This window comes from Microtus pennsylvanicus, chromosome 1, assembly GCF_037038515.1.
Source record: "Microtus pennsylvanicus isolate mMicPen1 chromosome 1, mMicPen1.hap1, whole genome shotgun sequence".
NCBI classification, from domain to species: domain Eukaryota; kingdom Metazoa; phylum Chordata; class Mammalia; order Rodentia; family Cricetidae; genus Microtus; species Microtus pennsylvanicus.
In genome coordinates this window covers 150,236,622-150,380,004 of record NC_134579.1, presented here as the reverse complement: position 1 = coordinate 150,380,004, position 143,383 = coordinate 150,236,622, and the positions used below count along the sequence as shown (strand labels likewise).

The 143,383-nt window shown below is 46.6% G+C and overlaps 4 protein-coding genes across 4 annotated transcripts; 3 read left to right on the top strand and 1 right to left on the bottom strand.

The window, feature by feature from the left end:
• Positions 1 to 34,510: 34,510 nt before the first annotated feature.
• Positions 34,511 to 42,716, top strand: Nlrp4 (NLR family pyrin domain containing 4). The gene is made up of 4 exons (XM_075959068.1): positions 34,511 to 34,787; positions 36,855 to 38,427; positions 41,993 to 42,151; positions 42,545 to 42,716. Exons 1-4 carry the CDS (start codon positions 34,511 to 34,513, stop codon positions 42,714 to 42,716), a joined length of 2,181 nt encoding a protein of 726 aa, XP_075815183.1.
• A 21,759-nt stretch (positions 42,717 to 64,475) lies between these two features.
• On the top strand, positions 64,476 to 93,458 carry Nlrp8 (NLR family pyrin domain containing 8). Its single transcript, XM_075952655.1, has 11 exons — positions 64,476 to 64,492; positions 64,684 to 64,997; positions 67,774 to 67,848; positions 70,045 to 71,635; positions 78,285 to 78,461; positions 79,821 to 79,952; positions 80,982 to 81,134; positions 84,285 to 84,455; positions 87,129 to 87,299; positions 88,407 to 88,577; positions 93,341 to 93,458. Exons 1-11 carry the CDS (start codon positions 64,476 to 64,478, stop codon positions 93,456 to 93,458), a joined length of 3,090 nt encoding a protein of 1,029 aa, XP_075808770.1.
• Positions 93,459 to 110,377: 16,919 nt separating this feature from the next.
• Nlrp5 (NLR family pyrin domain containing 5) lies at positions 110,378 to 141,067 on the top strand. Its single transcript, XM_075952630.1, has 13 exons — positions 110,378 to 110,389; positions 110,565 to 110,934; positions 113,299 to 113,376; positions 115,795 to 115,845; positions 116,291 to 117,860; positions 119,873 to 120,043; positions 124,508 to 124,675; positions 125,949 to 126,119; positions 128,812 to 128,982; positions 132,079 to 132,249; positions 133,706 to 133,876; positions 136,290 to 136,460; positions 140,935 to 141,067. Exons 1-13 carry the CDS (start codon positions 110,378 to 110,380, stop codon positions 141,065 to 141,067), a joined length of 3,408 nt encoding a protein of 1,135 aa, XP_075808745.1.
• On the bottom strand, positions 120,414 to 123,639 carry LOC142837522 (transcription intermediary factor 1-beta-like). The gene is made up of 7 exons (XM_075952643.1): positions 123,615 to 123,639; positions 121,842 to 122,050; positions 121,432 to 121,751; positions 121,226 to 121,349; positions 121,055 to 121,141; positions 120,834 to 120,971; positions 120,414 to 120,746 (listed from the first exon to the last, which is right to left on the bottom strand). The coding sequence occupies exons 1-7, from the start codon at positions 123,637 to 123,639 to the stop codon at positions 120,570 to 120,572; spliced, it is 1,080 nt and encodes a 359-aa protein (XP_075808758.1). The 3' UTR covers positions 120,414 to 120,569.
• Positions 141,068 to 143,383: the final 2,316 nt, after the last annotated feature.

Sequence of the window (143,383 nt, the reverse complement as noted above, 5' to 3'; positions counted from 1 at the left end):
TGTATTCTTTTAATCACTGCTTGGCCCATTAGCTCTAGCCCTTACTTGCTAATTCTGATATCCCGATCAACCCATCTCTAATAAACTGTGTAGCTCCTGTCTTACCGGGAAAGATTCAGCATGTCTGACCTGGCAGCTTGCTTCATCGTGCGCGTCTTCCCGGGAGCGGGGAGCATGGCATCTCTCTGAGGCGTCTGCTCCCGAGAGGAGAGCTGTCGAGTCTGAGCTCACTTCCTCTTCCTCCTGGCATTCTGTTCTGTTTACTCCACCTACCTATGTCCTAACCAATAAAATGGGCCAAGGCAGTTCCTTTATTAGCCAATGACCTTCCTCCATCAGACTTCTCATCCACTATTTCCTTAACTCTAAGATAAAGGATGCTAAGTTGCTCTTCCATCTGGGGAATTCAATGAGCTGCCGCAGGCATGCATGGTTCACTACTGCAAGAAAAGTTGAGGGGCTGCAGGAATGTCTGTGGTTAAAGCAGTGGTTCTCAACCTGGGGTTGAGATGGCCCTAAGACCATCAGAGAACACACACAAACACATATACATATACATACATGTATATGTGTGTATCTGTGTATTATGATTCATAATAGGAGCAAAATTGCAGTTATGAAGCGTCAGTGAAAATATTCTCATGACTGGGATGACCACAACATGAGGAACTGAATTAAAGGATCCCAGCATTAGGAAGGTTGAGAACTACTGGCTTAAAATGTTTGCTGCACAAAAAAAAAATTGAAGATTGAAATTTGAATCCTCAGAAACCCACATGTTATGGCGATTCTTGCTTGTTAACTTGGCTATATCTGGAATGAGTTACAATCCATAAATGGAGGGCACATCTATGACCTGGACCTTGAGGCAAGAAGACACACACTGCCACCATGAGGGCCAATCTCCAGCAGTGCAGGACTCGAAGGGGAGCCATAGAGTCTTACTATGACCTTTTATCTGAGGGGAGAGGAGAAAAGACACACACGTACTCTTGATGGTCTCCTTCTGACTTTTTCTTTATTCTTCTGTATTCTTCCTCTACCCCTTTACTGGTGTTTTCTTCTTTAATTTTTGATGTTTCTCTTTTATGTCTCTGTAATGTTTTCCTTCTAACTCACTCATTCTTGATGCTTTTCGACTAACTTACTTTATTTTTTACCTTACACTTTATATACCCCAACCAAAATCATTCAAGCAATATAAAAATTAAAATGTGGTTACATTCCACTTTTCAAGAGAATGATTACAGTTAATACAGGTTAAAAACATGTTTTCCACATCCCTTCCATAATTAAACATTTTACATATTACAGGTGGGAAACAAGTTGTCCCAAGAAGCCACATGCATTCATATCCAAGCAACTTGTTAAAGATTAACTGAGTGTAAGCAAGGTATATTTTTCAGCCAGTTCTCCTACTGGCACGCTACATATTGTGGTTACAAAAAGGAACAAACATTTTATTGTTTCTCTGAAACAATAATCTGATAAGAAATCTTAGAAAAAAAATCACTAATCTAAACTTTTATATATGAAAAGTATCAGTCAGCTCTGTTTTAAAATCTCAGGGTGCATAGGCGTGCATCAACAGGACAGAAATAGGCACAAGGTGTTAATCATCATCTGTGGTCACCAACCACTCACCGTAAGGAAGGTACATCAGCTAATAGAATTGGGCTGCTTTGGTTCCCTGAGCTTAATGAGTTCCTCACTCACCTATGTCCCTTCTGAAAACATTAGATTATCTGCTTGGGTTTCTCACCTGAAAGCTCTTTAACAAAAACATCTTAGTCTAACTTAAAGCTATTTTCAAAGCTTTGTTTCAGCTACAGTGAACTCTGAACCCTTTCAACACTTCTCCCAACATTAAGATTAAAGGAACTTGGAAAGCCGGTGGTGGCGCACGCCTTTAATCCCTTCCCAGCACTCTGGAGGCAGAGGCAGGTGGATCTCTGTGAGTTCAAGGTCAGCCTAGTCTTCAAGAGCTAGTTTCAGGACAGACACCAAGGCTAAGGAATTTAAACTAGCTGGTCTACTGGGACTCAGTTATTTTTCTTCATCATTAACTTAAGCCACAGACTATAAGGCTCCTCAATAGAGACTCTAGCCATGTGACATGTGTTCTAGCCATGTGACACTTTCTTGCTTTATTATTTATCCTCTGCACCTTCGGCTTTATCACAGGCAGGGGCAACATGTTATCCTACCTTCACCTATGTTAGTTTTCTCACTAAAATAACCTCTATCATAATGCATAATGCTTTATTTATCAAAAATCTTCAGTCATCAAGATCCTATTTAAACTAACACTGTTATTGTATAAAATCATTGCTTCAGTTAAACAGTACAGATTAGGAGGAATCATATTCATAATAATCCCCTGGGAAAAAATGCCCAGCATAATGGGATATTTTCAAGAGGTGATCATAGTGCATTAAGGGCAGTGGGGTCTCCCCATGTCCATTCACATTGTGCCAGATACGAGAGAAAGATGGTGATATTCGAGATAATCATCAGTGTGATAGTGGGACAAGGCAGGTTCAGGCTCCCTCTCCTCTGCTGCCCAAGGACCTAGCTGGGGATATCCCCATGGACACCTGGGATTCCCTCTAGAGTCAAATCTCTTGCCAACCCTAAAATGGCTCCCTTAATGTAGATATCTTTTTCCCTGCTCCTAAATCCACCCTTCCTCCATCTCCACCCTCCCACTCCCCCAAGCTCTCTCCAGTCTTTCCTTTCTCCCTTCTCTCTTCTCCTCTCCCCTTCCCCTTCACCATCCCCACACCCACCCCTATCCCCACCCCCATGCCCCCAACTCTTGCCTGGCTATCTTGTTTGCTTCCAATTTCCAGGAGGTTCACCTTGTTATTTGGCTTGTCTAAGCTTGCAAACTATAGGCTTAATGTCCTTTATTTATGGCTAGATTCCACTAATGAGTGAGTATATAACATAGTCATCTTTTTGGGTCTGGGTTATCTCACTCAGGATAGTGTTTTCTATTTCCATCCATTTGCATGCTAAATTCAAGATGTCATTGTTTTTTACCACTGAGTAGAACTCTAATGTGTATATATTCCACACTTTCTTTATCCATTCTTCTATTAAGGGGCATCTAGGTTGTTTCCAGGTTCTGACTATTACAAATAATGCTGCTATAAACATAGATGAACAAGTGCTTTTGTAGTATGATTGGGCATCTCTTGGGTATATTCCCAAGAGTGGTATTGCTGGATCCTGAGGTAGATTGATTCCCAATTTCCTGAGAAACCGGCACATTGCTTTCCAAAGTTGTTTCACAAGTTTGCATTCCCACCAGCAATGGATGAGTGTTCCCATTACTCCACATCCTCTCCAGCATAGGCTATCATTGGTATTTTTGATCTTAGCCATTCTGACAGGTGTAAGATGGTACCTAAAAGTTGTTTTGATTTGCATTTCCCATTGTTTTCTTTTTTAACTGCTGAGTAGTACCTTAATGTGTAAATGTGCCACATTTTCTATATCCTTTCTTTGGGAGGCATCTAGGTTGTTTTCAGGTTCTGGCTATTACAAATAATGCTGCAATGAATATAGTTGAACAAATGCTTTTATAGTATGATTGAGCATCTTTGGGTTATATGCCCAAGAGTGGTATTCTTGGATTCTGAGGTAGGTTGATTCCCAATTTTCTAAGAAATCGCCATACTGATTTCCAAAGTGGTTGTACAAGTTTGCGTTCCCACCAGCAATGGATAAGTGTTTCCTTTACTCCACATCCTCTCCAGCATAAGCTATCATTGGTGTTTTTGATCTTAGCCATTCTGACTGGTGTAAGATGGTATCTCAGAGTTATTTTGACTTGCATTTCCCTGATGGCTAAGGATGTTGAACATTTCCTTAAGTATCTTTTGGCCATTGGAGATTCTTCTCTTTGGACATATATCTTGCTCAGCCTAGATATAGTAGGGGGGGCTTTGGATCTTCCACAAAGCAATGTGCCTTACCCTCTCTGAGGACTGGTTGGGAGGTGGGGTGGGAGGGAATGGGAGAAAGGGAGGGAGTAAGAACTTGGATTGGTATTTTTAAAAAATCTAATAAATATTAAAAAAGAAAAAATAGGAAAGTGAACCATGGAATCTGAACACACACACAGAAAGAGAGAGAGAGAGACAGAGAGAGAGAGAGAGACAGAGAGAGAGAGAGAGACAGAGAGAGAGACAGAGAGAGAGAGAGAGAGAGAACAAGGACTTTGAAAGAATAAGGTAGAAGAGTGATTGATAATGAATCCAGACATCAACCTTGGGCCTCCACATGCACCCATCCACAAGTCTGTATGCACCCCACACTCCTTTGCTCACACACATGCACACCACATATATACACATTCATACCACATATACACACATGCACACCACATATTCACACATGCACACCACATATACGCACATGGAAAAGGAAAAGAAAAAAGCAAAACTGAAAGCTGACTCCTGAGTTAACAAGCATTCGTCAACATTAATCATTCATTGCCCAGTTAATGAAGCACTGGGTTCAGCTATGTTTCCATACACATGAGTATTAGGAAGATGGGCACACAGGCCATGGATTTGGATATGCCCTTGAATGTGCCAGTTTATCAAATGAAAGAAGGCCCTCCTAAGATTTCATCACAGAGACCAGCATCCACTCACCTTAGCCTTGGATGTGAAGTAAGACTTGGGAAACAGTTGTATGGGCAGATGTGTAGACATGAGACGTGGTCCATCCTGGTCCAGCAATAGTTTCTGCCAATCTTTAGAATCGAGCCCTGGAAACCTGGCATAATTTTTGACAGTTTGGACCAAGTAGGGTCTCCTTTGGAGACTATCAGACTGACTATCTCATTCATCCAGTGTGTTCCTGGTTGTGGGACAATGGGAAACAATCAAATTTTGTGTTACATTAACATAGTAAAGGAAATTTTTCATATGTTGAATGATGAAGGTATTTTTATTTGGCTTTATTCTTAGGTTTCCCTTTCTCTGTTTTCAGCTGGGAGACAAGCCACATGGCTTCATTATACTTTTTAATTCTGGTAGACCCTTCCCCATTCCTCCATTCACATCTCCCCTCTTATTCCTAATCCTCACATCCACATCCCTGTCTACATCTTTTCACCCCCAGTTTTACCCCTCTCTAATTTCCTTTTGCCTTTGTTCTATTATGCCCTCCACTTTTAACCCCACCACCTCGGCTGGTTATTTATACATTTGTTTGCTTGCTTGCTTGTCTGCTTTTTTCGACTTGACATAAGCTAGTCACCTGGGAAAAGGAAACTGAAATTGAGAAAATGCCACCATCAAATTGGCCTATAGGGAAGCCTATGGATACAGTCTCGCTTAATGAGGTAGGAAGGACCAGCCCACTGTGGACAGTTCAACCCTGGGCAAGCAGTCGTAGAATGTATAAGAGAGAAAAGCAGACTGAGTAAGACAAGAAGAGAAAGTCAGTAGGCAGCATCTCTCAATGGCCTCTGCTTCAGTTCCTGCCTCCAGGTTCCTGCCCTGTTTGAGTTCCTGCCTTGACTCCCAAAGTCAAAAACTTACATCAGAATTACAGATGGTTGTGAGCTACCATATGTAGCCACTGAGCCCAGGTCTCTGCAAGAGCAGACACTCTTAATGGCACAGCCATCTCTCCAGCCCTGCCTCACCTTAGCTCTTATTTTCTCCACTGACATATTAAAGAATGTATAAATACTGTGGCAGAATGTAATGTAGACATTGCACAATTTGTATCATTTTAAACATATATGCCTTTTCTGATGTAGGAGCCCCCTTTGTATACTGTGAATTACCATTGGTTAATAAAGAAGCTACTTTGGGCCGGTGCCATGCAGAATATGGCAAGGTGGAATATCCAAACAGAGATGTAGAGAGAGAGAATAGATGGAGTCAAAGAGAAGCCATGTAGCCACTGTAGGAGACAGACGCTGGGCAGTACCTTACCAGTAGGTCACAACACGTGGTGATACACAGATTAAAAGAAATAGGTTAATTAAGATGTGAGAGCTAGCTAGGAATATACTAGAGTCATTGGCCAAGCAGTGTTGCAATTAATAGAGTTTTGGTGTGATTATTTGGGTCTGGGCAGCCAGGAACAAACAAGCAGCCTCTGACTACAATTTGGCGCACCAACGTGGGGTTGACTACATCCATGTAAAACTTGAGAAAGCTTTGAAAGGAATTCTGGACACAAAAGGACAGAGTTAAGCGCAGCTTCTTGGAAATCAGCTTTTTTTTTTTTTTTGGATGGGCTCTATTTGCAGGGTCATCAAAGCTCTTTTAGAAGAAGTCTTCCTGTTCTGCATTAGCAGCAAAAAAATGCACGGTTTCAAAATGGCAAATTCCTGGTTCATGCTAGGGGCAGGAACAGCTCTGGCTCTTTCAGAAGACTGAACACTTAAATGGGGTCTGTGAGCAGCATGCTATAAGTTGCTTAATGGTGACACAAACCAGCTGCAACCCTGGAGTGCATAGCTCTCTGAGGCAGTGAACCTGCCTCTACCATGTTGGACTGGGAGGATCACAGAGTTAGTCCTAGCCCTGCCAACTAAGCATTTTTTAAAAAAAAGCTCTCCTGGTCAGAAAATAACTACAGACACATAAATAAAAACTGATTCAGATGAAAAAGATCTCTAAATGGGTCACAATGTTGGATAAATGTATGTGGGCTTGGGAGAGAGAAGAAATAGTTATAAAATTAAGCAAATTTTTTTAAAAAAGTAAAGTCTTTAAAGAGACAGAATACAGACAGTCATAGATTAAGGGAGTAAAGACAGATTATACACAGAGAGTCTGAATTATGTACATTACTGTGTTTTCTTTGAATTTTTTGACTACAGAGAGATATTTGATTCTGGGGTCTGCTAAGATAAACCAACATTTATGTCTTAAAGATATCTTAACTTAAAATTCGGGTCTAAGGATATGTGTCTTTGGAAAATAGGTTCAGCTTTTGTTTCCACAAAGGATGAGAACCTATGGAATCCTTCCAGATTAATGTGGTTTGATGGTCCAAGATCCCCAAAAGGTCTCCTCAAAGCCTAAAATTACTTCACCCAACAAAAAGCAGGAAACAGTTTGGAGATAACTAAAACCAAATTACCAAATATTATTCATAAATGTTTGTTTACATTTTAAGGACAATATGCTATAGAGATGAATACATTGGTATGGATCTTGGTTTCTTGATACAAATTTAACGTCAATTTTCTTATATGTATATTTCTGCTCTTAAGGTATTGTGTTTGTGTGGCTCATTTAAAAGTGTAATATATAGTTAAGAAATGCAGGTTAATATATAATCATCTGTAACAGTCAAGCTTCTAGTCATATTAGTTAGGTTTTCTAGAAGTACAGAGATGTATTACAGTTAGATAGGTATACTTCAAACCTGTCAAAGACTTAAAAGCATATGAGATTTAAAATGCTTTAAGAACTTAGGACTTTTCATGACAATGAGACACATTTGCTCCTGGCAGCACCAATCTACTTCAAGAGGATGATGGCTATTGAAGAGGCTCCTTATGGAATTGGTTATTCATTTGGCAAGACATTGCTCTTGCCTGGACTGCTTGATGTTATGCTGTATGAACTGGACATGCAGGAGGACCCACAGAAAAATGATTGCTGAACTTGCCTAAAAAGGTGAGACGGTTCCTTCAGGTTTCCTGCTTCATGAAAGAGTCTACCAGACATTCTGCAGGACACAGAAGAAAGTGACTGACAAACTGACAATATTCGACCTGTCTTTGAAATTTGCAGCTTCATGGAAAAGTCTGCTGGATACTATGGGCCTGTAGGCTAAAGATTGAATGCCCCAATGTTACAGAAGAACTTTGGGTGACTGTCCAGGCAGTGGGATGTCTCTGTCGATTCTAGAATTTTGGAAGTTGCTTACAATGTACTTCTTGTTTACTTAGGCAATATTATATCTTTCAAGAATCTTTGATGGAGTTGAATAATAGATAATTATAATTATAGTTTTCCTTAGTTATGATAAAAGATAAAGTAGATATGTGAGTGTATTTTTGCTTGATACCTGTTTTGTTATATGTAATTTTACTATGTAAAAGTTAAAACCTTCTGCACTCACCACATTAACTCTGAGAAGGAGTGTGCAGCACATAAACCCTTTTTATCTGAATAATAGCTAAAAATGCCATGCAGCACACTGTGTGGCCTGGAAATATCTCTGTGTATGGAGATGGGAATCCACCATGCTCTCCTGCCCGGGCACTCCTAGCAGACCCAATCTGCTCCTGCCCTGGTGGGGGAGCACTGAGCTGCAGGCATGGTCTCAACTATTTTCCTTCCAACCCTGAGTGGGCAGATGAGCATCCGAACCCAAAGTGTATGGCGGGCCTCAGTCCCAAACGTTTCATACCACGTTGGTGGGCCATTCTGTAGGCAGAGACTGTTCATTCGTTTCCCTCAACCGTGGATGTAGTTTGGCTAAGCTTGCATGCTTTTCAGCCTTGACTTCCTCTCAATGATGGATTGAAGCCTGTGGCTTTAAATTTCAGTTAACTCTTTTTTCTTAAAGTTGTTTCTTATCACAGGAAAATCATTGAAACTGGGGAAGATATAACTCTTGAAGTATAAATAATTATTGTCTGAAAATAAGGTGACTTGGAGGAAGGAGTGTGTTCAACCTCACACACCTGGAAAGGGCAGAGTCAATTGGAAATCAGGCAGTACTCAGGGCTTGACCATCTCCGTGTCTGACAGCTAGAGCCCTGAGCCAAACTCGTCTCCTGCCCCTTCTCAACATTTCCCATCCCCAGGTCTTTGGAAAGGAGAAACTGTGTGTTTCTTGAGAGCAGCCCTAGTTTTGGAAACTGATGACAGCAAGTGCAAACCTACAAGCCAGGGGTGCGTTTCAGAGACACAGTCCTAAAACAGGATGGGCTGAAGGAATTAGCAACGACAGAATAGCGATGTGCAGATGTCTTCTCAGTTACACATTTGCTTGATGTAGGAATCTGTGCCTCAGGAGCAGTCTTAGACCATGATAGATAGTAATTTCTCCCTGAAATTTGTGATCAGATGTGAGCTCTCAGCTACTGCTACAGTGTCATGCCTGCTGGTCAGCCACAATGGCTTCTACCATGATGATTATGTGCTAACCCCCTGAAATTGTAAGTGAGTCCCCAAATAAATATCTTCCTTTATGGCCTTAGCCATGGTGTCTATTAACATCAAAAGAACAGTAACTAAGACACAGATTAACCCCCAAACCTCCCAAAGTTACACACACACACACACACACACACACTTTTCTTACCTGATCTAGGGTAGCTCACTATGATGACATCATCGTCTTTCACCAAAAAAATTCTGAGCAAAGAACAAAGATTCCTCAGTAATGCAATCAGCTTGCATTGGAATCCCCTTGAACAAGAAGGTACTGTGTCTTGACACAGCCGTGGGCTTCAGTGAGGCGCCCCATGTCACCGGGCTCACCCAAGTGTTGAGTGTAAGTGGCCCGTATGTGCTCCAGAGGAGGCTGCTAAGAGCCCACCTGGCAATGCAGAGCAAAGGGCAATGCACAGTCCTCTGGAGCTGCTGCAAGAACAGAACTTACACAGGTGTGGGAATTGAGACGGGTGGGATTTTGACAGAATTAAATGTGACAAAGCAGTGTTGGAGCACTCCACCAGCAAAGGGGGTGGAACAGAGGAGCGTCCCCGGTGGACCGAAGCCAGGATAAACCTTGAAAGGCTTTGGCCCCAAGTCCAATTGGCTTTCCCTTTTTATACTCTAGAACTACAAGCTGGAGCAGTCAAGCAAGCAAGATTTCACAAGAGCTGTGTGGTGGCCACAGGTCAGGGCAATGACCCATGTTTATTACAGCCACAATTCCAGGTCATTTTGTTCCACTTGAAATCATTTTGGAACATGAGCAATACAAGCAGATTTTTAAGTAATTAGAAAAATAATCCAATAGATCGACATCTAATAGTTTGGCTTTTCTACCTCATTCTGCTTCATTCCCACCTCTTTATCTTCATAACACCTTACAAATATTCCTCGAAGAAACAGTTGACACCCTGGTTCGTCATCTACAGCTTGCTGTTTTTATTCTAGTTCTGATGAACCTGGACAGGTGTTTAGGAGGCATGGTCCTAACACGAGTCCGAGTGTCATCTTAAGAGGCCACAGTAGCAGAGCCACCAGGGTCCCCATGATGTCCACACTGTACTTCATTGTCTCCCAACTGGACCTCAAGCCTTAATCTTTCCTATAACTTTTAGGCATTTTCTCATACTATTTCTGATTGGTCGGCTTAAAATGGCATTCTGCTTTTAAAACCATGGCTAAGCCTCCCTTTCAGCTGTTATCAAGTCCTCTCTGGCTTTGGAGGGACATTGCTGCCCATGAATTGACCTGATTCTACACGGTGACTATGCTTTCCTGAACAATAGGTTCCCCTGAAATTGATCTTTTGTCCCCTGGCCACCTGTCTATAAACCAGCTAGGGCCATCTCCAAAAGACACCACAGTCTGTTTGGGTGCACAGTATGATGCTGATGCGATCTGAGGATGGTAAGTGGCTGGCGTCTTCCCAAGTAGCACTTCCTGGAGGAGATAAGACAGAACCCCTCAAAGGGGCAGTAAGAGACACTGACGACTGTCCAGGAATTGGAGATGCCCTGGGACAAGGTTGTTCTCCATCCTCATTTATGTGGCAGGGTCAGAGAGACTGAGTGGGGACTGTATAGGTGCAGAATCAGGAGGCCACGAAGAGGCAGACTGGGACCTGAGCCATCGTCCTCATTGTGAGGCTGTTTGGAGATAGCCAGTTTCAGAGGCTGCTCTAAGCCAGCTCTTGCAGTCCTCTCCTGGATCCTGTCTACAGCAGCCTTGACATGGGTGTGGTGAATCCATGGCTTGACACCTGCAACTTTAAGAGCTAAGGGAGGGCTGAGGATTTGGCAATGTCAGCCAAGGTTTTTTAAGAACTGCTGAAGCCAGTGTATCCATACTCTCAGAGGTCCCCTGAGGTGTTTGGGAACATTGTACCCTAAACAGGAAAAGTGGAAGAATTTCTGCCCAAGGGAGGTCTGTTTAATCGGTGTCATTTCAAAGTTATACATTTCTCTCAACCCATCCTAATGGTGAGCGGAAGCATGACCACAAATCCAAATTAATCCTCTGTGTGGTAGGAAAGGCTCCTAATCCGCTGAGAAGCGCATGCCAAGCCAGCAAGTACCAGCCCCTGTTCTGGGCGGGATGTCAGTGAAACCACTGCTAGATGTCTCGATGGGTAGGAAGGACCCCCACTTTTGTATCAGCTTGTGGCCTTGGGTCCCTGCTTGGGATCATTCCAAGCACACTGCTGACAGGCTTTGCCAACTCATTTGGTCAGTATTGGCAACCACCAGGCCACCAAGTACATCAGCAATAATTCTTGTAGGGCAGTTTTTCCAGATAGGTTGGTCCAGGAGCTTGGCAGACAAGGCTGGGAGCAGTCATCTCAGGAATTACTGCTTCCTCTCGTGACAACGAGCCAGCCCTCCTGGTTTCCAGTAGCCCCTTCTTCCATTGTTTTTTTTTTTTCTTTCTTTCTTCTGGCTTCTATGAGGGGAGCTCCGGGCACAGCCAGAGTGTAAACATACCTTCTAGGGGTAACGGAGGGGACTGTGGTGCTGCTGTATCTTCACGGACTCCACCTTGGCTTTTTGTGTGACCTTCATGGGGCACCAGTGCCACAGCCCAGGGGCTGGGGGAGGCTGACATCATCTAGGAGTTGTAGGATTTTGTCTCTGTTGTAAATTTCTCTGTCCTCTGACGGAAGAAATCCCTTGTCTCAATATATCACAACTTTAATTCTTTTGATCTGAAGGGCTATCCCTCCCCTTGTGGGCCTCGGGTCCTGTTAGCAAAATATCTGAATTGGGAAGCAGTTTGTCCTTCATGTCCGACCATGAGGAGACATGACAGTGGCAACTGTAGCCAGTTGAGTTGGCAGCATTGTGAACAAAATCTCATCTTCTGGATGAGCTAACGGGAGTGCTTCCTTCAAATACGCTCTTTTTTGGAACCCAGTGGAGACCAAGGGTTGCAAAGAAGTTGTCTTGCCTAAAATCCCGAGGGCAGACCTTGTCTGCAGGGAATGAGGAGTGTGAATGGCCACGTGCTTGCTTTACACAATGGGACACCTGTGAAAGGGTTGGGTAGAGTAGATGACAAGCCAGGAAAGGTAGGAGAGCTAGGGTTGTTAGGACAGTGTGACAACTAGGGGCTGAAGAAATTAATAGTCTTTGCTGAGGGCTGTGGGACCATAAAGCAGCGACAACTAGTGTTTAACAAGGCGACGCACTAGACACTGTCGGAGAGTCCTACCTGGCGAAGCCGCCTCACCGGGCATCACCGGGGGGCCCTACTTAGCAAAGCTGTGGGCTTGTTGACTGAATGATGGGTACCACGGCTCTGCCTCCCTAATGAAACAGCTGTGGGGCTCTTTCCACAGCCCTTTGGTGGTGTTTTAGACTTGCTGGGCTGTGCGTGGCCAGAAGAGGATTCTCTGCTTACGCTGTGAAATATTGATGAAAAGAATGGTACTAGGATATCTTACATTGCTCAGACTGGCACAGTTCTCAGTCACAAAGAAAGCCTTTCACACAGACAAGCTAACTTCAGACTTCAGAGCGAATTCAGTTCTGGCTTTACCCTAGAGACAGACACACAAGGTCATTCTCCCAGGTGTTGTGCTGATTCAGGCTCAAGGTCCAGCTAACTAATTGTTATTGTTAAGTCTTGATTTCCACATATAACCAAATATATATCATATTTGTCTTTCTGTCTGAGTTGCCCAACTCAGGATGACCTTTTTTCTGGTTCCATTTCTTTACCTGTGAATCCCATGATGTCACTTTTTAAAATTTGCTATCATTTCCGCATCTGCTGCCAGAGGAAGCCTCTCTGACGAGGACTGGACAAAGCACTGATCTATGAGTATAGCAGAACATCATTAAGAATCACTGGCTTTAGGTTTTTGTCTGTCATATTTGCATCTACCCTAGGTATCTGGGCTATCCAGTCTCTGGTTTCTGGCCATCCAGGTAGTGTGGGCTCCCTCTTGTGGCATGGTCTCAAGTTAAACCAAACATCAGTCGGCCACTCTGAGTTCTGAGGCATGGTTGCCCCAGAATATCTTACAGAGTCACTTTTTCTTTTTTCTTTTTCTTCATTTGTTTGTTTGCTAGCTTGTTTTTGAAGACAGGGTTTCTCAGTGTAACAGCTCTGATGGGTTCTTTCTCTAATCTTAGTATATTTTATTTTGTATACCTTACTATTATTCTTTAAAACAGAGTGGATCCAGGTGGGAGGGGAGCTGGGAGAAGTAAAGGGAGAGAAACCATAATCAGGATATGTTATGTGAGATAAACAATCCTTTTCAATAAAAGGAAAAAAAGAAAGAAAAGGAGGGAGGGAAAGAGAGAGAGAGAGAGTGAGTAGAGGAGAGAAGAGAGAAGAGGAGAGAGGAAGGGAGGAAGAGAGGGAGGGGAGAGAGGGAGAGAGTAAGCAAGCAGGAGGTAGTCTTTAGACTAAATGAAGTAACCAGAAAGACACAGCATGTGGCAGGGAGGAGGGATTGGGGAGGAAGATGAACAAAACAAAGGATCATGACCCACGTGTATAAAATGCTGTAATGAACCCCAGTATTCGAATGTTAACTAAACCATTTACTTTAAAGGGCCAGGGAGAAGGCGCAAACGTTAGGAGAACTTTATGTTCTTGCAGAGTATCGGGTTTCAGCCCTCAAAATCCATCGCAGCCGCTCACACCTGTAAGAGCAGCTCCAGAGAATTCGATGCTGTCTTCTAGCCTTTGCAGGCACCCCCACACGGTTGTTCAAACGCACCTCTCACAAACATGCGTACATACACACATACACACAAATAATAAAATAAATCTTTTTTCAAAAATCCTGGGGCTGGAGAGATGGCTAAGAAGTTAAGAGCACTTGCTTCTTTCGCAGAGGATCAGGACTTGATTCCCAGCCCCCACACGGACAACCATATAGGAAGCGCGTGTCCCAGGGGCTCCAAATGCCCCCTTGTGGTCTCTACAGAAACTGCATGCAAGGGGTACAGAGACTCGCAAAAACACCCATGCACACAAAAATTTAAAAACTCAAAAAATATTTCAAAAACACTGAGAAACATTAGGGAGGAGCAACAATGGAGAGGGTAAGGCAGTATTGGAGAGAAAATGCTTAATGTGCTATGTGATTGCATGAAAACAAAATGCAAGAGAAGAAAAGAGAAGGGAGGGGAAACTGTGTCCCTTTGTAACACCACCAAGTACAATGGATATAACAATGAAAGTTATTTTAATAATCAAAGATTATAAACGAGTAAATAGAAATAAATAAAGATTAATAGCACAGAATTTTTTGGAGTGGCCAACCAATGACTGGCCCAAGTTGAGACCTCTGTCACAAGAGGGAGCCCACACCTACTGCAGCATGGACGGCCAGAACCAGGGGCTGGGTAGCCCAGAGACCTAGGCTGGAACCAAACATGAGTGGAGAAACAAAGGTCAACGAAATGATTCTTGATGATTTTCTGCTGTACTTGAAGACCAGAGCCTAGCATATTCTTCACCAGAGAGGCTCCATCCAGTCACGGGTGGGAGCAGATGCAGAGACCCACAGCGGAGTTCAGCAAATTTTGCAAAAGAAGGGGAGGAAGGAATGTATGGGCCAGAGGGGCCAAGGACTCCACAAGGAAATGGCTTACAGAACCAGCTGACCATGACTCATAGGGGCTCACAGGGACTGAATGAACAATCAGCAAGCCTGTATTGGTGGACCTAGGTCCTCTGCATGTTAATTATGATTGTATAGCTTGGTCTTCCTGTGGGACCCCTAACAGTGGGAGCGAGGACTATCTCTGACTCTTGTACCTTCTTCTGGGATCCTATTCCTCCTGCTGGGTTGCCTCATCCAGCCTTAATATGAGGGGTATATCTAGTCTTATTGTAACTTGTTATGCCATGTTTGGTTGATGTCCCTGGGAGGTCAGCTCTTTTATGAAGGGAAATGAAGGAGTGGATCTGGGGGAGAGGGGAAGAGGAAGACAGATGGAATAGGAGGAAAGAAGGAAGGGAAACTACAGTCAGGATGTGGTACATGAGAGAAGAATAAATAAAAAGAAAAAGTAGTGAATAAGTAGAATAAAACCCGAGGAGCTTGGTTGTAACTCAGCAGAGGGCTTGCCAGCATGCATGAGGTCCTGAGTTCAAAGCCCGAGTGTGGCCTAAACACTCGCTGTACTTCTACAATCCCAACACTTAATGAGAGGAAGGAGAATCCGTTCAAAGTCATCTTTAGCTGTGCAGAGAGCTCAAGGGCAGCCTGTGCCACGTGAGAGCCTATCCTGAAACAACTTTTAAGTGAATGAAAAAGGAAACAAACAAATAGGAACCCAAAATATTTTTAAAAGATTTATGTAATAAATATACCTAAATTGAAACGGGGGAAGAGGGTAAAAGTAAAAAAATGAAGGCAGCGATTACACTGGCTCTGGGGAATAAAGGAAGAAATGTGACTAGAAATTCTACACACATCAAGGAATGAGAAAGCAATAGAGGGGGCTAAATTTCTAATGAAGGCATATGATGATGGCCCTTCTATAGCCAGGGTCCCTTTCGCCCATGTCATCTGGGATTTCAGTTTTTTTGTGGAAAAGTTGTTTTACTAACTCATCATTAACCCATGCTCTGCCAGCTTTGTTTCTGCATGTCCAAACACCTTACATGAAATCTATGCATGGTGACTTATGGATAAGACCCGAGTGCAAAAGTATTTTAATAATGTGTATGTTTTACCTCAGCAGCACAGACATTAAGGGCAACATTGAATAAATGGGACCTCCTGAAACTGAGAAGCTTCTGTAAAGCAAAGGACACTGTCACTAAGACAAAAAGGCAACCCACTGACTGGGAGAAGATCTTCACCAACCCCACAACAGACAAAGGTCTGATCTCCAAAATATATAAAGAATTCAAGAGCCGGGCGGTGGTGGCGCACGCCTTTAATCCCAGCACTCGGGAGGCAGAGGCAGGCAGATCTCTGTGAGTTCGAGGCCAGCCTGGTCTACAAGAGCTAGTTCCGGGACAGGCACCAAAGCTACAGAGAAACCCTGTCTCAAAAAACCAAAAAAAAAAAAAAAAAATTCAAGAAACTAGACTTTAAAATGATAATTAACCCAATTAAAACATGGGGCACTGAACTGAACAGAGAATTCTCAACAGAAGTTCAAATGGCCAAAAGACACTTAAGGTCATGCTCAACCTCCTTAGCGATCAGGGAAATGCAAATCAAAACAACTTTGAGATACCATCTTATACCTGTCAGAATGGCTAAAGTCAAAAGCACCAATGATAGCCTTTGTTGGAGAGGTTGTGGAGGAAGGGGTACACTCATCCATTGCTGGTGGGAATGCAAAATTGTGCAACCACTTTGGAAAGCAGTGTGCCGGTTTCTCAGGAAATTCGGGATCAACCTACCCCAGGATCCAGCAATACCGCTCTTGGGAATATACCCAAAAGATGCCCTACCATACTACAAAAGCATTTGTTCAACTATGTTCATAGCAGTATTATTTGTAATAGCCAGAACCTGGAAACAAACTAGTGCCCTTCAATGGAAGAATGGATGAAGAAAGTGTGGAATATATACATATTAGAGTTCTACTCAGCGGTAAAAAACAATGACATCTTGAATTTTGCATGCAAATGGATGGAAATAGAAAACACTATCCTGAGTGAGGTAACCTAGATCCTCATGAACATGGGATGTACTCACTCATAATTGGTTTCTAGCCATATATAAAGGACATTGAGGCTATAATTCGTGATCCTAGAGAAGCTAAATAAGAAGGTAAACCCAAAGAAAAACATATAGTTATCCTCCTGGATATTGGAAGTAGACAAGATTGCTGGGCAAAAATTGGGAACTTGGGGGTGGGGGTAGGATAGGGGTAAGGGGAGATGGGGAGAGAAAAGTGCAAAGGGTAGGATGGGGAGAGCTTGGGGGAATGGGACGGTTGGGATGGAGGAAGGGTGGATATGGGAGCAGTGGAGTATATATCTTAATTAAGGGAGCCATTTTAGGGTTTGGCAAGAGACTTGACTCTAGAGGGGTTCCCAGGTGTCCATGGAGATGTCCCCAGCTAGTTCCTTGGGCAGCTGAGGAGAGGGAGCCTGAAATGGCCCCATCCTATAGCCATACTGATGAATATCTTGCATATCACCATAGAACCTTCATTCAGCGATGGATGGAAATAGAGACAGAGACCCACATTGGAGCACTGGACTGAGCTCCCAAGGTCCAAATGAGGAGCAGAAGGAGGGAGAACATGAGCAAGGAAGTCAGGACCGCAAGGGGTGCACCCACCCACTGAGACGGTGGTGCTGATCTAATGGGAGCTCACCAAACCAGCTGGACTAGGACTGAAAAACCATGGGATAAAACCAGACTCTCTGAACGTGGCAGTCAATGAGGGCTGATGAGAAGCCAAGGACAATGGCACTGGGTTTTGATCCTACTGCATGTACTGACTTTGTGGGAGCCTAGTCTGTTTGGATGCTCACCTTCCTAGACCTGGATGGAGTGGGGAGGACCTTGGACTTCCCACAGGGCAGGGAATCCTGACTGCTCTTTGGACTGGAGAGGGAGGGGGAGGGGAGTAGGGGGAAGGAGAGGAAAATGGGAGTCGGGGAGGAGGCAGAAATTTTTAATAAAAAAAATAATAAAATAAATAAATAATATGTATGTTTTTTAATTCTTGTCAATTTTGGTCTCATTTTTTTTTCTTTTTCTTTATTCTTCTCTCATACAATACCTCCCAGCTGCATCCTCCCTTCCCTCCCCTACCCCACCCCGATTTACTGCTACTCTGTTTTCTGCTCTTCAGAAAAGATCAGGCCTCCCAGGGATATCAACCAAACATGTCATAACAAGATGCAATGAGGCTAGACATAACCTGTCAGAATGGCTGTGACCAGTCACTAACACACGTGACAAGTGGCAAGGATGTGGAGCATGGGAAACATTCCTCCACTTACTCATAACAGCCAGAAACTGGAAACAACCTAGCTGTCCTTCAGCTGAGGAATAGATAGGGAAAATGTGGTACATTTACACAGTGAAGTGTTACTCAGTTGTTAAAAACACCAGTCTGGTCTACCGAGCTAGCTCCAGGACAGGCTCCAAAGCCACAGAGAAACCCTGTCTCGAAAAACCAAAATAAATAAATAAATAAATATAAAAACAATGACGTCAAGAAATTTGCATGCAAATGGATAGAAATAGAAAACACTTTACTGAGTGAGATAACCCAGACCCATAAAGATGAATATGGGATGTACTCACTCCTTAGTGGATTCTAGCCATAAACAAAGGACATTGAGACTATAGTTCGTGATCCTAGAGAAGCTAAATAAGAAGGTGAACCTAAAGAAAAGCATATATTTATCCTCCTGGATATTGGAAGTAGACAAGATCGCAGGGCAAAAGTTGGGAGCATGGGTTGGGGGTGGGATGGGGGAAGAGAAGAGAGAAGGGGAGGATTGGGGAGAGCTTGGGGGAATGGGATGGTTGTGATGGAGGTGAAGAAATTAATTTAGGGCCGGTGGGAACCAGGAACTTCTAACCGTCCCAAGAACAGGTAGGACTTTCAAATATGGTCAGAGGATATCCTGTGGCTTTTCCGAGAAAAGAAAATATCCCCACACACACACTTGGAAATGAGCTCATGGAAAGTCCCCAAACTCTGTCCCTTTGTGTTTTCGGCTAGACCAATCGCTGTTAGCCAAATATGCTTATGATAATTCTCTGGTTTTGCTCTATATAAACACAGAACACGTGGCTGATTTCAGCAGATTGCTGCAGGTGGGACGAGGGTGCCTCGCTACAGATACCCAGGTGATTCTAGCCTGCTGAATTTTAAGGATCTAGAGCACTGGTTCTCAACCTTCCAATTGCTGCAACCCTTTAATATAGTTCCTCATGTTGTGGTGATTACCCCCCTGAACATAGATTATTTTCACTACTACTTCATCATTGTAATATTTGTTCTGGGTACCACTGGGGACTGGGACTCTCCCACCATCCACAACAAAGGAGGAATGGTAGTCCTCTTGGTAGACATAGAAGGGGGAGAGAAAGAAGACCCAACATCTGTGCTTACTCCCGGGTCTTCATCGATTAGGAAATAACCCCAGAAAGTGGTTCAAAATAAAAACATCAAAAAACCTCATGGTGAAAGAAAAGATCATTTAAAATGATACCTTTTGTTTTTTTTAACATGTGGTGGGGTGTCCATCTGTCCATCTGTGGGGAGCAGAGTACAACACCAAAGGGTCAGTTCCCTCCTTTCACCAAGTGAGTGCCGGGGATCAAACTCAGGTCCTCGGCCTTGGCAGCCATGTGCCTTTACCTGCTGAGCCCTCGCCAGCCCAAGACGCCATTCTTAAAGAACAAAGACTAACTTCACGGACTGTCAGCATATTGCTAAATGTGCAGCCAGTTCTGTTGGGCCAAAGGAGACAGGATAGGAAGCAAGAGTGTTACTTGAGATAATTTGAAAGTCTATGTAAATCCTCTCAACCTATAGAAAAACTATGAATATTCAAAGCAGCTTTTCACGGGGAGGGAGTGCCACAGCACAACAATGACGTAGCTGCAAGTGATCGTACACACTTACAGTCCTAGCGCTCACTCAGGAGGCTGAGGCAGGAAGAACCCAAGTTCAAGGCCAGCCTAGTCTACGAAGTGTGTTGGGCGCATGGGGAGAGACTGCCTACCTTCATTGATACACATCTAAATGCTAGATAGTGATGACACACATATAAAATGCTAACAACACGCAAAGATGATGAAGGGATCTATCTCAGCTTCCCTTCGGGAGATGCCGAAGGGGTTCCGTAGAGGCAGAACCCCGGAGATCCCACATCCGGAGCTCATTCGGGATCCTATTCCCAGATTCACAGCAATATCAGCTGCCCTGTACAACACCAGGAACCAAGGGCTCAGAGCCACACCCAGCATCCAACATCAATCACATCCTTCTTCCTTTCGCCAAAAGCCCCCCTGGACCAATGAGAGGGAGTGACACATTGGCCAATCACATGGCACCATAGACTTTCTGCCCAGTTCCAGCTGCCTTATATTGAGGAGTAACCTGGACGCCCGGGGCGGTGAGTCAGCAGATCTCGTGGGGCCGCTTTTCTCTCGTAGGCTTATTTTCTTTAGTTATTTGTGAAGGGGGTATTGCAAGCTTTGCCTTTTTTCTCTCCTTTTTCCTCCCTCACGCCTGACCCACCAAAACCAGTTGGCGTCCGATGCCATAGCTATTTTGGACTTATTTAGCAGGGTAGCCAAGACACTTTGCAGTACTTACATTTAATTTTTTTCTTTTTGTTTTTAAGGAAAAACAAAACTCGCTACTAGACCGAACCCTCCAAAACGTGCTCCGGCTGGATCCACCGACTATCCCGCCGAAATTAATCCGGCTTCCCCCACCACACCCCCACCAACTTCGAAGTAAGTACAGGGGCCCCAAGAGATTGCTAGCCCAGCTAGGGACCAGAGGAGCGGGTGCACGTGAGGCCTCCGAGATACAAAGAGGAAATAATAACCTACGAAGGTAATCGTGAAGATTGGATACCTGAGAATTTAGAGGGTGGAGATCTGTTTATATTATTTTTTTCGTGGATGTGAGAACCCATAGAGAAGCAGGCGGGTATGGACAAACCCTGTCCGTGTATCTAAGCGGTTCTCATGAGTTCTCTCTGGTAGGGCAGAGAGATTTTCTGTGTTCCATTCGCAGTGGGGGGGGGGGGGGGACGTAATCGCCCTTAATCGTGTAATCCTTCAAAGGCCCGCCTTTTTTTCTTTCTTTTCTTTCTTTCTTTTTTTTTTTTTTTTTTTTGGCTACAGAGGTAAAAGCCTGGGCAAAGGCTGTTTTGCATATCAATAAAGCTGGTCTTTCCTGTGGGCTTTACAGTTGTAGCTTCTGGGCTAAACAAATACATCTGACCTCTGATACACCAAAGGTGGCAGAAAGCTTGTAGTGGGCTTAATTAATCACCCTAAGAGTAACCGTGTGGGGCGCCATTGCATTCTCTCCAGGCAGTGTGCTAATCAGAGCAGATACCAGAGTTAAGTAGCTGCAAAGAAAGACAAAGATTTTCAACAGGCAGGTCAGGATTTCTCAGAGGGAGGGAGGGTGATCCCGCTGACTTCTGACTTTGTAAAACTTTTTGTTTTGTTTTATTTTGTTTTGTTTTCCAAGACAGGGTTTCTCTGTCTAACAGCCCTGGCTGTCCCTGACTCACTTTGTAGACCAGGCTAGCCTTGAACTCACAGAGATCCACCTGCTTCTGCCTCCAGAGTGCTGGGGTTAAAGGCTGTGCCACCACCACCCAGCTGACCCCTGGCTTTGAAGCTGTAGCCTCACACACCATGAGGCAATACAACTCTTAATGTTTGTTGTTGTTGGAGTTGACTTTTTAGACAGGGGTTCTAGTACTGTGGGCTAGCCCCTAAATCGCAGCATAGCCACGGACAACCCGGAACCTCTAACCCCCTGCTTCTACCTCCCACGTTCTGGAATTACAGGTGCGCCCCACCACACCTGATTTTCTCTGTTGCTGGGGATTGAACCTAGGGCTCAGCAAGCATGCTGCCAATCAGCCCACATCCCTAACCGAATTTCTGTAGTTTTAATCCACTTAGTTTACATCATTTTGGTGCAGAGACCCATGCAAATTTACCTCTGATATTTACCACAGATACTTCAAGGCTTATGTTTTGAAAATAAAAAATGCTGTTTTTCAAAGCCACAGTCTATCAAAGACAGGAGAGTAACAGGCAGGGTACCATTGGCCAACATCAAAACCTTATTTTAGCCTGGCGTTGTGGCGCATGCCCTTGACCCAGCACCTGAAACCAGATAAAATAGTGAATGGGGGGGAAAAAAGTCACTGGGCTTTGGTGGCACAAGCCTGTAGTCCCAGCCCTCAGGAGGCAGAGGCAGGTAGATCTCTGTGAGTTCGAGGCCAGCCTGGTCTACAAAGCAAGTTCCAGGACAGCCAGGGCTGTTATATAGAGAAACCTTGTCTTGGAAACCGGAAAAAAAAATAAGTATAAGCACCTGGGAGCGGGCTTTGTGAGTTCCAGGCCCGCTGGGGCTATATAGTAAGATCCTGACTCAGAGAGAGAGAGAGAGAGAGAGAGAGAGAGAGAGAGAGAGAGAGAGAGAGAGAGAGAGAACGAAATACTTCTTAATGCTTATAGTTTATTGTTCTTAAATGGTCACGTGTGTTTTCATAAGTGTTTTTACATTAAAGACTAACACTTCCAGCACGCAGCCTGTGCCTCAAACGGTTGGTGTTCTGGTACTCAGTTGTGTGCTTGCTCACCACCCCCACCCCGTGTGTGTGTGTGTGTGTGTGTGTGTGTGTGTGTGTGTGTGTGTGTGTGTGTGTGTATGTATGTATGTATGTGTGTGTGTATGTTTGGGTTTGTGTACGTGGGTGTGGGTGTACACTAAGCTCTGCGTGGCATTAGGTGGATTTGTTTTGACCCGGCTTATTGAAGATGATGTTGAAATCTGAAGTCTTAGGGAGGAATTTGTTTCACCTGTTAAAGTTGGCTTTTCAACCTTTCCATCATCAGGGGTTTTGAAGGTTTAGCTTAGTGAAGAGCAGGCTTACCTCGCCTGCTCAAAGACCTGGGTTGGATCTCCAAAGCTGGAACCAAAAACCCTTTAAATAGAAAGAAATAAGGTGAGGGCAGTCATTTTCTAAGAACCCATATATTGGGACAAAATCATCCCGTTTGATCGAATTGAAAATTATGACGGCCCCTGCTTCTAATTCCTGCAGGGCAGGTGGTGAGGTTTCTGGAAGCTGGCTGTTGCCTGTTTGTTTTCTTTTCCTTTTTTGTCTTTCATTCCTGCCTCTTTATTATTTATTTGAAGGAGACAGGATTTCATGTTGCAACCCTGGCCTGCTTCAGACTCAGAGATCCTCCTGCCTCTGCCTGAACCTCCTGAGTAATGGGATTAAAAGTGTGTGATACCATGGTAACCTTATTTACTTATTTTGGTTTTTTGAGACAGGGCTTCTCTGGGTAGCATTGGCTGTCCTGGAACTCACTCTGTAGACAAGACTGGCTTCAAACTCACAGAAATCTACCTCTGCCTCCCAAGTGCTTGTATTTATTCTTTGTTGGATGGTTTGTTTCTTGAGATGGGGTTCTCTATGTAGCTTTGGAACCTGCTCAGGAACTTGCTCTGTAGACCAGACTGACCTCAAACTCAGAGATCCACCTGTCTCAGCCTCCCGAGTGTTGGGATTAAAGGCATGTACCAGCACCACCTGGCCTTATATTTATTCTTAATTAGACTATTTGGAATCTTTCAGTCTATTGCCTTTGCCTCTTCATTGGGTTTTTTTTTTTTTTGAGACAGGGTTTCTTATGTGTAGCCTTGGCAGTCCTGCAACTTGCTCCATAGACCAGGCTAGGCTCAAACTCAGAGATCTTCCTGCCTCTGTCTCCCAAATGCTGAGATTAAAGGTGTGCACCACCACTCCCTGATCTATTTTTTTTATTAGACCTGTTGGGTGTTTTCAAAGATCTACTGACTTGGAGTCAGTCTCTCTCCCTCCCTCTCCCCCTTTCTCTCTCTCTCGCTCTTCTCTCAACCTCATTTGTTATTTTCTTCTGACTTTGGTTTGCCTGTTGTTACTCTCTTAAAGTATGTAGTTTGCTCCTGAAATTTCAAGCTAAGTATAGAGCAGTGTTGCCCATATGTGCACAGCTGTGGGGCCACTCGCTTGAACATGGGCAGCCTACAAAGGCCACCCCACCCCAAGGACAAATGAGTCTCCTTCTCAGTAACTGTTAAGGGCTCTTCAGTCAGGGGTGGGGTGACATCACCCTCTCTCCCCTCCCTGCTAGAATGTCTGGCTTGAACTTGGTCTGGCAACCAGTACAGCTGCTGTGTGTTTGTGCAGGTAACAAGCGCACGTCCAGGAGACCGCATTGCATAGCTCTCCTGGCCTTTAAATTCTTTCCCAGATTCCCCAGCATCATGTTTCAGGGAGCATAGCCTCATCTAAGGGGTATTCATGGTTGAGACTGCCCCCTTTTCTAATTACAGGGAAGACTCCCAGCCACCAGGTAGAATGGGGAGCAGGGCCCCCTGGTTTCAATCTGTGGTTGGTTTTTGTTTTTTTCAGATAATCTCTCAGTTAGCAGCATACTGAAAATAGACCCTAGCGATTTCTCACAGTGTCCATGCAAGAAGAAGGACTGCTGCCCGTGTGGCCACCTGAGCAGGACTCTGGTCTGGATTCTAAGTTACCTCTCCTTACAGTGTCCAATCCCATCGGCTTGTCACTAACCATAGGAACATAGCTCCACACTGCAGCAGCAGCTGCCTGAGGAACTCTTCTCAGAGGTCCCCAACACCCAGGCAAGACCAAATGAGATAGAAAGTTAGGTTTGTTTAAACTAAAGAAGTGCTCAAGAGGAAGGTGGGACACACCAGACAGGACATGGGCTTCTCAAAGGAGACTCGGGTTTCTTTCAGTGAGTATTCATAGGCTCTTGGTGGCACTCAAGTTGCTAAAAAGTACCCCTTCTTTGTAACATCACCCAAAAAGTGTAATTTGTGGGCTGGAGAGATGGCTCAGTGATTAAGAATGCATGCTGCTCTTCCAGAGGATCAGAGTCTGGTTCCCACAAGCATGGCTCACAACCACCGGTAACTCCAGCTTCAGGGTATCTGATGCCCTCTTTTGGCCTCTGCAGACAATTGCATGATCGTGTGTGTGTGTGTGTGTGTTTGTGCACAGTCATGTCACACAGACACGCGTGTGCACACGCATGTCATGACACGGACACACAAGGGGATTTCAAATGCCTTTAAAAGAATGTTATTTGTAACAAGATTAAATGTTAAAGGCTTTTTCTCAGCACAGCTGGCATTTTGAGGGCCATCTTCTAGGACAGGTGTGAAGAGTGCTAGAAAATCAAGATTATTATTTTAGCCAGGAGAAAACACAGCCTAATTTAATTCAGCTAGGAGTAAACATAATCTGTTTTCCTTGGTGGAAATGTCTTCAGGAAATCATCCCCTGGCCCTAAATAATTGCAGTTCATTTCTCGTCTTAGATGAGATAGCCTTTGAGAACACATACAGTGTCGTCCGTGGGGTCTGACAAACAGCAGACTGGATGTCTGGAACAGAGTATCTATCCTCCACAAGCCCCTCTTCCCCCACATCACCCCAGTTCCATATCTTCCTGCCCTAGCTCAGGCTGACCATCTCATGTTACCTTTCAGAGAAATGTCTACCTTCCTCTTGGCCTACTTAGCACTCTGGAATCCTCTCCATTTTTTTCTGTGTGTGTTAGTTTCTCAGTTTCCCTGTTACAAGCCTAGATGTGGGTTCATTTCCCCCCTTGGGCTTCTCAATATAGTCAATTGATGATTTCATCACCACATAGTCATTTCAGAGGACCCAGTAGTGAGTGATCTTTTCAAATACGTAAATTTCTCAACTTACGCTGACGTCGTATCTTAGTAAACCCAATGGAGATGGAAAGTATTATAAATTGAAAATGCATGTGTAATTTTAATTTTATTACATTGGTTATGTGTAGATATACGTGTGGGAATGCACACATGCCGTGTAGTGTCTGTGGAGTCAGAGGCCTGCTTCTACAAGTTGGCTTTTCTCTTTCCACTGTGTACACACATCTGAACCCTGAGACGACCCCGGAATCGGTCATTCATTGATTGATTGTGGATGTGGTGTAGAGTGTAACCAAGTCCTCCACCACCTGAGCCATAGCCGCAGTCCCTCGGTCGTTTCCATAGGTATATGAGGCTAGCTTGTTGTTTTCATTTTATTAATGATGAAAATATTCATCTTTTTGTTACTGGGAGCGTGGATGAGTGTGTGTGTGTGTGCGCGCGCGCGCATATGTGTGTATATGAGGATGCAAATGTGTGTGTCCATGCGGGCCAGAAAGCAACCTCCAGAGTTTTGGGATTTTTGCTTTGATTTGGTTTGGTTATTTTTCTGCAGTACTAAAGATTGAACCTAGTACAATGCACACACCACACAAACTCTCTGCCACTGATCCATAACCTAGCCCACTTTGTTATTTTTATATACTTTAAAAATTCTGTATTATTTTGTGTGTGAGGTACTGGGTGCTTTAGAAATGGAGTTACAGGGTCAACGGCTACTCTTTGTTTTGGGGTTTTTTTTGGGGGGGTTAATTCTTTGGGTTTTTGAGACAGGGTTTCTCCATGTAGCTTTAAAGCCTGTCCTAGAACTCGCTCTGTAGACTAGGCTGGCCTTGAACTCAGATCTGCCTGTCTCTGCCTTCTGAGCTCTGGGATTAAAGATCTTTGCCACCACCACCACCTGGCACTTTTTTGGTTTGTTTTGGTTGGTTTGGTAAGCAAGTGCCTTTAACTCCTTAGCTGTGCCTTACCTCCTTTAACTCCAAGATCATACCCTTGTTGTGAGCCACCATGTGGTTGCTGGGAATTGAACCCAGGTCATCTGGAAGAGCAGTCACTCCTCCTAACCACTGATTCCTACTTTTTCTTTTGAGACAGGGTTTCATTAAGTTGCTTGCCTTGCCTTGACTACTGTGTTTTGTAGGCAGACCCTGAGCTTGTAATCCTCCGCCTCTGAAGTAGTTGGGCTCCAGGCCCACGTCACTGTACTCATCTACTGGTTTACATTAATAACTGGTATATGCCTGAGATGTATCTTATACCATTATCACAAATACTGTCCTGTATACTAACCTAGCACCCAGTACCGCCAGAGTCAGAGATGACAGTAACTCTCTTAAGATTTATTTTGTGTATGGGTGTGACTGAGTGTATGTATGCATATCACATGTGTGTCATGCCTGCGTAGTCTATAAATGCCCTGGAGGTAAAGTTACAGGAAGCTGTGAGACACCCCCCCACACACACACACAGAGACATACATACATACCGGTGTGGGTACTGGGAACCCAGTCTGGTTCTTGGTTAGATTAGCTGGTCAGCAGGCCCCGGGAGTCCTCCTGCCTCTGGTTATTCCAGTGCTAGGATTCCAGGGCTATGCCACCACACCCTGCTTCTTACCCAAGTGCTGAGGAGCCAAACGTGTGCCCTTAAACTTGTGCAGCAAACACCGTACCAGCTCAACCATCTCTCCAGGCCCTTGATGCCATTTTTTCATATTTTTATTTAAAAGATTTACTTTTCATTTTACATACCAACCCCAGTTTCCCATCCCACCCTCGATTGTTAGGGTCCGAGAGAAGCCCCCAAAGAAGACCAACAGCCGCAAATGCAATAACAAGAGTACTTTATTAATTCCAATGTTGGGGTGATACCTGGTGACCCCCAAAGAAGGTCACAAGCTCCTTTGAAGCAGAGTTGGAGGAATTCCAGAGAGGAGGGATTAATCTGGGCCTGATTGGTGGAGGAAAGATTAGTATGGGGGCCTATTGGTGGAGATCCTAGTGGTTAAGAGACTTTCTTTCCAGCAGCAGGGTAGGGAAAGCTGTCCTTAGTTATCAGGAGACCTGGAGCACCGTGCTGAGCCAGCATAGGGGCTTTGGGGGCCTGCTAAGACAGCAGATGGGACCGTGGGGGGCCTGCTGAGCCAGCAGAAGGCTGTGGTTTTTCTGAGGACTCTGTTTAATTCTGTCCCATTTTAGTGAACCAAAACTAAGGCTTGGGTTTCTGTCAGGCTACTATGAGAGCCAGGTCTGCCCTCGGCTCTCTCATTCCCCCCTTGAGTAGTGGGTCATCTCGAATCCTGGAGATGCTTTCTCTGCATCTGCAGGCTTGTACTGCTGTCTCAGAACCATCAGCTGGCCCATAGAGATCTGTGACAATCACCAGGTCTCCTGGTGGGAACCCGTGGGGCACAGGAGGCTCTGCCTTCTCATAGACTGCACGCAGCAGAGGCCAGAGTTGTTTCTACATCTGATACAGAACCTGTAGGTAGGAAAGAAATCTCTGGTCATCTAAGTCAGCCATCAATTCTGCCCTAAGATTACACAGAATGGGCGGTGGCCTGACATACATTGCCGCGCCAGCACGGCAGCTGTCGTTCTTCTGAACGAGGGACGTCGGGATTAACACGCAACTCAACTTCAGGTTCTGCAGACAAGCCTTTTATTCCACTTTCTCACAAGTATGTATAGCCCTCAGCAGGGGAGGCCAAACCAGCAATAGCAGGAAGCTCATCACTGTAACTCAATGGCTTAGGGGTAAACATCCTTAGAAACATTGCTGAAAACAACAGATTGTTCCTGTTTTTGTTCCTGTTTTCAACCAACCTCAAGAGTGTAAAACAGATCAAGCGGGGGTGGGAAGGCCTGTCCTCTAGGGACCCAACAATACATGATCTCAGATGGGTTCAGGTCTAGGGCATAAGGAGAATCGCAAACCCTGTAGAGAGCATAGGGGAGGAGAGACACCCAGGCACCGCCAGTTTCAAGGGTTAATTTGGTTAAGGTCTCCCTTAGGGTTTGGTTTATCCTTTTTACCTGGCCTGAACTTTGGGGACAATAAGCACAATGAAGTTTCCAGTTGGTCCGCGTAGCTGTAACTAGTCTTTGTGTTACCTGAGAGAGGAATGCAGGTCCGTTATCTGGGCCCAGGAGCCCAGGGAGGCCATACCTCGGGATAATTTCTTCCAGGAGCTTCTTGACCACCATGGCATCCATCTTGTGATTAGCTGGGAAAGCCTCAGCCCATCCTGAAAAGGTGCCTGTAAAAAACTGGCAAGTATTTGTACCCTGCCTGGCTTTACCTCTGTGAAGTCAGTCTCCCAATTGATGCTGGGCCAGGCTTCTCTCTCCCAGTGTCCAGTTCTCGTGACTCCACCTTTTGTTCTGACGAGACGGCTTGTGGGACATCGGCCTGCAGCTTCTGCTGTTTGGGCTCTAAGGTCAAAACCCTTGAGAGGTGCTCTTCTCGGGAGGTCCTGTATCTTTAGTTCTCTCAAGTATCTCTGATGTATTTGTCAGACTAGCTGAGTGGCAGAGTCCGTGGGAAAGTGACCCATTTCTCAGGGGTCCTGAGCCACCCTTCTCCTTGTGTTTGTGCAGGAGTAGATTCCTTGGAGATCTTGGTCAGTGTAAGCTGGACATTCTGGCAACATGGGTTACCATCTTTGGTGTGGCCAGCAGGATGGCTGCTGTCTGGCGGGCAGCCTCCTTTGCTGCTGTGTCTGTCCGGCTGTTTCCCCCCTCGAGATTGGGTCCTCTCCTCTCTGGTGCCCAGGGCAGTGTATGAAAGCTATCTCCTGGGGGCGGCCATATGGCCTGTAAAAGGTCTAAAATCTCCTGTTTGTTTTTAATAGTCTTTTTTTCTGTAGTCAACAATCTCTCTCCCTGTAGATGGCACTGAGGATATGTAGCATAGTGGTATGCGTTTGCTATCAATATAGACATTAAGTCTTTTTCCTTTTGCCAACTGCAGTGCCTGTGTTAGAGCTATCAGCTCAGCCCTCTGGGCTGATGTCCCAGGAGGCGGAGCCTCTGTCCGTATGACTTCTTCCTCAGTTATAACTGCTGCCCTGCTATACCTGATACCAATGTTGATGAAGCTACTGCCATCTGTATACAATGTTACCTCAGCCCATGACAAAGGGACGTCCTTGAGGTCTGGTCTGATCTCACGGAGATGGCTCAGGATGTCCAGACAGTCATGGAGAGGCTGGTCCAGGTCCGGGTCTGGGAGCAGGGGGCAGGGTTCAAAGGCTCTGCTGTGGGTGTATTGGATCCTGGGTGGGTAAAGAGCAAAGCCTGATCATGAGTCAGCGAGCGTTAGGAAACCATCTATCAGGAGGATGTTTAAGGACCTCCTCGATAGCATGGGGTGCTCACTATAAGAGTTTGCCCCAAAGTTAACTTGTCTGGGTCTTTACCTAGTAAAGCTGATGCTGCAATTATGCAGAGGCAAGGAGGCCAACCAGTAGCCCCTGGATCCAGCTTTTTGGACAAGTAGGCTACCGGCCTTTTCCATGGCTCCAGGGTTTGCAACAGTACCCCCTTGGCCATTCCCTTCTTCTCATCCACATACATGTGGAAGGGTTTGGTGGCATCTGGTAGATCTGGCAGTGCCAGAGCAGGTGCATTCAGTAGAGTCGCCTTAATTTTATTGAGTGCCTTTTCCATCTGTGAGGTCCAGTCGAGGGGAATCATTCCCCACCATGGCCTCATATAGAAGCTGAATGAATTCAGCAAACCCAGGGATCCAGAGCTACATAACCCAGCAGACCTCAGGAGTTCTCTCACCTCTCGGCAGTTGCTGGGTCTGGATGGCCTCTTTCCTTGTTTTTGACAGCCATCTTTTGACCCCCCTTGAGTATGTACCCCAAGTAAGTTTCCTCAGTCTGGCCGAATTGAGCCACCTTTACTGATACACAATACCCCAAGCCTCCCAAAGTTCTAAGCAGCCCTGTAGCGGCAGCTTTGCAGGCTTCCAAGGTGTCCGCTGCCATCAGGAGGTCATCCAGATTAACGGGCGTGTTCCAGGCCGACTGGCAAGGGACCAAAATTCCCAGGTCTCGGAGGCACTTAATATGGGGAGTGAGTCCCTGCTTGGGGATTCTTGGAGCCAATTTTGAAGCACGTCTTTGGTTTGGAGGGCCTGTAAACCATTTGTCAAAATGGATGTGGGCCCCCATCTTAGTTACTAAGTCTCTTCCAAACAGTGGGTGTGGGCAGTCAGGGATGACCAAAAAAGAGTGGGTTACTCGGCCCTTTCCTATGTCCACTTCGAGTAGTACCAGTTCATCCCTGTATCCCCATGAGTACCGGTTCATCCCTGTAACCCCTTGCACCCTGGATTGTTTTGGTGACATTTCAGCTAGGGGTTGTTTTAGAATGGGGTGTTGTGCTCCTGTGTCTACCAGAAAATCTATGGCTTTCCTCTCCACCCTTAGGGTTACTCAAGGCTCGGGGAGGGGCTCTGAGCTCCACCCCCTTCAATCCCTTATTTCTCCCAGTTGCAGTACCTTTACTTTTGAGCCCTGTTCAGAGCATTTACTCTTCAATGACCCAACTTCCTATAACAGGCTCATTGATCTTTTTGCAGTAGTACTAGGCCTATTGTGCAGTCCCTGGTTTGGGCTTTTCCCTTTACATGGTGAGTCTCCAAAGGCCAGTGCCTGTCTTCTAACCTCTAGGATGCCTGACACAGCTAGAAGGACTTTGGTGAGACCCATGTATCTGTCTTTTTAGAGCTGTTGTGAGCCCTAACTTAGTCTGTCTTCTGGGGTTGAATACTTTCTCAGCAACCACCATGAGCTCAGTTGGCCTCTTGCCTTTGAAACCGTCTAGTCTCAGCAACTTGAGGCCAATCGCTGGTGCTGACTGGTTGACAAGAGCCAGGCCAGCTGCAGATCAATTCTCTGGTGCTTCCAGATTCGAGGGTGGAGAAGTCTCAAAAGCTTCTGTCAGCCTTTCTAGGAATGCTCCTGGTGTTTCTTCAGGCCCCTGGCATATCTGACTAACTTTGGACAAATTTGTGGGCCACCTCGCGGCAGCCCAGAAACCCTCCCCCCATTAGGTCTGGCGGTAGATGTCCAGCCTCTCCCTACCTTTCTCCATGTTGGAAACCCAACATTTATGAGGTCTGCATTGGTGGGCGGTCTTCCATCTGGGCCTGGAACCAATTTCCAAGTCTCTGTTCCAGTCCGGTCCCTCTCCTCAGTAGTAAAGAGGACCTGGAGCAGCTGGAAACAGTCATCCCATGTGGTCTGGTGAGTGAAAAGGGCAGAATTCTCAGAAAACTTAGAATTTTGTAATTTCTAATTTTAAAGGTTGCTAGTAGCTAGTTGCTAGCTGCTGCCTGCCCTCAGCATTAGGTTAGCCCACAAGGGACCAGTGGACTAGCTGCTGCCTGCCCTCAGCATTAGGTTAGCCCACAAAAGGATCAGTGGACTAGCTGCTGCCTGCCCTCAGCATTAGGTTAGCCCACAAAGGACCAGTGGACTAGCTGCTGCCTGCCCTCAGCCTCAGGTTAGCCCACAAGGGACCAGTGGACTAGCTGCTGCCTGCCCTCAGCATCAGGTTAGCCCACAAATGACCAGTGGACTAGCTGCTGCCTGCCCTCAGCATCAGGTTAGCCCACAAAGGACCAGTGGACTAGCTGCTGCCTGCCCTCAGCATCAGGTTAGCCCACAAGTCAGCCCCGGCTGGCAGCTCCTTCCTCCCAGAATGCGTGCATATGTGGGGGGCTCCTCCATCCTCCCCCTCTGCCCTCCAGGACCTCTCATCCTGGGGCACCTGGGGGTAAGGTGGTGGGATAGAAAAGACGTCCTCCAACTCATCTGGAGAAGGAAAGACAGTACAGGGGTGCAGTAGGCTGTGGCCTGTCCCCCTCTCTCCTTTAAAGAGAATGACCCCATTCCCAACACAAACATTTTATGGGAAATCATCAGCTTTGGTTTTTAATGAAGAAAACCACCCAGAAAAAGCATAGCAGGATCAAATCTCTTACCTCCTCAGGCCTTCTACAGCTCACTATACTCCTCGGTTCCTGTTGCCGCTCCTCTGCTCCAGCCAGACCTTCTTACTCAGTCTTCTCTTTTCTTACTATTTTAGTCTCCTGCATTTTTTTCAGACAACGTGAAAACTTTTTATCAAAGTTCTTCCTGTGGTTTCCTTTAGCAGTCTCGAGTATTGAATGCCTATAATACTTTAAACAAGAACAGAAACATACAGATACCGTAACAGAAATAACTCCACATAAAAGCCTGCAGCGACAAGAAGCACCTGAGACTAGCAGTCTTACCCTAACCAGTGATAATTTGTAACCAACCCCTCTAAATCATGGAAGATATTTATAACCCATTGGATATGAATGAACAAAAACCACACTTTTTGTAGAAACAAAAGCATTATTCTTCCTAGGCAGTGTCAGAACAGGAAAGGGTGAACTGGCAGCGAGGACGTTGGTCCGCAGTGAAGAATTGGGCTCAGGAAGGAAGGGACGGCGTGTGCAGCAGTTATGTGCACAGGCAGCACACACACACACACACCACACGATTGTCAGCTTCCCCGTACGGGCCACCACAATGATCAGCTGCAGGTTTTCTGCCAGGTACCCAAAGTCCCGCCACGTCATTATCAAGCGTGTCCCTACCCCTCCAGATAGTAAGCTACAAGTCAACAGCTTAGGTTTAAAAGTCCTTGGAATGGTCCAAAATAAGACTTAAGGGAGGAGGTTGAGTTTGATGGACCCGTTCTGAAGAGAGGTAATGAGATAACATTACCAACACAGGAAGACACAAAAAGAACACTGACAGAAATGTACCAGTAGGGCACACAAAAAAGAAACCAGGAACCAAAACAGGCTAATGGTACGTCTCCCTGGGGAGTTCCATTTTGCAACAAACACAACCGTGTTCCCCCTTCAACCAAAAGGGACCCTCTGTCCCAGTTCGGCCAATGGGACCCAGTTGTCCCTACCAAGTGAATCAGAGATGTTCCTGGCCCATGTGGTGGAGGTACCTCTAGTGCGTCTGCCAGGCAAACCTTGGCCTCCAGATTCAGTTAGCTCGAGCCTCCAAGTGTGGGGGGGCGGACCACAAAACAAGGAACAGAACAGACCAAGACAAAGGGCGCTCACTTCACTGGTTGGCTGGGTTATCAGGCATTCAACATGGTAGGGCTCTCTGCGGGGGCTTCCAGGACAGCACACCAATTGTTATGGTCTGAGAGAGGTCCCCAAAGAAGACCAACAGCCACATATGCAATAAAGAGTACTTTATTAATTCCAACATTGGGGTGGCACTTGGCGACCCCAAAGCAGAGTTGGGGAATTCCAGAGAGGAAAGATTAATCTGGGGCTGATTGGTGGGAGGTCCTAGTGGTTAGGGACTTACTTTCCAGCATCAGGGTAAGGAAAGCTGTCCTTAGATATCAGGAGATGGGGTGCGGGGGCACCTGCTGAGCCAGCAAAGGGGCTTTGGTGGCTTGCTAAGCCAGCAGAAGGCTGGTTTTTCTAAGATCTGTCTGTTTAGCTCTGTCCCATTATTGTGAACTGAAACAAGGCTTAGATTTCTGTCAGGCTTTAGGAGAGCCTGGTCTTCCCCCCTCAGCTCTCACCATTCACTCCTCAGCAGGGGTAGGGCCTTCCTTGGGAAGTCAACAATGGCTGGCATATCAACTTAAGGCAGGACTAAGCCCTTCCCCCTGTATTGAGGCTGAGCAAGGTATCCCACCATAGGGAATGGGCTCCAGAAAGCCAGTTCATATACCTGGGATAGGCCCTGGTGCCACTGCCAGGCCCCCCCAAAACAGATCAAGGCACATAACTGTCACGTCACCCACATTCAGGGGGTCTAGTTCACTGATCCCATTTTTTTTAATAACTCGCTGCTTGCCTGATTTTCCCACAGATTCCCATCTGTTCTTAAGACAGAATGGCATCTTTCTTTTCTGACTATGGCCTTATGTGGTACCTGGAAGAACTGAACAAGAAGGAATTCATGAAGTTCAAAGAGTTCCTCAAGGAGGACATCGTGCAGTATGGGCTGAAACAGATTCCTTGGACCGAAGTGAAGAAGGCGTCTCGGGAAGACCTTGCCAACTTACTGGTCAAATATTACGAGGAGAAGAAAGCCTGGGATGTGACCTTCAGAATCTTCCAGAAGATCAATAGGAAGGATCTCAGTGAGCGGGCAGCGAGAGAGATTGCTGGTGAGTTGGTTTAAGCTGCTTTCTGGTGAGGATGGTGACATGGGTTTGATGACTTGACTCTTCCTCATACCCGTCTACCATGGACCAGCAGATGTCAGGAGACGATTTTCTTCTTGAGGAAGGAGGCAGATTCATGTAGACATGTTAGCTCTTTGTAGTCAAATGTGTAGGGTTTTGTGCCCTAACCTGCCTAAATTGTTAAACCTCTACCTAGGACATCAGTAATTTACCCTTGCATCGAAACTGGGAACTTAACTCTAGAGAGAAGTGGTAGCTCCATGGATTTGGGCCAGCAGCAACTGAAAACACTCGCTGTATAGATCACATCACGGTTGGCAGGGAGATGGCTCCCTCTGTGTAAACATGAGAATCTGACTTCTGCAACCACATGAAAGCCAGGCACTGTAGCAAGCTGGCCCTTCAGCGTGGCAAGTTGTAGACAGCTGGAAAGAAACTTGGCTCATAAAATGAGACAGCGCTCAAGAAGCAGAGGCCAGAAGAGGGCATTTAGATTTTCTGGTACTGGACAGCCATGTGGACGCTTGGAACTGAACCCAAGTCTTAACCACTGAGCCGTGTCTTGAGCCACATGTTAGAGCTTCATGTGATGTCTTGTGTATATCTGTCTTTTTGTGTGTACTTTCGGTTAACTTTTGTTTCTAACCTTAATTTCTTCATTCCCTCTTCTGATTAACTGCACATCACCTATTGGCTTTTCTTTTGACATAATTCTTTCTGTCTATGCGCACGTACACCTGCACACCGTGGTATACAAGTGGAGATCAGAGGACAACTTTTGATAGTTAATTCTGCTTCTATCATCTGGGTCTCGGGGACCAAACTCGGGTCATCAGGCTTAGTGCCAAGTGCCTTCACCTCCTAGGGCGCCTCACTGGCCCTCATCCTTTGAGCTTTAAATTTAAGACATTTTACAAAATGCAGATTGCCTCGGTTTTCCTCAGTCCCCCCCCCCCCGATTGCCCAGCCTGCCTTTTTCTTTTATTGAACACAGTTTAAAAATTATTATACTTGGCATACAAAATGAGTTTCAGTGTAAAAGTTTTCACGCACGCCTGTGTATGTATGTCATGGTGCTTTGCTTGTGGTAGTCCCCCACCGTGACCCCCCCCCCGCTAATTCCCTCTGGTCCCCTAAATAGACTCCTTTTTGCATTCATGCCATATATGTGGGAAGTTATACTTGTTGAACATTTTAAAGAATCTTTTTAAAACCCAGTTTGGGCTGAAATGGGGGAGAGGGAGCCCCGGACTTCTGGTGCCAGCTTCTGAAATAGCCCATGACAGTTTAATACTATAACATTCATACAACACACACTCACACACGCAAGCTGTGCTCAAGGACCAGTGAAAATCTCCCATTAACCAGCATATTGTTCTGGGTGTTATGGTTACAGCATGAGGTGGGACCTTAAGTGGCCCCCAGTGGGTCCTATCCCATGGTGCAATTACTGAGAGAACGGTAAAGGGGCGGGCAGAGAGGGAGAGAGAGAGACAGAAGGAGGGGAGAAAGAGAGGGAAAGACCTGCTTGCCTCTTCAGAACAGTGGGAAGAGGGAGTAGGCAGACTTGTCTCCTAAAGAGACCTTTGCGCCTGTGTACACCCAAGGAACGGCTTGCCATGCACAGAGGGATGACACACAGTGCCAGGTTCCCATGGGCAGGGCCAAGTTGTACCTGGATGCTAACACTGGGCCCACAGCTTACCGATTCCTAAAGACATCCATCATAAACAGGCTGAAGAAATGGCTCCGTGGTTACGAGCATGCCCTGCTCTTGGAGAGGACCTGAGTTCAGTTGCCAGCACTCTTCATTCCCAGCACCCATGGGGGCTGGCTCATGGCCAGCTGTAACTCCCACTCCAGGAGGTGGCGGTTCAACTCCTCTGACCTCCCTGAGAGTGCACTAACACACACATAATTTAAAATAATGTTTTTTTTTGAAGGGTACCTCCTGAGAATTAAAATATCAAGGTCAGGTCATATATGAGTGAATGCTTAACTTTGATGCATTGTGGATTTTTTTTTTCCTCCTGTGCTCACTGACCTCAGGATACACAAAACTGTATCAAGCTCATTTGAAGAAGAAGCTGATCCGGGATTGGTCCAGAAAATTCGACTACCCAATTCAGGATTTCATGAAGCCAAAAGTCAGCCAGGAAGAATACAGTCGTTTCGAGAATCTTTTCATGTCAAAGACAACTGAGACGAAGCCACACACGGTGCTCCTGAAGGGAATGGCGGGAATCGGCAAGACGCTGACTTTGGCAAGGTTAATGCTGGCCTGGTCAGACGGCCTGGTATTTCAGAACAAATTCTCCTACATCTTCTACTTCTGCTGTCGGGAAGTGACGCAGCTGAAGACCGCCAGCCTGGCCGAACTGATGTCCAGAGAGTGGCCCAGCCCCTCGGCTCCCATCGTGGAGATCATATCCCAACCTGAGAAACTCCTCTTCATCGTTGACAGCCTGGAAAGGCTGAATTGTGATTTCACTGAACCAGAATTGGAGCTGTGTCATAACTGGAACGAGAAACGGCCGGTGCCTATACTGCTGAGCAGTTTGCTCAGGAGGAAGATACTCCCAGAGTCCTCTCTCCTCATCACAGCTACCCCGGAGACTTTTGATAAACTGGCGGACAGGATCGACTACACAGAAATGAGAGCCATGCTGGGGTTCGACGAGAGCAGCAAGAGGACGATTTTCCGGGACTTGTTCTCGGATAAGAACAGAGCCCAGGAAGCCTTCAGGTTGGTGAGAGAAAATGAACAGGTGTTCACTCTGTGTCAGGTCCCTTTGCTCTGCTTGGCGGTGGCTACTTGCCTGAGAAACGAGATAGACAAGGGAAGAGACCCGGCTCCCGTGTGCCGACGCACCACCTCCGTGTACACCACGTACATCTTAAACCTGCTCATTCCCAAGAGTGCCCATGGTCCAAATAAGAAAAGCCAAGACCTGCTGCAGGGCCTGTGTTCGCTGGCCGCAGAGGGCATGTGGACGGACAGGTTTGCATTTAGTGAGGAGGATCTCAGAAGAAATGGCATCGTCAGTTCAGACATCCCCATGTTGCTGAACATCAAGATATTTCTGAGGAGCAGGGACTTCAAGAATTTTTACACGTTCCTCCACCCGTCCGTCCAGGAGTTCTGCGCTGCTGTCTTTTATCTGGTGAAGAACCACACAGACCACCCTAGTAAAGACGTCCGGTGTATAGAGACACTCCTGTTTACGTTCCTAAAGAAAGTCAACGTACACTGGGTTTTTGGGGGCTGTTTTATCTTTGGCCTTTTACACAAATCCGAACAAGAAAAGCTAGAGGCGTTTTTTGGCTACCAGTTGTCCCAGGAGGTGAAGCAGAAGTTGTATCGGTGCCTGGAAACAATAAGTGTCAATGAGGACCTTCAGGAACAAGTAGACAGCATGAAGCTGTTTTACTGTCTGTTTGAGATGGACGACGAGGCCTTTGTAGTCCAGGTGGTGAACTTCCTGCAGCAGGTGAAGTTCGTGGCTAAGGATTATTCTGATCTGATGGTTGCTGCCTACTGCTTAAAGCACTGTTCTACCCTGAAGAAACTCTCCTTTTCGATGCAAGCTGTCCTGCATCTTGAACAAGAACACAGCTACATGTGAGTCCACTCATTGTCTCTCCTCTCTGTCTCCTCAGACTCTGCCTGTGTATTGCCGGTTTACATAGAATCCTGGTTCAAAACTCATCCTGTTGTCCAGTGCTGAGTGTCCAGCCCAGAAATCACATGCACACAAACAGTCAAAACAGACTCCGCAGGTTGTGTGTGTACAAATATATACACACGTGTGCATATATATATATATATATATATATTAAAGAAAAGGCTATCAGTTTGAGGGTTGGGGCATGGCAAGTGGGAAAGGGAAAGTGATAGAATTCTATTTTAATTAAATATATCTTAAAAATAAATTTTAAAACAAAATCAAAATTTTAAAAAGGGTGAAAATGCAAAAATTCACTTTCTGTTTTAATTTTATGTGTATGTGACTGTGTAGGTATGCACGGATGTGGAGATTATCTCCGTGGCCAGAAGGGGGCATCTGATCCCCTGGAGCTGTAATTACAGGTGGTTTGTAAACTGCCCTGATGTGGGTTCTGGGATTCAAATTCTTATTCTCTAAAGAAATATAAATTTTCTTAAATAATCACTGCACTGTCTCTAGTCCAACAGGCTCCATTTTGAGTCCTGGATTGACTCACTTAAAGCTATGCCAGTTGGGGGGCTGAAGAGATGGCTCAGAGGTTAAGAGCACTGACTGCTCTTCCAGAGGTCCCAAGTTCAATTCCCAGCAACTACATACATAATAAATCTTCTTTAAAAGATATGCTATTTGATCTTATTACTATTCAATTTTTGTTAATATTTTTGGACAAGTAGCTGTGGCAAGCCTGGAACTCAGGTCTTGATCTACCTGTCTCCAGAGCACTGGATTGAAGGCATGTGCCACCGTGCCTTTTTGTTAACTAGTTGTGCAGAGTTATAGAGTAACAGTGGTCTATCAGTTCTGATATACGGGGCCTATAGTGCCTATAATAATGTGCAGGCCCTGGATTTGCTCCCCGGCATCATATAAAACCTGAGTATAGTGGTGCATGCCTGTAACCATAGGGGTGCGTGCCTGTAACCATAGGGGTGCAGGCCTGTAACCATAGGGGTGCGTGCCTGTAACCATAGGGGTGGGTGCCTGTAACCATAGGGGTGCGTGCCTGTGACCATAGGGGTGCGTGCCTGTGACTATAGGGGTGCTTGCCTGTAATGCAAGCCCCTCAGGTAGTGGAGTCAGTCAGAAACTCGGGCTCATCCTTGGTTATATAATAAGTACAGGGCAAGCCTAGAATGCATAAGATAGTATATCTAAGGAATAAAAAAAACTAGCCAAGCTGAGCAACGTCTTATATTTGTAGCCCCAGCACTCGGGAAACTGAGGTAAGAGGAACTCTGAGCATTTTAAACTCATCTGGGCTACATACATAGTGGCTTCCAGGTCAGTCTGATCTAAAGAGTGAGATCCTGTCTTCCATGCACACACACACACACACACACACACACACACCAGTAGAAATGCATGTGTATAATTTATGATCTCTTGGCTTTTTTTTTCTTTGTATTCTGAGGTTAGAATCCAGGCCCTTGTGTATACGGGGCTGGCACTAGCCTTGTATCTGTCGTGTCCTCCAGGCTGCCCTCGAACTGCTGCAGCAGTGAGCAGTCTGGGTTGACTGTGTAGGAGCTCGGGAATTTATCCTTGGGACTTTGCTTTCCTCGGGGACAGCGGCCTCATTATCAAAGCAGCGGTCGTATTAACCCCACTGTTCTCTGGGTGGGAGTGTGATGGCCCCTGTCCTGTGTTTTCCGCCCCGGTTAAGATCTGAGCATCCCACTCAGGTTCTTCTCTCCCCTCCTCCTCAGACTTTCTTCACATCCTAACTACAAACTGCCTTTTAAAAGTTAAATGTTTCCGGGTGGTGGTGGCGCACGCCTTTAATCTGAGCACTCGGGAGGCAGAGACAGGTGGATCTCTAAGTTTGAGGCCAGCCTGGTCTACAGAGTGAGTTCCAGAGCATCTAGGACTGTTACACAGAGAAACCCTGTCTTGAAAAAACATCAAAGAGAAATGTTATAGGGAATATGGGGTTAACTCAGTTGCTGCACAGATATGAGAACTCCAGTTTTATCTCCAGGATCCACATAAAAATAAATAAATAAATAAAGGTTGTATATAGCAGCACTAGAGAGGCAGAGACACGCAAGAACACACACGCGCAAACACACACACATGCACGTGTGCATGCACTCACATTTATACACAAAAACGTATTATAAAGGGACTCATACTCAGAAATCTTGTAAGGTGAGCTGGCAAGATGGCTCAGCAGTTAAAGGTGGCCACACTCAAGTCAGATGACCTACAGTCGATTCCTTAGTCGGTATGGTAGGAAAACTGATTCCTGCAAGTTGTCCTTTGACCTACACACACAGAGAGAGAAAGGGGGAGGAATGTTAGGAGGCAAATTTGATTGTCCTGTTAGAGATGAGGACAGTGAGCAGGAGTCAAGTATGTTATCCTAGGTCATAAACTACACAAGAAGCCACAGCTGAGTCTGAGCCCAGGAGACGCTTGCTCTAGCTTTTGACTCGGTGACTCTGGCGTCCTGTCCCATTCCCAGCAAGGTTGTCTGTAAGGCAGGTTTTCTCAACCGTCCAGGTTCGTTGTCCTGCTGTGGGAGCAGGGAGTGTAGAACAAAGTCCCAGACATACTTGGTTCCAAATGTTTAAGATTCGCGAACACCTCTGGCCCTTACCCAATAGCTGTACCTCTACCCCACAGACCTTGCCCTGTGTCTGGCTAAGAACTGCAGGCATGAACTTAGCTGGCTACCCTCACACTGTTTGGGGAGTTGCTTTGCTGTGTTTGTGTGCTGCGGATGTCTTGCCTTAACTATTTTGTAAATTGAGTAGAATCTGAAAGCCCTGACAGTTTTTATCATTTTTTTGTTGTTGTTGTTTTCTCTAAACTTTTTTTTTCGAAATATGCAAGCAGACGTCACACACACAGCACACAGACACAGACAGCACAGAGACATTCACACACAGACACAGTATACAGACTTACCTTACCTGGGACTTGAACCGGCGACCTCGGGCTCTGCGGGCGGCGCTCCAATCCTCTCAGCCAGCTCTCCGACCCTATTTTTGTTTTTTTTATTATTATTTATTTTTCCATTCAAAAATTTGCACTTCCTCCCCTCCCACTCCCCCATTCACCCTCCTCCCTCCCCCTCCCTCCTAAAGAGAGGGCAGGGAACCCTGCCCTGTGGGAAGTCCAAGCCCCCCCCACACACACACACACTTCCAGGCCTAGGAAGCTTTGCATCCAAATAGACTAGGGTCCCAAAAAGCCAGTACATTGTTCTGTGTGTATAAATGTTTTGCCTACGTGTGTGACTTACATCTTGTGCATACAGTACCCGTGGTGGTCAGAAGAGGGAGTCATTACCCTGGACTTGGAGTTAGGGATGGTTGTGAGTCACCATGTCAGGTCTGGGAAGTGAGCTCAGGTTCTCTGTGAGAGCAACAAAGGCTCTGAACCGCCAAGCCGTCTCTCCAGCCCCTTGAGTTAACTTTTCGACAACGGACTGTATTCCTTTCTCCTCTGCTACAGGGAGAAACTACTCATCTGTTGGCAAGATGTATGCTCCGCGCTGGTGAGCAGTGAGCAAGTCCAGGAACTCCAGGTGAAGGACACGAATCTGGGCGAGTCGGCCTTTTCGGTTTTGTATAATCATCTCAAGCATCCCAGCTGTACCCCTCAAATACTTGAGTAAGTTAAAGGGCGACTTTGGTCGGGTCCTGTCATGGAAGTAAGGGACTCGGCTCCCGGCCATCTTCCCACTAACTGCACAGATGGAGGCTTACAGTCTAGCCATCGTGGTTCCACGAATGTCTGTTGCTGACCATTCTTCACTGGGGGTGTTCTGTGAATTGTAGGGTGACGAGAGTGTGTGTGGGCTCCTCTTTCTAGGTGCTTCCTCTTCTGACAGCCAACCTTGCTTCCAGACATTTCTCAGAGTTCCACGTGGAGGAAGAAAACCACCCAGTTTGAGAGCCAATGAGCTGTATCACTGGGTCACAAAATTAGAATACCCAGTCATTGCGGGACACAGGAGGAGACGGTCGGGCTGGATGGGAACTGACGGGTCTCTTTGTTCTGCAGGGTAAACAACGTGTCCTTCCTGTGCAATAACTACATGTTCTTTGAGATGTTGGCGCAGAACCATAGCCTGCGTTACTTGAACCTCAGCTTCACAGTCCTCTCCCACAGCGATGTGAAACTGTTGTGTGAGGTGCTGAACCGGGAAGAGTGCATCGTAGAGAAGCTGCTGTGAGTCCGTGTGTGTGTGTGTGTGTGTCCGCCAGCTTGCATGCCCCACAGAGGAGGCATCGAAGTTCGGTCCATCTGGCTGTGATTTAAAAAAAAGTCCTGGCATAAGCAGCGTCAGAGTAAAAGGATATTGCATTCAAAATTCCAGCTCACAGGACTCAGCTATGGGAGGTCCGGGCAGCAGAGCGTCCCTTCAGTCCACAGTGGAGAGCAGAGAGCAGTAGCTGAATGGACGCTTGCTAGTGTTCAGCTCACTCTCCCTGCGTGTACAGAGCTCAGGACTGTCCTTCCTGAGGACTGGTGCACCCCACAGTGGGCAGGTTAGCCCGTAGCCATGCCCACAGGTCGTCCCTATCTAGAGAACCCCTCCTTGAGATGCTTTTCTGTGTGATTGTAGATTGTGTCATGTTGATGATTAAAGCTGTCAACAGGAGAGCTGGGCAGTGCTGGCTCCTGCCTTAATCCCAGCAGGTGGGAGAGCAGAGACAGGTGGATCTCAGTTTGAGGTCAGCCTGGTCTGCAAAAGTAAATTTCAGGGCAGCCAGGACTGTTACGCAGGAAAACACTGTCTTAAAAAGACAAAAAAAAAAAAAAAAATCCAGCTTGTCACAGGAGGACTACAGTTTTTAATTTGCATACTTTCATCCGTGTCCTTCTACCGTTCCTGCGCAAACTCAGTCACCTTATTCACTGATGACAGCTAACCAGCAGGATGGGCCAGCGGGTCCAGCTGTTCCAGAACACAGTGTTTCTACAGAGTGCTCTCCCCTCTCCCTATAGACCCGCAGGGGCCAGCCCATTCCTGGACAAGGAGCTAGCTCATTCCTGGACAAGGAGGCGTCTTAGACTATATTTGCAATAAGCGTGCTAGACTCTGGGGCAGGAAAGCCCTCCTCACTCCCACAGTCCTGTTTCAAGAGATGGCACATCACAGTTTACCAATATAGCGTGTACCACAGCTGAAGGGCATTAAACGTGTGTATACACATGCACACACCTGCACCCAATAAATAAATGTAGTTAAAAAACTGGGCTGGAAAGATGACTCAGCAGTTAAGAGTACTTGCTGCTCATGCACAGAGAACCCATACTTAAGTCCCAGCACCCACAATGATGCCGCCACCTGCAGTTCTAGTTCTAGGGAATATGATGCCCCCTTCTAGTCTCTGTCGGTACCAGGCACACATGTGGCATGCATACATACATGCAGGCAAACACTCGTACACATTCCAAATCATCGTTTGTTTGTTTTAAGAACAGTGTCAAGGCCTGAGAAGTCCCAAACCTTCATGGGGTTAGCAAGGGGACATTGTTGTGAAGCCAGAGAAAAATATGATCTTCTTCTCCTGCAGGGTGGCAGGCTGCCAGCTTTCCCCTGAGGACTGCAAGATCTTTGCCTCCGTCCTGACCAACAGCAAGACATTGGATCATCTTAATATTGCATCCAACAGCTTGGAAAAAGGGGTGTCCTCGCTGTGCAAGGCTCTGTGCCAGCCAGAGTGTGTTCTCAAGTACCTAGTGTAAGTGACCATGCTGGCATGGTGGGGGGAGGGGTGCTGTGGAAAAACCGTGACTAGGAAATGGCTCAGTGGGGAAGAGTACTTTCCGTACTGACAACCGTGTGCACTGTCTGAAACCCCAGAGCTGAGGGCGAAGATAGGTGGGTCCTAAAGCTCAAGGACCAGCCATATTGGTGACAGACGAGACAGCAGCTGAGGAAGACACGCAGTGACAGCCTCTAGCCTCCACAGAGCCATCATATAGCATACACGCTGGTAGATTCCTGAGTCAGCATAGAGAGGCAGGCGGAAGAGAAAGAAACTGGAGCCTAATCTTGACAGACAGCAAAGGATAGACAGTCTCCTGTGGGAAAACGGGCACCTGTGTGGGTAGCTGTGACTCTTCACAGGAGTGTGTGTGTGGTGGGGGGGTGCTTGCATCCATAAGGAGCCAGGGTAGTTCTGTTTGGGTTTAGGATGCAGCCATAGGGTGATTTGATGGGCCCACACAAAAGCGGGAGGAGACAACTCCAGAAAGTTGCTCTGTGACCTCACACATACTGTAGTATGTGCCCACACACGTCGTAGATGGCACATACACACAGAATGTTTAAATTTTTCATTGGGTTTGACCTGAATATCTGCAGATCATTTTTCTAGTTATTCCCTTGTCAGCATGGCATGACAGTTGGTGTTTAAATTGTATTGCGTATTATAAGAAGTCTAGAGGTGGTTGGGGCTGGTGCATGGGAGAGTCTGGACCACATCTGAACACATCCTGAACCACTGTCCATACAGCTCTGAGCACCTGTGTGATTTTGCATCCGCAGTGAATCTGCCCTCTTGCCTTCCCATACACACCCCTGCTACCCATAAATACCAAAGGATTAATGTACTAAACTTCAAAAGCTATTAGGTTCGATTACAGTGTCTGAAACAGACACAGAGAGACCTGTGTTGGTAACTTGTTTCTGGCGTGTAGTGTGGGCTCTAAGCTGGGACAGTCTGAGCAGGATGCCCGTGAGCCCCTGCGCCTCATTCCATACAGAATGATCCTCTCTTGTGATGGTGGATAGAGTAAGTGGGTAGGCTGACACAGAAGGAAACTAGGGTCTTTAGACGCAGAGGAGAAAACAGATGGATTGGCGCTTTGGAGGGTGTAAGGCAATCCTAATTGGTCTTATTAAATAAAAACCTGGAGTCCGATATTAGGGGGTGAAAGCTGAAAAGATCGGAGAAGCAGAGCAGCCAGCCACTAGCGTTACACCTCTCGGAATGCTCAGCCTAAAGTGGCTAGATCCCATCTCCACGAATCCTCAGACAGAAGGCCCTAAGCTCCTGTCTCCTCCCGCCCTATATTCATGTCTCTGCCCAGGCATATCCCTTCCTGTCTCCACCTCCTCAGTGGTGGGATTAAAGGTATGTGATTCCCAAATACTGGGATAGAACGTGCGAGCCGTCACCACCTGGCCCTGTTTCTCTTTTAAACTGGATCAGTCTCATGTAGCCCAGGGTGGCCTTGAACTCACAGATCTGTTTGCCTCTGCCTCCCTAGTGCTGGGATTACGTGTGTGCCACCACTGCCCAGCTCCCAGAGTTGCTTTCTGTAAGGTATGTTTGTCACAGCAACAGAAATGAAACGGAAGCACACCCACCTTTTTCTTATCCTTCGTTACATAAGACACCGTGGATGTGGTTGTCTCCATGACAGTAACCATGTAGCTATAAAAGGTATCATAAAGCCAGGTGATGGAGGCATTGTTAATATAAATGATTTGGGTTAACGTTGGGGAAGGTCTTCGAAACATAAGCATTTTCAGTGAATTTTATTCGGTTTGGATACTGGAACTGCCGTGAGTCGGAAGAAAGGATAAGCCGCCAGTTCCTTGTCTTGCTTGGATCTTTTGTTACTGTGTGTGGCATTGCTATACTCCCCTTCACACGATCCTTTCCCGCCCACAGGTTGGCTAACTGCTCCCTCAGTGAGCAGTGTTGGGACTACCTTTCTGATGTTCTTAAGCAGAACAGAACCCTGGAACACCTAGACGTCAGCTCCAATGACCTGAAGGATGAAGGACTGAAGATTCTCTGCAAGCCTCTGAGCCTTCCGGACAGTGTCCTGCAGACACTACAGTAGGTTTCTGTCGACTTGGCTTTGCAGGCCCTGCCTAGGAATCCTTAATATCTATACCTGAGAATATGGAGGTTAGGGTCACTCACGTCAGGTTCCAGATGAGCTGTTCCCAAGGACAAGCCTGTACCTTGACCTCTGAGTCGCAGAGTTGGTATGTGGCGGGGCAGCCTCTCAGAATATAGACACAAGGGACTGAAAGAGAGGAATTATGACTCGGGTCCAATAGATGGTTAAGACGTTTGGAGTAAATACTGGACAGTGAGTAGATATCAAGAGGTGGAAAACTAGACCCCAAATTCGGGATCGAAGGGTATCATTGTAATTTTTCTTATTGCTGTGACTGTGATAAAACACCTGACAGAAGGGACTTAAGGAGTCGGGGTTCATTGTAGGTTATGGGATGGGATACTCTAATCTTTCCTGGTGGAGGAAGAAATGGTAAAGTGGCTTCATGGCGCATGTGTGCCTAATGGTGCATGCGTGTGTGTGAAATTTTTCACACCTCATGCTCGCGGTGTGTGTGTGTGTGAAATTCTTCACGTCTTTGTGGGTTAGGGAGCAGAGAGTGGAACCGAAAGTGCAGAGATAAGGATATATCCCTTAAGCCGACGCCCAGTGACCCACATCTGCCTGTCAGACCCAATCTTCCAGAGGTCCCACAACCTCCCCAAACAGTGCTCCTGTCTGGGGACTACGTGTTTAAATGCATGAGCCTACAGGGAGACATTTCAACCCAAAGAAAGAGTTAATACATGGACGAGAGGATCAAAAACGTGTGTGTGGATTAGTTTATGTGCGTGAAAATTCTGCTTTGGGAAGAAGAAACCGTTATGGGAAGGGAAATGACAGAACTCTTTATTTCAGATTGTAAGATCAAGGGGTGCCTGGGTAATGTGGTTCTTGTTTTGATTATGCCAAGTAGATTAGTATGGCCTGATCATATGGCTTTTCCGTGAGAGGTCCTGACCTGTGGGACTTAGGAGAACACTGTTACTTAATCTGCTGTGGCCCCTCAGCGTCACAACGTTATCCTCACCAGAAGGGGTTAAGGAGCAGAATGAAAACACATAGTGAATGGAGCAAGGTTTTTGTCCTCTAGTGATGGCTTTGGCTAATTTTAGAAACTAAAAATGTCAGCATATATTTTTAAAAATTAAAGGTATCTATGGTTTCCCCAACATTGTAAAGAATAAAGAAAAAGTATTTTTTAAAGTCCCAGTATAAACCACTTGAGGTCTCTAAAAATACTGAATATGTGTTTAAAAATCTGTTGGGGGGATCGGTTTTCCTAATGGATTAAAGACATTGCTGTGTGGCTCCCAGCGACCTGTAACTCCATCCTGGACTTCACAGGCACCCGTGCTCACATGTGCATAGCCCCACAGACACACACACAATTTAAAAATAATAAAATGGAGCATCTAGAAATACATAAATGTCAGTATTAAATCCCTAGTGGCATGGGTTGACAAGTTAGAAAAAAAAAGACACTTCACATGTCAGCAGAACTGAAGACAGGCCACGGGGGCGAGAAGACAGACAAGAGAAACGCATAAATTGCGAGAGACTAGAAAAATCTAATGTATTAGTGAAGCCCGGCTCCAGCTCAATAGTAACAAGAGGCTTAGTCAGTCATTCTATGGCAGAATGCTTGCCCTTCGTGCACCAGGTCCTACCTCCAATTCCAAATACCAAAATAAAGAAACTCTAAATTAAGCATTTAACGATAGAGATGAGATTTTTTTACTCCATTCCAAAACAAGATTGCTTGTCGCCCCTTCCATTCAAGAGAGTCCTGGAAATCTGAGTAAGAACTAAAGGTTTCTTTAGGCAGGAGAGTAGGTGGGAAGGAATTTCTAAACCCATCCTCAAGGGAACAACAAAGGAAGAAACCACTCATTTTATTCAGATGATAGGAATGAATATATATAATCCCAAAAATGTACAGATAGTTCCTCGGGCACAGGTGTGCCCAAGTTTCCCCAAACAGTGCCACCAGCAACTAGAAAACAAGTGTTCCACTACCTGAGACCGTGGGGGCAGTTCTCATTCAAACCACCACATACAGCAGGTCAACAAGAAGTAAGCTGTAGAATTACATATGTAATATCAAAATGCAGTTGTCCAGAAATAAGACCGTCACAACAGGTGAGACTTGTATACAATATTAAGTAATAGTGTAAATGAAATGGATGTTTAAATACTGATGTAGTATTTAGTCATTTCTCCATAGACGGACTGTGGTTTTAATGAAACACTAGTAGAGATATGCTTGCTTATTTGGGTTGTTGTACTTGAAGAGCAAATCCTAAAACTTACTCGCACCTGTAACGCCAGCACTTGGGAGATGGTTTTCGGGGATTCTCATATGGTACTTTCAAAAAGCCGAAAACAGAAAACACCTTAAGAATATGAGGTAGACAGCGTCACTCCAAATACTTTGAGAGATTCGTTGTGTGTGAGCTGGAGAGATGGCTCAGCAGGTCGAGCCCTTGCTTCTCTCGACTAGAATCTAAGTACAGTCCCTAGCACCTGAGTCAGAAGCTCACAACCATGTGTGACTCTGGCTCTGGGGGACTGTACTGTTGCCTCTGGCCTCTGTGCACACCTACTTAGATGTGGCAGGCACACACTCAAATAACATTTTCTAAAAGCCGTGTTAGATTCGCACGGGAATTTGAGAAATCAGAAATGGGCTCCTCAGAAACAAGCTCATCCGCTGGTGTTTCATAAAATCGAGTGAATCAAAGATAGTTCAGGAAAAGAGCAGGCTTCAAGCGTTCCCAATCAGCTACCCTTCCGTGTGGGTGGCAAAGGCGTAAACATCACGCCTTCTTTCTTCTTTGCTGCCAAGTGTAGACTCCTTGAATGCTGCACAGTAGCTGTTCCCACTCCTGCCTTATCCACGGTTTGGGTTACCCATAGTCAGTACCCCACTCCATTTTCACAGGGGTCACCCATAGTCAATCATTGCTCAAAGTCATTATTTACTATAATATTGTTCCAACTTTTTTTGGAACAGTGTGTAATTTTTTGGAAAAGGATTTCTCTGTTTACTCTATAGACCAGACTGGCCCTAGCATTCAGATCCACCTGCCTCTGCCATCTGAGTGCTGGGATTAAAGGTTTGTGCCATACCCGCCCAGCTTGTTCCAGCTTTTAAAGATTTATTTACCTCATTTTATGTGTTTGTGCTTCTGAGTGTATGTATGTGTATCATGGGCATGCAAGAACCCAAGGAGGCCAGAAGAGGGAATCAGATCCCCTGGAACTGTATGTAGTACGTGGTTGTGAGCTTCCTGACATGGGTTCTGACAGCCAAACCTGGGTCCTCTGCAAGAGCAATGTGCTCTTAACCTCTGAGCCATCTCTCCAGTCCTGGTTTAACTTTTATTACAGTGCATTGTATTTGATGTGCTCAGCCATCATTAATATCTTAGTGGGTCTGGACTTCTTTGTCCTCTGTGGACCACTGAGAAGATGATGTGTTATTTGAAGGGCTCAGTGCTGTCTGCAGTTTCGGGCATCGCTGAGTCTTGTGTAACAGGGAGTAACTACCGTATTGTGATTTTTCCCCTTGCAGTTTGAGGCATTGTCTCATCACTGCTAGCAGCTGCCAAGACCTGTCGGAAGTCCTCAGCAACAACCAGAACCTGAAAAGCCTTCAGATTTCCAACAATAAGCTAGAAGACGCTGGCGTGAAGTTTCTGTGTGATGCTATCAAACAGCCCAACTGCCACTTAGAGATTCTCGGGTGGGTGTCTTCGAGGTCATAGCTGTGTCCTTGAGGGTGGCAAAAGGTAGGAGATTAATGTGCGGAAAGAGAAATCAAAATTCCATAGGGACGACGTAGCAGTTAGCCTTACTACATTGCTAGTCTAGCCAGGTATGGTTTATCTCAACTGGGCATACTTACAACACTTGATCATCCAGGGAATTGTGATAATGGGGCAACCTCACTGCTGGGAATGGAGGCAGGAGACGTGGATGGTGCATGCATGGGTGGGTAGATAACATGGATACACAAATGGATGCAGGGTGGGTGGGTGGATGCCAGGATGGGCGCATGGATACCAGGATGGGCGGATGGATGCAGGATGGGCGATGGATGCAGGATGGGCGGATGGATGCAGGATGGGCAATGGATGCCAGGATGGGCGGATGGATGCAGGATGGGCGGATGGATGCAGGATGGGCGGATGGATGCAGGATGGGCGGATGGATGCAGGATGGGCGGATGGATGCAGGATGGGCGGATGGATGCAGGATGGGCGGATGGATGCAGGATGGGCGGATGGATGCCAGGATGGGCGGATGGATGCAGAATGGGCAGATGGATTCCAGGATGGGCGGATGGATGCAGGGTGGGCGGATGGATGCAGGATGGGCGGATGGATACCAGGATAGGTGGATGATTGATTGTTGCATGCATGGAATGAATGATTATTACATGGATGGATGCATGTTTGGTTGGATGAGTGTATAGATGGATGCCTGGGTGGGTGGGTGAATGGATAGGTTATTGAAGGTTGCAGGCATAGATATTATTAATGGATTGAAGCGTGTGACAGGTAGCTGTTTTATGGATGGGTGCATATGTGGATGCATGGATGGATGTCCACTGGCAACAAGTGTGGCTAGCCCACATCTCATTGACTTATTTGTCTGGACTGATTTGGCAACTGCTTTGGCTGCCATGAGAAACATAGATTGAATGGCTCCTACACCAGAGATTTAGTGATGATACAGTTGTAGAGGCTAGAAGTGAGAGCTCGCTGTCCGCTGGTTCCTTTAGAGGACCAAGGCAAGGCGTACGGTCTAGGCTTTGCTCATTGACCTGAAAATGGCTGTCTTCTCCCTGTGTGTTCAGTTATACAAGATTAGTTCCCACCCTAGTGTCCTCCTTATAACTTAGTTTTCTCTCTACAACTGTGTCTCAAGGTCCAGTCTCATGAGGCACAGGGGATTCGAACTTTAACATATGAATTTTGAGGGGACATAGTTTAGTTCATAGCAAAATGAATCTTCAGTGGTTCAAATTAAAAGGTATCATGGTGCCTGAGGTATAGGCTCAGAACTCACCAACCCTCCACTGTGCCAGGTTCAAGGGCTGGGACAACAGACTGAGTGGAGAGGGCTAGTTCATTCACCACAGACACGGATACAGAGCATGGGCAGTTGTGGTCACATCGGACAGAAGGGGCAATGCGACGTCATGGACACTGGGCTTTTAAGAGACTGTCCTTAAAGGTTATGGAGTAAGTGTAGGCTAAACGATCAAGTCACTTCTCGCCCGCCGTCTGCCTTCCAACCCTGACGTGGACCCGTTCTTTGTTGCAGGTTGCAAGCCTGTGAGCTAAGCGACGCCTGTTGTGAGGACCTGGCTTCTGCTTTTATCCAGAGTCAGACCCTGCGGGCAGTCATCCTGGCAGAGAATGCCTTGAGCCGCAGTGGGCTGGCCATGCTGTGCGAGGCCCTGCAACAGCACAGGAATATCCAGCGTATACTTGGGTGAGCTGGCCTTAGGACTAAGAAGTGATTGACTGAGATCTGAAGTGTGTGTGCAGCTAATAACATAACATAATAATTTAACATAGAAATAAGGGCTGGGGAGATGGCTCAGTCTGTAGAGTCCTCGCCACACAAGCATGAGGACCAGGGTTCGATCCCCAGAAAGTACATGAAAAAAAAACCATACACTCATAATCCCAGTCCTGGAGAAGTAAAAACAGGATGGAGGATCCTTAATGCTCAGTGGCCAGCCTGTCTAGTCATATTGGTGAGTTCCAGGCCAAATGAGGGGACCCTCATCTCAAAAATGAAGAATGATAATCTGATGTTGACCTCTGTCCTTTACATGCTTATATGCACACACATGTGTACACACGCATGCACGCACACGCATGCACGCACACGCATGCACGCACACACATGCACGCACAAAGAACTCAATAATAAGGTGGTTGGTTGCCCCAATAGTAACCATGCCTCTGCTGTAGCAATAGGCATATCTTGTCATGAAATCCCACCCGTCATTGAGGACAAGTGTCAACCTCAGAGATCATTCTTGATCGTTCAGATAGGGGTCTCTCAATTGAGGGACTATGGGTAGTTAATTGGCATTTGGGGAGGAGATGCCATAAAATATTTTAAAATTTCGAATTAAAAATAAAGTAATATGTTCTCTCACTTGGGGGCTGTAGCAGGAGTATTAGATTAAGTGTAAAGCCCTTCCTTTCCCTGTGCCTAGTGTGTGCCCAAGTACTGGTGACATTTGGTACTATCATTGCTCTAACAATAATGCATAAATATACTTGTAAATATAACTTCCGTGTATGCAGGCAGCCCGGATCTAACATCATTCAACTCTGCAATATGAGGGCATATCCTTACAGCCATTCATTTTTTTTTCTTGCAACGCAGTAGTCAGTAGATACATGAGAGACTCGACATTTTAATATAGGGTGGGCTTTGTGATAGGTGATTTGACTTTTTTGCCCACCTGGGGACTAATATGGCTGCTCTGAGACTATTTAAGATAGGCTAAGCGAGCTAGGGTGATCTGCTTGTAGATAAAGGTTTGTATTATGCAATTATCATATAAACATATGACATAAAACATATAAATACGCCGGGTGGTGGTGGCGCACGCCTTTAATCCCAGCACTTGGGAGGCAGAGACAGGCGGATCTCTGTGAGTTCGAGGCCAGTCTACAAGAGCTAGTTCCAGGACAGGAACCAAAAGCTACAGAGAAACCCTGTCTCGAAAAATCCAAAAAAAAAAAAAAACCATATAAATACATATCAAATAAATATATTCAGACTACTTTATATTAGCATAAGATGTTTGTAAATGTATTGTATATTATTTTTATAACCCTCAGCATTTATCTTTGTGATTCATTTTCCCCCTATGGTCTTCGAACCCATGTAGATCAAGGTAACTTGTGAACGCATGTAGGTGAGTTCAGGTTACATGTGAGTGTGGAGACCAGAGGACAGCCTCCACCGCTGCCATCCGCCTCCGTTACCAGTTCTGTTAGACTGGCTGGCCAGCAAGCCCTAGAAACCTGCCAGGCTCTGCTTCCTGGGTTCTTGAACCGCAGGCGTGTGCCGCTATTCCCAGCTTTTTATGTGGGCATTGAGGGTTAGTCTCAGGTCCTCAAGCTTGTCTAGCAAACCCTTTACTGAGAGAGCCCTCTTCCCCAGACTCCAAGATCAGGTTATTTTAGGTAGGTTAGGGCACTCTTTTCTGGAAAAATCAAATCCTTAAGGAATGTCCATGCTTTTGACGTCACAACATGGCCAAACACCGTTCACACTCAAACCTGTGCAGCTGGTGTACAAAACAATCTTCTGTTTTGAGTAAGTTTGTAATTTTGCGCTAGACCTTTTCCTAGCTATCCTTGGCTGCACATGGCCCCAGCTGGAGTGAAGGCAGGAGGTCGAAAGAGGTAAGTTGTCTATCACGTTCTGAGCCATCCAGATCTGCATTTGATTCCAGTTCAGCCACATTTACGCCGCACCCTGGGGCCAGGTGTCAGTCCCTCTGATTATCAGGCTTTGATCTGCAAAGTAGGAGTCGTTATCTGACACAGGAAATTCAAATATATACAGGTGTCCAATAATGTGGTAATATTACAAAACCAAGTAAGTTTTCGTTGTTGCTGTTTCTTTTTGTCCTACACCACCATGGAAAGTCTCAGAGAGACTTATACTACAGTTAACATATGCCCTAGGAACATGACTGTTTCCTACAGAGGTACTTGGAACATAAAATATGCAAATGTCACGGTTTGAATGAAAATGCCTCCCATAGGCGCAAGGGTTTGAATACTTGGTCCCCAGTTGATAGTGCTGTTTGGGTAGGTTTAGAAGGTGTGGCCTTGCTTGAGGAAGTGTGGTCACTCTGTGCGGGCTCTGAACTTGCAAAGCTTTGGACCATTCCCAGTGTGCTTTCTCTGCTTTATGCTCACGGCAATGCACTCAGCTTCCTGCTGCTGCTGCCGCCATTCTCCCTGCCACTATGGTAGCTTCTCATCCCTCTGGAACTCTAAGCCTAAATAGGCCCTTCCTGCTGTGAGTTGCCTTAGTCCTGGTGTTTTATAACAATAATAGAAAAGCAATTAATACAGAACCAAAACAGACCAGAACCAGGGTGTGTGTGCGCGCGTGCGTGAGTGTGTGCATGTGTGTGTGTGTGTGTGTGTGTGTGTGTGTGTGTGTGTGTGTGTTTTCATCTGTGGTGTCTGTGACTGTGATTGTAGGTGTGTGCACATGCATAAGAAACAGCCAGAGGGCTAAGACCAGACACTCAGATCGTGGAAAAAATTGTTTGGGCCTTGAAGGGGGAAAAAACCTCCTAAGCCTTTTCCATGTCCTCTGTCCAAAATCCTAAGGCTTAGATGGAATCCGTGCTTCCTATCACTATTCTGGGGGTTGACATCAAACTGAAATAGACCGCAGTTGGGTTGAAGAATTCATCCCACAGAAATGGCCCGAGTAAGAGCTGAAGGGAAGCTCAGTCGAGTAAGGTACTCTCAGCAGAAGCATGAGGACCTGAGTTCCGATCTTCAGCCCACACATTCAGAAGTTGATTATGGTCTCATGTCTGTAACCTTGTTGCTGAGAGAAGGGTGGAGATAGGGGCCCCTCTCTGGCAGGTTCAGAAAGAGACCCTGAACTCAAAATTTTAACTATGGTGGTCAACAACTGAAGACACCGGACATTGACCTCGGGCAGGTGCGTGCATGCACACACAAACATGGGTAACAAGCAATTAAAATTCTGTATGTATGTGTATGCACCGCATGCGTGTCGTAGCCTTGGAGGCCAGAAGATGGTCTCAGGTCCCCTGGAAATGGAGTTACAGGTGGTTGTTAGCCGCCATGTGTAGACCTGAACCCTGGACCTCTACCACAGCAGCCAGTGCTCTTAATCACTGAACCACCTCTCCAGTCCCCAATCAGTTTGTATGGAAGAAATCAGGATATTATGGGTATGTCTCCCCATTTAGAGGCAACATCAGAGTCTCCTGAACATGATCTTGGAAAAGAAAAATTATGAAGGGAAAAAGAAATGTTGGAAAGCACAAAAAGGAAGCGTGAGGGGCTGGAGAAAGGACTCCTCAGTTAAGAGCATTTGCTGCTCTTCCAGAGGTCTCAACTTCAGTTCCCCAGCACCCAGCATGGCAGCTCACATACTGCCGTACCCTAGTCCAGAGGGTCCAATGACCTCGTCTGATCTCCACGGGTATCTGCGCACAAATGGTGCCCATAAACTTGTCACACATATACATAGACAAGAAAACCTTAGAGTGACTTAGAGCTGTCAATTTTGTGTATCTTTCTAGGCTGCAAATTACTGAGTTTGATAAGGAAACACAGGCATTTCTGCTTGCCGAGGAGGAGAAAAATCCCTACATGCTCATCGTCAGCGAAGAGGAAATCAAGAGTGAACATTTCCATATGAGACACCCGGATGAATTCTGACCCCAAGAAACCTCCAGAAGAGTGAGGCCCTTCTTTTGGCCCACTTGTATACAAGAATTAACAGATCACTAACATTCCAATGAGATAGGATTTCTTTGCCCCTCCCTGCCCCGTCCAGATGTTTCATAAGACAGATGTGGTGATTTATTTGCAGGCCATTCAAAGACCTACATGCTAAAATTGGCTACCTTACAATGACATTTTTCTCACCCGATAAAGTGTTTTATCTTTGAATGCTTTGGAAATCTCTTACAAGGAGATTTGCCTGTTGGGTTACCACAGCACTGATAGGTTATGTAGGCAATAATGGTACCCTAGAGAGTTGTTGGGGAAATTCTAATTGGCTATGCATGAGAAACCTGTGGCAGAGGGCCTAGACCAGACAGTCTAGGAAAATAGATAATGGAAACTGTTGCTGTTTTCTGTTTTGTATTAAATAATTTAGGCATCTTTCAAATCTACTGACTTATAGTTTCAAATGTTAATGCATACATAGTCATGGTTTTTTTCACTGTTTTACAAATATTTGTGTGTGTGTGTTGCAATAAAATTATTTACAAAAGCAGGCTAAGAGCTGAATTTGATCTCCATATTCCAGTTTGCTAACATGCAAGTGTTTTCTTAGTTGTGTGTGTCTGTGCGGATAAGTGCACGTGAGTGTCGGTTCCTGCAGAGGCCGCAAGAAAGCATCAGAGCCCTGGGAGCTGTCCGACATGGGTGCTGGGAGTTGAACTTGTGCCCTCTGGAAGAGCAATGTGTTAGGGTTTCTATTGCTATGAAGAGAAACCATGACCTAGCAACTCTTAGAGAAAGGAAAGCATTTTGTTGGCATAACTGGCTTATAGTTCAGAGGTTCTATTATCATGGTGAGATGTGGCAGTGTGCAGGCAGACATGGAGCTGGAGAAGGAGCGGAGTGTTTTTACATCTTCTGCAGGCAACAGGAAGTGGTCTTTCTCAGTGTGGCTGGAGCATATATGAGACCTCAAAGCCAGCCTCCATGGTGGCACAGTTCCTCCAACAAGAGCACAACTAATAGCACCACTCCCTTTTGATGTGGGAGTGTCATATATCAATCTGTTGATTTCATTGGTTAAGCAATAAAGAAACTGCTAGGCCCATTTGATAGGCCCACCCTTAGGTGGGTGGAGTAAACAAAACGAAAGGCTGGAAAAAAGAAGCTGAGTCAGAGAGTCGCCATGGTTCTCCCACTCCAGGCAGATGCAGGTTAAGATCATTCCTGGTAAGCCAGCTCGTGGGCTACAGCAGATTATTAGAAATGGGCTAGTCCAGGTGCGAGAGCTAGCCTAAAAGAGGCTAGATAGAAATGGGCCAAGCGGTGTTTAAAAGAATACAGTTTCCATGTAATTATTTCGAGTAAAGCTAGCCGTGGGGGCGGCTGGGTGCCGGGGACGCAGCCCGCCGCCATTATTTCAACACCCTTTGGGGACCATTTTCTTTCCAACCACCACGAGCAGTGCCTGGGTTTAACAGCTGGGCCATCTCTAACCTCTCATCTACCTTACAAAGATGATGGCCGTGCTGAGAGCCCGAGAAACACTGGCCTGACTTGATTCTTCTGTTTGTCCTCTTACTGGGACTTTTTCCTCTTCTCTTTCTGGATGAAGGCATTTAAAATAAGCATGGCTTTTCTAGTTTCATCAATTCTTTGAGGATGTCATGCATTTTGATCATAGTTCCTCCTCTGACTCCTCCCAGACCCATCCCTCTCTCTTACCACCCTTGTGTGGTCACCCAGCTCTCCCATCAGTGCCAGTATGTGTTATGTGGTCTTTCCTAGAGCATGGCCAGGGGCTACTCCCTTAGCGCTGACCGTTCCAGCAGCTAACCATGCCTCTCCGTGCTAGCATTCAGTCTGATTTGAGCTTACGTGGGTCTTTTGCATGTGAGAAGAACATTTGTTTTTTGTTTTTGATTTTCAAGACAGGGTTTCTCTGTAGCTTTTGGAGCCTGTCCTGGAACTAACTCTTGTAGACCAGGCTGGCCTCAAACTCACAGAGATCCGCCTGCCTCTGCCTCCCGAATGCTGGGATTAAAGACGTGTGCCACCACTGCCCAGCTGAGAAGAACATTTTTGTAGAAGCCACTCATCCCTTCTAACTACAAATCGGGCAAATGCCCATTTTGATCACACCTTATCTTATTCCTCTCTTCCTAAATAGCCCTGTCATAAGGCAAGTGGATGGTCTTACAGCATCACTCATATATACCTGACCAAGTCTTTCAATGACTTCAAACATTGAGGTGGGTTTTTTTTTCATTATGTTGAAGATATCATTCTTCAAGTTGTCAATATTGTTAGTCTGGCTTTGTAGCTACTTGTATGTGCCTAACAGCACAGATAATGTGAGAAAAAAACATAAACAACACATTTAAATGTGTATATACATATGTGCATATATCTATCTCTGGTCAGACTAAACGTAAAAGTATGAAGAACATATATACACCCATAATGCCATCTTTAGTGGTGTTTTTAAATGTTTATGTACGATTGGTGAGATGGCTGAGCAGTTAAGTACCACCAGGATGGATAACCTCAGCTCCATCTCTGATGGTGGAAGGGACAGACGGGCCCCCCAAAGTAGTCCTCTGACCACACACAGACACACAAGATAAATGTACAAAAACTCTCTGTGTGATCAGCTATGGTGTCAACAACTCCATGATCCCAGTACTCTGGAGGTAGAGACGCACGGTGCTGGAGTTCAAGGTTATCTGTCCTTGGCTGCATAAGAGAGTTTAAGGCTAGCCCGGGCAACATGAGACCCTGTCTCAAGCTAAAGAGCCGTTGGCGACCGATACCTCCTGAGGGAGAGAGTCGATTTTATGGGTATGGGCACTGGTGAGGCTACCATCTGCAAGCATCCAAGAGAATGTGGGCAGCACAAATCGTACTTCAGGATATTTAAAAAAAAAAAAGGACACCAAGTTTAGTGGCAAAGTGTGATACTATTCCTAGGAAGACGTGAGCAAGTTCTGTCTGCTCCAGATGGGAACCAAGGAGAGAACAAAATACACACCAGGAGAGTCCAACACTGGTCCAGTCCGTCCGTCCGTCCTTCCTTCCTTCCTTCCTTCCTTCCTTCCTTCCTTCCTTCCTTCCTTCCTTCGTTTTTCAAGACACTTTCTCTGTGTAGCCCTGGCTGTCCTGGAATTTACTCTGTAGACCAGGCTGGCCTCAAACTCAGAGATCCTCCCACCTCTGTAGAATGCAGATGAATGCAGATGCTTGGTTTTTGTGTCTATTTTCCAAAGTGGTCAGGTCGTTTCTAGTATTTAGCATTATGCATATCACTGCATTTTACAACCCTGCAAACTTCTGACATGTGAATCTCCCTAAGGTAACTAAAGATATAAATAGTTAATTCAGAGACGACCAAATGTGGCAGGAGAGGAAGGAGGTTTGATTCCCAGCAGCCCCATCAGGTGCCTCACAACCTGCCCATAACTCCTGTTCCATGGATCTGCTGCCACCTTCTGGCATCTGTGGGCATTACACTTACACTCAGACACACACACACACACACACACACACACACACACACACACACACACACACACACACACAAAATAAACATCTTCCAAGGCAACCAGAGATTAGAGCATTAGGGGCTTGAGGTGGCCAAAGGAAGTGAAAGAATGGGTAGATGTCCTGAGGGGATGGCTGCTCCAACCCCTTCAGGGAACAATAATATCTCCTAACAAGTTTCTCCACTTCCAAGGCAGAGGTCTCTTTAAAAGGAGAGCAGGAACCAGGGGTAATAGCACACGGTGTGAAAACGGGAGAATGTGAGTTCAAATCCCGGGCACGCGCATAAAAATCGGCATGGCATGTTGTACGGTGCTGCGGAGTGAAGACAGCCACATGAAAGGAAAAGTATTGGCCCAGAACACTCCAAGACTAAGTTCTCAGCACAAAAGAGATTTATTTGCCCCAGAGGAACAGAGGACAGGGAATAAGGGACAAAGACAGGAGAAGGAGGGTGAGAGAAAGGGAAGGGAACAAGGGAGGGGGAGGGGTATTTGTCCCAGAGGAACAAAGGACTGCCTCTGGAAAGAGAGGAGACAGATGTGGCCTATAGGCAAGTTGCAGTTTATAAAGGTAGAAGGGGAAACACCTGTGTTAGAATAAGGTGTTCGATTTTAATTGGGCATGTTAATTAGGCGAGCCAAGGGAAGATCTTTGATTGCTGGGCTTCAGTGCTTCCATAGCAGAACCTTGGTAGTCAACCTCAGGAGGAGGAAGTGGCCAAATAAGAGAACAGACTGTGGTGGCTTGCTTTAGGAATGTGATCTAACGGTTTTCAGTAAGACAGAGGGGATAGGGGAGAGCGACAAGGCCGCCAGAACCACATGCTCGTGTGGACCAGTGTCCCCTCATCAGGAGCTCGCTGGCCATCCAGCCTAGCAGAAACAGTGAACTTCGGATTTGGAGAGAGATCCTGTCTCAGGGCAATAAAGGAGAGCAGTAAGAGAAAACTCTCAACATCTTCCTCTGGCCTCCGAGAGCATGGGTGCAGACACCAGCATACACACGCATGCGCACACTATACAAAAGGGCCGCAGACATAGACTTTCACCTGGGACACGATGGAATGACAGAAATTGGTTGCAGCTGCTCTCCCTACGGACTTCATGACTTTTTTTTTTCATTTTTATTATCAATGCTCCCCGAGTTCAATTAGTGCTGACCCATGTGTGTATAGGTGCACGTAAGCATGGAGCCAGGCGCTATGTAGGGTATGAGCTGCCCTACCAGCGGTTCCATTTCCCAAAGAAAGACGATTCTCTCTCCCTCACCAAGAGCTCTGAAAGAGCCCTGTCACTAGCGAGAAGGCTTTTGGAGCCCCGCTCTGCACCCACCCCACCGGTACTGAAGTTTGACTGGCTTCAACTTGTGCCAGTCTTGTGGAGGCGGGATCTCACTGCCTTGAAATTCGCCTAGGCTCCCTGGCCAGCCACCCCCAGGGAGCGACAGGTCTCTGCTTCCCCAGAACTTGGATTACAAGCATGTTCTAATACGCTCACAATTTTTATGTGGGTTCTGGGGCTCAAACTCGTGACTTCATGCTTGTCCAGCAAGCACTATCAATGAGCTATTTTTCTGGCCCAAGAATTATTTTGAGATAGGGTTTTGCCGTGAAACCAAGACAGGTTGGCCAAAATTCAAGATCTCCCTGCCTCAGCCTCCCAAGTTCTGGGATCTTAGGCATGGGTTCCCATTCCTGGCCAAGAAATATATTTCAATATTTCGCATATTCAAATATTTCAGCTGAATAATGTTACCATCTTTTTCTCATTTTTGTTAATGCTTTGAGAATTTTCTGTCATGCATTTTGACCGTATTTATCTCCTCCCCGCTTCCTTTCAGATCCGTCGCCGCTCCCTTCTTACCCACCATAGTGTCCCTTTCAATTTGAGGGTGGGAGGATCTGAAAACTACATGATTTCTAAAATATTTTTGGCCCTGTATGTCAATCACTTTGTGAGCTTCTTGGGAAGGAAGGCACGTTTCTCGAAATGACTACCGCGAATATCTACACCCTCTCAACTGAACTTTATATTTAAGTGGTATATCAGAAAAGGTTTTTTAAAAAAGAGTATTATAAAGTGTAACCTATTTGCATATAATCATATTTCATGTCTTTTTGCACTTATTTATTTGGAGGGGGCACTGTATGCCTCAGTGTTCCTGTGCAGGGAGGTCAGAGAACAACATCCGCGAGTCGGTGTTTTCCCTCTACCAGGTGGGCTCCAGGGATTGAACTCAGGTCATCGGGATTGGTAGCAAGTGCCCTGACCCACAGATCCATCTTGCCACCCCTGGGGACTGTGAAACCCTCCTTCCACTCAACACCATTCTTTGTGTAAAGGCAGAGGACAAGTGAAGAAAGATCACCTTGAGAATGTCTCAAAACGATTGCCAGGGCAAATGGCGTAGACGCAGTTCTCCGGAGGTAACTTCGTGCAGCTTGTTCCGCTGCAGAAGTGGTTGGGGAGAAGTCCTGCCTCTCATTGGATGAACCTGGAAGAGCAAGCCTTGAAGACAGTGTACTTGGTGGGGGTGGGGCGGGAGGTGATATACTAAGTGCTTACCAATCGGTACTGTGGGAAAGGAGCCTGAGCCAGTCCCAGCCAATGGAAAGAAGGATACCATTGGCTTGGGTTCCCAGAGCCTATAAGGGATTGGGAAGGAGCCAAGAAAGGTTTGTTCTATCTGCTTGGGAAGATATGTTTTGCTAGAAGGAGCCTAGAAGTCTGATCCATTTCAGAGGTGAGTGTTCGAATTTTTCTCATCATCTCAATTTTTTAGTTCTATTGACAGAGCTCACCCAACCCAGGTGAAAATTTGTATTGAAAATACAAAACACAACCAGAGACTCATCTCTGAACTCAACAGTTCTCATAGATAAAATCCTTACCGGCCTCCCCAGTTATCCCCATTTCTGACATAATGTCCTAAATTCCAGTTCTGAGGCCTGGGCTCCAAGAGACTGGCCAAAGCTGACAACCCCCTAAAGCCCCGAAGAGGCCATCTTCCCTCATGGCTCAGAGGTCCAGGTTAACCACTGGCATATGTGTTAGGGTACAGCAAACGCTATAGGCAGGAAGGGAGTTAGGCTAACCACTGGCACAGGTGCTAAGAAAAATCAAATGTTATTGACAGGACGGGAGTTAGGCAAAGAGCAGGGAGCAGAGGCTTGAGAAACACAGACTTTCACACCCCCTCCCTACACTACTCCTCCTTAGCTAAGGAAAGCGTTAGTTTCTCCCCAGGCTCAGCCTTTGGGCATTAGCCGGCCTTCAGCTGCTGCTTCTACTGCTCAGCTGTTGCCTGAAAGGCAAAACAGTTTTGTATGTTAAGTGAATTAAATCTGACTCAGAAACACAAATGCCACATTTTCTATCATATGAAGAATCTAAATAGATATATAGACAGACAGATAGATAATATTTGATGGATAGATCAACAGATGGTGGATAGAAAGACAGCAGGATATAAATGATATACATACATAATAAATAGGTAATAGTTGATAAATAGATCTAGATAGGCGGTAGGTAAAATAATGAATGCTAAAAATAGATGACAGATATTCATGATTAATAGAGAAGTAGGTAGGTAGATATACAGCTAATAGGAAAGTGATAAGTAGATAAATAAATAATAGATTGCTGATAAATAAGTAGGGGATGGTTAGGTAGGTGATATGTAGATAAATAAAAATGATTGACTGTTAGGTAGGTGATAGATGATTGATATATATGCTTGATAGATGGTTGATAGATGAATACTAGATGAAGATGTCAGGCAATAGACGGAGTATAGAAAATTGATAGATAAATGACAGATGGATAGAAGGGATAGAGGTGGTGATAGATATGTAGACGGACCATGGGTGGTAGGTGGTGTATAGGGTGTATAGCTATGGGATGGTAAACGGGTAGGTGGGTAGATGACAGGGTACTCATGGCCTCAGATGGCAGGACAGGAGAAGGGGGCCATTATGGAGGAGGATGTAGCAGGAGAGGGTAAGGGAAGACATAAATACTCCACAAATAGTACACACTTCCCCTTACATGTGGACCTAGATTTAAAGAGATAGATGAAGCCAGGCGTGGTGATATATCCCTATAATCTCAGAACTCTGGAGTCTGATGCCAGAGGATTGATGTGAATTCAAGGCTTCATGGAAAGAGCCTCAAAAAAATGTATATGGTATTAAAACAGAAAAAAAGATTATAAAGGGAGGAAGTGAACAGTTGGGAAACAGATAAACAAGAGCATTCAGGTGGCCAAATAGTAGCTAAGAACAATAATACACATATGTGCAAAGGTCATGACGAAACTCATCATTTGTGTGCTAAGGAAAAATTAATGTTAAAAATTAAAAACCGACTTTATATGTGAAAGAAGCAGAAGGGGAATTATCTGGGAAAAATATAGACAAGAGATGATAATGAAGGGCCTAAGAAGATCAATGCATGTAAGACATGCATCTGAAAAGTCATAATGAAATTTATAATTTTATGCAATAAGTATATACTGATAAAGTAAATAAAAATAAAAGCGTTTGCTAAAAAAAAAAAACAATGGCATTCTTTGTACAATTAAAAATAAAGGATTAGGACCTGGAGAGATGGCTCAGCAGCTAGAGTGCTCATAGCCCTTGCAGGGGACATGGGTTCGATTCCCAGCACCCACATGGTGACTCATAACTGCCTGTATCTCCGCTTCCAGGTGCTCTTCTCTGGCCTCCTTGGGCATTTCACATGCATGATACACAACCATGAAGGCAAATATATAAAACAAAAATAAATATTTTTTAAAATAATAAAGGATCAAGATTTGGGGCTTAGCTGAGCGGTGGTGGCGCACGCCTTTAATCCCAGCACTCGGGAGGCAGAGGCAGGCGGATCTCTGTGAGTTCGAGGCCAGCCTGGTCTACAAGAGTTAGTTCCAGGACAGGCACCAAAGCTACAGAGAAACCCTGTCTCGAAAAACAAAACAAAACAAACAAAAAAAAAGATTTGGGGCTTGTCTAGCATGCACAAGGCCTTGGGTTCCATCTGCAGCATGAGACCCAAAGTGAGACTCAGGAGGAGTGCTGGACCATGGCGGCGGACTTCTCGTGAGATGTTGAAGTTCTCTGACTGTAGGGTGGTCTGGATTCTACCGCTGATGACCGTGCTGTGTCTTCACAGGTCTTGTTTGTTCTCTCCTGCTCAGTCCACTGACAGAGAAGTGTTGTTCACCTTGCATGAGGATGAGTAATGTAAACCAGAGATCCAGCCTACACCTCAACCCCCCTTCCAACTCTAGCAGTCTTACTTCTACCCAAACTTGGACACACACTCCCTCCCTTGACTCCCTGTGTGCTAATGGGGTCATGGTGTACATGAGTTATTTAAGCAAGACGGAGCTACAAACCTTCAAGGAGCTGTTGATGGAAAAGAAGCTCCTGCCGGACTCTCTCGGCATCACCTGGAAGCAGCTAAACAGAGCCAACTGGGCAGAGATGGTTCATCTCTTAGTAGAGTGCCTGCCTGGAGCACTGGCCTGGAATGTGGCTCGTGAAATCCTCGAGAAAATGAACCAGAGAAGGATTTCTTCCCTGCTACGGGAAGAGTTAGAGGGTAAGTGACACACAGACGGGCGGAGGCTGCCTGCCCTACGACTTTCTGTTCCCCTGCAAAGGAAAACAGAGTGAAGTCAGACGGTGGGTCGAACCTCCCGGCAAAATCTACTTTGTTGCCTTTGTGAATTTTTAAGACTTTCATTTTTCTGTCGTGTGTGTGCATGTACACATGTACATGCATGTGGGGGCCCACACAGGCCAGAAGTGGGCATTCAATATAGAGTTACAGGCAGTTGTGGGGAGCCAGTGTGGGTGCTAGTAACTGAACCCAGGTCCTCTGCAAGAGCAGTAAGTGTTCTTAACCACTGAGCCATCTCTCTTTCCCCTATATTTCATCTTTTTAAAACCTTAACCAGATACTATTTATAAGAGATAGTCTGTGATTAAAAACACCGAAAACTTAGGGTGTAGTTCAGTTGGTGGAGGGCGTGCACAGCATAGACAATCTCTAGGAGCACATGTACCAGATGGGGTGGTGCACATCTGCAATCCCAGCACTCGGGAGGTGGCCACAAGAAGATGAGATGTGTAATTCATCTTTGGCTATATCGTGATTCTCAAGTCATAAATACATGCGACCCTATCTTAAAAGACGAGGATTCTGGGTCATTCGCAGACCTGAGCAGAGCAGCAAGCTGAGCTATGGTTCCCAGCTGAGCTCATGCAAGGCAATGCATTAAGTTCCTGGCCTATGCACGAGTCTCTCCAGTCCAGGCTATACCACATCTCTGTGCTTTAGTTGATTTTCTTGTTCAAAAGGTAGTGTTAAATAATCATCCAGTGATCCTGAGCACGAGGTGACTGTGCTCTTGTGAAGAAATTCTTCATGTCCATTAGATATGACTTGTAACACTGTTGTAGGCGAGTCCAGTGTTAATGAATCAGTGAGATCTAAATATAATACAGCAAATGAAATATATCTGATAAAACATTTAAACAATGTATTGAGCAAATATATTTGAATATGCTGAATAAAATACCTCTAAATATGATATATGTAAGATATATGCAAAACAATGTTGTATCTTAATCAATATGGAAATATAGTGACCAAAAACTCATAAGAAACTAGCTTACTAAGCTCAGTGTGGTGGCACACATCTTTAATCCTAATACCTGGGAATCAGAGGCAGATGGCTCTCTGTGAGTTTGGGGCCAGCCTGGTCTATGTAGCAAGTTCCAGGACAGCCAGGGCTACATCGAGACCCTGTCTCAAAAAAGCAAAAAATTAATCTTCACTCTGAATTCTCATGAGAACCATGGTACTGGCTAACACAATGCTTATGGTGATTCTAGAGAACATAGCAGCTGTGGGTAGTAGATAACCCAATGGCTGCAAATCTGTATGCATATTACATATGTAAACACACATGGTGTATGCACATTCATACATATGCATAGATGTGTGCATGCATTGCACATATATGGATGTATGTGCTGTGCTTCGGTTATCTTAGTACAGTTTTTATTGTATGTGTAAGTGGGGTGAACACATGCTCATGCACATGGGGTAGTCAAAGGGCAACACTCAGGGGTCAGTGATCTCCTCTCACCATGTGGGCACCTCTACCCACAGCCATCTCACCAGCTAGAGTGTATATATCATACTGGGTTAGGCTGACCATCCTAACCCAACAACCCATATGAAACACTTGAGAATATGAAACATTTGGGTCACCAACATGATGCCACAAGTGGAAAATTCCACTTCTGAACTCATGTGATAAGTCGTAGATAAGATATAGGCACACTAAAATCATTGTGTCTTCAGGGATGGGAAGTGGTTGGGGGGGGGGGGTCAGAAAATGCCCTTGCAAAGTAAGCCTGACAACCTGAGTTTGACCTCTAGAACCCAGACTTTTATAAAAGGTAAATGTGGTGGCATCCATCTGAAATCCCACCATTCTTACAGCAGCTTGGGAGGCAGAGCTGGGAGAATTGGCCAATAGCTTCTGAGCAAGCTAGCCTGTGCATGCAGCACAGATACAGAGATACAGAGAGAGACCCTGCCTCAAAAATAACACAGAGGGGAGAACCCTGACTCTCCAAAGGCTTCCACACTTGTGCTGTAACTCGTGCCCTCCTCTCTCTCTCTCTCTCTCTCTCTCTCTCTCTCTCTCTCTCTCTCTCTCTCTCTCTCATTTTTTTTAAAACTTCCTTTAGATTGTATATAAGGTGCTTAGAAAATATAAATGAATGAAAAGGCAGTCAGCTGGACTTCCCGACAGAAATCAAGTCTCTAGCAGAGGAGAGAACCCGCTTGGGTGAGGCTTCCAAGCAAAAAGAAAAATAGTAATAAATAGAGATGATGTCATCGAATCGGGAGCTTACAACATCCAGCAGAAACCCACTGGAGAAGTTAACACAGTCAGCTGGGGTTCATACCGGTGCCTTTTCTCCATAATTGAGCTACGGATGGCTGGGTTCCAGACTTCTATTTCCCACTGCGGACACTTTCATATCCTGGGAAAAACAATAAACCTCTGTTGAATGGGACTCGCCTTCTAGCTCTTCTTGAGGACGTAGTGTTTTTATTCTTGAGCTGCTTTATTCTGTCCCTGTCATGGAATTAGAGGAAAAAGCCCCTCCCACAGGAAAAGGGTTCTGGAGAACACCTGACATACATTATGCTTAGGTCTCGAGTGTAGAGAAAGGGACCCCACTTTCAGAGCCAACTTCTCAGTCACCTTAAATCACAGTGACAGTTTACCAGAATAATGTCCTTTAGACCCTGTTCATTCTGATGGGCTAGTCACTTTTCTCATCCATTGCAGATATTCTTCCTACCTTGGAACCAACGGACTCCTATCTAAGGAAAACACCGCTGAGTCTGACGAAAGAAGAATACGGTATGTGCTAGCACTGGGCCAGTCTGGTGAAAGTGGGGTACGGGCTGGAGCAAGAAGCTCGGATGCCTCGTCAGCGTAGACTGTACGTGAAAGAGGGTAGTCTCTCTTCTACTCATCAAAATTTAGGCAGAAATCGTGTTCGTGGACGCACGTGGCCACCTGGATGCAGGAGCTCTAAACCCATCATCAGAGATGCTTTTCTGCCTTCCTTATGGGTCAGCCTTCTGTAGACGCTGGTTCTGAACAGGCTCTCCCTTGACAGTAGCCACCTTCATTCCCAGCTAATTTAAAGAACACCGGTTTAAGGGTATATTTTCCAATGCTTCCATCAAAACTCCTCAAATTGGGGCCAGTGAATGAAAAAGGTCATATTAGCTGATTAAAGAAAAAAAACTCCAGTTAGTTAAGAAAAACTAGTGTAGATATCCCTCGATATCTTAGGGGAGTTTGTCAGCAGGCACGGATGCTAAAGTCTCTTATATGCAGTGATACAGTACCTGCACTTAACTTCCCTCCCGTGCACTTAAAATTGTCAGCCGATTGCTTCTTTCCTTGCTGCTTGAGAATTTCATACACGCATGTGTTGTGGTCTGATCAGATCTACCTCCCTTCCCTCGCTTCCAGTCCTCCCAAACCTCACTTCACTTTTCTCTCCTAACTTCACTTGCTCATTTTTTCAAACTCACTGGGTACACTTAGTGCTTCTGATATGTCCATTGCTAGAGAGCTGTGGTGATTTAAAAGAAAGTGGCCCCCAAAGGGAGTGGTACTAATCGGAGGTGTGACCTGGTTGGAGGAAGTGTGTCACTGTGGGGGCGGTCTCTCTTCTCAAGCTTCACTCATTAAGACAGTCAGATCGACTTCCTGTTGCCTCTGAGTCAGATAGAGGACTCTCAGCTCCAGCACCACATCTGCCTGCAGGCAGCCGTGCTCCCCATCCCGATGATAATGGGCTGAACCTCTGAACTGTAAGCAAGTCGCCTCAATTAAAGGTTTTCATTGAAGAGTTGCCATGGGCATGGCATCTTTTCTCAGCAGTAAAAATCCTCCCTAAGACAAGAGCCATCTACCAGAACACAGGCAGCCTCTCGGGCGCCATACCTGAAGAAAACTGGCTATCCTCCACCAGCAGCCATCAGGTGCCAATAGCTCTCGACTAGGGGTGGGATTTTATGAGCCCCTCCCCCTTCCATGCTGAGATTTTGAGCTGGCTTGATCTTGTGCAGGCTCTGTGAGCGCTCTCACAGTCTCTTGCGAGCTGAGTGCAATGGCCCTGATATAACCATGCAAACATGTTTCCACTACAGATATCCACTACCTCTTCCTCTTACAATCTTTCTGCCTCATCTTCTTCAATGATCTCTGAGCCCTGGAGGAAGGGAATATGTGCTTCAGATGTCCCATTTGGTACCTACTGCAATGTCAATTCTATAAATAACTAATTGAGTTTCTCTTTTATTTATGTTGTGGTGTGCACACACACACACACACACACGAGCATGCTACAGCATGCATGAGGAGGTTAGAACACAATTTGCTGGCGTCCCTTCTCTCCCAGGTATCACACTCAGGTCATCACCCTTGGCAGCATGAGACTGTCCCCACTGAGCTGTCTTGCCAATCACCATTATGTTAAATTGTTTGGGGATGCTGATTCTTTAAAAGGAGGTACATGTTCAGCACAAACGCAACTTTCAAAAGTATTTTCAATCAATAGCTAATTGAATATATATTGCAGAAACCACAGATTGTGGTAGCCTGACTACCTCTATCAGATGCTTTCCTTTGGCCCTTAGTTCCCTCCGTGTCTCTGTCCTCATACAATTTGATTGAGAGAATCTGTTGCCCATTAGCATAATTTGTTTTGTTTTGTTTCCCCTACCAGAATCCTCTCTCTGATATCTCTAGAATCTGAGGGATGGAAGAATGAATTAAGATGCCTGCTGTAACTAGACCCTAGCTTGGGTGGTTCCATCATGGAACTGTTGTGAACAACACTGTCAAGAATAGCCATGTGGCTGTATCTCTGTGTTATGTGACTTGCAATCTAGTTCAAGGGCTTGAGGGTGGGGAGACAGGCTCCCAGAGGAAATTCAAACATCCCATGGAGGCTGGCATAGACTTACACAGCTGTACTTTTTTTACCAATGCTCTAAGCAACTCTAAAGGAGTTTCTGTGTTTCTTCATGATTATAGATAAAATAAGGGAGTACAAACGGCGTGTGATGGGAAAGAACTTCCTTGTGTGTGACACCACCGTCTGGCCTGGAAACCAAGCAGACTTTCTGTACATCAATGTGAGAAACCACGATGCAATCTTGCCATGTCTCTTCCTACCTAGGAGCCCCCAGGGGAGACAGCCTAAGATAGTGGTCATCCATGGAATTCCTGGTATCGGAAAAACAACGCTGGCCAGAAAGACGATGCTGATGTGGGCACAAAACAAGTTCTACGCACACAAATTCAAGTTTGCTTTCTATTTCCACTGCCGGGAGCTGAACTGGGTGGGAGAGCGCAGCTTCTCAGAGCTGATTGAGGGCCAAGGGCTTAGGTCTCAGGCTCTCGTGTCTAAGATTTTATCCAGACCAGATCAACTTCTGCTCCTGTTGGACAGCTTTGAGGAGCTCACATCTTCCCTCATCACAAGACCAGCTGATCTGGTGGAAGACTGGAACCAGAAGTTGCCTGGGGCTGTTCTCCTGAGCAGCTTGTTAAGCAAAAAGATGCTTCCAGAAGCCACACTCCTGATCATGGTGAGACCAACCTCCTGGAGAGGAGTTAAAGTCTTAGTCAAGCGTCCTTCCCATGTCACCCTGACTGGATTTAGGAGGACGGAAACGCTCGAGTATCTCAGGTCTTATTTCAAAGACAGAATGAAAAGGAATCAAGTTGTGGATTTTGCCATGAAAAACACCATTCTCTTGTCCATGTGTCGGGTCCCTGTGGTGTGCTGGATGGTGTGCCATTGTTTAAGAAAACTGATGCAGAAAATGGTAAATCTCACAGAGGCTTGTCCAAATGCAACATCTGTGTGTGTGTTGTATCTGGCTACCCTGTTCCCAACCATACGGAAGAAACTTTCCGGCAGTAATTACCAAAAGCAATTGGAAGGTGTGTGCCGTCTGGCGGCCCACGGTATATGGGACCTGAAGAGTGTGTTTGATAAGACGGACTTTCAGCATGTCAAGGTGGATGAGGCTGCCATAGACGCTTTCCTTCAAGTGAACATTCTTCGAAAGCTAGAAGACCAAGGAGACCGTTACGTGTTTGCCTTGTTTATCTTCCAGGAGATTTTTGGCGCCCTGTTTTATGTTCTCTTTTTCCCCCAAAGAATTATATATTATCACCCACTGAGCCAAGTGGGCATCCAGGATCTGATTGCAATGTCGGGATCCAGAGAAAACTGTGAGACTCAGATGGGGCTTTTCTTATTTGGTCTTTTAAATGAAGCGCGTGCTGGCATCGTGGTGAGGTCCTTCAAGTGCAGAATAGGCTTCGGTAACAAGAGGAAGGCCATAAGTGTGATAACCCGTTTGAATGACTATGGATGCTATGACTGCTCCCAGCTTTTCCCCTGCCTGACGGAAATCGGGGAGGAGAGCTTTGTCTGCAGTGCCCTGGAAAGCTACCAGAAAGTCTTTTTGAAACTGAGGAGCCTGAAGGACCTCCAGCTGTCTGCGTTTTGCCTTAGGCGCTGCCGAGGTTTGGAGAAAGTAGAACTGACTCTGTCGAGAGCCTTCTACCAGGACCTTTGGCCGGACTCAGCAGATCCTACCCAGAGAACTCAGTGAGTGTTTAGTCTTTGGTAGTAGCCTGCTGCGCACTAGGGTTTCTACCTCCTGGGAATGCGGGAAGCAGTTGAGTTCTGATCTTGTGGTTATTGTTCTGTTTTCATTTAGGTTTTATTGGGTACATGTGAATGCTTTACCTACATGTATGTCTGTGCACCACATGTGTCTGGTGCCCTAAGAGGCCAAAAGCAGGCACTGAATCCCCTGGAACTGGGGTTAGGGTTGATTGTGGACCAACATGTGGGTTCTAGGAAGCAAAACTTGGTCCTTTATAAGAGCAGCAAGGTCTCTGAGACACTCTTTAAATTATGTTTTATTTATTGAATGTAGAGATGGGTGCATGCCTACCAGGGTGCATGGGTGGAGGCTAGGGGACAACTTGCAAGAGTTAGGTCTCCCTTTCCAGAGTGTAGGTGGCAGGGGTAGAACTCAAGTTGAAGGGTGTGGTGGCAAGTGCTATTCCCTACTGAACCATCTAGCTAAGTCAATGTTAGTTTAGGCTAGTGAAGACCCTAAATCTTTCTGCTCTCTAGTTTATACGATTCTTCTAACTTATTTGTGGTTTAGTCTTGGTTTGTTTTAGTTTTTTGAGACAAAGTCTCTCTCTCTCTCTCTCTCTCTCTCTCTCTCTCTCTCTCTCTCTCTCTCTCTCTCTCTCTCTCCCTGGTTGTCCTGGAACTCACTTTGTAGACCAGGCTGTCCTTGAACTCACAGAGATCCACCTGCTTCTAGAAGCCTCCTGAATGCTGGCATTGAAGGCATGGCTTAGTTCTTTTATCTCAAATGCCAGCCCTGTGTTTCCTCATTTTTTTCATGTATTTTTTATTGAAGTGTGTGTGTGCGCGTGCGCGCACTAAGACAAGATTTCTCTATGTAATAGTCCTGGCTGTCCTGAAACTCACTCTGTAAACCAGGCTGGCCTTGAACTCACTAAGATTCCCCTGTCTCTGCCTCCCAAGTGCTGGGATTAAAGGTGTGCCATCACTGCCCAGCGAAAATAGATTTTTTTTCTCACAGAATATATCCTGATTATGATTTCCCGTTCCTGTCCACCTCCCAGTTAATCCCCCTCTTCCATCTTGATGCATTCCCTTTGCTCCTCTAGAACAAACAGGCTTCTAAGGGATAATAATAAAATATAATATAATAAGAGAAAACAAAAGCAAATATGTTGGAATTGAACAAAACCAGTAAAAAGAAAAGAGCCCAAGAGAAGGCACAAGAAACACACTCAGGAACCCCATTTAAGAAACCCACTAAACTGGAAGCCATACTATGTACACAGAGGACCTGGTGCAGACCTATGCAGGCCCTGTGTGTGCTACCTCAGCCTCTGTGAGCTCATCTGAGCTTTGCTCATGATGGTTTAGAGGACCTTGTTCGCCTGGTTCCTCCATCCCCTCTGGCTCTTACATTCTTTTCACCTCCTCTTCCTAAGGGTTCCCTGATCCCTGAAGGGAAGGATTTGATAAAGATGCCTCATTTAGGACCGAGTGTTCTGAGGTCTCTCACTCTCTGCATAATGTCTGGCTGTGGGTCTCTGTATTTGCTCCCATCTGCTGCAGGAGGACGCGTTTCTGATGATGGCCGAGCAAGCCATTGATCTATGAGTACGGCAGAGTGGGACTGAAAGTCATTGTATTGCTTCTCTTTTGCTTTAGACTAGTGGGATGTGCTTTTATCCTAGGTCTCTGGGCTATCTAGTCTCTGGTTCTTGGTCACCCAAGCAATGCCAGGTATGGGTTCCATCTCTGCTTTTCCCATTGTGGCTTATCAGGTATCCAAAGGTGTGGATTTATCTCTAGAGCTTCAATTCCATTCCATTGCCCGCTGTGTCTGTTTTGGGGCCGATACCATGCTATTAGAATTTGAAATTGGGGTTAGTGATACTTCCTGCAGTATTTTTATTATCCAGGGTTGTTTTAGCTGTCCTGGGATTTTTGTGTGTATGTTTCCATACAAAGCTGAAAATTGTCCTTTAAAGTTCAGTGAGGAATTATGTTGATATTTTGATGGGGATTACATTTGGTAAGGTGGCCATTTTTACTATGTTAATCCTACCAATCCATGAACATGGGAGATCTTTTCATTTTCTGACGCCATCTTCAACTTCTTTCTTGAGTCTTTTAAAGTTTTTATCATGCATGCTTGGTTAGAGTTGCCCCCAAGATATTTATAGTGTTTGAGGCTATCATGAAAGCTGTTTCCCTGATTTCTTTCTTAGTCCATTTTTCACTTGTATATAGCAGGGCTTATGTGAGCTAATTTTGTACTGAGCTACCTTGCTGAAAGTGTTTATCAGTTGTTGGAGTTCCCTGCTGGAATTTTTAGGGTGTACACTATCATACCATCTTCAAATAAAGATACTTTCATTTCTTCCTTCCCAGTCTGTATCCTCTTGATTTCCTTCGATTGTCTTAATCGCTCTGGCTAATACTTCAAGTACTATATTTATTAGGCATAGAGAGAATGGATAACCTTATCTTGTTCTTCTTCCTGGAATTGCTTTGAGTTTTCTCTCCATCTAATTTGGTTTTAGCTATAGGTTTGCTGTATATTGCCTTTATTTTGTTTAGGTCTGTTCCTTGTATTCCTGTTCTCTCCAAGACATTTATCATGAAGGGGTGTTAGATTTAGTCAAAGACTTTTTCAGCATCTAATCAGATGATCATGTGATTTTTTTTCTTTCAATTTGTTTATATGATGGATTATATTTATTGATTTTTGTGTGTTGAACCATCCCTACATCTCAATATGAAGCCTACTTGATCATGGTAAATGATATTTTTGATGTGTTCTTTGATTCAGTTTTCAAGTATTTTATTGAGCATTTTGGTATCTATGTTTTGAGGGAAATTGGTCTGCAATTCTCTTTGTTCTCTTTGTTGGTTCTTTACTCCATTTGGGTATCAGGTTAACTGTGTCCTCATAAAGTGAATCTGGCAATGTTCCTTCTGTTTCTATTTTGTTTAATAATTTTAGGAGTATTGGCGTTAACTCTCCTTTCAAATTCTGATAGAGTTCTCCTCTGAAACCATCTAGCCCTGGGGTGTTTTTGGGGGGGAGTGGTGGGTTTTTGTTTGTTGGTTTGTTGGTTGGTTGGTTGGTTGGTTGGTTGGTTGGTTGGTTTGGGATAATTAGTGACTGATTCTGTCTCACTAGAGGTTATACGTCTATTTAAATTATTTATATAATCTTTATTTAACTTTTGTAAGCTGTATGTATCAAGAAAATTATCCATTTCTTTTAGATTTTCCTATTTGGTAGAGAACAGGTTTTTAAAAATATGTCCATATAATTCTGTGGATTTTCTTGGTGTCTGTTATGTCCCCCTCTTCATGTCTAATTTTGTTAACTTGAATATCCTTTCTCTACCTTGTAGTTAATTTGTATTAAGGTTTGTCATTCTTATCAATTTTAATCAAAGAACCAATTTTTCATTTCATTGATTCTTTTTATTGGGTATTGTTGTTGTTGTTTCTATTTTGTTGATTTCAGCCCTGAGATTGATTCTTTCAGTTCTTTCCTTCTGGATGTGGTTTCTCCCTTTTGTTCTAGAGTTTTCAAATGTGCTGTTACGTTACTAATATAAGAGCTCTCCATTTTTTTAAATAGAAGCACTTTTCCTATTAACTTGCCTCCAGAACTGCTTCCATTGTGTCGTATAAGTGTGGGTATGTTGTGTGTTCATTTTCACTCAATTCCGGGAAGTCTTTTTTAATTTCTGTTTTGATCAATTTTTCATTCAGTAGTGAGTTGTTCAGTTTTCATGGGTTTGTAAGCTTTCTGTTGTTCTGTTGTTGCTACACAACCTTAATCCCCAGTGGTCTGACAGGATGCAGGGGGCTGTTTCAGTCTTCTTATATCTGTTGAGACTTACTTTGTAATTGAGTACATGGTCGATTTTGGAGAAAATACCATGAGATGCTGAGAAGGAGGTATGTGTGTGTGTGTGTGTGTGTGCGTGTGTGCTTGGGTGAAATGTTCTGTAAATATTTGTTCGGTCCATTTGGTTTATGATGTCTGTTAACTCCAGCATTTCTCTCTTTGGATTCAGTCTATATGACCTGTCTATTGATGAGTGTGGGCTACGGAAGCCTCCCACTATCAGTGTGTGAGGGTCAATATGGGGTTTGAGCTGTAGTAGTGTTTCTTTTATGAAATAAAAGAGTGTGGGGGAGGGGTGCCCTTGTGTTTCGGGCATAGATGTTAAAAATTGCAATGTCCACTTGGTGGATTTTTTCTAATGATTTTATACTGTCCTTCTGTATCTCTTCTGGTTAAATTTGTGTTGAAGTCTGTCAGCTATTAAAATGGCTACATCAGCTTTCTTCTTCTTCTTCTTCTTCTTCTTCTTCTTCTTCTTCTTCTTCTTCTCCTCCTCCTCCTCCTCCTCCTCCTCCTCCTCCTCCTCTTCCTCCTCCTTCTCCTCCTCCTCCTTCTCCTACTCTCCCTCCTCCTTCATCATCTTCTTTTTTGTTTTTTTTTCATTCAAAAATTTCCACTTCCTCCCTTCCTCCCATTCCCCTCCCGCTCCCCCACTCACCCTCCTCCCTCACCCTCCAGTCTTCCTGTCAGAAGTTCAAGGCCCTTTCCCATCCATCCAGGCCTAGGAAGGTGTGCATCCAAACAGACCAGGCTCCCAAAAAGCCAGTACATGCAGTAGAAACAAGTCCCAGTGCCTTTATCAATGGCTTCTCAGTCAGCCCCCATTGTCAGCCACATTCAGAGAGTCTGGTTTGATCACATGCTCATTCAGTCCCAGTCTAGCTGGATTTGGTGAGCTCCCATTAGATCAGGCACACTGTCTCAGTGGGTGGACCAACCCTTCACAGTCCTGACTTCCTTGCTCAACGTCTCCCTCCTTCTGCTCTTCAACTGGACCTTGGGAGCTCAGTCCAGTGCTCTGATGTGGATCTCTGGTCTCTATCTCCATCCATCGCCAGATGAAGGTTCTATGGTGATATTCGAGATATTCATCAGTGTGACTATCCAGTGATAATCTTTTTTGGTTTTTTGAGACAGCATTTCTCTTTGTATTTCTGACTATCCTGGAACTCCCTCTGGAGATCAGGCTGGCAGGTTGGTTTAGAACTCATAAAAATCCTCTGTCTCATGCATGCTGGCATCAAAGGCATGTGCCCAGCTACCAGTTTACTTCTTAGATCAATTTGTTTGGAATGTCTTTTTCTATCCTTTTACCCTGAGGTGATGTCTATCTTTGATGCTAAGGTATATTTCTTGGCTACAGCAGAAGGATGGGTCATATTTTTTTTAACCCATTCTGTTAGTCTCTTTTCATTAGGGAACTGAGACCATAGATTTTTCTTTTCATAGGTCCCAGTTTTCCTGAATGTCTTATGACAGAATTCTTTTAGATTTAGCATTTTTGATTGATGTCTTTATTTCTTCTTTTGCCTCTTCAATGCCTGTGATTCCGTCTTCCATCTCTTGTGTTCTAAGTGAAGTGTAGAAGGAGCAGCAGGCCGCTTCCTGCCACCCGGCTCCTGGCTGCCTGGCTAGCTTAGCTTATGTGACCTTCCCACATCAGTGAAGCATGCCTCTAGGGTTCCTGTATTAGTTCCCATAGTTTTTATTTTAGTTTTTCCTTGGTTCGATTTTTTTTATTGATTCTATTTCCATTTTCAGGCCTTGAAATGTTTTATTCATCTCCTTCCATGTGTTTTTGTGTTTTCATAGATTTCCTTAAGGGATTTATTTTTATTTCCTCTTTAAGGATCAGCATCATCTTCAGACAGGCTGTGTTAAGATCTTTTGATTGTTCTTTAGCTATGTTAGAATATCCAGGGCTTGCTGGGCTCTGGTGAAGACATACTGTCTTGGTTGTTACAGTTGTATTTTTATGCTGGCATCTAGGTATCTAGGGTTGAGAAGACTGTAATTCTAGGTGCTAATATCTGTTCTTGTCTTTATCAGGTGGGTGTTTTGTTCCTGGTTTCTGGTTGCTTTCTCGGGTTCTTAGGAGAATATGGTGGCTGTGTGTTGCTTAGTAGAAAATTCATCTGGGCCACTGTGGCCACTGGGAGTCCAAGTAGAATGCATTTCTAGGTGTCTGGAGCTGACGCTTAGGGATGGGGTTAGGGAAGGAAGGGGAGCATGCGAGGGAGCAGTGGGGAGAAAAGTTGGTCCCCTGGAAATAGGGGCAGAGAGTGAGGCAGGGTCATGGCAGGTCTGCTACAGGGCTGTGGATGAAACTAGGGGTTTGAACTTGAAGGAATGGAGAGAGAGGTGAAGGTTTTCAGCTAGCCTCCAGCTTAGCTGGCCAGAGTAGTCTGCGGACTCCCTGAGAATGCCTGCCTGGCTGCTGGAGCTGGGAGCTGGCATGAAGCATTGAATGGGAGCGGGTGAGTCTGGAGGAAGATCTGTTTGAGCCACTCGGAATTGGGAGCGGGAGGCTGGAGCAGGTGTCTGCTACTGAGCCATGGATAAGACTGGGGAACTGGTTTTGGAGGAGCTGAAGGAGAGGTGAAGGTCTGTAGTCAGCCTACCTGCTTCCCTGGCTGGAGCGGCCTGCAGGCTTCCAGGCTGCTTATTCAACTTTAAACTTGAATTTTCCTTGAGTTTAATGTCAATCTTGGGCCCTTACCCTTCTTCTTCTTTTTTTTTTTCCTTACTTTCACTCAGACTGAGAGAGAATAAGATCGTCTTCAGCTGGTGGGAAGATATCTGCTCTGTGTTTGAAACAGAAACAAATAAAAACCTGGAAGTGCTGATGGTGACTGACAGCATCCTGGAGGCCCTGTTCATACATATAGTCACTACCACCCTGCAGAAGCCCCAGTGTAAAGTGCAAAGGTTACAGTGAGTACTGTATTCCATGTTTGTTTACTCTTCTGTTACTATGGCAACAAAATGCATGGACACAAATCCAGCCTAGAGCCCATCATGCCAGGGGAAGACTGGGCAACATGGAGGAAGGAAGGGCACAGTGCAGGAGCAGAAAGACGTCTACATTTCAACCACACACATAGGAAAGAGCAAGAGAACAAGAGGGTCTGGGCTATGAAACCTTAAAGCCCACCTCCAGTGACGTACTTCCTCCAGTGAGGCTCCACCTCCTAAAAGTTCCATAACCTTCCCAAAGGGCATCACCAACCACAAACCAAGTGTTCAAACACAAACCTATACAGTGTCAAATTTCATATTCAAATTCCTACAAGTATCAAACACAAGTGTATCCCAGAGAATAGTGACCACTTCCTGGCTGGAAGGAAGCCCATGGAAATATCTGTTTCCATTTAACTTCCTTATTCCTTCTCCTATTTCCCACTCTAGGGGCAAGAAATACACACACTGAGCTATGTTTTTTGTCATTGCATCATTTTTAGTGGCTCTCAATGCTTTATATTTGTAGTGTGTTTCATTATGGCATTTTCATACATATTTTCTTTTGTTGTTGTATGCAGAAATTATGTGTGTGTATGTGTGTGTGTGTGTGTGTGTGTGTGTGTGTGTGTGTGTATGAGTGTGAAGACCAGAGGTCAATGTTGGATCTTTTTTTGTTTCCTCCCTCTTTTTTGAAGCAGGGTCTCTTGCCGAACATAGAACTCGCTCATTCATCTAGGCTGGCTTGGCAAAAGTCCCAGAGATCCCCCTGTTTCTTTCTCTAAAGCACTGGGGTTATAAATACCCTACTTCCCATTCAAGTGCTGGGGATCTGAACTCAGGTCTTTGCTTGGGTCATCTCCCCAGCCCTGACACCCCTCTTGAAGGCTGAGTAGCCTGCAGTTGTACGTGTGCCACATTTCTTTTCACCCATTCATGTGTGAAGGGTGTGCCATGTTCAGCTTTCCGTGGGATGATTACTGTGTTCAGAAAGTGAATTTGAGCTGGTGGGTGAATGAAACCGTACACTCAGGAGCCAGAAGTCACATCAGTTCCTATCTTGCCAATGGCTGGGTCCATGAATGCCCAGGGCACAGATGGTAGAATGGAATACTGGGTTTCTGCTAATATACTCTGTTGTGTGCCAGTGTGCCCACATCCATAAAAGGATGATAATGGGGGCTGTAGCAGTGGCTCAGTAGGGAAGTGTCAGGGGTCTTGAGTACCAGCCTCAGCACCACCTCAGGGCTAGGAGCAGGACATGCACAGCAAGCAAAAATCTGACTCCTAAGATCTCAGGGGTACTGCTTCGTCATCCGGTTTGATGCATGTGAGTCGCATGTTGCATAAAAACGTATTCCGTGTTTTGAGTGAAAACCAGCATCTGAGACAGCTGGGAGCAGAGCACACAAAACTGGGGGAGGAGGCCGTGAAATCCCTGTGTATAGCACTGAATCACCCCAGTGTGTAAGGTAAAGGCAGAGGCTGGATTTGGTGGTAGCACATGAATGGGTGGTCTCTGCAGAATGAATGGTCAGGTGCTCTGTGCCAGCCTGGCTTCCTCATGTCCAGCTACCGTTAGCTTTATTCAACTTTAACAGTATAATCTGATGAGATTTACCTTGGATAATGCCCAGAAATGGAATCGCTGGCTCACATTAGCTCTGTTGTTCATTTTTTACATATTTATTAGATTTTTTTTTCTTTTGTAAAAATGTTTAGATTTGTTTATGTGTTTGGATCTTTTATCTACATATATATATGTGTGTGTGTGTTTGTGTGTGTGTGTGTGTGTGCCACATGCAGGCAGTACCCTTAGGAACCAGAAGAGGGCACCAGCTCTCTTGGCACTACAGTGGGTGCTGGGAACTGAACCCAGGTCCTGTGCAAGAGCAGGCAGTGCTCTTAACCACTGTGTCGTCTCTCTGACTTCTTTTCCTAAGTTCTTACTGGCATGCATTTGCTGTGCACGATGCAGGATTCCACATTTTCACATAGCATGTAATATGCTTTCCGCACATTTCCTCCTTGGCTCCTCTGCTATATGACCCTGCTCCTGGGAGCGATGAACAAATATCCATTTACCCCAAACAGGGAACTGACAGCAAACCAAAATAACAATAGCACTGAAGTCCAACTCAGTGAGCCAATGAGTTTATCAGAGTTACTTACAGCTGTATAGGTGAGGGGCTACTTATAGGAGCAAGACATTGCAAAGCCAGTTTTATCACTGAAAGCCCACCCAGCATGGGCTCACAGAAGCTGGCACCTTAGACCTCACTGCACAGCTCCTAGGAACTCAGTGCGCTAGAGAGTTCCCTTCCAGGCTGCTCGGCTGCTCGGCTGGTTGGAGTCTCCTCCAGTTTACGGCTGAGAAGCTAGAACTAACTCCTAGAGTTATCCTTCCTTGAGGAAGAATATGAGGTAGAGGGAAGGGTCTTTGGAGTACCATTTCCTCCAGGAGTAAGGCTTGCCATCTCTGTATGTCATCTCTAGGCTGAAGAACTGTGAGGCCACCTTTAGAGACTGGATTCTGCTTACCAGCAATCTTCAAAGGAACTCACACCTGAAGGCTGTGCTACTGACAGCAAGCCCCCTAAACATTTTTGGGGTGAAGTACCTGCTGCTGAGTTACCTCAAGGAACTGATGTAAGTTTAAATTCTCTTCCTGTCGTTATCATTTGGTAGCTCCAGGGCATCCCTAAAGAAATCCTGTGCCACAATGGGAGAAGGTAGATGTATTTAACAGGTGGCAGTCTTATGGTTGATGCGATTGTGTGGGTATACAAATGAACATCCACAAAAACTGAAGAAGTGTGACAAAGGGAGGGAGCACAAGATAAGGAATACCTGTGCTGGCTGATTTTGTCAGCTTGACACAAATCTAGACATCTCCAGGAAGAAAAAAAATGCCTTCATCAGATTGGCCCATAGGCAAGTCTGTAGGGCACTTTCTTGATTAGTGATTGATATGTAATCCCACTCCACTATGCCCAACCCTGAGCAGATGGTCCTGGGGTGTGTAAGAAAGCAGACTGAACAAGCCATGGGAAGCAAGCCAGTAAGCAACATTCCAACATGGGGTCTGCTTTGCGTTCCTTCCCTGACTTGCCTGGATGACGGGCTGGAGGGGATAAGGTGAAATAAGCCCTTCCCTCCCCAAGTTGCTTTTGGATACAGGAATTTATCAAAGTGATAGAAACCTACCCTGTTGATTAGGGCTCAACAGTTAAGAGAACTTGCCATTCTAGCAGAAGAGCCAAGATCAGCCTCTAGCTACCAATGTAGAGTAGCTCAAAAGAGCCTTTAACTCCAACTCCAGAGGATCCAATAACCTTTTCTGGCCAGTATGGTCACCTGAACTCTTGTACACATCCCCCCATGCAGACATATATGCATAATTTAAAAATAAAATTAATCTTTTTAAGGGTATTGCAGTGGTTTGAATAAAATGTCCCCCATAGGCCAATAGGGAGTGTGGCATTGTTGGAATAGGTGTGGCTTTGATGGAGGAGGTGTGTCACTAGCTTTGAGGTCTCAGAAGCTCTAGCCAGTTGTTTCCTGCTATGGCTCAAGATGCAGAACTCTCAGCTCCTTCTCCAGTACCATAACTGCCTGCACACTCCTGTGCTCCCCAACATGATGATAACTGGCCGAACCTCTGAACTGTAAGCCAGCCCCAATTAAATGCTTGCCGTGATCATGGTGTTTCTTCAGGGTGATAGAACCCCTGAGAGAGGTATATACTTGTACCTAATACCCTAGACCATATCATCATGAGCTCTGTGTGTCCTCCATCCAATGAACGAAACAGTATTAACATTACTGTGTTCTCCCCTCTCTGTGCCTATCAACTGTCTTGAATGCAACTGAACAGGCTAGAATCTTTTAACTCCATGGCAGAACTATACACACTTATCCTTAAGCAGGATGGCACACAGGCACACGGGTTTCTATTATCTAACATTTTACACAGACCACCGGTGGCATCTGCTGTCCTTCCTTTTTAATCAGTAGGTTTTTGGTTTTTGGGTTTTTTAGTTTGGTGTTTTTGTTTGTTTGTTTGGTTGGTTGGTTGGTTGGTTGGTTTGGTTTTTCGAGACCGGGTTTCTCTGTAGCTTTGGAGCCTGTCCTGGAACTAGCTTTTATAGGCCAAGCTGGCCTCGAACTCACAGAGATCAGCCTGCCTCTGCCTCCTGAGTGCTGGGATTAAAGGCATGTGCCATCACCTCCTGACTCACACAAGCAGGTTTCAAATGGACATTTTAGTAGCAGAATTTCAGAGTTGAAGAGGGCTTGTCTTCAGTCTGCAAGGTTTTGTGGCTGGCTACGCCCATTTCCAGTCCTATCGTCAATGCGTAGCAAAGTTCCCAGGACTTGAAATTCTCAGCTGACTCTAGTCAGGTTTTGTCAACCTGTTGAGCAGCAAATGGCACTTGATTGTTTTAATTGATACTTCTGTCATTTTTCTGAATGATCTTATTTTTAATTATTTTTATATGTGTATTTCCCATGCATATGTATGTACCCATGCACACGCGTATCATGGCACACATGAAGGTTTGGCGACAACTTGCAAGAGTCAGTTCTCTCCCAACACTATGCTGATCCCAAACTCTAACTCAACTAATTGAGCCTGACAGCAAGAACCTTTGCCTTCCAACCATCTCATTGGCCCAATAATCTTTCTATTCATCATGTTAGCCCTGATCTCTGCACTTGGTGTGTCTTTCCATTTCTAACGCCTGGAATTGTATCTCTTCCTGGGTCAACTCTCATTGAGTCGGTCACCTTTGCTGTCCTCTTTGTAAAGATTTGCTTAGTTTTATTTTACATGCTTGAGTGTTTGCCTGCATATATGTCTGCATGCAACATGCATGTCAGAAAGCAGCAGTGAATTCCCTGGATGTGGAGTTAATGGTTGTGAGTCACCATGTGGGTGCTAGGAACCAAACTTAGGTCTTCGGGAAGACCAGCCAGTGTGCTGGACTTACTGAGCCCTCTCTCTATTTCTCTCTCTGTCATACAGTTTTCCTGACCCCGTTATTCCTTCAATCTGTTATCCTCTCTTCTACAAAACCTGAAAATCCTAAGAGCTGGTGACAGAGCCATACGAAGCTTTCTGCTTCTAGAAGGAAAGCTCGGGTTAAAGTGACTGTTCCTCAGCATAGCACACACACACACACATGCATGCACACACATACAAACAAAACAAAAAAAAGCTAGTTGTGGAAATGAATTTAAACTGTCCCTTGTCAATTGTAGGAGCCAGACTGATCAAGGATACCACAAGAAATCTCACAGAATCAACTAACCTGGGCTCATTGGAGCTCTCAGAGACTGAACCAACACCAGGGAGCCTGCACAGGACTGACCTAGGCCCTCTGTATATATGTTACAATCGTGTAGCTAGGTCTTCTTGTGGGACTTCTAATAATGGGAACAGAGGCTGTCTCTGACTCCTTTACTGACTTTTAGGATCCTGCTCCTCATACTGGGTCACCTTGTTCAGCCTCAATACACGGGAGGAGCTTAGTCTTACTGCAACTTGATATACCATGCTTTGTTGGTCCTCATGGGAGACCTGTCCTTTCCTAAACAGAAACAGGGGAGGAGTTGATGGGAGAAGTAGAAACACAGGGGGGTGGGAGAGAGACAGGGAGGAGAAGAGAGAAGGGAAACTTCGGCCAGGAAGTAAAATAAATAAATAGATTTATATTTATATGTGTATATATGTATACATATAATATGTGCATGTACATTAAAAACTGCCCCTTGCCCGTGCATTTCTCTTCACAGGCTGGAGAATTGCAACCTCACTGAGAACTCTTGTCAAGAAATTGCCCTCTCCCTCAGCCACAGTAAGCTGCTGACCCACCTGAGTCTAGCAGAGAACGACTTGAAGGATGAAGGATCGAGGCATATCTGGAATGCTCTGGAACATTTAATGTGTCCTTTGCAAAGACTGGTGTAAGTCTGCAAGGGTTGTCTCCCTGAAACTCTGGAGGGATTAGGAGGGGGTGATCAGGAGACTCTGTTATGGATTCACGTATGCGGAATGTTAAGTATTGTGATGATTTCGTTTTTCTATAATGTGTAGTCAGCTGAGAAGAGACTCTCAATGAGTGACTGTCCAGATCAGATAGTGAGCCTTTGGGCGTGTCTGTGGGAGATTGTCTGATTGAGCTCATTGAGTTAGGAAGACTCAGACTGAAAATGGGTATTACCATTCCCTTGACTTGGGTCCTATGAATGAAGAGAAAGTCAGCTGAATACATGCATGCATTTATATTCTGTGTGTGTGTGTGTGTCTGTCTGTCTGTCTGTCTGTCTCTCTCTCTCTCTCTCTCTCTCTCTGTGTGTGTGTCTCTAAGGAAGTGAGCTGAATACATGCATGCATTTATATTCTGTGTGTGTGTCTGTCTGTCTGTCTCTCTGTCTCTCTCTCTGTGTCTCTAAGAAAGTGAGCTGAATACAAGCATGCATTTATATTCTCTCTGTGTGTCTGTCTGTCTGTCTCTGTCTCTAAGAAAGTGAGCTGAATACAAGCATGCTACATAGCATGAATAATAAAAATCCAGAGACAGATACTGGAGTTCAAGATGAAGATCAGAAAAGCAAAGCAGCCAGCCACTGGCTCTAACCACTACCTCAGACCAGTCCTGCCTCCACGAATCCTCATGCTGAGACCTATCCTGCCCCATCTTATATTCCTCTCTAGTACTGGGATTAAAGGCAAGCACCACCGTGGCGAAGCCTCTATGGCCAACTAGTATGACTGCTGGGATTAAAGGTGTGTGCAACCACGGCCTGACCTGTATGGCTGACTAGTGTGGCTGTTTTGTGTTCTGATCTTCAGGCAAGCTTTATTTATTAAAACAAAAATAATATGCCACTATAATGCATATTCTCTCTCTCTCTCCTTGACTGTGCATTGACTAGCTGCTTCAGGTTCCAGCTACTTAGATTTTCACTGAAGCACAACTGAGGGGAGTGAACACAGCAGTGGGCACTTTACCCACTCAGAGGTTGATGCTGGATAGCGTGCTGGAGTGTTGGCTGGCTTGACCTTGGGCTAATCTTATGCAGGCAACCATGGCTGCTGTGAGATGGTACCTGAGTTCCCAGTAGAGAGCAAAGTTGTTACTATTTCCATTGTGGAGGCAAATGATCTAGTCCTTAACCCAGTTCTCTGAGGTGAAGCCACAGAGTGGAAATTCTCAGATCTGAGGGACATGGAGGAGTATCAGATATTTACCACTGGAGGAGTCGCTAGCTGGAGGTCACTGAGTCTAAAAACTAGATTGCATTCAATTCCCCTTGGCGATATCATGTATTTGCAAAGCTGTGTTTTCCGTGGTGATGTCATGGCGACAGGGATCTTACAGATTAAATGAGGGAAAAGGTACGTCCTGAAAATAGTGACTAAGTGTGAAGGTTGGCGCCAATCGAGAATATTTAGGAACCTTTGAACTTGTGTTCCCCATCTCCTGTGTCCTGAGTGAGTGCTCTGTCTGCCTCTAAGACCAGACCGGTGCCATGAGACCTGGCTTCCTGCTGTAGGAAGAATGTCTTGTTTCTGGCACACTGCTGGGGACCAGAATGCATTCCTTTGGTGGGGGTGGGGGCGTTGAGACAGGATTCTCTGTGTGGTCCAGCTGCCCTGGAATTCACTCTGTAGACCAGGCTGGCCTCGAACTCACAGAGAACAACCTTCCTCTGCCTCCCATGTGCTAGGATTAAAGACATGTGCCCCAATCACCCAGCCAGAATGCATTTTAAATGATAGTCTGTTGGCCATTTATCTCACACAAGCAAGCATGGGTTCCTTAGATGGCTTTCCTCAGAGTTCATATTGGTCATTTTCTCCTTGATGTGTTGATGTGACCAAATTCCCAACAAGAAGATACTTGAGTGGACAAGAGTTCATTGTGGCTCATGATTGAGGGGAATCTACATTCTTTTCTGACCTAACGGAAAAGGCATAGCAGCAGGAGCATGAGGCAGCTGGGCACATTGAGTCTGTAGGCAGGAACCACAGAACTGACAGGAAATGGGGCTCTAAAACCTCACGATTCCCCTGGCAAGATGGCAAGCCTGTCAACGTGAGTTTGAGCCCAAGGACCAACGTGGCTAAAGGAGATAACTAAGTCTTGCAAATTGTCCTTTGACCTCGCTATATGTGCGTTATGTCATTGCCACTCACACACACACACACACACACACACACACCACTGCCTCCATTGAGTGCTATTTAAGCAAATGAGTATGTGGCCCTCCATTAGAACATTGGCAACCTTCTAGCGACCACACACCCAAAGAAAAATGCTCCCTCCCTCTGCCATCAATTGCCACTAGCTCTTTGGTTGGTGGGGTTGTGTGAGCCCCTCCCAACTCTGTGCTGAATTTCTAGCTTGATCTTGTGCGGGCCACCACAGCGGCTGTGAGTTCAGGAGAACAGTCATTGTGCCGTGGCCAGAGGGCAGACACCCCTCCCATCTTCTGGTTCTTACTTGGCGTTTTCTGCCCCCCCCCCCCCCCCCGGCCATGTTCTCTGAGAAGTTAACCAAGATGTCCTAATTACTGAAACCATGGAAGAAATAAGTACAGTCCAAGAGTGATTTGGATGGTGTTTCCTGACAGGCTGAGGCAGTGTTCTTTGACTTCAGCATGCTGTAAATATATGACGTCACCTCTCAAGAACAATAAAAGCCTGCAAAGTCTGGACCTGAGTTTCAACAGGCTGATGGACGACGGGGTCATCCTACTCTGTAAAGCTCTGGAAGATACCGACTGCAACTTGTTGGTCCTGGAGTAAGTTGTCTCAATTTTCCCAGCATCTCCGTCTCTACCCCTAGCCCTGAGGTTAGGAACTCCTGCAGCCATGTCTGTTGTAAGATAACAGCTACTAAGGGTCTGACTCTTTCCCAGCGAAGTCTCAACTCCCTAAGCCATCTCACTAGACCCTCGTTCCCTCCCCTGAATAATCGCCCTGCGGACCCTAGTGCATAGCAGGGACATGCAGCCTGCTTCAGCTGCGGTGGGATTCTGGTCTGTGTGCTCTGTGTGCTCTGTGTGAGATGAGCCCTCAGACATCTGAGGACATAGTGACTTCCCTTCTGTCTATTTCTGGGTTTTGCTTTGGTGTGTGTGTGTGTGTGTGTGTGTGTGTGTGTGTGTGTGTGTGTTTGGGGTTTTTTGTTGCTGGTTTTTTTTTTTCCGTTGTATTTTTGAGACAGTGTAGGGGAAACTCCGCCCAACGGGGGGGCATGTTCGCCTCAGGCTAATATTTACATATAAATCTGGAGGCATGAGCCCCCCCCACTCTCTTTTTTTTTTTTATATCTCCTGCTCATCGCTGGATCCCTAATGTTGTAAGCTATTCCTTCATTAAAATTTGCTGTTTCATATTAAGGTAGCCTGATTATTACGCCGACTACATTTTGGCGCTCCAACGCTGGGCTTTTTTTGCCCCCGCCCTTGCACTGCTGGGGGCGCAAGCTGGATCTTTCCCAGCCTTTGCAAGCAAGTCACCTGAGCGTAGCCCACTAGCTTTCACAGCGTGCTCCCGGCTCGTTTTCCCTTCCCCCACTCTCATCCAGCTGCACGTTCATCGGGGGCTCGGCCCAGGCCAAGGTACAGTCGCAGCTCGCAGCTGGGCAGATCAGTGACCCCACTTGGCCCCGCCCGCCATACTAAACAGAGCAGCGGCCCACACAAGTCTGTGTGGCCCTGACCTGCCCGCCAGAATCTCCACTGCAACAAGACAGGGTTTCTCTGTAGCTTTGGAGCCTGTCCTGGAACTCGCTGTAGACCAGGCTGGCCAGAACTCACAGAAATTTGCCCATCTCTGTCTCCCTGAGTGCTGGGATTAAAGGCGTGTGCCAGCACCACCCAGCCCTTCTATTTCTGCCCCCACAGGCTGGAACAGTGTTGGTTCACCTCCGCCTCTTGCCGCACCCTGGCATCCATGCTCTGTAGGAACAGGAAGCTGAGGTACCTGGACCTGAGCAAGAACATTATCAGAATCAATGGCATGCTGACCTTGGCCCTGGAGTTCTTCAGACAGAGGCGGGCAGATGAGGTTGTACTGTAAGTTCCATGGGAACCAAAGAGACTCAGTAACCACTGGGAAGAGGTTTTTTTGTTTGTTTGTTTGCTTGTTTTGGGGGGTTGTTTTGTTGTTGTTGTTGTTGTTTGGGTTTGGCTTGATTTTTCGAGACAGGGTTTCTTTTTTTAATTTACTTGTTTTTTAAAACAATCTTTTCTCATTAACATACCTAACCCAGTGCCACTCCCTTCCCCCCTCCCACCCCCCTGCCTTCTGACACAGAACCAGGGCCCTCCCCTCTATAGTTAGGCTGAGCAAGGTATCCCTCCAAAATGAATGGGCTCCAAAAAGCCAATTCAAGCACTCGGGATAAATCCTGATCCCACTGCCAGTGACCTCAAAGACTGCCCCCACCACACATCTTTCACCCACATTCAGAGGGCCTAGTTTGGTCCTATGCAAGTCCCCGCTGTCAGTCCAGAGTCATTGAGCTCCCACTAGCTCAGGTCAGGTATTTCTGTGGGTATCCATATCATGGTCTTGACCCCTTTGGTCGTGTAATTGCTCCTTCCTCTTGGGCTGGTCTCTGGGAGCTTGGCCCAGTGCTTCCCTGTGAATCTCTGCCTCTGCTTCCATCAGGTTCTATGGTGACAATAAAGGTAGCCATCAATCTGATTACAGGGAAAGGCCAGTTGAGGCACCCTCTCCACTCTTGCTTTAGAATCTTAGCTGGGGCCATCCTTGTGGGCAGGTTTCCCACTGGCCTCATATTGGCTCCCTCAGTCAAGACATCTCTTTCCTTGCTCTCCCTCTTTGTCCTTCCCCCATCTTGACCATCCTGTTCTCTCAAGTTTTCTTTCCCCCTCCCCTTCTCTCTTCTCTTCCTCTTCCACACTCCCTTCCCCTACCTCACGCTTCCAATTTTCTCAGGAGATCTTGTCTATTTCCCCTTCCCTGAGGGATCCATGTATGTCAAGGTGGGGTTTCTTGGTGGCTTTGGAGCCTGTCTGGGAACTCACTCTGTAGACCAGGCTGGCCTTGAGTTTGTTGGGTTTTTTCCTTTTTTCTTTTTCTTTTTTTTTTTTTTGACTTTGAAGAAAATGCAGAAAGCTAATATGTCATTTTGTCACAAAATAGTGTTTTGTTGTTTTTGTTTGTTTTTTGTTTTTTTTTTTTTACAAAATAGTGTTTAATGTAGTTCTGATCTCATTTCCCTGAGTTCCTCAGTGGCTGGGTTCTCCAGGGAGCTCTCTTCCCAATGTCTAGTGGAGCTTCCTCCCTAAATTCCTCCATCCTATTGGTTCAGGGCACAGGGCCTCCTCTAATGTACATCCTCCTTTTCTGATGTCAGGTTAGGCAGATGGCCGATTTCCCAATCCTAGGATGAACTGAGAGCACCTAGAGAGCAAGCAGGAATCTGCTGCCAGCTAACGAAGGAGGGGCATCAGGGCCCCCTTTATCTGCTTCTCTCATGAGCTCTCACTAAACAAATGTTTCTTACAGGCCTCAGTAGGTCTCCTATGCACAAACACAACTCAACATCTCCTGTGTAGAGTGAGATGCACCATGGGTGTGGCTGGAAGTCTGACCGGTTCCTGGGAACTCCCAGCCCGCTTCATGTGCCATTTAAACCATCTGATGGGAAAGGGGTCTGTGTTCTCCTGACTGCTATGCTCTCTCTTTTCATCCTTTCCTTTCTGTTTCCTTCATTTTTTTTTCTGGTTTTTGTCTCATTTTGTTTCTATGTATCCCTGGGTGGCTTCAGCCTCATCTTCCCCTGCCTCAAGCTTTCTGAGCACCAGGATGATATGGCATGAGTTAACATGCCTCTCTCTTCATCCCAAGTTTTAGACTGAGTTGTTGTTGTTGTTGTTGTTATTATTATTATTATTATTATTATACTGTTCACCAGCTGAGTGACTGTCAATCACCTTGTCTGCCTTTGTGCCTCAGTTTCCCTGTCTGTAGGTAGGATTTGAGTGGGTTCTTCATTCATGAGATTTCAGGATTATTATGGGGGGTGTCCATGTGAGAGACCAAGCACTGACATGTTGTCATCCAGGGGTGGATGTGGGCGCAGGTGTCATTGCAACCGATGCCTTCAGAGCCCATACTGTGCAGCAAATCACCTCAATATGTTTTCACCTAAAGCAGTGAGCAGACTCTCTGATGGGCAAAGCCACAGAGCTGTCTGACCAGCCATTCAGATCAGGGTGTCTCACTGGGTCCCAGTGAGGCTGTTGCCTAGGATGTGATGGGAGCCGGGAATCTTCTGTCCACACACGTGGCCATTGGATAGAGGCCAGGAATCTGCTGTTCACACATGTGGCCATTGGCCAGAGGCCTGTGCTGTTCTATAGGGTAACTCATGACATTAGCTAGTTTCTCCCAGAATGCATGACAAGAGAGATGTACAGAAACACAGAGAGACAGACAAATGGAAACAGATTTGGAGAAACACTCAGAGAGAGAGAGAGAGAGAGAGAGAGAGAGAGAGAGAGAGAGAGAGAGAGATACGAAGATACCAAGAAAGAGAGAAACACAGAGGCAGAGATAGACAGCAGAGAGAAACAGAGAGATGCAAAGAGACACAGAAACCAAGAGACAGACACCGAGAAAGACATTTAACAGAGACTCGTGAGGCAGAGATAGAAAGACAGACATGCATACAAAGACACGGAAGGAGACAGGGCATGTACAGGATCCTGCTCCCAGAGTTCCTGGATTGGGGGATCGCAAAGGCTAAGAAAATGTCAGATGAAAGAAACTGAGACAGAAAACACAGGATAGAACCAGGAGGGCTGTTTGGTTATGCCAAAACAGCCAAACAATCCAAAGTTTATTTTAGAACTTGCTTATATGCAAAGGCAAAACAAAGCACAGCACAGATGGTCAGTCAGTGTCTATCCACAAGACCATTCCTGTCCATGGGTGAGCAGTCTTCCAGCTAACATGTGCTTGCTGTTCAGGAGCAGCCTCACTTTCTTTTTTTTTAATTAATTAATTATTTATTATGAATACAATGTTCTGCTGGCATGTATCCCTGCAGGTCAGAATTGGATGCCAGATCTCATTGCAGATGGTTGTGAGCCACCATGTGGTTGCTGGGAACCAAACTCAGGACCTCTGGAAGAACAGTCAGTGCTCTTAACCACTAGGCCACCTCTCCAGCCCGCAGCCTCACTTTCTAACTTGATGTTCCTGAGGTTTGGTGTCAGCCGTGTTCTTTCTACTAGATAGAATGTTCTTTCCTCGTGGGCAAAATGCTCTTTTCCATGAGCTTAATCAGAAATCTCTCACAGTCCTTGAGATTGTTGGGGAAAGCAGGGCAGGCAAGCTTGAACTCAAATGACTTATAAGTCAAAACTGACTCCAAATGGAAACCGAGTCACACATGGGCTCCCACATAGAGGAAGACACACAGGGATAGAGATGTAGAGAGACACGGGGAAAGATGGATGGAGCTGAGACACAGAAACACGCAGAGAGACACACAGGGAGACAAAAACATGGAGACAGGGACGCAGAGACACAAAGAGACACATGGAGGTAGAGACTCACAGGTGTGCATAAAGAGTCATAGAGAAAGAGACACAGAGATACATGGGGAAAAGCCAGAGATGGCCACAGAGAGACACAAAGACATAAAGAGGTGGTATAGATATGCATAGAAACATATGGCCAGAGTGAGACCTGGATAGACTCACAAAGGTCCACACAGAGAGACAGACTGACAAGGACAGAGAAACAGATACATAGAGACAAAGAGAGTGGCCAAGAGCTAAAATACAGCTCGTAAAACACAACACACAGAGGAAGACACAGAGGCAGGGAGATAGAGAACACATATATAGTGACAGACAGAGATGGGGACATATATATACACAGAGACACAGAGAGAGGCAGCCACATGGAGACAGAGACGCAGGGAGACAGACACACAGATACGGAGCTAGAAAAGAGACAGAGACACACATAAAGAGACACACATAGGCCGGGCGATGGTGGCGCACACCTTTAATCCCAGCACTCGGGATGCAGAGGCAGGTGGATCTCTGAGTTCGAGACCAGCCTGGTCTACAGAGCTAGCTCTAGGACAGGCTCCAAAGCCACAGAGAAACCCTGTCTCGAAAAACCAAAAAAAAAAAGAGAGAGACACACATAGGCCAAAAACCAGAAGGCAACAGACCTTTATAACTTTCAGTGTGCACCCTGTACATCTGCGTTATTCTATTGGCCATTCAGGCCAGCCCTGGTCTACCAGGACGTGAATGGCAGTCCCTGGGCCATTGGGGGTGGAGGGCACAAGATGGGACACTGCTTACTATGTGTCCCAAGCAGGTGAATCACTGCACAGGGCTCCAGGCCCAGAACTGTTTCGGATTTTTTGTTGACACGGCCTCAGACTCACAGAGATCTTGCCCTCTGCCCCCCCACCTCTCCCACCCCGGGTGACAGGATGAAAGGCCCTGGCCACTACAAAAGCCAAGTCTCTGGAGGTGTTTGTTTAGCTCTAGCCTCACACTGGTCTCCTGGGTGGCAATTTCTTTGTGGCTTTTCTGGGATTGCTTCACAATCTTTGTTGTTTGTTTTGTTTTTGTTTTCTTTTGAGAGAGGATTTCTCTGTGTAGCTTTGGAGCCTGGCCTGGAACTCACTCTGTAGACCAGGATGGCCTGGAACTCACAGAGATCCACCTGCCTCTGCCTCCCAAGTGCTGGGATTAAAGGCGTGTGCCATCACCGCCTAGCTACTTTGCAGTCTTAAATGTCAAATACCAAGCCTTGTTTTCTGTGCCCTTCCCAGGTCGAAGAAATCAAATAAAAGCCTAGACATGTACACAAGACTAAAGGGCCCAGAGGTAGAGAGTGACCATCTGAAGATCGTGGAAGACTGGAACTCTTGTTACCTCAAGATGCTATGAGGCCCTCGGGACACATTCTTTCCATTTAAAACGGAAGCAGTGCGTGGTTTGCAGGGCCTTCTTTGTCAGGAACAGCCCTGTTTGTGCTGGGACGTGGTGTGGGCGTGGCCTCCACAACCCCCTCTGGTTAGGGGCTATCACTATGTTCATAAGCAGATCAGACACTTAAGTGGGACCAGGTGGTTAAGAGGGTTGGGAAATGCCTGTTTTACCTGCGGGGAGAAATAAATTAAACATGTTTGTGCAATGATGGCAGTGTGAGCAAGTGTTCATTTACCCGTTGCCTGGCACATGCGCTATTCAGAAGAAAGAAACCTGTTTCTTGTCTGAAAGTTGGCTGCTATGGGAGATTTCCAAGGGAAGTGACTCCAGGGTGTTTAAGAAGGTCACAGAGACAGAGAGATATGGAGCTACAGAAGCAAAGAGATACAGAGACAGAGAGCTGAAAAGACTCCGAAAAACAAGAAAATGGAAGACGTGTAAAGAGACACAACAGAAAGACTTACAAGTGAGTAGGCAGAGATAGGAAGACAACGACACATGGGGAGAAAGACAAAAGTAGAAGACACAGACCAACACACCCATAAAAGACACAGGGACCCACAGAGTCACACAAACAGAGGCAGAGATACACAGGGGCCAAGTGAGGTGTCACTACTGTGTGTGACCTACCTGAGACATTAACAAAGCCGGCAAACAGCGAGACACCTGTGTGTCCATGTTGATGGCCACTGAACTCCATCATGGGGCTGCCGAGATGGCTCAGAGGGTAAAGTGCCTGCTGGTCTCCATCTGGCCATTCTCCTGCCTCAGCCTCCTCCTGGGTCCCAGGTTTATGTACTCAGAAGTAGTGCAATTACATCATAGTGTAGTTTATTCTTTGAGGACCCTTCATGCATACTGATGTACAGATAAAGAAAATGGATAGACAAGATCTACCGGTATCATGCATCTGTTTCCAGGCACCAAGGTTGATCCATGGCCTGGCTCATGAACTGCCACAGTAAAATGATCTAGCATTTTTTTCTTTCTTTTTTTTTTCTTCTCTCAAACAATACATCCCAACTACAGTTTCCCCTCCTTCCAGTCCTCCCAGTCCCCCTTTCTCTCAACCCCAGATCCACTCCTCCTCTGTTTCCCTTCAGAAAGAGCAGGCCTCCCAGGAATAACAACCTAACATGGCAGAACAAGTTACGGTAAGGCGAGGCACAAACCTCATATCAAGGCTGGATGAGGCAACCCAGTAGGAGGAAAAGGGTCCCAAGAGCAGGCAAAGGAGTCAGAGACACCAACTCCCACTGTTGGAACCTTGCAAAAACACCAAGCCAACAACCATAACATATATGCAGAGGTCCTAGCACAGGCCCATGCAGGCTCCATGATTCCTGCTTCGGTCTCTGTCAGCCCCTACGAGCCCTGCTTAGTTGATTCTCTTCTCCTTAGCCCCTCTGGCTCCTACAATTCTTCCTCCCCCTCTTCCATGGGGTCCCCTGAGTTCTGAGGAGAGGGAGCCCATGGAGATCTCCTATTTGGGCTTTCCCCACCTAATGGCTGAGGTCTCCTCATCTGCTACCATCAGCTGCCAGAGGAAACCTCTCTGATGACTAAACTGGGCTAGCCACCAATTTACTAGCAATTTTTTTTTGTTTTTGTTTTTGAGACAGGGTTTCTCTGTGTAGGCTTGGATATCTTAGAACTCACTCTGTAGACCAGGCTGGCCTGGAACTCACAGAGATCCACCTGCCTCTGCCTCCCGAGTGCTGGGATTAAAGGCGTGTGCCAACACCACTTGGCATAGCAATTATTTTCTAAGTAGAGTTGTCTGGGTCAGCAAGATGGCTCAGTGGGTCAAAGTGCTTGCCACCTGATGATCTGAGTTCCATCCCCAAGATGGTGGAAGGAGAGAACTCCCAAAAATTACCCTCTGACCTCTATGGGCACACCCACACACAACCGATCGAGGAATGAATAGGTAACTAAATGTCAAAGGCAGTTTGACCACCTGCTCATTTAGACCAGGCTAGCCTTGAACTACTGATTTCTCTCCTTCTATGAACTAAGGGCTAGGATTATGATTCTGTGCTTCCATGCCTGGTTGTATGAGGTGCTGGGGATCAAACAGGGGCCTTCATGTATGCTAAACTAGCCCGCTACCACTGAGCTACGCCCTTAGCCCAATTGCTTCATTAGTATAAAGCAATCTAGTTTTGACTTTTTTTATTCTTTCTGTTGTTATTGTTGATGTTGTTTTATTTTTTGAGACAGGGTTTCTCTGTATAACAGCTCTAGCTGTCTTGGAACTAGAACTGTAGACTGGCCCGACCTCGAACTCACAGAGTTCTGTCTGCCTCTGCCTCTGCCTCTGCCTCTGCCTCTGCCTCTGCCTCTGCCTCTGCCTCTGCCTCTGGGATTAAAGGGGTGCGCCACCACCACCCGGTACTTTTTTATTCTTAATTGTGTGTGTGTGTTATGTGTGTGTGTATGTGCATGCGGGGGGAGGGGGTTGTGTATATGAGTACTGACAGAGGCCAGAAGAAGGTGTCCAGTTCCCCCTGGAGCTGGAGTTTCTGCTGATTGTGAGACACCCTGTGTGGGTTCTGGGAACAGAACACAGATCTTCTGCAAGAGCAGCAAGCACTGAGCCATCTCCCCAGCCCCTTTTCAAAACAGAACACACATTTCACTTATCCCATATGACCGCACAACGTAAAGGAAATACAGAAAGTTTTGACATTAGTTTTTCCCTTATTTTTATTGATTATTTTGAGTTCCTTTGAGCTGTTGCAGTCAAGCCGCTATTAGCATATTAAAGGCACCAGATGTCACTATGGTCAGCGTGTGTGGCACGAGTGTAATGTTCTATAAATTCACTGTGGAGTGATTAAGTCGAGATAATCAATATGTCATACTAAATAAAGGTGGAAAGGAGAACGAGAATCTACTGAAGCACTCTGCTCAGTAAGGGCACTGAGGGCTGGAGTGGTGACTCAAAGGCTAAGGGCATTTGCTTCTCGTGAGAGGACCCAAGTTTGGCTCCCAGAACCCACATCAGGAGTCACAAGTGCTTTTAACTCCATCTCTGGGGATCTGACACCCTCTCTGGCTTCCACAGACACACGCATTCACACAGTACATATAGGCTAGTGCAGGCACATTCATATTCATATAAGTACATCTTTAAATTTTTAATGACATGATATATAATATCTTGTATGTTAATAGCTAAGTATTATTCATAATAGCCAAGAAATGGGATTAACCTAAGTCTCCAGTAGGTGGGTGGATAGATAAATTGTGGTACATATAACAAAGAAAGAAACCCTGTGATTTGCAACAATATGGATGAATTGTTTTTGTTGGTGGTGGTGGTGAGTTGTTTTTTTTTTCCCCCTTGGTTTTTCGAGACAGGGTTTCTCTGTGTATGTTTGGCTATCCTGGATCTCACTCTGTAGATCAGGCTGGCCTCGAACTCACAGAGATCTGCCTGCCTCTGCCTCCCTGAGTGCTCGGATTAAAGGTGTGTGCCACCACTGCCTGGCATGGATGATCTGTTTATAGAAAACATGATACTAAATGAAATATAATACGCACAGAAAGACAACAATGCATGTCATCAAGAAAGTTGGGCTTAGAAGCAGAATGGAGTTAGCAGAGGCTAGGGAGAAAGGAATTTGAACGCAGAAGGTATAATGTTTCAAGTAAGTTGGAGGTCTGTTGCACAAAAAAGCAATCGTATTTAGGTATAATTTGGGCTGACAAGATGGCTTTGTGGGTTAAAGGTGCTTGCTGTCAAACCTGATGATCTCAGTTCAATCCGTGGGTCTCACATGGTGGAAGGAGAGAATGAGAATCAAATTCCACAGACTGTCCTCTGACATACATACATACATACACTACATGCATGCACACATATGTAGTGATATTTCACATGTATACACTCACATGCATGCACACATATGTAGTGATGTTTCATTTGTAGTGATATTTCACATGCATACACTCACATGCATGCACACATGTGTAGTGATATTTCACATGCATACACTCACATGCATGCACACATATGGCGTGATGTTTCACATACATACACTCACACGCATGCACACATATGTAGTGATATTTCACATACATACACTCACGTGCATGTACACATATGTAGTGATGTTTCATTTGTAGTGATATTTCACATACATACACTCACATGCACGCACACATATGTAGTGATATTTCATTTGTATTTTAATGACTAAAGCTTGCCTGAAGATCAGAGAGTAAAACAGCCCCACTGGTCAGCCTTACAGACAAGGCAGTAGTGGCACACACCTTTAATCCCAGCAGACACACTTGTTTGCCATAGGAACCAGGCGGTAGTGATGCATGCCTTTAGTCCCAGCACTAGAGAGGAATATAGGATGGGAGGAGGAAGCTCTCAGAAACGGTCTCGTTCTGAGGGTTCATGGAGGCAGGATGGCTATTTCAGACCGAGGTAGAGGTAAGAGCTGGTGACTAACTGTTTTGCTTTCTGATCTTAAGGCAAGCTTTATTTATTAAAATACAAATGTCACTACACATATGCACAAGCACACACATATACACTTGCACACAGTGACACACAGGCACATGAGCACAAACATGATAAATAAATGTAAATTTTTAAAAATTAAAAATAATAAATTTTAGGGGGCCGTGGAAATGGTTCAACTGCATAGTGCTCACTATACAAGCCTGAGGACCTAAGTTCAAGCCCCATAACCCATGAAAAAAAAGAAGAGGGTTGTGAACTCCAAGCCAATCAGAGACACTATCATTGAAGAAATATGGGAGAGGGTTGGAGATTTAGTTCAGTGGTAGGAAGCCCAAGGCCCTAGGTCCAAAAGAAAAAATATATGGGGGCTACAAAGATGGCTCAGTGGTTAAGAGCCCTTATTTGGGTTCAGTTCCCATCACCCATGTGGCAGATCACAAGCACCTATAACTACAATTCCGGGGGATTTAACGCCCTCTTCTGGCCTCCCTGGGCACCATACACACAAAGAGAGTACACAGATGTACATGCAGGCAGAATACATTCATACACATAAAATAAAAATAAATTCTTAAAAAAATAAATAGTACCTGGGGAATGACACCCAAGGCTGATCACTGGCCTCTACAGTCACCTTCAAGTACACACACGTACACACATACACACACACACACACACACACACACACACACACACACCAGGGCTCAGGAGGCAGAGGCAGGCAGATCTCTAAATTCAAGACCATCCAGGTCTACCGAGTGAGTTCCAGGACAGCCAGGGCTACACAGCAAAACCCTGTCTTGAAACCTCTGCCACCCCCAAAAAAGATTTCAAAACTTGCTAAAGATAAACGTCAAATTCACCCCTAAAACATAAGTTTTCAAAAATGATATTTAGCTTAATGTAGTCATTCCACAATGAATATATTTAATGTCATTTTGTACTTCATACATACACAGAATTATGATTGGTCAGCCTGTAGTAAAATTTAAAACAAAATAAATGCCAAGTACTGCATTTTAAACTTTTTAAAAGGTGAGGACCCTGAATATACACTGCTCAGAAACACCCAGTGGGGGCTGAGCATATCTCAGGTCCTGCCGCATGGAAGAACGAGTCCTTGTCTGGAGAGATGGATCAATAGTTATGAGCCCTGGGTCTAGCAGAGTCCTTGAGCTTGATGCCCCGCACCCAAATTAGGCAACTCAAAACTGCCTGATCCAACTCCAAGAGATCCCAGGCTCTCTTCTGGCCTCCGTACTTACACACATAATTTAAGGGTTTTTTTGTTTGTTTGTTTGTTTGGGGTTTTTTTTTTTTTTTGTTTTTTCTGGGGTTTTTTTTGGGTTTTTTTTTTTGTTTTTTTTTTTTTGTTTTTTTTTTTTTTTTGCTTTTTCGAGACAGGGTTTCTCTGTGGCTTTGGAGCCTGTCCTGGAACTAGCTCTGTAGACCAGGCTGGTCTCGAACTCATAGAGATCCACCTGCCTCTGCCTCCCAAGTGCTGGGATTAAAGGCGTGCGCCACCATCGCCCGGCTTTAAGGGTTTTTTTTTTTTTAATCTTAAAAATATTGAGTACAATCTAATGGGGTGGGGGAATGAGCCTTTCCCTGGGCAGCTGCTGGGCGAGAGTGGGCGGAGGCCAATGCTCGCCCCACCCCCCACACGCAGCTTTTCTGAATCTACTTCAGGAAGGGCAGTCAGAACTTGCAGCCAATGGGCATTAAGCACGTGCTGGCGTGAGACTCTTCAAAGGCTGTCACCACCTGGGTGTGGAGTGGGGACAGAGTTGGCTCTCTTTGCGGGGGTTGCCAGTTTGCAGAAAATGGACTCTGTGCCTGAAGGTGAGCTCTGGGTAACTTCTTAGTCCCACCCGGGTCTCTGCATTGCCATCTTTGCTCTAGGGCCAGTTAGTATGCACGAACCCTCCCCTTCTGTCTTTAGACCGAGGAGAGCTAAGAGGCCAAAGGGTCTCATTAGAAAAGAAGATAATGTCACCCCAAGTTTGTTTTTCAAAAAAGTTAACCTGGATAGGGGGCATTTAGGAAGGTCCCTCGCCATTCCCAGACTTGGTTGTTAACCGGAGACATGCTCCGGGCGGGGGGTGATGTCTGGGCCACACTTTGCAGGAGTGTGAGGTGTTGTTGGGTTAACGGGGTGACTTGGGAACTACCGCGACTTGTGGTCTGTGAGATGCCGTGTGAGCGGGAGTGTTGTTTGCTGCGGTTGCCAAGTGAGGAAACTGAGTCAAAGGTCAGCAAGTGGCAAATTGACCAATTTGAAAGCAATTTGAAGGTCTTTATTTTCTGTGTATACACACATCACGGCACCCATGTGGAGGTCAGGGGACAGCAGGCAAGTTTTGCGTCTCCCTCCCACGATGTGGGTTCTGGAGTCAAACTTGGGTCCTCAGGCTTGGCGGTAGGCATAAGTCTTCGCTGCTTCCATCAAGTCATTCCAGACACTTGGGAACGAATGGGTGTGTCTGGGAGGCAGGAATGAGAGTGGAAATACTGGCTAAAGAAATGTGCTGGATTGTTTGGGGGTTTTTTGTTTGTTTAAGAGTCTTCACTCTGCAGAAAGCCACAGCAGCTTGCCGTCCTCCATACTTCCCCACCCCACCCCCCACCCTCTATTTCCCAAAAAGTTTCTCAGCCAAATCTTGTTTCCTCTACTGTGTCTTGGAGGAGGAGTCTGATCTTTTAGGAAATCTGGAATGTCTTCAAATACATCATGTAAAGTATTTGACTTCCCAGAACATCGGCTTTGAACCCTGGATGAAGGACAGAATTCTATTTTTTTACATGCTTATGTGGAATTAAATGAGATACTGTAAAACCCTCCCCCACCCTACCCGCAGGAAAACAAACGCCAGGAAAGAGTCCCTTCCTGGGAGAAGACCTTACTGGTCAGATCATTCTAAAAAGGAAAGCTCCCATGCCTTCTGCCCGCTGATGTGTTTACCCAAGGTCTCCTGCCTCTTCAGCCCTTCAGAGGGAAGGCCAGAGGCAGGGTATATGCATAGCTAACTAAAGCTGTGTGAATGTGACATTTGGACTTCAGACTGAATTTTTCACCCAGTGGTTGGGAGATTTGTTTGCTCCTGGTTAGCTTTCTTGATGTCTATTTTTTTAATTTCTAGAAAAATCTCAATTTTACTAGAAATACAACCATTTAAATTATGCTCATAATTTTTTTTGAGACAGGTCTCTATGTAAACCAGGAACTCACAGAAATCCACCTGCCTCTGCCTCCCAAGTGCTGAAATGAAAGGCATGCGCCACCACACCTGGCTAAATTTTTCCTTAATAATAACCTTGTAGTCAACATTCTTCCTGCTGAGTGAGGCCTAAAAAATGCTTACTTCTCCTAGCCTTCTAGGGGGGCATTGGGTTTTCATTTGCCTCTTCTTTGTTTGATCTCATCTGTTTGTCTTGGCTTTTAAAGACAAGGTCTTGCTGTGAAAGTCAGAACATCCACCGGACTCCACCACCCCCTACCTCACCCCACCTCAGCCTCCTGAGTTCCTGGGATTACAGGTGTGAGCTACTACCTCAGCGAGCATTCAGTCCTATAAACCCCAGTGTTCAATGGTTATCAGTGCTTTGAGGGATAATACGTCTTGGTGAAATGGTGTTTATTTCTCTTAGCTTTTACTAAAATGATGGTTAAATTAGGATTACCTTTCGGTATGTGTCTTAAACAAAAGACATGAGGGTGAGTTCTCCCTATCCTTGGCCCGTCTCATTTTCCCCACACCCCTTAGCAGGTGTTAATCATCTCCCAGAGGGGCTCTGCTTTGCTGCACCCCTGCTTAGCATCTCTTTTCTGATGATTTCCAGCTGGGTGTGTTCCAAGGGTGCAGAGCCTCGTGGCTTAAAGGAACCCATGTGGCACTGATCAAGTCCTAAATGGTCTTCGCTAGTGATGTTTGCCCTTACAAGTTCTGTGTTGCCCAGTTCCCTAAGGGGGTGGTACCTGTTTCCCTTTACCCCGAGTAGGGGCTCCTCTTCACAGGGACCACGACAGCCATGTCTTATGCAGCATTGAAGACACACTCAGCTCAGTATGGCAAGAAACACACTCCCCATGATCCTTAATTCTGTTAATAATGATGACTTCAGGTGTAGATGGAAGCCAGACAGTTGTCTGGTCTGCACAATCTTCTGCTTATTGAAGAAAATTGAACTTGCTGGCGGTCTTTGTGGATGGGAACTGTGAAAAGTATTCACACTGCGTCTCACATTTATTAGTTCCTGATCCATCGTTTCTTCGTTTGGCTGTTTGGCGTTTGTCTTTTTGTTTGGTTTGGTTTTAAGAGACAGCATTTCTATTTAACAGCTTTGGCTGTCCTGGAACTCACTCTGTAGACCAGGCTGGCCTCAAACTCACAGACACCTTTTGCCTCCCAAGTGCTGGGATTAAAGGCATGTACCACCACTGCATGCTGGTGTGTGTGTGTGTGTGTGTGTGAGATGGGGGGGGCACCTAAGTGACGTGGTTCATGTGGATGTGAAGAGACCGCTTTGAGGAGTTGGTTCTCTCTCCATGTAAAACTCAAGTCATCTGGTAGCAAATACCTTCACCTGCTGAGCCATCTCACCAGCTCCCAACTTCTGTTCCCCCCAACCCAAGGTAACTTAAAAGTTTAGTGATCTCTAATTATTTTATTGATATTTTTAAAATGAAGAGTATATAAATTGGATTCATTTTGCTCAGTGGTTCTCAACCTTGCTAACGCTGCAACCCTTTGATACAGCTTCTCATGTTGTGGTGACCCCCAACCATAAAATTATTTTCCTTGCAACTTCATAACTGTAATTTTGCTACTATTATGAATTGTAGTGAAAATATCTGACATACAGGATTTCGGATAGGACTCCTATGCAGGGGTCATTTTACCTTGAAAGGGGGTTGTGACCCACAAGTTGAGAACCTCTGTCTTTGCTTATCTTGTTCATAACTTTAGATCGAGGTGCTTGAGCCCAGTGGTGGTGGCGCACATCTTTAATCCCAGCACTCGGGAGACAGAGGCAGGAGAGTTCGAGGCCATCCTGGTCTGCAGAGGAGGTGCTGAGCTGGCAATAATTCAGACGGTAGAGTGTTTGCCTCAAATCCCCAGCACCACTTGCCTGTAATTCCAGCACTGAGCAGGAGGGTCAAAAGTGAAAATATAATCTCTGCTACATAGTAACTTCAAGCCAGCTAAGATATGTGATATACTTTTAAAGAAAAAAGAGTCTATTCTGATGTATTTCATCTGAGTTATTTGGGGGTTAGATATAAAGAAAATGGTGTTCTGGGAATCCAGTCGAGAAGGAGGAGGAGGGAATATATGAGCAAGGGAGGTCAAGATCATGATGGAGAAATCTACAGAGACAGCTGAACCAAGTTCGTGGAAACTCATGAACTCTAGACTGACAGCTGTGGGGCCTCCATGGGACTGCACTAGGCCCTCTGCATGTGGAAGACGGTGGTTACTTGAACTGTCTCTGCGGTCCCTGGCAGTGGGACCAGGATCTGCCCCTGGTGCCTTAACTAGCTTGTTGGAGCCCATTCCCTATCATGGGATGCCATGCTCAGCCTTAATGTGGGAGGGAGGGGCTTGGTCCTGCCCCAACTTAATGAGCCAGACTTTGTTGACTCGCCGTGGGAGCCCTTACGGGAGGAGTGGGTGGGAGGAGTGGGTGGCGGGGTAGGCTAAAGGGAAGGTGGGGGGTGGGAGGAGGGGGAGAACTGTGGGTAGAATTTGAAATGAAATTTTAAAAAAGAGATTGGTGCATACAAACATCTTTACCCTTTCCTGCATCTGTTTTCCTCAGCTCTTGGAAACAGCAATTTTTTTTTTCTTTTTAATACTTTTATTCTTTGAATGTTTCACATATGCCTACAGGGTATCGTGATCATATTCACTCCCTTCTGCCTCTCGTGTGTCACCTTGAGGCCCCAAACCTGTCTCCCTTCCAACTTGATGTCCTTGTTTTTACAACTAGTTTTCAGTTGGAATTTTTTCCAGCAGATTATTTTATTACTTTATAAATAATACCAATCAAAATTTCCACTTCCTCCCCTGCTCCCACTTTCCTCCAGCTCCCCCACTCATCCTCCCTCCCTCCCCCTCCAGTCCTAAGAGAGAGCAGGGTACCCTGCCCTGTGGGAAGTCCAAGGCCCTCCCCCCTCCATCCAGGCTTAGGAAGGTGAGCATCCAAATAGACTAGAATTCCAAAAGCCAGTACATGCAGTAGGGACAAATCCCAGTGCCATTATCATTGGCCTCTTAGACTTTGATGATCCTTAGGGTTGTGTATACAAAGCATGCACGAGGCTCTGACTTCAATCTCTGGTAGTGTGTGCTTAGCATGTGTGATACCCTGGCATCTCTGGCAGTGTGTGCATATCATGCATGATGCTTTGACTTCTGGTGGTGGTGTGTGTACAGCAGTCAGGAGGTCCTGGCTTCAATCCCTAGTGGTTGTATGTGCTTAGCATTCATGAATCCTGGCTTCATTCAATCTCTAATAATAGCATGTTCATGAGGCCGTGGTTTCAATCATCTCTAGCACTTCCAAAAATCTCTTGGACTTTTTTGATGAAGTCATAATCTTATAAAAGCGAACTCTGTTTGGTCTTAAAGCTCCTATGTTGTCATTCATTTTTAATAAAAAAAAACCTTATTTTTATGTACATTGGTGTTTTGCCTGCACGTGTATCTGTGTGGGGGTGTCAGATCTTGGTGTTACAGGCAATTGTGAGCTGCCATATGGATGCAGTTGAACCCAAGTCCTCTGGAAGAGCAGTCAGAGCTCTTAACCTCTGAGCCGTCTCTCCAGCCCCTCCGTAGTTGTTTTAAGGCTTCCCAACCTCACCCTCAAACTTAAATGGATCGTTAATCCACTTTTTTTTGTTTTTGAGGCAAGGAACAGGTGTCATTTTTGAGTCATTCAGGAGTCTAGTGATGAGCCAATCATGGTAATGTACACCTTCAGTCCTGATGCTTGGATTGGGAGGCAGAGACCAGCAGATCTGAGTTCAAGGCCAACCTGGTCTACATAGCAAGTTCTAGACCAACTAAAATCATAGAGTGAGACCCTGTCTCAAAATAGTCTATAATGACTCCCAACAGCCCTCCTGTTGGCCACTTGAATGAATTCACTTGGTCATGATGGCCAAGGAGAGGTGGGGGCTCTCTATTTTTCAGAGGAGGAGATATGCAGCCTTGGGGATGGGTTCAGTTACTTGCCATGTAGACACATCATATGGCAGATCTATTTTTTTTTTGAGGAATCTCCACACAGATGGCTGCACCAATCTCTGTTTCCACCAGCAGTAAATAAGGTCTCCCTTCCCCTAGATCCTCACTAGCCATTTTTTTTTCTTGGTGACAGTCATTCTGACTGGGGTGAGATGGGACCTCAAAGCAATTTCAATTTGCCCTTGAGTCTTCAAACTCTCGTTATATGGGATCTCTCCAATTGTTTACTTTATACCACAAAGATAGAGTTGTGGAAAACCAGACTAGCCAAAATGACCATTTTTATGTGCATCGTTGTTTAGTCTGTATGTCTATATGAGGGTGTCAGATCCACTAGAACTTGAGTTACAGACCATTGTGACCTGCCGTGTGGGTGCTGGGAATGGAAGCTGGGTCCTCTGGAAGAGCAGCCAGTGCTCTTAATCACTGATCCATCTTCTAGCCCCAAAGAGGGCATTTCTTGGGATTGCTACACTGTTCTGTCAAAGGCCACATAGAGAAGAAGAAATGTAATACTGTTTGGCCCTGAAACAGATTGGGCTAGTGCCAGATGAGGAACCATTTCTATTCTGTGGTTGCTGGCAGTTACCAGGATTTGTGTGTGTTCATTACCCATCTACTTCGGAGGGATTTCTGTTCAGGTCCTTATCCTGTTTTAAATTGTCTCTTGATTGGTGTTTAAATTTTTTTCTGTGTATGTACACATGCCATGTCATATGTGTGGAGATCAGAATGATTTTGTGGAGTAGATTCTGTCTTTCTACCCCTTTACACGGGTTCTGGAGATCAAACTCAGGCTTCTATGACAAATGGCCTTTACCCTCTGAGCCATGCTCTTATTGCTGGTCTGAGAGTCTTTTTATCTACATTTAGGTCATTTATTGGATATAGCTTTACTATTTGCTCATTTGTATTTTACGTGTGCACGCTTATAGAGGTCAGAGGACAACTGACCAGAGCCAGTTCTCTCCTTCCGCCATGTAAGTCCCATGGATAGAGCAGGCATGGCTACAAGCTCCATTACCTACCGAGTCATCTTGCTAGCCTTTGAGTTCCTTTGTATGATTTTATTTTTGAGACAGGATTTCTCTGTATAGCTCTGGCTGGCCTGGAACTCTCTATGAAGGCCAGACTGGCCTTAAATTCACAGAGATCACCTGCCTCTGCCTGCCGAGCACTGGAATTAAAGGCATGTGCCACCACTGCCCTGCTAGAGTTTCTTTTAATGCCAAACTTTACAGACTTTATGTAACTTATCAACAGTCCCCAAGTGGAACAGATCTGAAAAGGTGGGTCCTGGTTGTTAGCGATCGCTGGGGACCTATTGCTACTTTCTCTGTGTACAGTACTGTGGCCGAGATCTCTAAGAGGGCAGGACAGTAAATCAGGTCTGTGCTGGGTGTTGTTTAGGGAACTAAGGAGCTAGCCACTGGAATGTCCCAGATTCTATATTCCAGTGACAGACAGATGGGTAACTGGAGTGAGATTTACAGAGACCTGTCACTGTGAAGTAGGCTTGCCTTAGGATGCCTTTCCTCCCAGGAGGAGGGGCGATGGTGGTTCATGTGACTGAGGTCAGTCATTCGACTTGAAGCTTTCACAGTTCTCTGCCGAGCCTGCCCAGCCTCCCACATCTCACACTGTGTTACCACAGGGTCTGCTTCTCCCCCAAAGCCTGAGCTCTGACGGGAGGCACACTACCCTCCCTCTACTCCAGCCACACTCTACAGTGGTTTCTCGGGGAGCTAGATAAGAAAGAACTTGGGGTGTGTAAGCAATTACTGAAGGAAAAATGCTCAGGCTTGACCACAGGTGAATGTGAGCGTTGGTGTGGATCATGCCACCATTGCGGACCACCTAGCCTCCATCTTTGAGAATCATCTAGGACCTGTCTTCTGGAGCATAATCATTTGCATCGTTGAAGACATGAAACTCTTCATGCTCTCTAAGAAAGCCAAGAATGAGATTGAAAAAATAAGAATTGGGAGGGTCAAGTCTGGTTTTTGTTTGGGAGGGAGGGTTGGGGTTTTTGTTTGTTTTTTGAGACACAGTATCTCTGTATATAGCCCTGACTTCCTGGAACTCGCATTGTATACCAGGATGGCCTCCAACTCACAGAGTTCCACCTGCCTCTGCCTCCCAAATTCTGGGATTAAGGATGTGCGCCACCACAGCCTGGCTGTCAATCCCAACTCTTAATAAGAATGGGGCACCAATACTCTTTTGGGTTCACCTCTTCTGTGTGAGTCTGGACCACAAGAAATGTGATCCTTTGCATCTTCATTTGGTAGAAATTAACAAAGTGCCCCTCATGGACTGGAAGTACGGGGAGAGACGTAGGTAGGAACTTCTCTCCTGGGATGGATTGGTTGAGATTTGACGGGATGGCATCATGAATGCTAAGCATGGACTCAAGAGTTGATTTGTTACTGGAAGGAGTCTGTGCATCTTTCTGTTCGGAACCTTGGGGTCATCTCTCAGAATCCTGGCTCCTAGAGATCATATGCAGAATGCAGACCATTGCAAAGGGTTCTTGGAATCATGTATAGAAAGTGGCTGGTGTTTGTTATTGAGAACATTGTTACCTAGTTGAGGGTCACCCTCTGGGCTCAAGGATGAAGAACTGAAGTTTAAGGTCCCAATTAAAGAACCCTGCTAGAATGATTTTTCGCTATTGATCACTTAACTTAAATTAGGTTACATGGTTGGGATAGGAATAAGAAAGATTATTTTATCAGATGAATTCTCAAACTACAGACTTAAGACTTAGAATAACAGCCGGGCAGTGGTGGCGCACGCCTTTAATCCCAGCACTTGGGAGGCAGAGGCAGGTGGATCTCTGTGAGTTCGAGGCCAGCCTGGTCTACAAAAGCTAGTTCCAGGACAGGAACCAAAAGCTACGGAGAAACCCTGTCTTGAAAATCAAAAAAAAAAAACAACTTAGAATAACAATATCATGGCTGGGCAGATAAACTGGTCATAGAAACTGTAGGAACTGTGGAATATAGGAGTTCAAGCCTATAATCCCAGCTGAGAAGGCTGAGGCAGAAGGATCACAAGTTTAAAGCCCACATGGATAACTTAGTTATATATTACATATTGCCTCAAAGTAAAAGTGTGGGGGCGGGGCACTGGAGTAGAACACTTACCCAAAATTCATCAGTGAGGTGTTATAGATGTGGCTCAGGTGTAAAGCTCTTGCTTTGACACCACCAGTGAAGAAGTTGGAGGTGTGTGTGTGTGTGTGTGTGTGTGTGTGTGTGTGTGTGTGTGTGATATCCCCCACTGAGGGGCTGGGGGTGTAGTAGGTGCTGCGGGCTGCCCTGTGTCCCAGCTCCCAGTCGCCCCCATGGTTAACTTTACACCCTAAATAATTACACGGAAACTGTATCCTTTTAAACACTGCTTGGCTCATTAGTTCTAGCCTCTTACTGGCTAACTCTCACATCTCGACTAACCCATTTCTATTAATGTGTGTAGCACCATGAGGTGGTAGCATACCGGAAAGATTCTAACCTGCATCCATCTCGGAGAGGAGAGCTATGGCCACTGCTTGACTCAGCTTCTTTCTCTCCCAGCATTCTGTTCTGTCTATTCCGCCCGTCTAAGCTGCTGTCCTATCAAAAGGGCCAAGGCAGTTTCTTTATTAACCAATGAAAGTAACACATAAACAAATGACCCTCCTCCATCATAGGGGTGTGGCTCAGTGGTAGAACTCTTGCCTAGAATCCCCCAGTGAGGGCTGGAGGTGTGGCTCAGTGGTAGAGCCCCTGCCTCAAATCCCTCTGTGAGGGACTGGGGCCATGGCTCAGTGGTAGAGCCCCTGCCTAGAATCCCCCAGTGAGGATCTAGGGGTGTGGCTCAGTGATAGAACCCTTACCTAGCCTGCACAAGACAGACCCTAGGTTAAGTTGCAGTCGTCCTTATCAGGAAGCTGCTGTAACTCAGTGAGTACCTTTTTGCTCTGAAGAAGCCCCGTGTGGAAGGCAATGAAATGTAAATACTGTTTCCCGAGTCTGTGGTGTAGGTCCACCTGTAGGACTGTTGATATGCTGACACCTTCCTAGGCCCTATGGTTGGTCCTGAAAGCCACTCGGTGAAATGAGATCCTCGTGCTGGGTGCTAAAATACGGCATCTTCCAAGGTACAATATGTGTCAGAGGTGAGATTTGTTCACTTAACATTCAGTGAGTACATATTTAAAGTTCTCCACATATCAGCTACCAAAGAGGTGGTAGGAAGGGGGGCAAAAGTGTCTGATTCTCGAAAATGGTGTGTAACCCTGATGAGATGGCACACGCCAGAGTCACAACAGTAAGAGAGTAGAGATAGGAGGACCGTGTCATCTTTGGGGTCATCTTGGACACAAAAAAGCAACAAAATGTTGGTGCAAATGAACTGTGCACGTTCTTATACCACACTAAAGGGATGAAAAGTCCAGGATCACTTCTTACATGAAATGAGATTCATACTCAGATGAAAATAGAGAAATAAGGCAACTTCATCAGGCACTGGGTAAAGATGAACATTCTAAACAGAGGGTAGTCGTGCTGTGAAGCCTTTTAACCATTTGGGTAGATGGGCTGGGGATGATTCCGTGGACAAACATGAGGACCTGAGTTCAAATCCCCAGAACCCATATAAAAATCCAGGTGTGACAACTCATGCTTGTAATTCCATCTCAGGGCAGGGGGAAACAAGTGAATCCTGGGAGCTTGCTGGCCAGCTAAGCCAAAATGGCAAGCTCCAGTTTCAGTGAGAACCTTGCCTCAGAAAATAAGATGGGTTGCCTGGCAGTGGTGATACACGCCTTTAATCCCAGCATTTGGAAGGCAGAGGCAGGCAGATCTGAGTTTGAGGCCAGCCTGGTCTACAAAGTGAGTTCCAGGACAGCCAGGGCTGTTACACCGAGAAACCCTATCTTGAAAAAAAAAACTAATAATAATAATTGGATCAATTCATATCAGTAAGTTAACTTCCTCTGATTTGTGGAGATGACCCTGCATCTGTGACAGAACTAAAAAAAAGGATGGCGACTTAGTTTATTCTTTGGGAGAGGAAAAAACAGTTGGCAGACTTTTTGGAAAGACACATATCTATTCAGCAAAAATGGAACCTATCCATAGAACAAAGTTATTACGCCAATGTCCAACTGGGTGAATGAATGAATTTTTCTTGGGGTTACTAACGAGTGTGGGTGAGGAGTAACTCACAAGGGGCAGGGATAATGCATAAACAGCTGCATCGCTGGAAAGCTCTCTGCACATCTGGACAGTCCAGAATCTCTCCTCTGCACATCTGGACAGTCTGGAATCTGTCCCCTCTGCACAGCTGGACAGTCCAGAATCTCTCCTCTCTGCACAGCTGGACGGTCCGGAATCTGTCCTCTCTGCACAGCTGGACGGTCCGGTATCTGTCCTCTCTGCACAGCTGGACGGTCCGGAATCTCTCCTCTCTGCACAGCTGGATGGTCCGGAATCTCTCCTCTCTGCACAGCTGGACGGTCCGGAATCTGTCCTCTCTGCACAGCTGGATGGTCCGGAATCTCTCCTCTCTGCACAGCTGGATGGTCCGGAATCTGTCCTCTCTGCACAGCTGGACGGTCCGGAATCTGTCCTCTCTGCACAGCTGGACGGTCCGGAATCTGTCCTCTCTGCACAGCTGGACGGTCCGGAATCTGTCCTCTCTGCACAGCTGGATGGTCCGGAATCTCTCTCCTCTGCAGTTGCCCTCTCCTCCCTCAGCTGTTAACACTCCTTTTCTTACTGCTGGGGACTGGCCTTCCAGACTCTTCCAAGTTTCTGTTCTCCTAGATATCTGATCTTTTCTTTGCCTCCTGAGTCTCATTAGCCACCTCCTCCCTCCTAGAGGGAACATTTCAGGTCTGAGGAAGCTGAGGCATGCCTGTGAAGGTCAGAAGACTACCCTCCTGGTTTGGGTTTTCTCCTCCCATCATGTGGGTGTAGGGAATTGAACTCAGGTTTTGGTGGCAAGTGAGAGATCTTCTTGGCTCAGCTGCAACATTCAGAAGACAGAATGTAACCATTTATACCCTTATGGGTAGGTAGTAAACAGTATCTGGGTCATTCATGAATGCCTGCTAGTATATTAATGACGAGGCACTATTTTTAATTTATATATTAGAATATTCAGGGATGGAGAGATGGTTGAGTGGTTAAGAGCACTGACTGTTCTTCCAGAGAACCTGGGTTCAATTCTCAGCACCCACGTGGCAGTTCACAGCTGTCTAACTCCAGTTCCAGGGAATCTGATACCTTCATGTACATAAAATAAAAATTAAGTAAATTGTTAAATACATATATATATGAATAAATAATTTGAATATACATATTTGTATATACAGCCATATGTTTTAGGAGGAGGCTGCTTGTTTGTTCCTGGCTGCTCAGCCCCAAAATAAAATCACAGAAACCATATTATTTGTAATACTGTTTGGCCAATAGCTTAAGCATATTTTTGACTAACTCATATCTTAAACTAACCCGTCTCCATTAATCTGTATCACCATGATGCTGTGGCTTACCCGGTAAAGTTCAGGCGTCTTGTCTCTGGAGGGACTACATGGCTTCTTACTGACTCCGCCTTCTTTCTCCCAGCATTCAATTTTTTCCCCACCTAGCTAAGTTCTGCTTTGCTATATATAGGTCCAAAGCAGTTTCTTTATCAATCAGTGGTAATCACAGCATACAGAGGGGAATCCCACACCAGCCATACACACTCACACATACATTTTCTCTCTTTAAAGATACAGTGTAAGTTTCTGATCATGCATTATATTTTTTGGACAATATGTTGAATGAATGAAAATAATTATTAAGTTAAAATGTAGCTCATTGGTAGCATGCACAAAGCCCCAGCTGGATTCAGTCCCCAGCAGTAAATAAATAGGACATGATGGCATACACCTACAATCTTAGCACTTAGGAGGCAGAGGCTGGATTTCAAAGTCTTTCTTGGCTTAGGTGAACTCCAGATTTAGTAGAAAACCTGTCAAGGAAAAAAAAATAGGTGAGTGGATGTCTTGTTTTCTATTGCCATAAAGAGACACTATGACCAAGGCAAACTATAAAAGAAAGCCGTTAAATGGGGGCTTGCTTACAGCATCAGAGTTAGTCTGTGATCATCATGGCAGGCAAGCATGAACTGGAGCAGTAGCTGAGAGCTCTCTGATCCATAGACGCACAGAAGGGAGGGTGGGCCTAGGCCTGAACCTGGTGTGGGCTTTTGAAAGCTCCTCCAACAAGCCCACACCTCTTAGTCCTTCTCAAACTGCAGAACCAAACATTCAAATATATGAGCCTATGGGACCATTCTCATTCAAACCAATGCAGCAGAGGTCGGATAAATGACTCTGTGGTTAAGAGCACCTGCTGCTCTTGCAGAGGACCAGTGTTTCACTCGAAACACCCACAGCAAGTGGCTCACAGCTGCCTGTAACTCCAGTTCCACGAATCCTATGTCCTCTTCTGGCCTCCAGGGGCAACTGCATGCGCACAGACATAAAACGAAATTCATAATTTTTTTTCAAAAACTGGGCAGGTGCCTACAGAGTAAAGACACCCACGCTTGATGTGCGTGCGCACCCACACACGGGCGCACACAGTTGAAGCCTCTAATCAGATACCTCACACGTATCAAGGTAGTTGCTCGCTATGTAGGACTGAAATTTGAAGGCACTGAGGACGACTAATGAACATTTAAAAATGCCTATGACCCAGCACCTCATGGGTCACCCACCCAAAGCCACGCAGCAGAGCTTGTATAGAACGCATGTGTAAAATGCAGATTGGAGCATCCTTGCCTGTCTCAGCCGCATGCATATATTAAAGTGCAGTTTGGAACATCCTTGCCTGTCTCAGCTGCTTTTCTGTGCTCCTGAGGCAGAAGGGCCCGACTGTGTCCTATGCCAGACTACTCCGGGCATAACCTGAGCCGAGGCTTGCTCTCATTCCCCTCTGTACTTTGGGTATGAAGTGTTCTCGTCCCCAGCTGGGGCAATCAGACTGTGACTCACAACAGCATTCTCTCTTCCTCTCTGTTGCAGAAAGCTCAGTGCGTGACCCAGAAGGCGGCAGTGGACCAGTTCAGAATGACAAAGGATCAGATGATGAACGGCCACCAGGTTTGCAGGCAGAGTTGGGTGTAAACATGGATACACTTAAAGCCACGTGGTATATAGTTAGAGCCCTGAATTCTCTTTTTGTCATTGTTTTATTTGTGTTTTGAGAAAGGTTTTTCTGTGTAGCCCTGGCTGTCCTGGAACGTGTTCTGTAGATCAGGTTATGTTAAACTCACAGAGATTTGCCTGCCTCTGCCCTCCTGAGTACTGGGACTAAAAGTGTGTGCCACTGCAGCCCAGCTAGACCCCCTGAATTCTTATGTGTGTACATCCAGGATTGGAGTCTGGCTCCCAGCCCCCTCATCAGGTGGCTCATAACCACTGGTAACTCCAGCTCCAAGAGACCAACACGTCTGTCTTCTGTGGGCACAAGTGCTCACACATACCCACACAGACATGTAATTAAAATTAAACATCTTTTTAAAGGGGATTGTTTCATGAGGAATGAAGACTAAGGTTGACCTCTGGCATCGTCATCCACACTCCGCCTGTACTTTCCACGTACCACACATACACACACAGTTCTACTAAAGTGTCCAGACAGGTGCGGGAGGGTGATCTGGGGTTTCTCAGTTCTAGCTGACTGGCCTTTGAGCCTGTCCTTATACCACTACCCCCACTGACTTAAATGCTGTTTCTTTCCGGATCTATGACACTCTCCATTGTATCTGCAAAATTTGGAGGCCATTCTCAGTCCCATTGATTCTATCAGAAACTTTAAAATCACTTTGACAGTTTCTTGGAGGTCAGCTGGACTCTTGATATAGATTGCGTTAAGCTGCATGAGCTGTGTTTGGGTATATAACTAGCTCTATTAATAAGGTTGAGTCCTGAGGCTTAAATTGTTCAGTCCGTAAAATGTTTGCTGCACAGGGACCTGAGTTCAAGTCCCAGAACCCATATTAAAGGGCCATGTGGGAGCGGTATGTGCCTGTAATACCAACACGGAGGAGGCAGACACAGGAGGATCTATGGTGCCGGCTGGCCAGTCTAGATATATTGGTGAGATCGAGGTTTAGTAAGACACTCTCAAAAAGTAGATTGGGTTCCAGAGAGATGGCTCAGCAGTTCTGAGCACTGGCCACTCTTCCGGAGGAACAGGTTCAGTGTTCAGCACCCCTGTGCCAGCTCACAGCCATCTGAAACTCCAGTTCTAGGGTATCTGCTGCCTTCTGGCCTCAGCGGGCATAGCATGCACAAGGCCAAATAGTCATAAAGTAAAAATAAATACATCTTTAGAAATTTAGAACGAGAGTGATTGCAAAGGACACCAGAAGTCAGCGTCAGGTCCACATATACGCCCTCGAATGTGCACGTGAACCCTACCCACACGTGTGCGCACATACACATAGAACATGAACAACCAACCAGAGGACACACCCCCAAACAAAAGTGACTCCAAATGCCGAGACTTCCACAGCCAGCAGTAGAGTCTCCAGAGCCCCCGCCCAATCTGTGGCGGGATTTTCACCATGCAGGTGACCACAGCTGCATGACCTCATGTGTGCAGCAGCAGTAGCGTGTGCAGAGCACAGCATTTCGCAGCTCTCCTCCCCATCCTCCAGCTCTTACGTTCTTTCTGCCCCCCTCTTCCCCTGTGCACCCTAAGCCTGGGGTCTGGGTAGTCGACACAGATGGCATCTCTGTTTAGAACAACAGACATAATCATGCTAGATGGTTTTGTGTTGTAGGAGGCCACTTGTTTGTTCCCAGCTGCTCAGCCCCAAAATAATCACACAGAAACCATATTATTTGCAATACTATTTGGCCAATAGCTTAAGCGCCTTGCAGGGAGGGGCCGCTTGTTTGTCCCTGCTGCCCAGCTAGCTTAGCCCCGAAATAATCACACAGAAGTAGTATTTGTTAAATCACTGCTTGGCCTATTAGCTCTAACATTTTATTGGCTAATTCTTAAACACCTTGATTTAGCCCATTTCTATTAATCTGTGTATCGCCACGTGGCAGTGGCTTACCAGGAAGATTCAGCTTGTCTGATTCTGGCAGCTCCATGGTGTCCCTCTGACTCTGCTTTCTTCCTGCCAGAATTCAGTTCTGTCTTCTCCGCCTACCTAAGTTCTTCCTATCAGGCCAAAGCAGTTTTCTTTATTCATTAACCAATACAAGCAACACACAGAGGGACTCCCACATCATAAGCGTATTTCTGGATAACACATATCTTAAGTTAACCCATCTCCAATAATCTGTGTATCACCACGAGGCTGTGGCTTATTGGGTAAAGTTCCAGCGTCTGTCTCCAGCGGGGCTACATGGTTTCTCACTGACTCCACCTTCTTTTTCCCAGCATTCAGTTTAGTTTTCCCTGCCTAGCTCTGTTCTGCCCTACTCTGCTCAAAGCAGTTCTTTATTACCACGGCATACAGAGGGGAATTCTGCATCAATTTTGTTCTGTCCCTTTTACAGAGTTCTTTCAAGCTGAGGAACAAGATTCAGAGCCAGACAAAAGTGAACAAGGTGAAGAAAATGTCTGTGGCCAATGATAAGGGCATTCAGAGAGGGGGTGGGGTCCTGGTGTCACTGGTGTGTTCACCTGAACCTTCCTTGTGAGTCCTGGGGGTGAACATCACGGACAGAGCCATGTGGCTCACGGAAATTTATGTTGGGTGGTAATTTATGAGACGTCCAAAATAACCCATAATTCCAGCAATCTGGATACAAGCACAAGCTTATTTGATGCGTTCTAAACACAGCTGAGAGTAAGTACCTACCCTAATCAAAATTAAGAGATTTTATTTTTACTGTTAAGTCCCTTCAGGTTCCTCTCCTCTATTTTTGAGATGTTGTAGGCCATTGATAATTAGACTTATCTTGAAGAGATACATGTCAGTTTCAACTACAAATAAGTTTTTTTCAAATTTTGTTTTTCTTCTGCTCTCTTCCCTGACCTCATACCATCTAGATGGCCTGCAGAGCTATAAGGCCCACGTGATAGCCAAGTTTGACACACATGTGGAAGTACACTATGACAGCCCAGAGATGCAGGTGCTGCTCAAGGCTTTCAAGTCGTACCAGAAAGCCTTCTGGCCTCATACTGTCATCCTCCATGGAAAACCAGGCGTTGGAAAGTCATCTTTGGCCAGAAGTATCATTCTGGGCTGGGCACAGGGTAAACTCTACCAAGACATGTCCTATGCCTTCTTCTTCTCTGTTAGAGAAATAAAATGGACAGAGAAGAGCAGCTTGGCAGAGTTGATTTCCGAGGAGTGGCCATACTTGCAGGCTTCAGTGGCAAAGATCGTGTCCAAACCGGAAAGACTCTTGTTTGTCCTGGATGGTTTTGACGACCTGGACTTGGCCCTCCTGCAGGATGACATGAGGCCCTCTGGAGACTGGGAGGATGAGCAGCCCATATACATCCTGATGTACAGCCTCCTGATGAAGGTCCTCCTACCCCAGTCCTGTCTCATAATCACCACCAGAGACACGGACCTAGAAAAGCTCAAGTCGTTGGCGGTGTCCCCCCTCTACATATTGGTCGGAGGACTGTCGGCAACGAGGAGGACTCAGCTACTCCTCGAGGACATCTCCGATGACCAGCGAAGAAAGCACGTGGTGCGTACCGTGATAGAGAACGACCAGATATTTGACCAGTGTCAGGTCCCCTCCATATGCTCCCTGGTCTGTGAGGCTCTGAAGCTACAGGAGAAGCTGGGAGAGAGATGCGCCCCAGTCTGCTGGACTCTTACCAGTTTGTATGCCACCTTGGTGTTCCACCAGCTCACCCCGCGAGAGCCTTTTCAGAGTTGCCTCAGTCACAGAGAGCAAGTTGCCTTGATGGGTCTGTGCAGTATGGCGGCGGAGGGGGTGTGGAACATGAGGTCGGTGTTCTACGACAATGACCTGCAGAACTACGGCCTGGAGGAGGCTGCGATCTCAGCCCTCTTTCACATGAACGTCCTTCTCCAGGTTGACGACAGCACCGAGCGGTATTACATCTTCTTCCACCTAAGCCTGCAGGATTTCTGTGCCGCCTTATACTACCTCTTAAAGGGGCTGAAAAAGTGGAATCAGCAGTGTCTGTTGGTCGAAAACCCAAAGAGGAGCATCATGACGCCGAAGCGAACCAACTTCAACACTCACCTCCTTGGGATGAAGCGTTTCCTATTTGGCCTCATGAACAAGGACACGATGAGGATCCTGGAGGCTCTGCTTGGATGTCCTGTATCCCCTGCTGTGAAGCAGAGGCTCCAACATTGGGTCTTTGAAATGGGTCAGCAGGTCAGCGCCACCGGCCCAGAGGATGTTCTGGATGCCTTCTACTATCTCTTTGAGTCTCAGGACAAGGAATTTGTCTGCTGGGCTCTGAATAGCTTCCAAGAAGTGTGGCTCCAGGTGAACCAGAAGATGGACTTAATGGTATCTTCCTACTGCCTCCAGCACTGTCAGAACTTGGAGACACTCCGGGTGGATGTCAGAGACATCTTCTTAGTGGATAAGAATGCTGAGCTGTGCCCCATTGCTCTCCCGCAGTGAGTATCGGATGATTTTCATCCTAAGTTAGTAATTTTGTATGTTATCAGGTTAGACATGGCGTTCAGAAATATTTAAGGTACCAGATGGCTCTTAAAGGGTCTCACCATTTGGGCTCATGTATGGGTGGTCAGTTCTGACCCTTGGCCTTTCACTTACTAACAGGACCTGACAAGTCTAGGTCGTCATTAGCTGCTGGATAAGCCCTTTAAAAGAGTCCGATGCTGGGGGGTATATAGCTCAGTTGGTAGGCAGATCTCGGGAGACTGCTTGCCTGGCATGGATGAAGCCCAAGGTTTGATCCCCAGCACTGCTCAGACTGGGGATGTGGTGCACACCCACAAACCCAGCACTCAGGAGGTAGCGGCATCAAAGTAGCTTCCACCCGTAAGCCAATTAGAAGAGCCAAACTAATAGTAAAATGCCGGAAAAAAGATTTGTGCAGGGTTGCCACATTGAAAAAAGGGACAAAAATCAGTAGGTCTCTATTGATGCCCGTCCGCATAGCCCATCTTTGGACCCCGCAGCGAGGTAAAGGTGCAGGTCATGCATATCTAAATGGTTCTAATCAAGGCATAATCCCTGCCCACCGCTGACTCCTGGCCTTGCCTCGGTCTCTCCAACAAGGTGGGTTGCTCTGTGTGGAATCTTTTTCTGGGAGGCTAGTGCCAGGCTCCAGCCTTTTCCTTCTCCCAGCTGGCATTTGACTGTTTCTGAGTCCGCATGCCTACGTCATCCATTCACCATTTGCATGCAGTCTGTTCAATAATCCTTCTTGTCTTACTGTTACCTGTAAACATGCGTCACTCTCTGCCGCCTAAAGACAAACGCGCGAGTGAGAAGTGCAGGGCACAGTGCTCACTCACTCCGCTTCGGCTGATGGCCCTCTTTGCGTCTGTTTCTACATACAGCTGACCACTCGCCACAGACACAAAGCCTGGAGGAGCCAGGGACCATAAGTCGAGAGCTGGCGCGAGTCACAACACAGGCTATGACTTTTCTAGAGATATGAGCAGGTCTCTTTAGACCTGTGAGGTCTGGAGTCCCCAAGAATGTCTTAAAGGGACAGGCCCATGTTGTAACAATATGCCAGCGTGGGGCTCCTGTACCATCTCTTTCTTCTAGAGGTCCCTGTTTATTTCTCGTAGTAGCTTGCTCTGTAATGTTTTCCTAGAACGACACAAGCAAACCTCTACTCGCCCCACATAGGAAGTCAGCAAAAGCCTAGAGTTATCATTCTACCAAAACTTATTTTGGTGAAGCAGCAAGTTTATTGGGTTTGCTTAGAGAAACATGGATAACCCAAAGCAACAGCATCCTAATAAAATCTCCCTCGTGCAGACAACAGCCTCATGGGAAACTGTCATGGAGTTGTTTTCAGTTAACCATTTATTTCCACATATAGTCTGTGGCACCCTCCTAAATTAGTTGCAGCTGAGGGAGGAGAGGAAGGAAGAGCTGGGCTAGCACCCAGGACAAGGGTCCGTAATCCTCCTCCGCTGCTAAGGAGTATCAATAGTTCGATTGCTGTATACCTGGCTGTTCCATTAATTGCCATAGCTAACTGGAAGTGGAAATCTCTAATACAAGAGATGAAATGATGATCGTATCATCTCAGACTTTAAAACAGATCCAGGCTAGACAGATGGCTCAGCAGTTAAAGAACACCTGCTGCTCTTCGGACCGGAATGTGTTTCCTAACACCACACTGAGTGGCTCATAACTGCCGATAACTCCAGCTCCAGGAAGATCTGATGCTATCTTCTGGCCTCCATGGGCACATCTACACATGCATGTACATACCCACCCATTGACACGCATACATACACGCACGCATGCACTTAACCTTTAAAATAAAATCTTTTTAATGGCACCATTTGACCACTAGGGGGTGCTAGACTTTAAGTCGCCTGTGACAGGGAGGGCTGTGAGGCTCGTGAGCACTCTAGCGTACCGCCCCCCCCCCCCATGTCTGCCTGTTTAATCCTTCTGTTTTCTCCTCGCCGACCAGGGCACAGGGTAAGTCCCTCATCATGGAGCTGTGGGAGGACTTCTGCTCAGTACTCAGCACGCATCCAAAACTGAATAAACTGGATCTGGGTAGCAGCGTCCTAAACGAATGGGCCATGAAGATACTATGTCTCAAACTGCGGAATCCAGCCTGTAATATACAGAATCTAATGTAAGTGCCACCAGCCAGCTACAAGGCAGGGCTTGCCTTGGCAGGCTTCTCCTGCCTAGACAGGGCCCATCTATAAACCCCGAGAGGACCAACACTGTAAAGGGTGCATGAAACAAGTTCCCAGAAACACAGGATGGGAGCTGACTGGAAAACAATCATAAAGAGGTGCATAACTCTTTTGGGTTTTTTTTTTAATATTTCTTATTGTTTATTTTATTTTATGTGCACTGGTGTGAAGGTGTCAGATCCCCTGGAACTGGATCTTCAGGCAGTTGTGAGCTGCCATGTGGGTGCTGGGAACTGAACCCTGGTCCTCTGGAAGAGCAGTCAGTGCTCTTAACCGCTGAGCCATCTCTCCAGCCCCGTGAAGTTTTTATTAAATCCACAGAAGTAAAAACCATTTTGTGAAGAGGGACTGTAGGACAGGGCCACCAAGAGCAGGAGTCAGGCCACCAAAGGAGGAGAGGGTATGGGGTAAAAGGACAGAGACCAGAGCTTGACCGGGCTGACCATAAGAGCTCCAGCTTCAGGGACCATCCCCAGGGCCACCGGACAGCTCCTGAGAACTTAGGCTAGCACTGGGAAGGTTCAGCGGTGGTGGTTCTACCAGCACAGCAGAAAACTTGGTGTCACCAAAGGCGTCATTCATGCGCGTCTCAAAGAAGCGCTGCAGGCCGATGATGGACTGCACATCCGCCTTGTCCTGGACGATTTAAGAGGACAACGGTGAGTAGGTCCTGGCTTTCTCCTCCCCCATCCCCACCCTCCCGCGTTCATTCTGCAGGCTCACCTCAGTCAGCTTGTTGAACTGCTTGAACATGCGGCCCACATCTTGGGCAAACTCCTGGGGAGAACTATAAGGGGGTGACAGCTTCTCTTGAAGGCGAGCACGTATCAGGGTCAGGTCTAGGGTACCACCAGGCTGCTCCTGCAGGGAGACACAACATTGGCATGAGGGGATACACCACTACTTCTTGACATCCCCAACCTCTCCTGCGTTCTGGAACTCACCATGGAGAATGTAGAATCAGTAGCCAGCTGGTGCAAGGGGCGGCAGGGTTCATGGCAGAACAGGGCCAGAAGGACGCGCTCACATTTCTAGACGGCACAAGAGATGGCAGTTAAAGGATGGAGGGGGCTTCAGCCACTGGGCCACCCAACATCTAAGCATTCAGCCCTTACCCGCTGGTTGACTGGTGAGAGCTTAGCAACCACACCAGTGTTATCTGATCCATCCAGGCTAAGGCTTCCATCTTCCTCCTTTAGGTCAGGGATCACGTGGCAGAGTGAGCAACTCCACTCTTCCCTAGGGAGAAGAGTAGATGTAAATGATGACAAACATTCAGCTCTCCATGATCTATCTTGATCCAGCCCAGCCTCACACATACCCTGGAACATCCTGCAGGGCAGGGAGGTGGCAATCCAGGTGGAAGCAAAACTCGCACTGGTTGCACATGACCAGGTCACCTGGCTTCTGGCAGACGCGGCAGATAGTGGCACTGTCATCCAGGATACCTGGTCCCCCTACTGGGACTGAGGTACCCTCAGGAGCCACCACTTCCAGGCCTGAGCTAGTACTGCCACTAGGTGAAGCCAGGCGTGGTCCCTCAGTCCCAGGGCCTTCAGCCAGAGTCATCAACACAGGCTTGGTCTCAGGACCCTCAGTGGCAATAGGTGGGGCTCCAATAGCAGCTTCTGTCTCTTCTTCCTGTAAGACAGTTGAAGTGCTGTTACCAAATCTGCGCTAAGAGGTGTCAGCTAAGAGGTGTCACCGTCCTGTGATGGAAGACAGGCTCACCTTGACAATGGCCATGCCAGGCAGGGGTAGGGCACCAGGAGCTCCTGGGGGAACAGTCCCAGCCTGACCAGCTGCTGCTGCTGCAGCACCCCGCTCAATAACAATCAGATTGTAATCCTTAGTGGTGTTTCCAGGAAAGACCTTGAAGACTGGTGGCTGGCTATCAGCAGTGAGATCCAGATCCAGGCACCCAGGGAGTGGGGGGAACACTTAGGGGCGCAGCCAAGCCGCTGGCTACTGGCCTCTCTGCAGACGACGGCGCCACCGGTGCCACCTCCCCCCTTTGCTGCTGAGCCGTGCACTGCAAGACTTGCTAACAACTGCCCAACCACAGGAGGTGCATAGGTTTGAGGCAGGCTTAATTACTGTGGGTTTTGAAGGATGCATAGGAGTTGGTTAGTAAAGAAAGAATGAGAGGGCTTTGGGGGCTGGCAATCGAATATGAAGTAATAGATCAAGGTCATGCTTTACATATTTACATTACTCTTTAATACCTTTAAGCCAGTGAATATCGTGCACGTTTATGAGCAGCTAATTGTTAAATATACCAGAAGTAACAGCAGTCAGCCTGTGAAGGAAATGGACTTGTAATCCCTTCAGAAATTGGCTTTGAAGTGGAAAAGCAGAATTTATAGAAACGATGAGGTATAGAAAGATCTACGCATGACAGGGCCTTAAAGGGAGGGGGGGAGCCTGTGTCCCTTCAGAGACTGCAGAGCAGCTGAGAGTGCGCAGGACAGCGTGCTGGAGGGCTGCTCTTGCCGAGGACTCGGGCTCTGTTCCTGGCATCTGCAACCCCAGATCCAGGGGATCCAACCCCTCCTGCCGCCTCCACAGGCTCTCCTGCACCTGCGTGGCGTACATACACTCATGCGGGAGCACAGCACGTAACCATTAAAATCTTCTGTAAGGGGGCTGGAGAGATGGCTCAGAGATTAAGAGCACTAGTAGCTCTTCCAGAGGTCCCGAGTTCAGTTCCCAGCACCCACATGGTGGCTCACCACCATCTGTAATGAGATCTGATGCCCTCTTCTGGCCTGCAGACACATGTACAGACAGAACACTGTATAAATAATAAATAAGTCTTTTAAAAAATTAAGACTGTGAATATTAATCCCAGCACTCGGGAGTCAGAGACAGGCAGACCTCTGTGAGTTTGAGGCCAGTCTGGTCTACAAAGCAAGTTCTAAGATAGCCAGGGCTACACAGTGGAACCCTGTCTCAAAAAGGTGTGAATGAGAGAGAGAGAGAGAGAGAGAGAGAGAGAGAGAGAGAGAGAGAGAGAGAGAGAGAGAGGGAAAGAGAGAGAGGGGGAGAGAGAGGGGGAGAGAGAGGGGGAGAGGGGGAGAGAGAGAATGCTCAAACCATCACAGGAGTGCTGTGTTGAGTCAGAAAGCGCCCTTTGTCAGTGCCTCTCCAACAAATCCCCAGAACAAAGGAAAGGTCTGACTTTGTGAACCGTTAGGATAATGAGAAGTTTCACATCATGGTGATTTAGTTCAGCAGAGCATATGTAACAAGGAGCCTGCAGGACCAGGTACCTTCAGCTGAAGGCTGTCGCCACCCAGACAGCTTCTTAACTGTCCCAGTGAGAGCTGTGGGGAGGCTGGCCTGTGTGTTGCTTGCCTCAGGCTGTGGGGTCTGGCCTTCCATAATAAATGCTCTCACGATAACAAAATTCGGAGCCTGCTACAGATGCCACAGATCTTGAGGTAGGAGAAGAAACATCAGCTCTACTGTAGACCCCCCAAATAAAACCACTCCTCGACTTACCTCGCAACCCAGGGAAAAGCCACATGACATCGACTTGAGGCAAGTTCCTGTTCTAGCAAATGCCTTGAGTTCCTGCCCCAACTTCCCTAGATGGTATCTACAAGCTGTAAGATGAGTTAGACCCTTTCCTCCCAAAGCTGCTTCTGGTCATGGTATTTTTATCACAGCAATAGAAACCCCAGTGAGAGGACAACCAAAAGCACTGTGGGGAAGAAAGATTGTTTCACTTTGTAACTTTCAGGCTGAGTTTCTGAGGAAACTAGGCTACAGAGTGAGTTTGTGAGATCAGTTTGGGATAAATTAGACCCCGTCTCTAAAAAGAAAAAATTAATTGGAGCGATATAGCACAGGGCTGTAATCCCAGAACTTGAGAGGTGGAGGCAGGAGGACCAGGAGTCGAAGGCCAGCACAAGGCTGTGTAGACTCTCAGAAACAAACGGTATGTAATAGTTTACAACTTTGAGAGCCAGCGTAGAAGGGTAAGGCTGCAGTGAGTCTCTCTGTCCCACCAGCCAGCTCCCAAATAACAGCACAGAGACTTACTGGTTATGAAAGCTCAGCCTTATCTTAGGCTTGTCCCACCAGCTCCCAGAACTTAACCCATTTCTAGTTGTCTCCATTTTGCCTCGTGGCTTTCTATCTTTTTTTTTTATTCTGTATGTCTGACTCCCTTCAAGTCCTGTTGGTGTCTGATGAGCACCTGGATTCATCTACTTCCTTTCTCTCTACCTGGAAGTCCTGTCTATACCTCCTGCCTAGCCTCCTATTGGCCGTTCAACTCTTTATTAAACCAATCACGGTAATTTGTCTTCACACAATGAGCAAACATGCTATAATTTAAGAGAAAAAGGATTAAGATGTGACTGTATTCCTCATCTCTTCCATTTCTGCAGGCTTAAGGGTGCAGAGATAGCCGCTGGCCTTCAGTATCTCTGGATGACCCTCATTACAAACCGAAACTTAAAATACCTCAACCTGGGGAATAATAATCTGAAGGATGATGACATTAAGTTAGTCTGTGAAGCGCTGAGACACCCTAACTGCTCCCTGGAGACTTTGCGGTGAGCTTCGTTCTGGTTATCAAATGCGTGGCTTTCAGAAAGTCGCAATAAATAGAGGACTTGAGAGACGTCCCGGAGAAGGGCGGCCATACTGATTTGGCAACACTCTCACTGGGAGTGGGAGAGCCGGGAGAATTGAGAAAGAGAGTGGACTGCGTGCCAGCAAAGGACGCATCTCAAATAGTAGATTTCAAGGTATAAATGCTGTGCCACGGTGAAACTCCTCAGTGTGTTGTAAAAATTAAACAGGACCAGTGAGATGGCCCAGTGGATAAAGAAGTTTGTCACTAGTCTGGTGACCTGAGATCCATCCCCAGAACCTAGTTGATGGGGGGGGGGGGTGAGAGAAATGACCCCTGACCTCCACGTGCACACTGTAACACGTGTGCGCACACACATTCAATAAATGTGGGGAAAGACCGGAAACACTGCATGCTGTGGAGTATGTACCTGGAACCGTGGTCGCTGAGCCAGGGATGGTGAGCTTGAGAGGCCAGCCTGGTTTGCCTAGCAAGATCCTGCGTCTAGAAAAGCAGGGTGGGGAAATCTGCGGATGTTGCTCGGTTGGTGAAGGGCTTGTCTAACATGCAGAAAGTGTCCCTTTAGTTCCCATCACTGCACAAAACCAAGCACAGGGTTTGTACGTTGAAATCCCAGCACCCAAGAGGTAGAGGCAGGAAAAGCAGAAGCCAAGATCATCCTGGGCTACTTAGCGATTTTGAGGCCAACCTGGGCTACGTGAGGCCTTGTCTCCGAGGAAAAGAAGGGGTCGTGTGCACCCTCCGGGATTTTCTTTGAGTGGCCATGTGACCACGGCAAACTTTCTGAGCTAGAGCTGACATGGGTCACTTGTCAAGTCATGCTGAGGAGTTGTCACTTTCGTTCTTTTGCACTGGATTGTGTTTACTAATTTTGTGTGTGCGCGTGTGCATATGTGTGTGGTCAGAACAACTTGTGGGAATGTGTTCTCTCCTTCCAACGTATGGGTCGTGATATCAAACCCAGGTCTCAGTCTTGGCAGCCAGCTCCTTTACCCCAAGCGTTCTCACCAGCCCAGCACTTTTTCATTTAGCGAAGCATAGATAACTTATTGTATCTATGGGGTATGGGGCGCTGGGTAAAAGCATTGGCGGGCTACTATAAGGAAAAGGAAAGGGGAAGCTATTTGTGTGCACCCACCTCCAGTTCCTAAGTAGCTGAGTCAAGAGTGTGTTACCCTGGGTTACCCAGGAGGGATGAGAAAAATGTCTCAGGCTATTATCTGTCTCTGCAGACTGGATTCCTGCGAGCTGACCTCCGCTTCTTACAGTATGATCTCCGAGCTCCTTCTCTCATCCACCAGCCTGAAGTCTCTCAGCCTGGCAAGAAATGGGGTGACAGAGAAGAGCATGGGGCAGCTCTGCGGGGCCTTGAGTAGCTCCAGGTGTACACTCCAGAAGCTGATGTGAGTCCCGCTCGCTCTCTGTCAAGCTGAGGTGTCTGGAAGACCGGGTGGGACTGGAGTGGCAGATGTTGCACTCGAGAATAAGGCCTCACAGGAAAGCCCTGTGGGGCATCAGAGAGACCCCTGTTCACGCCATCATAGCCCTCCTGTGCAAAAGGAGAGTAATAGGAATCAGCCCAAGACCTCTGTACTGACAGAGTGCCTTTGGAGCGTGAGGCTTACATGAGCCAAGTGGATTAGTTCACACTTGACTCCACGGTTAGAGATGATCTCGTTCAGTGACTAGTGACATCCTTCTTGCCTGGCCCAGCCCAAAACAGAACATGGGCATGGTTGGCACAGGGTCTGGTTGTATACGACTGTAATTCCAGTACTCAGGAGGCAAATACAGAAGGGCCATAACAAGTCTAGGGAGGCCTGAGCTACAGAATGAGCTCTTACACACACACACACACACACACACACACACACACACCGGAAATAGGTGTGCTGGTCAGGTGGATCTGTGGGTAAGGAGCATGTAGAGCAAACGTGGGGACCAGAGTTCAGCTCTCCAGAGCCCACGGAGATCCAGATAGACCTGATAGATTACACAGCACTAAGGAGGCAGAGACAGGATCCCCAGAGCAAGTAGCCATATAGCGGAAAGAAAATAGGCAGCCACCAAGTTGTCCTCTGCATTTCACGTGAAAGCCATGGCGCACACATGCCCCACACATACAGATAAAACCCGAGGGATGAGGATGAGAGGGGAGCCATGGCGCACAGATGCCCACACATACAGACAAAACCCGAGGGATGAGAGGGGAGCCATGGCGCACAGATGCCCACACATACAGACAAAACCCGAGGGATGAGAGGGGAGCCATGGCGCACACATGCCCCACACATACAGACAAAACCCGAGGGATGAGAGGGGAGCCATGGCGCACACATGCCCCACACATACAGACAAAACCCGAGGGATGAGAGGGGAGCCATGGCGCACACATGCCCCACACATACAGACAAAACCCGAGGGATGAGAGGGGAGCCATGGCGCACACATGCCCCACACATACAGACAAAACCCGAGGGATGAGAGGGGAGCCATGGCGCACACATGCCCTCATACATATAGACAAAACCCGAGGGATGAGAGGGGAGCCATGGCGCACACATGCCCTCATACATACAGACAAAACCCGAGGGATGAGGATGAGAGGGGAGCCATGGCGCACAGATGCCCACACATACAGACAAAACCCGAGGGATGAGAGGGGAGCCATGGCGCACACATGCCCCACACATACAGACAAAACCCGAGGGATGAGGATGAGAGAGGAGCCATGGCGCACACATGCCCACACATACAGACAAAACCCGAGGGATGAGAGGGGAGCCATGGCGCACACATGCCCCACACATACAGACAAAACCCAAGGGATGAGAGGGGAGGAAAATTTTTAAATTTTTTGTACATGTGTATACTAAGATTTACTTTATCTTGTAGGTATCTGTTAGGGCAGTACCTACAGAGGACAGGAGAGAGCATCGGATCCCCAGGAGCTGGAGTTCCAGGTGGTTGGGAGCCATCCCATCCAGATGCTGGAGATGAGCAGAGCTCTAACCACTGAGCCGGTCCTCCAGACCCCACACCTATATATACTGTCTGTAGCAGCTCGACACCCTACACCCATATTCTCTCTCACCCATAGCCGACGCAGCCATTTCTCTTCCCATGATAGTCACAGTTGTATGTATCTACATAAAATCTTGGGCTGGCTGGTGAGGTTGCCGCCAAGCCTTGGTGATCTTAGCCCAGGTCCTTGAAGCCACATGGTAAAGAGTAAACTGACTCTTCAGTTTCCTGCTAAAACACACGGTGCCCCCATACAGGCACATAATAAATAAGTAAACTGTGCTTTAAAAAGTATGAGGTGGCTGGAGAGATGGCTTGGTGGTTAAAAGCTCTGACTGCTCTAACAGAGGACCTGGGTTCAATTCCCAGCACCCACATGGCAGCTCACAGCTGTCTGTAACTCCAGTTCCAGGGGATCTGGCACCCTCACACATACATGCAGACAAGACACTATTGCACGTAAAAAATATGTAATTTTTAAAATTCTTTTAAAGTGTGAGGCTGCCAGTACTTGGGAGGCAGAGGCAGGCAGATCTCTGTGAGTTCAAGGCCAGCCTGGTCTCCAGAGTTCCAGGACAGCCAGGACAGAGAAACCCTGTCTCCAAACAACCAAGGGGTGGAGCTGGAGAGATGGCTCAGCAGCTAAACACCGTTGCTCTTCCAGAGGACCTGGGTTCCGTTCCAGGACCCACATTGGGCATCTCCTAGGTGCCTCTGACTCCTGCTCCAAAGAATCTAATGCCGCCTTCTGGCCTCCTTGGTAACCCAGATGGCGTGCACATATACAGACACGCACACATACACACACTTTTAAATTTTTAAAATTTAGATCTAGGAACCACAATGAAATTGGTTGAGTTCACTTAGTACACCTGTCTCTGGTTGCCTCCATTTTCCTACAAACAACGCAACTTCGTTCTTTATGGTGAAAATGTTTCGCTGCCTGCATGCACATTTTCCGTGTTGGCTGCTCTGTGGCTGAACACTGTCGCTGGCTCCATAGCTAGGCATCCTGGGTAGTGCTGTGGTGAACAGGGACTCATTGTTTCCTCTGGGGGGCTCTCCTTGCAGACTGGACAGCTGTGAACTCAGCCTGGTCAGCTGCCACGGTCTGGTCTCAGCCCTTTCAGGCAACATGACCTTGACCCACCTGTGTCTGTCCAACAACAGTCTGAGGACGGAAGAGGTGAGACTGCTGTGCCGGTTCATGAAGGGCCCGCGGTGTGCTCTCCAGCGGCTCATGTGAGTCTGGCTCCTTTCTCAGTTCTCAGGGGGAGTGACGGGCGGTGGCCAGAGAGATGGGGTGTGGTGGGGAGTGTGTTATAACACCCCAGCAGAAAGCAACTTCAAGGAATTTATTTTAGCTTACTGTTCCTGAGGGATAGAGTCCAGCATAGTTGGGGAGGCTTGGCAACAGTCAGGAAAAACAAAATGGCCGGACAGGAAGCAGCTGGGCCGGTTTTTATACACTCATGGGAAGCAGAGCAGGAAGTGAAGGGAGGCCACCACCTCTCTAAAGAGCACCCCCAACTGGGAACCAAGTGTTCAGACAGGACCCTTAGGTAGATATTTTGTGTTCAACCCACCACACCCTGTTTGTGTAGGACTCTGGTTCTAGGACCCTCGTTGGTATAAAAACCATCTTGTTATTGCTGCATGGATGACGCAGAAGGGTTGAGTGTATCAGGAAAACAGTCATAGGTTTTTATGTTTGCTGTGTGTGGGGTGGAGGGGACAAGCATGTGCACCACCGCGCACAGGTGGAAGTCAGAGTCGTCATACTTGTGCTCGGCACCTTTGCCCGCTGAGCCGTCTTGTCAGACCACAGCTGGTGTTACTGGTAACACCGTGTTGGAAAGGGCATGCGCTGTCTCTACAGAGCTGAGAGTCTGTGTGAGAATTAAGGTTTCCAGGGAAGCTGGGCAGACAGCTCAGCGGTAAATCACCTGCCACAGATGCATGAAGACCTCAGTTCGGATCCCCTGAACTCACCTGATGATTAAAACAGGTGCTTGGTGCACTGTTCTAATCCCAGTGCAGGGAGCAGGAGACTGAATCAGCAGCCAGTTAGAGGGCTTGGCTCAAGAAACAAGCTAGGGTTGGGCTTGAGAGATGGCTCAGCAGTTAAGAGCACTTGCTGATTTTTGCAGAAGACTCAGGTTCAGTTCCTAGCACCCAGGTGGAGGCTCACAACCATCCCTAACTCCAGTTCCAAGGATCTCATGCCCTCTTGTGGCCTCCAAGGGTACTGCACACAATAAACATACATAGGGCATCCAAACACTTCCACATACAAACTAAAAATCTTTAGAAATGAAAGTGCTCATGAGCAGCAGCTCAGTGGCTGCCACACACGCACATGAAAAGACTTTTAGGTGGGTGTAGAAGACTCAGAGCTAAGGTCACAGATGTGTGGGATTGGCGACTCCTAGGAAGGCCACACACGCGTGGACTGCAGTGGGAACAGCCTTTCCCGTGGCTGCTGTGAGGCCATGTTTCCATGTAATTTCGTCAGCTTCTGCTATCTTCAGCCAGAAATCTTAGGCCTGGCAGAGTGAGAGGTTCTTGTTACTTGTATCGATGCCGTTTGCTTACTCTGGCTACTAGGGGCTGGCTTCTTGCTGCTTATTCTCTTTGAACAATCGGTCCACTGGTAACATCGCGTGAATAAAACATATACGGGGTGTGGCAGCAGGTGAAGGAGCTGGCTGCCTAATGGCTTGAGTTCAATAACCCAGGACCCACATGGTGGAGAGAGAGAGCCAAGTGTCACAGTTTGTTCTCTGACACACACACACACACACACACACACACACTGCGATCTGAACTCGCTGGCACACATAGTAAATATATACGTGTGTCTGTCATAAACCAGGAGGTGTGTTAAGATAACCCGAGCGTGGTGGGGTGGTGTTTTACCTTATAACTACAATATTCAGGACGTGGTGGGGTGGTGTTTTATCTTATAACTACAATATTCAGGACGTGGTGGGGTGGTGTTTACCTTATAACTACAATATTCAGGACGTGGTGGGGTGGTGTTTACCTTATAACTACAATATTCCGGACGGCGAGGCAGGAATGTTCTGGGATATCCTCATCTACAAAAGGAGTTACCAGGGCTGGAGAGATGGCTCAGTGGTTAAGAGCATTGCCTGCTCTTCCAAAGGTCCTGAGTTCAGTTCCCAGCAACCACATGGTGGCTCACAACCATCTGTAATGAGGTCTGGCGCCCTCTTCTGGTCTGTAGGCATACAGACAGAACATTGTATACTAAATAAATAAATATTTCAAAAAAAAAAAAGGAGTTACCAGCCAGCCTGGCCTGCTGAAGACCCTGTCTCGGAAATATTAACTAGTGCCAGCAAGATGCCTCAGTAGGTAGAGGTGCCTGCTGTCAAGTCTAACAGTGTGAGTTTGATCCCGGGGACCTATTACGGTGGAAGGAGAGAGCCAGCTTCGTCCCCTGACCTCAGTTCACGCACTGTAGCATATGTGCAGTCTCACACACAAACGTAAAATGTGATTTAAAATGTTTGAAACTCTTGCCGGGCGGTGGTGGCGCACGCCTTTAATCCCAGCACTCGGGAGGCAGAGGCAGGCGGATCTCTGTGAGTTCGAGACCAGCCTGGTCTACAAGAGCTAGTTCCAGGGCAGGCTCCAAAGCCACAGAGAAACCCTGTCTCAAAAAACCAAAAAATAAAAAATAAAAAAATAATAAAATAAAATGTTTGAAATTCTATTAAAATACAGGGGAAATAGGTTTGGATAATCTGTGCACACACGTGCGCACACATACATATGCACACGCACACACACATACGCGCACACACACGCGCGCGTGCACACACACGTGCGCACACATACATACGCACACACACACACACACACATACGCGCACACACACACGTGCGCACACATACATACGCACACACACACATACGCGCACACACGCGCGCGCGCACACACACACACGTGCGCACACATACATACGCGCGCACACACACACACACACCAACCACAGCATACATATGGGTGGCAGAGAAGCTAGGAGTTGGTAATCTCCTTCCACCATGTAGTTCCCAGAGAATGGATCCAGGTTGAAGTTCTCAGGCTTAAGGACAAGCACTTTACCTGCTAAGCCATCCTGCCGGCCCGGTTGGAGCTCTCGCTTCGAGTGTGTCCAGTGCTAATAAGTATCCCGGTAACTTCCAGGGTCTTTAACCACCTACCACTTAAGGCTCACGGCAGTGGTCAATGTAAACATGAGCCCCGTCATAGAGTAAACTGAGGCAGAGAGGAGCCCATCCCACCCTCCTCCCCTTTGTGTCCCCGTAGACTGAACCAGTGCGACCTCAAAGGAGATGCCTGTGGCTTCCTGGCGCTGATGCTGATCAACAACAGAACGCTGACACACCTGAGCCTGACCAAGAACCCAGTGGTGGACGACGGCGTGAAGTTTCTGTGCGAGGCTATAAAGGAACCAACCTGTCACTTGCAAGAGCTGGAGTGAGTAGACAGGGGTGGCTAAGGGTCATCTCTGCTACCCACTCTAGATGGCAAGAGAGGTGGACACGAAGACACGAGACTAGTCTAAAGGTCAAGTGCTCAGCCCTATGCAGTCACACTGGCTGGGGAAAGCGATGGAGCCCCAAGGCAGGAATACGCGTTCAGGGTCACCCTTGATCCCTTGAAGTTTGTTCATTTCTTCAGAGATAATTTGGTTTTGTGATTTTTGGTTGGTTGATTGGGTTTTGTTTTGTTTTGTCTGTTTAGTTTTGGGTTTTGTATTTTTGTTATTGTTTTTGGTTTTATTGTTTGGTTTCCAGGAATGGAACCAAAATTCTTGTATGTGCACTCTACCACTGAGCCACACCCCCAGCCCTCACTGGGGGATCCTAGGCAGGGGCTCTACCACTGAGCCACACCCCCAGCCCCTCACTGGGGGATTCTAGGCAGGGGCTCTACCACTGAGCCACACCCCCAGCCCCTCACTGGGGGATTCTAGGCAGGGGCTCTACCACTGAGCCACACCCCCAGCCCTCACTGGGGGATTCTAGGCAGGGGCTCTACCACTGAGCCACACCCCCAGCCCTCACTGGGGGATTCTAGGCAGGGGCTCTACCACTGAGCCACACCCCCAGCCCTCACTGGGGGATTCTAGGCAGGGGCTCTACCACTGAGCCACACCCCCAGCCCTCACTGGGGGATTCTAGGCAGGGGCTCTACCACTGAGCCACGCCTCCCAGTCTGCACAGTTACTTTTCAAAAGATGCCTCCACTCATCCATACCTGCTGCAGGTTCCCCTCCCCTGCTACCCATCTCCGAGGCTAACGCGCCACCCACTCTGCGCCACTCGTGAGAACAGATAGAAAAGCTGTCTCTTGGGGATGGGGCCTGCCTAGCAAACCTGAAAACCTGCATTCAGATTTGCAGAGCTCACCTAGCTGCCCCCTGCATGTGCTTATAACCCCAACACTAAGGGAGGAGGCGGCCAAGCAGATCCCAGGGATCACTGGCCAGCAAGCCTCTCTAAAATGACAAGTTTAAAGCATAGGGAAATAGAGGCGTATACCTGATGTCAGTCTCTGGACTCTCCACAGGCATGCACAGGTGTGAGAACACCCCTACCCGCCTACACACATACGCACGCGTGCATACTCCATGCACAGTAAAGGCCATCTCCCTTTAAATTGCAGTGTGTGTTTTCTTATTTGGAGTGAGGGCCTTTATGGGCAGCGGTGCCCACATGGAGGTCAGAAGACAGCTTTCAGGGGGCAGTTCTCACCTCCAACCATGTAGACTCCGGGGATGAAGTTTAGGATCATCACTCGGGTAGCAGGGACCCTTTATCCAAGACAGCCTCGTAGGAGAAAATAAAGGCAGCCGTTCCCAGTGTTCCTGAATATTGCTCCTGCGCTAGTCCGCCCCACTGAGGGCGTGGGTTTCCCGTGTCCCTCGCAGACTGGTGGAGTGCTGGCTCACCGGGGACTGCTGCGAGAATCTGGCCAGCATGATCACCACGAACCAGCACTTGAAGAGCTTGGACCTCGGCTACAACAACCTGGGTGACAGCGGAGCCATAGCCCTGTGCAAGGGGCTGAAACAGAATAACAGCTCCCTGAGGAGACTTGGGTAATCTCTTAGGGTCGCCTCTTTGAGGGGCTGAGCTCAGAGGAGGTGGTGGGAGGGACCCGAGCCATGACCCCGAGGTGGTGTGATGGGTGTCAGGGTCTAGCGGGTGGGGAGCTTTCAGATGCTCGCTGAGCCTCCCCCCTGTGATTGGCACAATGCTGGGTACTGGGTATTGTGTGGTGGAAATAGTGACAACAAAGGCCTTGGTGGCACCGCACATAGGATCTAACGGGGAGAATGAACCCAAAGCAACCAGTGGTTAAGACTTTTAGTCTCAGCATCTCAACCACCTGACCAGAGTGCTACCCAGATACGGTGGCTCACACTTGTTGTTCTAGGAGAATCGTCTTGAGTTTGAGGCCAGTCTGGGGTTACATTGTGAGGTTCTGTGAGATCCTATCACACATGTGCACACCCACAGACACACACGATATACACATAAATAAAAATAAAAGTAATTTTTTTTTAAATACTATGGGCCAGTGACATGGTTCAGTAGGTAAAGGCACCCAACCATCTGAGTTCTGACACTGGGATTCAAATAGGAGGAGAAAACTACCCATAGTAGATTGTCCCTTGACCTCCTCATGTACACAGCAAACACACACGTGCGTGCATACACAAAACTAGTCAGTGTGACTTTTCAAATATCAGAGCACACCGATAGACCATGATCCATTGGTTTTCTTTCCTCGGAGGTGGATGCTTTCTGTTCAGCACAAGTGGCCTGGATCTTATGTGTCTGTCTCAGCCTTTTGAGTGTGCGGGTGAACAGGAGGGCACTCCCATGCCCAGCTCAGTGGCTGCTGAATCTTTTTATTTACAATTTGCCGTGTGTGCTTGGGTGTGTGCCTGCTTGTCTTTATTTGCGCCACATGCTTGTCTTTGTCCACCAAGGCCATAAGGAGAGCATGCTCTCCTGGAGCTGGAGTTCCAGGCTGCTGTGAGCCATCTGACAGGAGTGCTGAGAAGCAAGCCCGAGTCCTCTCCAAGAGCAGCAAATGCTCTTAACCGCTAAGCGTCTTTCCGATGCCCTTGTCAGTGATATTCTCTGGCATGCTGCTCTTCTCAGGAAAAAGCCCTAATTTTTTATTGCCATGCATTTATCCTAGATAGTACTGGGTTTCTTTTTTTTAAAAAAAATATTTATTTATTTATCATGTATACAATATTCTTTCTGCGTTGTGCCTGAAGGCCAGAAGAGGGCACCAGACCTCATTACAGATGGTTGTGAGCCACCATGTGGTTGCTGGGAATTGAACTCAGGACCTTTGGAAGAGCAGGCAATGCTCTTAACCACTGAGCCATCTCTCCAGCCCCAGTACTGGGTTTCCCAGGGACGTTCTCATTCAAATATACGTAGTTACTTCGACCATGTCATACACCTTTTGACCCCCACACATACCTCCGAACCTTCCCCTCTCACATCCCCCCCCCCATCCCACCAGTCCTCTTCATTGGCCTGGACAGCTTCACAGCTACTTTATGTATATGACTTTATGTATCTACTTACAATCTAGGCTCCAAGAACAGAAAACAATGCAATATTTGTCTTTCCAAGTCTGACTTAATTCACTTAATACGCTAATCTCCAGTCCATCCATTTTCTTCGATGCTAACCCTTTACTGTAAAGTTTTCAGCCTCCCATGGCCCACAGAGTCCCTGAGCAAGCTCGGACCTGGACGTGGTTGTCTGTTAAGGGTCCTCCCACTAGAGCAGGTCCATGCAGCTTCTGTGGATGTGTGTGTCTGGACATCTGCCTCCTTCACGCACTTCCCCATTATTTGAGTCTCTGGAGCAATATCACTTTTGGGGGGAAGAGGGGTTTCTAGACAAGGTTTCTCTGTGTAGCCTTGGCTATCCTAGAACTTGCTCTGTAGCTAAGCTGGCCTCAAACTTAGAGATCCACCTGCCTCTGCCTCCTGAGTGCTGGGTTTAAGGATGTGTGCCACCACCACCAGGCATGGTATCACTTCTTAATCAGCTAGTATTTGTGTTCCTGTGTCCCTTGTATTCCCTATTTCAGTGTCTCTGGTCCCTTTCACAAAGACAGTTTGAGGTGTCCCCAGAAGCTCTCAGATCCAGAACAAGAACTTAAGGGTTGGGACTATCTGGGCTCTTCCCAAGAACAATTAAATCAAACTCTGGGAACAGAACCCCACTCAGATTTTTTGTTTGTTTGTTTGACTTGGTTTTGAGATAGTTTCTCTGTGGCTTTGGAGCCTGTCCTGAAACTAGCTCTTATAGACCAGGCTGGCCTCAAACTCACAGAGATCCACCTGCCTCTGCCTCCTGAGTGCTGGCATTAAAGGCGTGCGCCACCACCGCCTGGCTTCCCACTCACCTTTTTTAAACACTGGGTTGAAGCTCTTCTGGGCTGAGTGACAGATTCTTGCTTGGGCTTCCGTGTAGGCTGGAGGCGTGCGGGCTGACTTTCGAAAGCTGTGAGGCCCTGTCATCGACCCTCGCTAGCAACCAGTGCCTCACCAGCCTCAACCTGGTGAAGAACAGCTTCAGTACGCCGGGGATGTTGAAGCTGTGTTATGCCTTCCGCCATTTCACCTCCAATCTGCGTATAATTGGGTAAGTCCCTACTGATCGTCTCCTGAGACGTAAACTTGACTCTCTGACACATTACTCGGAGAAGCAGCAATGCTTGGAAGTGATTGGGATCCTTGGCTTGGCAACTATCTTTATCGAAAGCTTTGGTTTTCAACCTTCCTAATGCTGTGACCGCTCAGTACAGTTCCTCATGTTGTGGTGACCCCCCAACCATTAAATTATTTTCCTGACTTTTGTGGGGGGGGAGGGGCAGTTTTGAGACCGGGTTTCTCTATGTAGTGCTTGCTATCCTGAAACTCATTCTGTAGACCAGGTTGGTCTCAAACTCAGAGATTCACCTATCTCTGCCTCCCAAGTTCTGGGATTAAAAGTGAGTACTATAACTGCCCAACTCATTCGATTGTTTTCATTGCTGCTTCATAAGTGTGATTTTGCTACTGTTGGGAATCATGATGAAAATATCTGATATACAACCCATAGGTTGATAACCATTTCTCTAAAGGGTGAATCCCATTAAGTTGTGGAATGCCAGGCTAAGGGAACATGGGTGTAAGAGACAAGACGCATGACTCGGGGAGCTGGCCTTTGAGCGGGAGCAGGAGGGAGGACCACACACATTTGCCCTCACACTAAAAGCAGAATTGCTGTAGGGTCATCAATTTTACTTCTGGACATATCATCAAACCCATTGAAAACAAGATCTCAAAGAGATGTCTGCACCAGGCACGATAGCACACACTTTAATCACTGGAGGCAGGTGAATCTCTGAGTTTGAGGTCAGCCTAGTCTGCCGAGAGCAGTGGTTCTCAGCCTTCCTAACGCTGCGACCCTTTAATACACTCCCTCGTGATGGGATGACCCCCCAACCATAAATTATTTCATTGCTACTTCATAACTGTAATTTTGCTACTTTTATGAATCATAATGTAAACATCTGGTATGCAGGATGTCTCATGGGGGACCTCAAAGGGGTCATGACCTACAGGTTGAGCACCGCTGACGGTTCCAGGACAGCCACGGTTATGCAGTAAGCCCTGTTTGGGAAAAAAATGTTAAAGAGATAATTAGGACAGTCATGTTCATAGTGGCGTTTTTCAAGACAGGGAATTTGATGCCTGCTCATCATGGCTGAGACACAAGGACTCTGTTAAGAGAAGTCAGTCACAAAGCTGTTGTGTAACCATGCACGTGAGGGCCCTAGATTTAGACTCAAGACAGGAGGACTGGAGGTTACTAAAGGATGAGACAAAGAGGGCCGGGTGGTGTGGAGAGATCTTCCTTAGATAGGTAACGCCCTGGGTTCCATACCTGGCACTGCCAAAATAATTTAAAGGGGAGAGGAACATTTAGAGTTCCCATATAATGTCTGCAGATTTTTCAGTTTGGGATGATGGGAAAGTTCTCTGGGTGACGGACGTGGTTGCTCTACAGTATAGCTGTTAGTGTGATGCCTTGTATGCGCCCCAGGGTGGTTAAAATGGTTCATTCTGCTGAGTTTCATACCTGCAGTCCTAGCCCTTGAGAGAGGGAGACGAAGAAGATTGCCACAAACATGGCGCTAGCTTTGACTACATAGTGAGTTCCGGGGTGGTGTAGCCCACAGCCTAAGACTCTATCTCAATCAAAAGTAGACAAGTTTGTCCCCCATGTTAAACATTGAATGGAGCCACTGAGAAGTTGCTGTGTTCCGATAATTAACAGCCCCCATTCATGCAAGCAGCTATAATTAAATGGAGTGGGACTCGAAAGATGGCTTGATGCTTGAAAGCATTTGCTGCTCTTGCAGAGGGATGATTTCTGTCCCCAGAACCCACATGGTGACCCACAACAGCCTATAACTTAAGTTTCGGTGTCTCTGTGCTCTCTGCTGGCCTCTGTGGGCCCTGCACGTGCACAATGCATGCAGACACGTGCACAATGCATGCAGACACATGCACAATGCATGCAGACACGTGCACAATGCATGCAGACACGTGCACAATGCATGCAGACACATTGCACAGTGCATGCAGACACGGTGCACAGTGCATGCAGACACGGTGCACAATGCATGCAGACACGTGCACAGTGCATGCAGACACGTGCACAGTGCATGCAGACACGGTGCACAATGCATGCAGACACGTGCACAATGCATGCAGACACGTGCACAATGCATGCAGACACGTGCACAATGCATGCAGACACGTGCACAATGCATGCAGACACGTGCACGTCTATTTCTTAAGATATTGTTTCTTTGTATGTATGTGTGGAAATCAGAACAACTCGCAAAAGCCAGCTTTCTCATTCCATCATGAAGGTCCCGGGATAAAATTCAGGTTGACAGGTTAGCAGCCAAGTATCTTATCCACTGAGCCATCTCACGTGCCCAAATGTACTTAGAATCCAAGAAAGTAATTTGGCTGAAGTTCCAAGCAAAATGGCACATGCCTGTAGTCCCAGCTCTAAGGAAGCAGAGGCAGGAGGATTGCTGCACATTTGAAGCCAGGCTAGCCCACCTAGTATGTTCTGGGTAAGATCCTGGCCACAAAAACAAAGAATTGGGCTGAAGAGGATAGGGCTGGCAGCCCAGATGAGGTTGGTGGTGAGGTGGCTCAGTTGAGCGACTGCTCCAGGTAAGAGCCACGGGATGTATCCAGAGTACACGTTTTAGCACATGCCTATAAATGCATAAAGCCCAGGGGTGACTGTAGGGATGGAGTGTACCATTGGAGACGACAGGGAAGGGGCGGTAGATGGGGAACCCTGGCTGGGTGAGGCTGGCAGTCTTTACATAAACATCTCACAAGGTGCGTGTGCAAACAAGCCCAAAGGGCAGAATGTTGGTTTAAAGAACCAACTGGAGCCAGGAGGTGGTGGTGCACACACCTTTGATCCCAGCACTCAGGAGGCAAAGGCAGGTGGATCTTTATGTGTTTGAGGCCAGCCTGGTCTACAGAGCCAGTGCCAGGACAGGTTCCAAAGTTACACAGAGAAATCCTGTCTTGGAAAAAATAATTTAAAAAAAAAAAAAGAGAGAATGTTACCAATAAGCCAGCAGTCTGACAGGCCCAGATGGTGAGTATGGTCTTAGCAGTTGGTGCAATCTTGGGGAGATGGCTGTCTATAAAGTGCTTCCTATACAAGCCTGAGGGCTTGAGAGTTCTGCTCCCTAGAACCCCTGTAAAAGCCAGATGTGGTGGTTCACACACCTGCAAGCCTAGCGCTAGGGAGACAAAACAGAAGATCTGGAGTTCATTGGCCAGCCGGCCTGCCTAGCCAGTCAGCAAGCTCTAGGTTTAGGGAGTTTCTCAAAGTGAAGAGTGAGGGAGAAAGACAAACGGCCACGATGCTGACCTCTGTCCTCCACCTGCACACTTGCATGTGTGTGCACATACACACAAAACAGCACAACACACAGCGCACACACGCGTGCACACACATACAAAACACATACACAACAGTTACACACATGTACACACAATACACACATACACACTAAAGACACATACAACACGCAAATGCACTCACACATGCACATACAAACAATACACACATATACACACAAAAAACACAATACACACATGTAGACACAATACCGTGCACACAAAAAACAACACAGTACACTCACACATGTGCACACACAATACACACCTATGCACACACAATATATACAATACGCACACACAAAAACATAACACACATACACATGCACACATACAATACACACACACACACATGCACAGCACACATACATACACCCATGCCCACACATACACATATGCACACACACACACATACTGGAGCACACCCACACGCATTCACCACTACCACCTAGTCAGTTTTACCAGCTGACCTTCCAGAGGCCAAGTGGGATTTCTCTGCAGCTGTTGAAATGTTTTAAATAGCCCTCTTCTCAAGTGGGATGGGACAAACACAGCACACAGAGTGGATTTCCTTTGCATTTAGGACTTACTTTTGCATGTGTGGATTCATGTGTGTTTGAGTGTGTGTGCATCTGTGGTTCACATGCCTGCGTGTGCCTATGCATTGAAGTCCCCAGAATGGCTGGGATGTTGTGCTGTTTGAGACAGGGTCTCGCTGTATAGTCCTGGCTGTCCTGGAGATCTAGCTGCTGGGATTGAAGGCCTGGACCGCCATGCCTGGTTTGTCTTTTTTTATTTATTTTTTAATTAGTTCATAATTGGCTGACCGCCCCCCTGTTAGTGCAGCCCACATGCACACGGGTGTGGAGTCCTCCTCGGGGGTTGGGGAATGAGCAGCCAGCAGTGGCCACGACCCCAAAGAAAGAAAAGTGATTCTCCTTCCTCTTCCACTGGGGGTGGGGCCTTGGGAACCACACCCCCCGTGCTTTTTAACTGTGGCAAATGTACTACTCTCTCCCACTGCGAGTTCTCAAAAAGGTTTGTAGTCCTTGGTTTGGCTTCCAGGACATCTGAGAAGGGGGGACAGGTCAAAGATGGGTCCTAGCGTGACAGTCCTTTCTTCCCAGCCTGTGGAAGCAGCAGTACCATGCCGAGGTGAGAAGGCAGCTGGAGGAGATACAGCTTACCTGGCCCCACACGGTGATCACTGGTGACTGGTATTCCTTAGAGGAAGATGACCGGAACTGGTGGAAAAACTGAAGGCATGAGTCCCCCTCCCCCTTCAGACCTCCGTGTCTGTGAAAAACATTTGTCCTGCCTCGGAGGATGTAGCGGGAATGAAAATAAACACTTAGCATGTGGAAAAGCACCAGGTGGTCGTGTTGATCAGTCGGGGTATGGCGTGAGGGCAGAGGTGGAATGGGAGATGGCTCAGTGGGGACAGGGCTTACTGTGCCAGCAGGAGGACCTGAATTTGATACATAGAACCTATGTTAAAAAGTCAGGTGTGTTGGCGCATGCGTGTAATCCCGGCACTGGGAGATGAAAAGATTCTGACAAAATCCACTGAAGGGAGAAACGGTTGATTTTTGGCTAATGGCTCACGAGGAGACAGCCCGTCATGGTGGGGAAGATGGGCCACATCCACACCTAGAGAGTGAGGGATGAAGGTGTATTGCTGCTTGACGCCCATTTTCCGTTTGTGCCGCCTACAGCGGGGTGAGTCTTCCCTGTCATCATCAGCTTTGTGTTGCTGTAACACAGCACCTGAGCCAAGCCAGGCAGCGGCGGCACACGCCTTTAATCCCAGCACACAGGAGACAGAGGCAGGCGGATCTCAGTAATAAAGTGAGTTCCAGGACAATCCAGGATTGTTAAACAGAGAAACCCTGTCTTGGGGGAGGACCAAAAACAAAAACCCCACCCAAACCAACTTATGGAAGAAAGGGTTTATTTGACTAACATTTCCATGTCAGAGTCCACAACTTAGAAAAATCGGGGCAGGAACTGGAGCCGCGGCCGTGGAGGAACGCTCTTACTGGCTTGTTCCTTGTGGCTTGCTCAGTTGGCTTTCTTATACAACCGGAACTTCAGTTGGTGACACTAACCCTCACATGGAGGGGACAGAGGATCCCTGGCACTGGCTGGCTGGCCGGCCCAACCTCAGAATTCCAGAACAAGATACAGAAAGGTGGACAGCACCTGAGGAGTGACGCCTGAGCTTGTCCTGACATCCCCCACATCTTCAAAGCAGAGGTGGAGGATTGAAGGCCTCTCCACCTTGGCCTCCATATTAGCCTTCAGATAATGAAGGTGCAGACTGAAGCTCACACCCATCAGAGGGTGGCGAGCCTCTCAAGGCCTGAGACTGATGCTTAGCGTCCCAGAGGTGTTCTGCCACAAAGTTCATTCATAGGTTGCTGGTTGGCACTAGACTGTGTTCGTCAGTGACTCCCTTCCTGATTGGCTGACTTTCCAAAGCCCAGAGCAGCCCATTGGTTGGCATGCAGAGGCATGTTCACCTCCAAGTTGTCCTGTGTCTGTTGGCTAGAGTTAAGTCTGTTTGGGTAGCTCCTTGTAGCCAGGAATATAGAGCAAACATCGTGAGCATGAACGGGCTGGGAAGAAGCTAGCTCGGTTGGTCAGAGCACCTGCCCAGCACGCAGGAAACCTAGCTCATCCTCAGCACCACATGACCCATGCATCAAGGTTAGTGGTGTGTGCCTGCAACAGCTGCTGCTGCTTTCCTTCCCCTGCCTGTTTAGAATCTTCATCTGGGACTGGGGAGCTAGCCGAGCAGTTAAGCTCTTGCCGTGCATGTGTGAAGACCAGGATGAGGGTTAGGCGTGGTAGTCTTCCCAACCTCCCCAGGGTAAGCTGCCTAGCAAAACCGGCCATATCCACGAGCTTGGCTAAGAGACCCTGTCTCAGCAAGGTGGGAGAGCAAAGGACTATGATTTCCCAAATCAGCCTGCGGCCTTCAGCGTGCACGTTCACACCCAAGCATGTGTGCCCATGTACATGCGCACACCACACATGGAAAGTGACCGGGGATTCCCGACCTTCCTGATGCTGCAATCCTTTAATACAGGTCCCCAACCACAACATCATTTTGTCGCTGCCACTTAACTGTAAATTTGCTAATGTTATACATTGTAAATCCCTGGCATGCAGGATACCTGAAGTGTGACCCTGAAGGGGTGGAGAACCACAGGTTGAGACAATCTCCCTGCTGCTCTCCCGTGATGTGTATATACATCTCATCTCTATGCAGACCTTCAGAGTGCCTTAGACACCAGTGCCATCCTTCCCATGGAGTGGACGGTAGAGCTGTCACTCAAACCAGTAAATCTGCTGGGCACCATCGTCAAACCCAGAGCGTTCAGGAAGCATTCAGAGCCTTCCCCGTGCCTCCAACTGCTTTGCTTGTAGCCCCATTATTCAAGCAGTATTTCTGAAGCCTGAGGTTGGTCTAGGCTTGCTCCTTGTAAAAAGCCTAAAGTCGCCAGGCATGGTGGCACATGTCACTAACCCCCATATTCGGGAGGCAGAGGCAGGTGGATCTCTTTGGTGTGA

What these genes read in the sequence shown, in the direction of transcription:
- Nlrp8 (XM_075952655.1), top strand. An exon ending in TGTCCTTTGCAAAGACTGGT is followed by an intron (nt 84,456 to 87,128) that starts GTAAGTCTGCAA and finishes GTTTCCTGACAG; the next exon opens with GCTGAGGCAGTGTTCTTTGA. An exon ending in TGCAACTTGTTGGTCCTGGA is followed by an intron (nt 87,300 to 88,406) that starts GTAAGTTGTCTC and finishes CTGCCCCCACAG; the next exon opens with GCTGGAACAGTGTTGGTTCA.
- LOC142837522 (XM_075952643.1), bottom strand. Translation starts at nt 123,639, where the DNA reads ATGTGGCTTTTCCCTGGGTTGCGAG. An exon ending in GCTTTTCCCTGGGTTGCGAG is followed by an intron (nt 122,051 to 123,614) that starts GTAAGTCGAGGA and finishes TGCGCCCCTAAG; the next exon opens with TGTTCCCCCCACTCCCTGGG. An exon ending in CTGATTCTACATTCTCCATG is followed by an intron (nt 120,972 to 121,054) that starts GTGAGTTCCAGA and finishes GTCTCCCTGCAG; the next exon opens with GAGCAGCCTGGTGGTACCCT.
- Nlrp5 (XM_075952630.1), top strand. An exon ending in TGTAATATACAGAATCTAAT is followed by an intron (nt 120,044 to 124,507) that starts GTAAGTGCCACC and finishes CCATTTCTGCAG; the next exon opens with GCTTAAGGGTGCAGAGATAG. An exon ending in TCCAATCTGCGTATAATTGG is followed by an intron (nt 136,461 to 140,934) that starts GTAAGTCCCTAC and finishes CTTTCTTCCCAG; the next exon opens with CCTGTGGAAGCAGCAGTACC.
- Nlrp4 (XM_075959068.1), top strand. Translation starts at nt 34,511, where the DNA reads ATGGCATCTTTCTTTTCTGACTATGGCCTTATGTGGTACCTGGAAGAA. An exon ending in GAACAAGAACACAGCTACAT is followed by an intron (nt 38,428 to 41,992) that starts GTGAGTCCACTC and finishes CCTCTGCTACAG; the next exon opens with GGAGAAACTACTCATCTGTT. An exon ending in TGTACCCCTCAAATACTTGA is followed by an intron (nt 42,152 to 42,544) that starts GTAAGTTAAAGG and finishes TTTGTTCTGCAG; the next exon opens with GGTAAACAACGTGTCCTTCC.